We start from the raw sequence: 139,675 nt of genomic DNA, 5'->3' as shown, positions 1-139,675 counted from the left end.
TCTTTAGTACTAAGGAGCTGGTTAACAAGCCACTGTCCATGTCCGCAGACAAAAGTCAGAGATAACTCTGGGAATTCTGGTGCCATTGTTGACTTCTTAAAATACTGGAGTTACTCCTAGCTGAAGCAATAGCATCAAAGGTATGAATTATGGAGGTGGAATGCACACACAGCAACTCTGACCTCAAATAACCAATTTCATTCAGCAATGAGGAATTTGATTTGGCAGCAACAACATCCAGATCGACCCTTCCTTGATCAGGTGAAAGTATGATCTCATGTGAGAGTACATGAAACCACCTGACAGTATTTCACAAGATGGGTGAGTTTAATAACTGCATTCATCAGACTATTCAGTCACAAATAGACACCACTGTGGAATACAGTCTGAGATATTTGTTTAAATTTTTCATAAGACAAAATGTTCTGCTGAAATGCAATAACATAATGATGAGGATTCTGTGGATTATGTAATAAAAGTGAAATTTCTCAGGATTACAGACAGTAAAACAGAAGTCAAGTGTGATAAAATGTAATACAGATTACCATAACTGATAAAGTTGGAAGTGAAGAATCAATATTAATCAAATCACTCAAATGGCCCAATTCAGCTTCATGTGGTCAAACATTCAAAACCACTTGTGCAGCATGAAAAATTTGCATTAGCAAGTGCAAATCTTGATAAAAAAGTACAATTTCTTCCAAAGTTTCCTTGTTTCTCCAATTTCTTTGTCTTGAAAACTGTTTTCCTCAGCAATAGGCCAGCAAAAGAGTCCCACACACATTCTATTAATTGTGCACATTCCTTAATCAATGCAAAACTGGCCAGACAGACATTACAGAAAAGTGAGCACTTCGTTTTTTGACATTCAAAAAAAGACCATTCTGTTGTTGAAATTCTCACTGCGCACCCTGGGAAAAATAAAGCCCACATTATGGAGTAAACTGGAAACAGGGGCGAGAAAGGCCACTTTGTCTCTAATCCCATTGAGTGGGAGGGTTAAACAGCCGGCTCTCATATATATTGTAGTAAAAGGATCACGCTGCATGAGAGTAAACAGTGCTCAATTTGTTTATTCCATCTGTCCCTCCGAGAGCTGCTAGCGTGGTCTGTATGGAAAGTGGGAACTGAAAAAGGTAAAAAAAAAGGCTTTTATTTGACTACAGGTGGGTGTAAGGTAAAAGGAATGAATATTCTGCAAGCTCGTAAACAAACCGGTAGGCTGTTGTGGTGATCGCTTCAGTTATAAACTGCAAATTTAGAAGGGGGATGTGTGTATAAAGGACTTACGGTGCCTGAAAATGTTTTTAGTTGTAGGTACAGTACAATATAGTAAAAAAAACCTTGCAGAAATGCTTGTGATTTCATAGTATGTAATAACAACATAAGCATGTATTTCAGACTTTACCCTTTAGGAAAATACCATGGGCAAAATTAGCTGTAAGGTCCTATAGGAAATTCTGAGGTAAATATTTTGCAGGGGTTTCAAGGCATACATTGATTTCTCTGTAAAATACTTAACAACTGTCTGTTAAAAAAACAAAAAAAAAAAAAACCTGCTCCGGTTTTAAGTGATTCATGCCTATTTTAAAGCAACAGTCCCCTGTGATTTGAGCCTAAATGTGTTTGCCCTGTCATTGCTTCTTTGGTGTCTAGCTTTGAGTGAGATATGATTTTCAAATCACTTAATAAAATGTAAGTGAAAAGCATTGTAGATGTAGATGATGCTGCTTGTGAAAATGCCCGAGGAACATACTGAATCTGTGATGACTTGGGAGGCAGTCATTCAATGCTACAACAAACACGGCACTCTTCTCTTTGTGGAAAAAAGTTAAAAGAATAGATTTCTGTGAGGGTGACCTGTTAGGTTAGACCTGATAGTTTAACCTTGATGACCGGGTCACACACCCTGATGTCAGATATTTTAAGAGGTTCTTTCAGGTTGTATGTCAACAAACCTTCTTTTTTTTTCTTTCTTTTTTTTTTTAAAGTCATAAATCAATTGAAAACACACACACGGTCTGAGTCTACCTGCTCTGTGCCACCATTACCACCCCTCTACCGGTTTTCACACTGCTCTGTGACTCATTCTTACATTTCATCAGACTGAAATGTGAAAATGGGCCATGAGAGAGTGAGAGAGAGAGAGGGGGAGAGCTTCTGAGCTGGGTTTGATGAGGTGCGCGCCAGGCAGGATTAAGGGGGAATGAAAATTCCTTGATGGGGCCACACTGTACTGCCTCACAAAGGGCGAGTGTGTGTGAGCTGGCCGCGGCTGCCCCGAGCCCAAAGCGGCTTTGTGGCCGCATTTCCATGAGTCCCGCTCCCGTTAATCCATGGAACAGCCTTGGCGCACCTGTAGCAATGTGGGGACAGGGGGTGACAGTGGCATACTGTAGTGCTTGCTCCAGAAACTTGAACACGTCCAAACAGGGATTTCGCCAAGCGTGCAGGTTTGAAGGGCAGCCATGTTTAGACATCTAACCCCAGAGGTTGCAAGTTCAATTCCCAGGTTGGGCACTGTCATTGCAGCCTTCATCAAGGAGCTGCATCTGAACTGCTTCAGTAAATATCCAGCTGTATAAATGGATAATATGTATAAATGTAAGTGGTGTATGTCACCCTGGGTAAGAATTTCTACTAGAAAATATGAAAGGTAATAATCAAAACTGATCCTTTTGTCAGTTCCCAAATTGATGATTGTGGGCCACTGGTGGTTTTGGACTGTTTTGGACTTCCAATGCTCCCCAGACCTGATTGGATGATGTTCTGAAACAGCGTACTTGACCTCTTCTGCCTGTGTACAAGAAAGGGGAGATGGATATTATTGGTGGGTTATTGGTTATTGGGAGTTTGTTAGCAGGAGTCAGCATGTGAGGATCCCTCTAAAAGGAATCTTGGGTTAAAAAGTTAAGTCATTTAAGTTTTTTTTTAACCTACATGTATCATTTACTTGCATATCCTCTTAGAACTGCAAATCCAAGATTTGCAGGGGAAAATTATTAACCGTCATTGTCAATAATTAGATGTCATTAGCTACCACAACTGCTGGCTACAGTGTATTTTGTGTCTATTGTCTATGGATATATTTTCTTTTAAAGTGCCCCAGGTGCATTTAATCACATCACTGCCATTAAAAAGCTGGCAGATGACCCAACTCTGTGGAAAGGTAGGCAAGGGGTAAGACCTACACTTTGGCCCTGCTGAAGGTCAGCTCTCATCCACAAGGAGTGAATGAGCAAACATACTCAGGCAAAGACACGTGTTCAGTCTGACCGGCAAACAGGCAGATCCACCACGGGCTGAAGACCTGTAGCAGCAGGGAGATAACAGACCAGTTCACCCAAGTTCAACATCAAGCCACCCTGAGGCCTTTTTTTTCAAAAGTGACACACCAGTGTTAAATTTAGCGTATTCCATTAAAAAGGCTGTGTGCATTTCAGGGGTGTGATGGCCAGCTGAGGGGCCCCCCGATATGGACTGTACCCAGGTGTGCAGGGCAGACCACACAGAGAAACTGAATCACCCACACAGGAGCACACAGCCGAAACGTTAGAATAGCAGGTAAGAGACTTGAGCCTTCACCAGTGCACACAGACTGTACCACATGTGTGCTGGAACAGTGGGTAATTTCTGCTAGAAGGGTGTATTTCATCAGTTGTGGAAAGAGTGTCTGGTATTCTACTAGATCAGGTTAGTTTTACTGTCGATAGCAAATTAGTGTTAAAAACATTATTTTAAGCTAATACTTGAAATATCTCATGCTTCGCAACTATGTCTTGTGGCTTTTTACGTCATTTTGTAATCTGTATTAGTTTGTTGGTTGCATGTTTATTGTTTGCTGCCCAGTTAGTGTTATTGTTTTGATAATTACCAATTATCGTATTGTTTTCAATTATCAATGAATTATCAATGTATTGACATGATTGTATCATAGTAAACTTGGCTTCTGTTGCCTAGTCAGGTGGCACAAATTAACTTGTGGAAGGGTATGAATTGTATTATGCTCACACCGACTGGTCTGGGAGTCTCGTTGGCCTGGTTTGACACTGTTATTCATTTAACTCGAATGGATACTCTTATGTTCAATTGTGCAAGAAGTCATTCTGGTTAAGAACGTCTGTTAAATGCATGTAATGTAATGTAAATGATAATTAGCTGGGCGTGGAAGTTTATGTCACAGTGCTGTTTAGTTGGAGCCTGATTATGCAGATAATTAGAAGAGTGTATTTCATTAGTTGTGGAAGCACCTGAGCATCTGGTGTTCTATGAAATCAGGTTAGTTTCAATGTCGATAGCTAGTTAGTGTTAAGAGCATTAAGATAATACTTGCATTATCTTGTGCTGTCTATTGGAGACTCAAGGCTCTGTACTTCGCCCCCTCCTCTTCTTTTTTTACATGCAATTTCTTCGCTCTGTCATCTCCTGCCACGGCTTTTCATACCACTTCTATGCTGATGACACACAACTGTTCCTATCTTTTCATCTGACAGAGAGATTTCTATGTGCATCTCAGATTGCATGAAATACATTTCACAGTGGATGGTGGACCGCCGCCTAAAGCTTAACCTGGCTAAATCTGAGATACACTATCATTCTATTGTGCTGGAAGTCGCTCTGGGGAAGATCGTCTTCTAAATGAATGTACAGTAATATTTTATGAAATATTTTTAAAACATGATTTTTTTCATTTTCATTTTGCTTTGAAGTGATGGAAATTTTATATGATTGTCTGATTGAGGTATGTATTATAATCCATGTGAATTACTTTATGATGAAAAACCAGTGACTGTTGTTGGAGAAATGTTATAATTACAAAATTTTTTGGGTTGAGAACACTGATGGAAGTTAATTCATAACTGATCCTTGACCCCTGTTTATTGCATTACAATATTTGTGCAATAGGCATCTAACAATGTCACATGCTATGTAGATATACACTGAGGTGCATTTATGCAGTAAAAGTCTTTCCTCTCTGAAACAATTTTATAATAAAATTAAATTATTTATAAGATAATGGATTATTAAGGTAAGAAAATGTTAGAGCAGCTTTTCATAGAAGAAGATGGTACTTCATCGTCAGCTAACAACCTACCAGTTATTTATTTGTCATGCATTTCACCAATCCATATTGTGTTTACCATCCACAGTCAACCAACAACTGAACTATACAGATTTTTATTTGCAGGTAGGTGTGACCACAGTGCTCTGATCTATTGCAAGAAAATGCTTAGATGTGTGGATACTGTTTCATGTTTTCACAAAAAAAGAGACAGATTTTGTTAAGTTAGTCCTATAATGTAAGCTAATTGGTAACTGTTAATTATATTAGTAGAAGGTGGAACAGACAAGGGAAATGGCAGTTTATCCTTGAATGTCTTATAATGGAGATTCAAACATAAAAAGCCATCACCCAACTGTTCTGATAGAAATGGGCAGCTTTACTTTTTAAGTTATATTTTACGTATTATATTATATATGGGGAAGTAATGTTTTTATGAAGTCTATTCGCAACCACCCTCCCCCCCCCCCCCCCCCTCCACATTTTTTTTCCAAAATCAATTGGAAAAAACACTGGACACATTGGAATCAAAAAAACACTGAATTGTCTCACAAACTTCGTAACAAAGAGTTTGTAACAAAGAGTTTGATTGGCTAATATGCTAACTGCGGTTTGTCATTGGTCCCAGTATGTCCAGAGCCAGGGTGATGTCATTCCTGCGGGGCCTGACGCGCCGGAAGCCCCTGGAGCCTGAGGGGGAGGTGTCCAACTTCCGCCGCTGCCTCACAACGCTGGACCTGGTGGCACTGGGTGTTGGCAGCACCCTGGGGGCGGGCGTGTATGTGCTCTCCGGGGAAGTTGCCAGGGTGGTCTCCGGCCCCAGCATCATCCTATCTTTCTTCATCGCTGCGCTGGCCTCCATCTTTGCTGGGCTGTGCTATGCGGAGTTCGGCGCCAGAGTCCCCAAGACTGGCTCCGCCTACCTGTACAGCTACGTGACTGTAGGGGAGGTGTGGGCCTTCATAACCGGCTGGAATTTACTGCTGTCCTACGTCATAGGCAAGAAAACGCCCCAAATTCTAATTTACTGCTCTCTGATTTATTAGGCAAGAAACCAAATTTGGATTTACCGCTGCCCTACTTCATTGGCTAGAAAACACCCTAAATTCAAATTTACTGCTGTCCTACTGCTGGCAAAAAATGCCACAAAGCTGAATAGTGTGGCAAAACTGCCAGAAAAAAACACTGAATTTTAGACAAATTGAGACATGTTTTCCTGTCTACTATAGAGCAGAACTGATGGCACAAGGACTGGTTTGATAATGAACAAATCAATGGCCTCTATATAGGACATGCTCGCCATTTGCAGGGGACACTCAGCAAACACTGTACTTAGTAACAAAAGTGTGACATGTAAAATGTGGTAACGTGCAGTAGTAATGCCATACACTCACTGAGCACTTTATTAAGAACACTGTACTAACACTGGGTAGGGCCTCCCTTTGCTCTCAAAACAGCCTCAATTCTTCGTGGCATGGATTCCACAAGATGTTGGAAACATTCCGTTGAGATTCTGGTCCATGTTGACATGATTGCATCACGCAATTTCTGCAGATTTGTCAGCTGCCCATTCATGCTGCGAATCTCCTGTTCCACCACATTCCAAAGGTGTTCTGTTGGATTCAGATCCGGTGACTGGGAAGGCCACTGAAGGACATTGAACTCATTGTCATGTTCATGAAACCATTTTGAGATGACTTTTGCTTTGTGACATGGTGCATTATCATGCTGGAAGTAGCCATTAGAAAATGGGTAAATTGTGACCATGAAGGGATGCACATGGTCAGCAACAATACTCAAATAGGCTGTGGCATTCAAGCGATGATTGATTGGTATTAACGGGCCCAAAGTGTGCCAAGAAAACATTTCCCACACCATTACACCACCACCACCAGCCTGGACTGTTGACACAAGGCAGGTTGGGTCCATGGATTCATGCTGCTGGCGCCAAATTCTGACCCTACCATCTGTATTCCTCTGCAGAAATCGAGATTCATCAGACTAGGCTACGTTTTTCCAGTCTTCAACAGTCAACTGTCCAGTTTTGGTGATGCTGTGCCCACTGCAGCCTCAGCTTTCTGTTCTTGGCTGACAGAAGTGGAACTCGACGTGGTCTTCTGCTGTTGTAGCCCATCCACCTCAAGGTTCGACGTGTTGTGCATTCTGAGATGCTTTTCTGCTCACCACAATTGTACAGAGTGGTTATCTGAGTTACTGTAGCCTTTCTGTCAGCTCAAACCAGTTTGGCCATTCTCCATTGACCTCTCTCATCAACAAGGCATTTCTGTCCGCAGAACTGCCGCTTACTGGATGTTTTTGTTTTTGGCACCATTCTGAGTAAACTCTTAAGACTGTTGTGCGTGAAAATCCCAGGAGATCAGCAATTACAGAAATACTCAAACCAGCCTGTCTGGCACCAACAATCATGGTCGAAATCACTGAGATTACATTTTTTTCCCCATTCTGATTGTTGATGTGAACATTAACTGAAGCTCCTGACCCATATCTGCATGAATTTATGCATTGCACTGCTGCCACACGATTGGCTGATTAGATAATTGTATGAATAAGTAGGTGTACAGGTGTTCCTAGTAAAGTGCTCAGTGAGTGTAGAGCTCTGTGGCTTGCAAATAGAGAGTGATGCAAGGAATGGGTAGAGCTACCTGGCATAAACACCTAAAGTCATGAATGGGAAATTCATGAACAGTGAGTGCCTGCTGTATAAGAGGAGATGTACACTACAGCTCTCTGCAAGTGAGTAAATATGTCTGAGGCAAGTTTGTTGATACATATGTCTCTATACCTAGGTACCTCGAGCGTGGCCAGGGCCTGGAGTGGCACGTTTGACGACCTTATTGGAAACGTTATTGCTGATTCACTGGGCAAGCATGCGGCAATGGGTCTGCCTGGCCTGGCAGCCTACCCAGACTTCTTTGCAGCTGGTCTTATCATGCTGTTGGCTGGCAAGTTGCATTTATTCTATTCTGTTTCTTTCATGGCAGATTGTATGGGCACCAGGCGAATTACTTCCAGTGTGTACTCACATTTGCCAGCAATAATCCCCCGTCACTTCTGTCATCTCCAGGTATCCTTGCTTTTGGAGTCAAAGAGTCTGCGACTGTCAATAAGATCTTCACCGCCATTAACATAGCAGTGCTGCTGTTTGTCATCCTCTCTGGCTTTATCAAAGGAGACCTTAACAACTGGTATATTAGTATGGAGACCATCATGAACACTACCGCACAAATACAGTATGTTCCTCATTCAGAATCAATTCTGGTGTTGTTCAGTCCATTATTAAGACTGATAATTATAGAAAGTAATATTGAGCTTATTGGTAACACTTTACAACATAGTGCAGATATATATGCTCAAAGGAATGTTTATAACTGCATTGTAAATCGTTAATAAATACACTGTTCATATAATGTGCAACATTATATATGTTAGTAAATGTGTTATCAGGGAGAAGGTCCAAGGTTTCCAGATTGGTAAACCACATAAGATTGCAAGATTTATAAATTATTAAGAAATTAATTTTTACTATAGAAATTTCTAAATGTAACTTTATACAATGTAAGAAAAGTGTGTTTTATCCCTGTGTGGAATTTTACGCTGACAAACATCCTACTTAATAACACATTTACTAACACGCATTAATGTTGCACATAAGATGAACAGTGTGTTAAATTCTTTATTTTGCAATTATTGATACTTTATCAAGCATTTATAACTACTCCATGTTCTTGGGTGTTGCTGGATGTTGTTGCCCACTCTGGTGCTGTGAAATTGAATAATTTTCCCTATACATATGTATATAATGACTTTTTTTTACACCAGAAACCAGTCCTTGGCAGCCAACGTGACAAGTAGCTATGGGGTTGGTGGATTCTTCCCCTTTGGGTTTGAGGGGACAGTGGCAGGAGCAGCAACCTGTTTCTATGCTTTCGTTGGATTCGACTGCATTGCCACCACAGGTAACCTCAAAGCAGGAATCCATGTCTCGTCAAAGTTAATTTTATCAGCTACGCAGTCAGATTCCAATGAAACATGCAGTATTTGACTTTCTGAAAAGATGACCAATCACAGCAGAGCTGCAGTGTTTTTTTTTCATCTAAACAGAACACTTGCAAACCAGACTTTGTGTGGGGCTTTCATTCCCCTCACAGCATGGCTAGATAAAGTAAATAAGGGAGACCCACCAACAGCCACAGACTGACTGACAGATGTGCAAGTATGAGTTTCAGAGGGTCTAAGAAGGTATCAGAAGAGGGGGCTTCTGAAAGGGGGGGCCGCAGTGCAGCATAGTGGTAAGGAGCAGGACTCGTAACTGAAAGGTTGCCAGTTCAATTCCCCATTGCGGCACTGCTGCTGTACCCTTGGGTAAGGTACTTAACCCATAATTGCCTCAGTAAATATCTCGCTATATAAATGGATAACATGTAAAAATTGTAACCTATGTAAGTTGCTCTGGATAAGAGCATCTGCTAAATGCCAGTAAGAAATTAAGTATCAAGGAGTATGAGATGGTAGTGATTAAATTAAATTAAATTAAATGACAGCAACATTTAGCTTATCTAAAATTTCCCTTGGCAAGACTGAAGACATCAGACAAGATGAGCTATTACACACTGGGATGAATGAGACACCACAATGGGTTAAAGCCATGCTTTCCTGTAAGCCTCTTTGCGCTGATGCTCAGGCCAGTGGGCTACCTGTGATGGGCCCTTGTTCTCCCCAGGCGAAGAGGTGACGAACCCCCAGAAGTCCATCCCGCTGGGTATTGTGGCCTCGCTGCTGATCTGCTTCCTGGCCTACTTCGGGGTGTCTGCCGCCCTGACCCTGATGATGCCGTACTACATGCTGAGCGTCCAGAGCCCCCTCCCCGTGGCCTTCACCTACATCGGCTGGGCTGCTGCCAAGTACGTGGTCGCCGTGGGATCTCTGTGTGCCCTCTCCACCAGGTAAGCGAGTAACAAGGGGACATAACTGTCTAGTGGACATAGCGACACCAGTAGCCATCCCTCCAGCCACCTAGGAGCCTCTGGGGTAGTGCACATTCTATATTCACTAGCCTTCGTTTCTTTTTTCCGCTGTTTTTTCAGAACTCTCTTGACTGCTTTTTTCTGAGTGTCAAGGAATCAATCTCCAGTTCTCCCCCAATCGGCCCTGGGTTTTCAGTTTTTTGATTACCTCTTTGTGAGACTCCACAAACAAATCTACTTTAACAAATAAGTTATGTTAAATGTTTGATTGAATTCTAACGGTGACCATAAGAGACATTTATATTTAGTCATTTACCGTATGCTCTTCCTTGCATATGTAGTGCATATAATTCGGCAGCAATATAGACACAAAACTGTCCATAACATAACCTCTGTGGTGTCATTACATAACAGAATGCTACATACTGTTATGCACAAGCGCCATAACGAAAAGGATGACATAAACAAGCTGAACACAGATGTACTGTAACAGCAATCATGGGATGCAGTATGTAGATCCGCAGCTGTGGGGTGCGGCACGAGGTGATGCTCATACCTGTGTTTGCTCCTCCAAAGCCTCCTAGGGTCCATGTTCCCTATGCCCCGCGTACTGTTTGCCATGGCAAGGGATGGTCTCCTTTTCAAGTCCCTGAGCCAGGTCAGCGATCGCCAGAGTCCTGTCGTGGCCACACTCTCGTCAGGCGCCGTGGCAGGTACGCCGGCTGCCGAGCTCTGCCGATTGACACACGCATCAACCACACAAGCATGCTAAACAACCAAAAACCTAAATATGAAAAACAACTCAAGATACAGCTGTACTGGTATTTATCAAGTGAAACTTAATTGATACCTTGTTGCAATAAGTCGCACATTGATGCTGTTTTTGTTATTGAGGTGTAAAAAATGATGTTATCTGGTGATGTAAAATCTGGCACATGGCCAGCAGCTTCTTATAAACCCTGGTTATAAATATCCTGTCCTACTTATAAATATCACGAAAAATGAGGACATTTCCTTGTGTCACATTGGAGTGACCCGGTGACTGGAGTGACCTGAAAATATCATAATCGCATTTACAGTGTACAGATTCTAAAACAAACCTGTCATTGTCTTCCCAGCAATCATGGCCCTTTTGTTTGACCTGAAAGCACTGGTTGATATGATGTCGATTGGAACACTCTTCGCCTACACTCTTGTGGCAGTGTGTATTCTCATACTTAGGTAACCACAATGAACACTGCCTGGCAGCATTGCACTGATGTTATTTAATGCCCAAATACTGTCTCAGTGAACATTATAAAATAGCTGGGATGCTGTCATGTGGTCTGGATACCTACAGCAGCTTAGTACCATCTTTAAGATTTTTTTTTCTATGGTCATCCAGGTATCAAGACGATTCCGCTAAAGACTCCAATAATATCCACAAGCCTGAAACTAACACAAAGCTGGGATTTCTGAACCCTCCTTCACACCCAACAGCTGAGACTGCTAAAAATGTCTCAACTTGTACAGTTTTCCTAAGTAAGTCAATTTTATTTCTTCTACATCTTATTGATTCTATCCATGAGTAGTGTCGTGTTGCAGGAAAGTCTTGAAAAAACTTCAGAAGACTCCAGACTCAAATTGGTGTGCTCTGACATGTCATTCCTTGTGTTATGAAGTGGTCTGATTAACCTGGCACTGAAGCGACAAGGATGAATATTCTTTGGCGTGTGCATGTGTACATATATGCACATATCCCTGTTTCTTTCTTCAACATCCCTGTCATGGAAGTGGACCAAGATTTATGCATTCTGGCCCTCCAAACCAATACTATTTCAGAAAATAATATGACACATCACTCACATTGTAAATGTCATATAATAACATTACATAATTATTGAAATTATCAATTAACAATTAATCAGTCTTTATTTTTGTATAGTGCCATTCATGAACAAGCTGTCACATAACACGTCACAATGGACATTTTTCAGTGGGAATAAAACCCCCAATTGAGCCAATTTGGGGAAAAAATGGAAAATGACTCCCTAACCCCTTAAAAGGTGATCATGCTAAAATCCTAGAAAATATGACTCAGACAAAAACATAAGACACCTGAGACACCTCATACACGTACATGCATGTTGAAGTAGCCATATATTTTTTTTTTACCTGAGATGTCACAAGATTCCTAGGCTCGATTACAGTATTGGTTATTGTCATGTGTTCGATCTGTAACTCTTTTCCCTAGACAAACATTTGACATTACATCTAGAAATTAGAGAGAAAAAATTCAGAGAAATAAATAATGATCTAACCACATTCCTCCTGTGACTTCTTGCAGCCACCCTGGGGACAAAGTAGAAATTATATAGCTGTATCTGTAAGATGCATTTGACACTTGATAGATTGACAGGACACATTAGGCTCTTCATGCAATAGTATAGATGGTACATGCTAGACTCTGTGGTCTATTTCTGTTAATGGCATGCTGTTTTTCCTCTACTCTTCTCATCTTCTCTTTCCTCTACTCAGTTATTTTGCTTATCATCTTAAGCATCTTTCTGAGCAAGGGTATCCAATCCCTGCTAAACAAGGAAGTGTGGAGCCTACTCTGTGTCTCTGTCATTCTACTCATTCTGGTTCTTACCGTCATCATCATCTGGAGACAGCCTCAGAGTCCAACCAAAGCAGCGTTCATGGTAAGATTCACCCTACAAAAATTTGCCAGCACTTAATTATTCATATGTCGTGCCACTGCAGTTATGACAATTTGCCAGATTCATCCAGAAAGCAATTAGTTCATTCAGTTTGCTTCTCTTAATGGTCTGGTCTGTATGATCATTTTGAATTGTGGTCTGCAGGTGCCCTTTCTGCCAGTACTCCCAGTGGTCAGTGTTTTTGTCAACATTTACCTCATGGTTCAGCTGGGGACTGACACGTGGGTGCGCTACGCAGTCTGGATGGCAGTGGGTAAGGATATGACCTCTGGCCCACATTTCCAAAACAGTGCATCAACAGCTTTGGGCTGTTTGCCAACCCCTGCCTTCTTTCTATCACAGGGATGCTCATATACTTCGGTTATGGTGTTCGGCACAGTGTTCAGAAGCAGCGGCTCCTTAATGCAAACAACCAGGTTAGCATCCAAACCATCGGAACCAAAGCGGAGGAGGACGGGGCCAAAGGAGACGGCTCCTGAGTCTGAGGGAAATAAAGGAAATGTACATTTTACAATGAATATTACACAGGAGGATGAAACTTCATGCTACTCATCCTTCCTAGGACGATTTTTGCAGCTTTTTTTTTAAAGAGTTTCTTACAAAATAGATTTTGAAAAAAAAAAATGATAATTGTATTTTATAGATATTTTAGGTTTTTTTTTTAATGAATTTGTATCAATGCAATGGTCATTTATATCCACGAAGTGTAGATATTATAAAGTTGATTTGCAAATAAGATATACAAAACATTAACATGAGTAAAACAGAATGCATAGAAAAAGAATATACACATCTGCCACTACATTTTGAAAATATTTTAAATCAAACAAAGCAGAATGACAGATTTAAAATACACAAGTTCATTGAGAATAAAATTACCAGTCTTGAATAAAATATGAGTGGACTTCTTGACGATTTTATCAGGTACTCAATAACGTGTAATTTGTATGTCAAAAACATCATGAACAATTAATGACACTTTTAGTCCTTGTTTTCATGGTGCTGACGAATAACCATTGTGTTTTAGACAAAAATAGCTTTGTGCTGAATTTCATATTAAACCACACACCAACTCCTCTTACCCCAGCTCCTGTGTAAGCACTGGGAAATGCAAGGAGTACAAAAGCAAGCACAGTGCCACTGTGGTTTATTGGCCTCTATTTCTAAACTACCAATTTTATGCTAATACACTAAGAGTGCTAATTGCACAGTGTGTTAAGGGTGGATTGGGCCCAATGTGTTGACACATCCATTTGTACACATTCTGTGTGTATTTAAGGACTGTTTGGATGTGAGGACATGTTTGCCTTGGGTGAAATTTAATTATACATTTAAGTAATCTATCCTTTAATTTACCTTTCAGGTGTTTGTACTGGTAGATTGCCCATAGTCTAACAAATTTTTGTAACTCTGTTGAGCACTAATCGGTTGAATACATCCACGTCAACTAGCCACCCAATGTTTCAAGTGATGAAATGATCGTAGCCATTACTACTGTTGTATACTTTCTTACTCCCAAATAGTGTCATACATGGTGATTTTTGCACAATCATACATTTTTTTCTGAAGGTTTATGGTATCACACTGTGAACATGAATTTCTATTATACTGCAGATTAGCTATAGAACTATAGATAGCTGACATAGTAATATATTGTACAAAACATCCCTTAAATTAATTTCTAAAACATGCTCTTTGTTGCAATGTAGGATGAAAGCAAATGTAAGTAGTTAATTTACATAAATTATTTGATTGAAATGAGCTTACATTGACTTGAGTAATGTTGAGGAAACCTTATCTACATCTTTGAATTAAGCCAATAATGAATGGAATACTGTAATATATGCAGTACACTGAAGATTATTTGATATTGACAATACTTGTGACAGTCTTCCTGCTGCAAAACAACTAAAATAACTGTTTTCATACTTCTGCTTGACAGTGTTTGATCGACATGACTATATCTTATGATACTGAAGTAACAATACGTAGTAGTTTGACCAATTCACTTCTGAATAAAAAATGAACAACCAATACATACAATCCATTTAAAGTGTGTTCTTTTTAATGGTGACAAAAGAATATTACATGGCAACAGGACCAGAGGTATTGTGTGGTCAGTTCATCTACCTTGTCCTTTGATGCTGAGCCCATCTTGTGTACTACCACTATAGCTATAGATATGGAAAACAATGAACCCATAGACACTTACCGCTTTTGCAATGAACCCATATACTTACCACTTTTGCAAAGCTTAGAGCTTAATATGAAGGAATTTTGGCCTGGAAGTTTTATACATCTGTGTAAAACTACAGGTAGTTTCAACTCAGAGCTCCACAATGCAGACTACATATTAACACAGCGGGGTGTACGACCTTCAGTGAGCAGAAATCCATATTAAAACAGCAAAACAAGACTCATAGCTACTCAATTTCTGCTACAGGGCCTGGCTCACGCCATACATTTGACAATGGTCATACGTAGAGTTAAATGATCTTTATCAAGTCTGACAGGTCATTATTCTTAAGCTTATTTATACCTATAATTTTAACCAATAATTTTAATTTACAGTTTTGAAAAAGACTGGAAAAAGTAAATGTAAATATTAAGAAGCAATTATTTTCTCAGAACTATAATACTAGAGAGGCAGTAAGAGGCAGTGTAGAACAGTGGTAAGGAGCAGGGTTGGTAACCAAATGGTTGCCAGTTTGAATCCCCTCTGGGGCAAAAGCTACTTAACCCACAATTGCCTCATTAAATATCCAGCTGTATAAATAGGTTACATGTAAAAATTGTAACGTATGTAAGTTGCTCTGGATAAGAGTATCTGCTAAATGACAATAATGTAATGTAATCAAGTAATCTCCTGTGAGAGAAAAGGGAAGGAGGAATTCAATTTCAATAAGAACCACAGCATGAATCTGCAGACATGAACCATTGAAAAATGAGGAATATGCTTGTTTGAAGATGGATATGAATTAGTCCACTGCATATGAACCCTTCTTGCTATGCGAGTATCCCCTGCTATTTCAGTTGGCAGGGTGCAATTCCTCAGTCTGTGACTGGCTGGGTGACCTCTGAATGGGTCCATTGAAAGCACCAAAAGGAATCTGGGATTTTAACACCACACTCCTGTGAAAGGGAATTTGTGTTACATGGGTCACCAGCAGACCACTTGCTTTGCTCTCCTCCCCTTTGCTGTCAACCTCTGCTGACCTGCTCCGAATGTTATAATCTCTCGTTTATGCTGGGATAAGCACCGGACACACAAATCCGCTTTAGAAGGCAAAAAAAAAAGAAGAAAGGGCACAGCAAGTCGGTGTCAGTCTGTCATCTATGATTTGAAGTATTGTTGTAGCTAAATTTGCTGTTTGGAATCTGGTAAGTACCTATGACTCCTAGATATATTGCTATAATTACTCAAGGAATTCTTTCACTCCTCTGCTGCAGATGGGTCAGATCCTTCCACAGGAACAGAGGTGAGTGAGTCCAACTACGAGCCATTCTCATACAATGCACTTGGCTCCTGCAGAAGCATGTGAAATAATACACTCAAAGATTGCAGTTTCCACATTTTGTTTTTCTTCTATTTTGGCCTTTAGTGTCTCTAAAACAAAACAGCCCCTGTCAGATTATAGGGCAACAGTTCTTGTATCACAAATTGATTTTGTTTATTCCATTGTCAAGTTTTGTGGACAAACTGGACCAAATTTTGTTAGTCGTTTCAACTTGTGAAGGGGAATTTTTTTTTAAATCTTCATAAAATCTAACAAACTTTTAAGTTACAAAGAACTTTGTCTCATACAAATGAATCTGACCGCAGTCAGTCACATCATCCAGCAGAGCAGTAACTAAAAAAATTGAAGAGGTAGCAAACAAAGTAAAGTATGCTAGCAAACAAACCAGCTTACTAGCATTTCAATTCATTTTCAACATAGCTAGCTGAAGATTATTACCTGGCTTGCAGTGTCACCAACGTTTTTATTTAAATAGGCAACGAATGAGTGAGCCCACTGTGCCAATAGGGTTATCCAGGGTGGGACCTTAAACTGACCAATTAAAGAAAGCTGCACAGTCCCTTGGAGGTGGCATTAGGGCACACAGAATGCGCTGTACATACATACCACCACTGCAACCTTTTTGCATGTAGCAATTTGTCACTCGCACCTTGGTTATTTTCACAGTTTCTAATTTTGTGAAACACAGACAATAGTAGGTCTTTATGGTCTTTACTGGCAGTTTCAGCAAACCTGATTCACAGTTTAATGTTCTGCAAACAGAACGCACAACAGAACAGTGAAGATGACACACCAAAGTCACTCATCCACACATACACACTCATTAAAAAAACCTAAATCCTACTGAAAAAGAAAAATACTCATTAAAAGTGCACATGTGCATCTCAACACCTTACATTTCCAAATATCTATGGTGTTGCTAATTCACAGAAGTGCTTTGGTTTGTAGACTGTCATACAAAATATCATTGTTAAAAAAAAGTTCATTGTCCGCACTTCTTGCAAAAGAACGATTATCAAGTGCGTGAAGTCATTGTCACATTAGCACCTGCAAAGTCCTCTGCAAAAACATAATCTACAATACCAAGTATTACAGTATCAGAGGTTACTTCATGGTGGAGATTAATGGCGCTTTACTTGGAAATGGGACATATATTGTATCTTTTCTTATAGCCCCAGTACTTTACTAAAAGCAAAACCGTTTAACCATCACCCCCCATCCCCCATATCCCACAGTCCACAAAATGTGGAAATAAAATACTGCCATCTGACAGCTTGAGACCCATGTTGCTAAAGATTAATTTTAAAAAAAGCAGCCAATATCAGAATTCTAACAGTGGAGGACCTAGCGGGGAGGCTATGGAAGATCTGACAGAACCTTAACTGGGGTTCTGGGACTCGTTCTTCAGTGTCCCAGGCTAGTCAGTTTACTTCTTGTCAGGGGTGGAGCTGAGTCAGGTGCCGGGGTGGGCGGCAGGTGTTGTGGATCCGCCAAGTGGCCTAGCCTGGGGAAAGCTCAGGTGTGATGGGTGGCAGGTGAGAGGGAGAGGCCCCGGGGTGCAGGAGCTTGTAGAGGAGCTCGTCTTTCTCTTGGTTCAGTTTCTGACTCAGCAACACCTCCTTCTCCAGAGACTCGTGGAGGCTCTCCTTCTCCTTGGACAGCTGTCTGTAGAGTGGGAGAAACACGAAGGGTTAAATCAGGCCGAAGAGAGCACAGAAACGACAGGACCGGAGAGAAACGCGAGGGGGAGGATGTGAATCCTGGATTCTTAGCTGAGGGCATCTCAGTATCCCTCTTCCTTCTTCGAGTCCAAATCATTTCTTAATGTTGAAAAAAATCAAGCAGAGATGAGATGTCTAGAGAAAAACAATGATCAAAATAAATACTTAAGACCTTGCAAGAGTCCCCTTTGAAAGCCCCCTGAAAAAAGGATATGGAGCACCATCTAGTGGTCATATAGAGAATAAATGAATTTGTTCAGACAGTCAACAAGGCTAACTGGTATTTGAATCTTTGAGTACACGGTTTCTGGCCAGTCTGAGGAGAAAACAATCACACAACCATCTTTCAATAATGTAGCAATAGAGGAGGATATACAGGAATAAACACTTTCATACTGGATCAGGCTCTGGTAGTTCTCCAAGCGTACGTGGAGGTCTTCCTTCTGCTGGAGAAGGTGCTTTACTTGGTCCTCCAGAGGGAGGTTCTTCTCCACCTGAAAAATGTTCCAAAAACACATCTTATTTTAATTCATTTACCACGTTTTTACACAGGTAGCTCAGCTGATAGCTCAGGTCTGTTAATGGGTAACACTGGGAGACAAAATGGGCAGGGAATGCATGGCAAATCTGCTGAATCTGAGAAATAAAGCACAAAGGGCAAAACAGAAACACCATTAAAAAAAAAAAAAAATCAGCAAATGGTAGCTCCCACACAAAAAGGGCAGCAGCAACAATCAGAAACTGTGACTTCTGAACTCAAACACACTGTGAGGACAATTAAAATACACAGGGGGGGAGGGGGGCAGCAACTGTGCAATAAACTGCATTAATAGTTTATTTTCTGTCTTCGAGGGTAAGGAGTTCCCCTCCCTTCCACTTCGTGGTGCTGTAACGAGAGTAACCATTACATTCTCACTGCAGTTAAAGAGTAATGCCTGTGAACAGAGTCTCTCCACTGACTTGTTAAACAAAACATAAAAAGCTGGGAAACTACTGAGAGAATCTGCAGGGTCGCACATCTGTAGGGTTTGCAGTTTAATGTTAGTATTGATCTCCTGACCTCTCCTTTGACACATTTTACAGGTAAACTAAACATGTTTTCCAAATTCTTGTAGCACCTGAGCTCAGCAGTCAACAATCACACCCTCCTCACAGCCATCTCTGTTCAGTCCTGGTACACAGTCATTTCCATTTGTAGAGGCATTCAGGGTCTCAGTTTTTGGATATATGAAATCAGAAACACAGAGATGTAAGAACCTAATGATCAAAATTTCAGGTTCTGAAAAGCGAATTTCCTGAAATGGCACATTTTGTTTCAACACAAAGACCTACTGGACCATAGACAGGAGGAAGGTTAGACCAACCAGCAGACAAATCCATGGTACAGACATTACTCATCTCGCAGTCTGGAAAGGGTCGTCCTAATTTTTTTGGGCCTATGATATCAGTTAGGTATTCCTGGTTTAGCCATAGGTGATAGGATGACCTTTCTATTCCACAATCCATTCATACTGGATACCTTTCTACCTTCTACCTTTCTCCACTGCTTGCCCTGTGGACAGCAGTGGAGAAAGACACCCATTCATATAGGCCTAGAGTGTGAAACGCTAAACATCAATAGAACAATGCTTTCCTGAAGTTTATTGAAATGTGACATCAGCAGGTCATGATCAGGGCTGATAATAACTATGTCACTATGACAGCAACATTTCACCATATCCACTCTATATACTGACCAGATAACTAGCTCTGCGTGCTGATTGCTTGCTTGATATGAATACTCTTAAGAGGCGCAGTCTAAAACAGAACAGGAACAAGTTCAATAGGTAACATGTCAGCACAAAAGGCATCAGAACCTCCCTTTACCCACTGGAATCTCCCAGCCAAATATCAGGTAATGATATAGAAAATCTGTGGCCTCACCCTGCTTTAGGCAGGGGCAGCTGAGACTACACCTCAGTCATTTGGGACAGCGCCCTGGAACCTACCACGGCCTCCAGCTGCATCAGCTTCCTCCCCTGCTCCTGCAGACGCTCGCTCTTCATCTCAATGACAAATAGCAGGCTCTCCAGCTCCTGCTCCCAGAATGCACCAGGACTGCTGTGAGCCTAGGAGCATTCCCAAGGGGAAGGGGTTTCAGACAGCAAGCAACATGGTTACCTCCTACAATAAACAAACTCTGCCAGAACAGATTGCCACTGTAAACGTGACACTTCAATGTGCATATTTGCTTTTGCACTTTCCACAGTATGGCCGGCCCCTCCCTGGTCCCAGTAAACACACCTGAATGTTGTTCTGCAGATCTCTCTTGAAGGTGGACTCCTCAACTCTCTGCTTCAGCTTGTCATATGCCTGAAGTTCCGCTGTCAGAACGTCCACCTTGCCCTGCAGAATGTCCAAGCCAAATACAGAACTTAAATGGTATGGCTGATATAAAAAACCCAACATCCCCTCTTGTTGTGGTACAACAGAGAATAACTTTTTAAAATATCAGTAACTATGTGGCTATCAACTAGCCTTGTTTTGCCCATTCATGGTCTCTTGTTTATGCTGGATTTAGCTTCAGCTGTGTCTGATTACTACTGCACAGTGAACTGGATTTGATATCACCTGACAACTACCCGGTTTAAATGTTTAAAGAAAAAGATGTGTTGTAGGAGGTACATTCATGTTAACAGAAAGACACAACACAGTGTACACTCAATATGTTTGTGTTAACACCTGGCCCTTTATGCCTCAAGTAAGCATAACTGGTTGTTAAATTAATTGTTCTAAGTTATAAAACAGTTCAGTTCAAGCTGAACACTAAGAGGTAGTATTAATTTGTTTGAGAGCAGAAGTTGCCAAAAAGGGTTACTTCTCTATATCGCAAACAAACCAACCACAGATTGGAGTAATGTACTAATTACACATACCCACATAAGTGAGGTCCCCAGACCATTTCATCAAACGCGGGTCAGTGTTCAACCGACAGTTCATCCCAACCCAAAAGAATTAAACAATTAACATCTACAGTTACTCATACAAGTGACAAATTCATTCCAATGTCAGAGAAAAAGTGCTGGGAGATTCTGAAGCAACAAAACTGTGCTCTCATAAGTACAATAGGAGCATGTCAGCCAGGCGTTCCTTTCCATGTAAAAAAGCACTACCTGGGACAACAGGGTGTGCACATACCTGCAGAGAGGCTTTCACAGCCTGAAAACCATCTGTCAATGACTGCTTCTCTTGGTTGAACAAGCACTGCAATTCTGTGGAAAAGTAAACACAACAATGAAAAAGCTGTCATGGTAACATTTTATTACATTTTCTAAGTGTGTGTGTGTGTGTGTGTACACAAATGGCTTGGATGTGGCCTAGAACACAGGTTGTAATCTTTAAAAAGGTTCTGCTACATTACCTATTTGCATAGCAGACATCTTCAACAAGAGCAACTTTGATATCTTATACATCATCCATTCACATAGCTGGACATTCACTGAAGCTACTCAGGTGTAGTACTCTGCTCAGGCATACAACAGTAGTGGCCCACATAGAAACTGAACAGGCCGCCATTGGGCTACAAGCCTTGATCTTCACTGCTGTGCCATAGTGAGGCCGAAAACAGCGCTCACCTTCAGTTTTGCTTTGGTTCTCCTCACTAAGGCACTTTATCCGAGCCTCTAAAACGGTGTTCAGTTCAACGGTTGCTTCTGCCTTCACCTGAGGACACAAAGACATTAATATGCATGAAGACCAGACCCAAACAAATTTTAAACTTTCTGCAGTAAGACAATACTTCCCCTGGGGTTCAGCAATAGAGTGACATGGGTGGGGCTGGGTGGAGCCGGGTGGGGAAATAGGCAAGTAAGGATTACCTTGTCCGTAATGTCCCGGACTAGTTGCTGGAACTCAGTGTGGTGGGCTTGCAGAATGTCCTCACTCTCCTTTTGCCCAGAATCATTCAGTGTTTTAAGAAGGTACTGCAGCTGCCACTGCTGCTGCTCTGGCAGCTCCTCTGGGCCTGTGCTTGGCTTGTCCTTGGGCAACTTTCCTGAGGGCACAGAAAACATGACAGCCATGAGAAACATTTACATTTATTTATTTAGCAGACACTTTTATCCAAAGCGACGTACAAAAGTGAAACCAAATCAGGTTATGCTAAAGGATACCAAGCTATGCTAAGCTAGATCAGGCTACGCTTAGGGGGACCAGGCTATGCTGCACTAGACCACACCACATAACAGAATGCCTGTTTTTTAGCCATGAGATAGAGATACAGTCATTAAAGAGCCTGCTCAGCTGACACATGCAGAACAGAATACTTAGTTTTCTCCCTATTTGGGTGTGTCCCAATATGAAATAACAGTTAAGCCACAGGCATGATAGGATGACCTCTCTTAGTCACAGGGTACAATCACAACAGCAAAATTTATTCCTGATTTTTCCTTTCCCCACCCTCACCCAATGGTGCAAGTGACTGACAGGACCATAGCCAATCAGACACCTGCTGGTGAATAAAAACACAGAGCACAGTAGAATGCATGAATTAGACCCTTTTCAGGCAGGAATGCCCTGACAAACCAGGTCAGTGGGTCACTTCCACTGAACCAGCAGAATCTCAATGGAGAAAAATGCGGCCAAGTTTCCAAGTACTAACAAGACAAGAGAAAAACGTTTTTCTGAGATAAAAAAAAAAACTAAAATCAAAGAAAATTGAGTATTCCTATAGCAGTCCTATTCAAACACTGCCACCCAACAAAATATGATGTCATCCAGTGAAAGAAGAAAATCAAATGCCTCTGGGCATGTTTTCATTTGCCAATTGCAGAACGTCCCAGGAAAAAAAGATAAAAACGAAAGGGGATAGCCATGATTTATAAGCTTTTGTCTCATGTCCTGATCAACACATGAGCTCGACTCCAATCTTTTCAATGTTAAGTGAAGTTCAAGACATTTTCCTTATTCAAAAGGGTCACACTTCTTAAGCACTGCTGTGACATATACAGGAAGGAAGATTGTTGGGGAACAGATAAAGTAGCTTATTGGTTTATCTACACACCCACACTGCCTTAATACAAAAAAACCTGCTACAATCTATAGTAAGCATAATGCGCAACATTTTTGCACACTGTGTTAAGTGTGTAATTAGTTATTGTTGTCAAGTAGGCTAGCTGACTTCGCAGGAAGGAGCTGACACAGCATGAACCAAAGCCATCATCAACAAATTACAACAAAATGGTGTGTAAGTATAGACCTGAATGGGGAAAAAAATAACTAACTGGATTTGTATTCCTCATGACTGCATACAAAATGTGCTTATAAAGGCTGCAAAACATTACACAAAAGTTTAGTGTTTCTTACAGCATTGAACAGTACAGGTAGTGGTGTGTCAAATTTAAATTCATTGTTTGCATCAGCTATATATATATATATATATATATATATATATATATATATATATATATATATATATATATATATATATATATATATATATATATTTAAAAGCTGAATGGACAGTAGATCTATCTTAAAACAAAATTATTTTTAACTTTCATGCATACCAAGTTACCAACATCAGCTTCATAATTCTTTTAACTTTTTCCCTCAAAAAGGCAGGAGTGAATTTCGATCACTTTAAATGCACAGACATGAAGACTTCATATGCCCTTCATGAGAAATGTAACATCTATGAAAAGGCTTCCAGGCCTCAAAAAAGGGTAATGGGTTACTTGCTAGTTAGCTAACCATAAAGGTTGTTTTGAAAGAATTTTTAGACAATCTTAATTAGAGGGCTCCCGAGTGACTCAAACAGCGAGGTCTTGACTCGAGTGTCCTACGGCCATGTCATCTGTTGACAATGAGACAACACCAACAGAATGCACAGGCTCCATTCAGCCAGAGATAGGTGTGGGCAGACTTGGGTTTCCTCCTCTCACCACTCTCAGGCACCCTGCAATTCCTCAGGCACCTGGGAGTTGCTCAGATGACACCCGTGGAGCATCCTCCAAATTGTGCCCACTTCGCTGTGGTGCACTGTGTGAACCGTAGTGTGAAAATTAGCTGTTGGCTACAAGTGCGTTGTACATCCGAGGTCTGTATTCACCCAACATGATGACAAATTAAAAATCTTGTAAGAGGAAGCCCTGGAGGTGTGTACAGGCTTGATAAAGAAAAGCCTGTCAGACTGCTCAAAATTTACTGTTGATAATGACAAATGCTTATGAGGCAGTGTGTCTTGGAACATTAACAAAAAGCTAACAAGTTCTGCTGTGGGCAAGTCTACACCTGCGCAAAAGAGGAAATCATTCGTAAACAATAACATACCCATTGCAAAGAAAATAAGCATTGCTGCAAAGCTGGCTTCTGGTTGGCCAACACTCCATGTTGCAACAAGACACTAACAAAAAAAATGCTGTCAAACACAGTGACATCATGTAGCACTTTCAGGCACACCCTGATTGATTGTATTTCACAGGATGCAGTGAGATCATTCAAACTGACAAGCGGAATCAGAGGCACTGACATGCGTACGTTATTATTCCCACACATCTGCCTTGTTCATTCACAATAAAATCAAGGGGCTTTCATACATCCTAACATTCAATGCTCACAGTTCGTTTACAGTCTCTGCTGCCACTCATCAAGGCAATAAATGAATCTATAATACACAGAATACATAACAACTGTGTTATGCAAGTTTCAGTTGTCTGAGGGTCGCTGATTCTACAAAAGAAACTAGGCCAACTGCACAGGAAACCACCTACCACATCCTTCAAGGCTGTTGATCTCCTGAGACAACTTTGCTCCCAGCTTGCCTGTAGTTTTCTTCTGCAAGAAATCATACAGCAGTGCATTATTAATGTGTTCAATCATTTGTTCATTGGCTACTTGCAGATGCATTTGTTTCCACATTATATATGTAGAAACAGCATATCTGGAGAGGAAGAGTGATCCTTTAGCTTAAAAATGTGCTTTAACCCACAAATGGTATGCTTAAGGATTGTTCTCAAGACATGAATGGTTGTTCTCAGTAGGGAAAAAAGTATGTGCAAGCATATGTGAAGCTGGCAAAATCTGCTAACAGAAGTGTGCACATATGTACTGTTTTTCAGCAATTTCAACAGCATCACATGCTGTCCTGTGACTGTTTATTACTAAAACCGAAGAACATGTGGCATCCTGAAGCAGGTTTCTATGGGTACATGCATACAGACCCCCAAGAGGCAGAGACTTTTCACTCTCCCTTATTTTCATTCATTCAGTCTCTCTCCCCATAAACCTCCATTTTGTGTCATAAAATGATTAAATGGTACCATTTTTACACTGCAAACATATATCATTGTAAAAAGAGGACCAGCTGTAATTAGTTTCCAAGACAACACCACATAAAAGCACAAACAGTTAAGTACTACAGTTTACCCAGGTGTAAGTGTTGACCGTTGCTTTGTGTGTGGGAGACCAAGCAGATATAATGGCATGTGTATGGCATGTTAAAAATGCTACAACATACAGGAGTGTAAAACAACACATATTCCATACAGTGGGATTTGATTATTTCTACTCTGTTCTTGTATGTACTTTCAGTTCTGCCTTTAAGTGTATAAAACAGGTTCAAAGGTCAGGTTCAGAATAGGACTATACTTCTGTGGAGCCATTAATAAAGTCTTGCTTGCACACACTGTTGTAAACATTCAAATACCAAGTGTGTATGCAAACTGCAAAGACCACAGCAGTTTCTGAAGTTTAAAGGCATCTGAAAGCTGACCCTGTTACTCAAAGTTCATGTTTTGGAAGGTTTCCTAACTTGTATGTTAAATTTCTATGGAGGCATTTTCACAGGTCAATAACAGGTTTTGAAAGAACATGATCGTGCAGCATAAAACAGGTTTCCATTTGTGTAATGGAATGTGTGAAAATTAGTCCGGGGAGAAATTCTTTCTGGTAAAAGCCAGCATGAGAACTTTCCCAGTTCACACAACAGAGCATGTAGCTTCGGATTCTTCACTAAGAAAGCAAGCATACTCAAACCATTTAAAATAGGCTCCAAGACCAAAACTATCCAGTTAAAAAACACTCAGTATAACTCGCAAACTGAAATCAAGAGCCATCATCCTTTTAGGTGTATAAAACGGAGAAAGGCCTTTGCTTTGGTCTGTCTTCCCTTGCTTTAGATGTCCTTATCAGGAGAGTATGTGGCACTGCCAAAATTGGTAAGGCATCACTGACTCTTGCTAAATGCCAAACAGTCCATCAGACTCCACAGTGCATGGCACCTTCCCTGGAATTTTGGACTACATTAAAGCTATGGTGTTACACATGACTTAGGAAATGTTAACACATGGCTCCTGAGAACAGAATGAATAACCTAAGGATTCTGCCTTCCTCCAAAGCAAAAGCTAAATGGAGACTACAGTAGATTTTGGATTTGTTTATATCGGTTGATTTTGGACATATCCAACAATGAATATTGCACATCATCTTAAGACTGAAAATTGTTTCTCAGCATATATTAATTGGGGAAAAAAAACTCCGATCCATATCAAGAGATAAACCTCAGAATAAGCGAAGTCCAACAAAACAGCACTTTCAGTTCACAGCATCTACAGCTGTAATACATTTTCCCAAATCATTTCTCCTTCTGTTTAATCAAGGTCACATCTGTCTACAGAATGCTGGAGCTCTTATACATAATAACATGACATCCATCACAGCTGCACAAAACGGACACAAAATATTAATCTGTCTTGTGTTCCAGTGCATTTCTTCTCAGTCTGACATTAAATGTTAGTTCAGCTTCCGCCAACAGACACCTGTGAAGCAGGCATTGGCCTTAAGGTACAAGCAGATTTTAACAGCACAGTTGTCCTTAAATTTCTCTGCTCTCATCTGTACCATGTAGTTTCACAACAGTATAGGACTGTGTTGCACTCTCTTTTCTGCGTAATCCATGCTTTAAGAACAGCCAACACTATAACTGTTGTCTTCACAAGCTTTATCTTCTATTGTGTTAATGAGCTGGTTTAAAAGACTACTGCAGTTGTCTACACGTCTGTGCAGAAAGCAGACGGTTGGGTGAGCTTCAGAGGTTACAACAACTCTGCACTGATCACCCATGCACAATGTCTTTCCCTGCATTGCCCAAAACTTGTTAGGCAAAGAGAGTTGCCACAATGGGCCTACGTACACCTGTCAGCCCTTCAGAGAGTGAGGCTACAATAACGTCAATCCAACACTCTGCAGTCTGCAACTAAAAATAAACAAATAAATAAATAAATGAATAAACAGCAAAAACGTGTTTGGGTCACCCCTTTGGGCCCTCTTGTCTGGTTTCATCCACCTTGCCTCCAATTACAAAATAGCAAGGTCATCTCAAATCCCTACACGACACCAATCCACATGAACTAAACTCTGAACAATTTTTACAAAATTAATGACTTGATTTCCACATTTTATCAATACAAGGAATCACCTTGCATTTTGTGACGTATTATTTGGTCATTTATGGTGTTAGAGCCTTACAAATCAATTAGTCATAACCATAACAGCGGTCACATGCCAAGTCACATGTATAAACACAAACGCCCTGTGATCAAACTGATCATCAAGGCAGAAACACTGACCACATAACAGGGTAGTTGGTAAAGAACTAGAGATAGGAACGTCGAGGATTTAATTATTTGACGTCATTTACACCGTGTCTGCTTCTGTTGAGACAGCTGGAAATTATTCCACATGATCACATTCAGGGGTGTCCTACTAATTGCTGCATTAATTGCTGTAGTGTGGCCTAATCATAAAATAGCTAGCAAGATAACTTCTCCAAATCAAACTGACGCAGATTTGACAACACAGATTAAATTCTCAACACCACATGCGGAAGAGACTCACTGTATGTGGAACCGTTATACAAAAACTGTATATCCGAAAGATCGTGCTTGGCTCATTTTTCACTGTAGTCAATTTCACAACTTTCAAACACTACCACGACTTTTCTACATATATATCACGAACAATTTTAACCGAGGTTACTTTTCAAGCGCAGCTAGTGCAGACAACCAGTGCTCGCCATCGTTAAAATGAGGAAATGTAATCTTCCTTTGCATCTGTAACTTATTAAAGCGTGTTGGAAAGTTTCAAGCATAAGAGTTTGTATCAGCTAATAATAATGCATTTCAATTTGTTCGATTACACTTACTACAGAACAGTAGATCTACTGTGGCAAGTGCATTTAGTGCTAGCCATTATAGCAGCCAATAGTTAGCTACTTTGAGTTAGAAATCAAGTTCTGCTTTGAGTAATGTTAGTCTACAAGACTACAGTCTGCCATTTCAACATTTCCCGAAACACAACGTCGCCTCATTATTCAAAATAATTTCTAACAACAGTTAAGTGGCATACCTTTTTCTTGCAGATTTTGCAGCACATAGTCCGACTCTGATTACAACCCATGCCTGTGGTTCTGATACCTCCCAACTTCAGATAACTTGTAAGCGTTCTCCGGCTACTGCCGCGGCGTTTGTCGTTAAGGCGCCATAACTCCACAAATTTAAAATGTTTTTATACTGGCCGCTGACACACGAGTTTTAAACCTCCTGGTCGGATTTTTTTTTTTTTTTTTTTTTACCGTAATTCACAATAAATGTGCGCAACTGCGTTTACTAATGTTCAAAATGTCCCTTAGACTCCAGACATGGACCATACATGCAACATACAGAGACTTTTAAGAATAACTGTAACGGGATAATTTAGGAACGCTATGAAAATGTCAATTGTACGGTTGAGAAGTGCATGTAAATAGCTACCGTAATGTCGACCGTGCAATTCAGCTGTTACCACGTGCACAGTATGAGGGGCGAGCTTCAGCACAGTGTTGACAACCATAGCACGGAAGTTTTTTGAAGAGAAAATTGTTAAGATATGGCCTATTTATGATCATTATTTAATGATCATCAGTCTATCAACAGATACACTTACAGTAAGAGTCACAGGATCTGCACAATTTTGATCCTTAAAATATCAAATTAAAAACTAAATTAATTAAAAAATCCCCACGAAGGCTGTCAGATTTCTTTTTTGAGCGTTTTTATGTTTGTATTTCATGAATGGAAGTTTCTCCAGTCCTCTCAGAGCGAGAAACCGTTGGCATTACAAAATTGGTGACGCAGCCATTGATGTTCCTCTTCTCGTACGTGTAAAACGGTATGTGTTCTGCACAAAGGAGTTGTTAACCAGACCTTGTTACCCCAATTAAAACTTCCACAGTGCATCACAGACCACACAAGTAAACTAGATAAATATAACATGTCTCTCGCAGAGTGGTAGGTGATTCTGCCTTTTATGTGTGTTTCCAGTGGTTTGGGCTGTTTAATGACGATGCATTGATGTTGCTTGCAATGGCAGGAATATCAGATGTATGGTCTTTATTGCATGCAACCCCTCCTGATCCCTTGTCTGAACATTCTGAGGACCTCCAGCAATCCTGCCATTATAAAACCTGCTAATACATATTGGCTTGTTGATTGGATGATGATCCAGTATTTCTGTAATATCAGTTCACAATACGAGCTACTGCTTCCCCAAAGGTGAACCAGGGTTATCATTATGCTACCATTGTTGTATCCAAAATGCAGGAAACGGACACAAATAGTTCAGGAGAAAGTAGAAAGTAGAAAGTTCAGGAGTCGACTGTGCATATCATTGTATGACATCATCCAGCTGGGTTATTTTCACATCAAAAATCCCTCTAAACCTGCCAGCATGCATATGGTTGGCAGGTGTCTTATTCCAGTGCATAGTTATTTATATATGAAATTGTGATGCGTGTGTCGATGAAGTAGCTTGGCTTGGTTATGATTTGCTTAGCAGATGCTGGTAGCAGATCCAGGGTGACAAATGGAACTTGCATTTTTGCATATTGTATGACAGGACATTTAATTAAGCAATTCAGGGTAAGTACATTGGTAAAGCTTACAAGAGCAGCCTCGCACCCATGATCTGAACCTGCAGCTTGTCATTACAAAATGGCACATTGCCACCCCAGTACTATTGCTGATACTAATGTTAATTGTTCTAATTGTTCATTCTATTAATGAAACAATGACAGAACAGTAATGTAAACCATCCATTTTGTGTAAAGGCCTGACATTTATAACACTATTAGCTTGAAAGCAGCCTTTGAATGGCAGTTGTGGGTAGTATAAATCGAGTTCTTTTGCCGCAAGTTGTGTTGAACTTGATCCTCTGTGTTGAAGTGGGTTGGCTTTTTGTTGTGGTTTTTTGGATTTTGGAGTGAAGAAACTGTGGGTATATATAGGTCAGTTTTGGGTCCGCATGAAACGGATAATGCCAGTTGTCCTGATGACTCGGTGTGTGAATAGATCATCTTTCCATGAGGGAACAGCTGCAGTGCTCTCGAAATATACTGATTGGTTGGAATCAATGATTGACAGGACCTTTTACATTCTTTGTCTGTACTTGCAGCCAATACAGACAATACAGCCTTACCTGACCTCTGCAAAGAATACATAAATGTTTTCAGTTTTATACATATACTGTGAGTACTGTATTGTCCTCATAAGCAGTATTATGTCTTCTTGTACTTTTGAACTTTTATATTGAACTTTATTCCAAAACATATTTGACTGTGAATATGACTGTGATTATGAATAACATTAGCTTTAAAATTGTTATTATATCAACAATAATTGTATAGGCTTGCATTCATGTTTTTTCTATGAAATGACAAGAATTTGTACTGTGATTGTTAAAAATGGCAAATCAGACTATGACACCTAAAAAGCTAGAAGAATCACTGCCTCCATCAGACATTTTCTGTTTACCTTCAGACTACCGCCATTTTGTGTAGCAAAGGTATTGATAAACATCAGTACTAAAGTGCTTTGGTAGGAAACCAACAATGCCATGGATTAGACTACAAAAGCCAAGGACTAATGCGCACTGAAAGATCAAGGAGCTTTATTTTCAAACACAATTCTCCAATTAGCTCATAGTTTGGAACACAACATAAACTGGTACCAATCTCAGATAAGGTGAAAGATTTTAAAGAAAACTGGGTATGAGCCTTTGCAAAGTATAGGCGCGTGTAGGAGAATGAGTCCAAAGCTTTATAACTACAGCTTTAAGTTGTAGTTATAAATATGCTTAGTGGCACTTAAACAAAGCCTGCCCCCCCCCCCCCCCCACTCTGTAGAGAGATAACATTCTTTCCATGGCCTCACAGAGGAGGGGCAGGCCTTCTGGTTCATGTGCGAACCATCAACTTCACACCATGCATCATCTCTCTGACTTTAAGCATAACAATAGAACTTTCCTGGCTGGAACAACCAGATGTCTTTTAAACTGCATTCTGGAAGAGGTAGAACAAAACACTTTCCTGCATAATCTACAAAGCAGGAAACTTTTCTTTCTTTGAGGAATCATCTCAATGGCTGAGATTAGAAATATTTGTCAAAAAAGAAATATAATACTTTTAAATGTTCTTATATTTTTTATTTTGTCACAAATGCGTTACTAGGTACATGAAACCTGAAGGATAATGATAACTGTAAATGGTCACTTAATCCCTTAGGTTCACAAGATCAGATCATTTCATTTTTTATTGGTTTGAGCTGAAATACACAGAGAAAGTTTGGTTATCTATTTATATTTACAGATTGTACTTATTCTCTCACAAAATGTGAGTTCATGCTTGCAAAAATGCCATAAAAGATAACAGGAAATCAGATATCTCTGCAATGATTTCAGCATGAAGATTAAATATTGTGTTTCAGACGGGTGATTGCACAAACCACCTCTTATTTCACTTTCAAATTTACAGTGGTCTGCACACAGGTGATTAGCTGGGATCCACTGAAAGCCTTGACTTCAACTTGGTATTTTCCACTAACGAGGAAGCCTGGCACCTCAAGTTCTGGAATCTGCAATGTGGTTGGAGGAAGTGCGATCATGCCCTAGAGAGACAAGAGGAAAAGTTTGATAAAGTGAACGACATCTTCTCCTCCTTCTCCGGCCTAGAGTGTGTGACGTATTGATGTATGTCTTCAGGTCGAGTTTTAATACTCAGTTCCTATATCAGATGATGTATTACAGAGTGCAATGCAAAACATTCATTGTAATATTATTTATGCCAACAAGGGAGTGGGGATCTTGCTTGTAACAGATAACATTGGTAGCAGTGATGGTGGAATTAGCAACAGCAGTACGCTTACTGTAGCAGCATTAGCACTAGTAGCAGTGGTAACTTAGCAGGAGGGGTTATTGCAGTGGCATTAGCTGATCCAGTAGCACTGGCAGAAGCAGCAGTGTAGCTGTAGTAATGCTAGTTGCTGTACCGGTTTAAAAGGGCAGTGGCAGGAACCTCCAGCTGATGTGATGAAAGATGGACAGGTGTCTTCTGGAAAGATCTCATCCAGCTGCTGGCAGATGTTATCGTAAGTGCAGCTTCCAAACCCATCAATACAAGGGACTGTCACCCACTGCCAAAAGAGCCTCCTTTTCAGTGAAACCTCAATCTAGGGGGAGAGAAACAAGACAATTAGAACCTTTTTTCCATGTATTCCTGTGATATTGTGAAAAAGTGACACACCAGCATTGGTAATTTAATGTAATTTTGTTTTTTCTGATGGACAAGGGTAGCACTTTTTATGAAGCGTCCTACATGGGAACCATATAATGTCATAAAATCCACATTGCATTTTTATGAACACATAAACCTTCATAAACATTCACGGTAACTAAGATGTTCTAGGATGTCCAGTGTTTCCTGTTACATGTCACCAGTGACATTGAAATTATATTCTAATGGGGTATGCAATGTCACTTGGAATATGGATGGTGACATAGCCAACCCTATGACAGTCTGTTGTTGTTGATATAGTAAGTACTTGTGTATTGCTCAGGAAGGTGTTATGTACCTCTTATATTGGTATTATTTAACTTTTATGTACAATCCATCGTAGAAAGTGTTGAAGATCTGTATCTTCCTGATGCACTAGTGAGTGTTTCAGACCTAATCTCACCTTGAGAGGAGCTTTCACAGGAGCCTTCAGCTCACCTGCAAAGGACACAGAAACTGATCCAGGAACAGTGATCAGGCTCGGGATGGAAAGATTGGTGATATTCAGGATGCTGGAGGGGCCACAGCTCATCCGGGCAGAGAAGCCCATCTCTCGAACCTGCAACATAAAAAACATAAAAAACAGATGAAATGGCCTCTGCTTCTACAATAAGCATTTCATACCTTGCCCACAAACACTGAAAGTTTAACTCCAGGTTTTTGACCTGTAAAATGACTTACCAAGACCGTTTTGGGCTCTTCCTGGGCACCGCCATGGAGCACCAATGAGTAGAGAGCACAGAGAAGGACTGAGAATCTTGATGCCGCCATGTCTGTTCCCCGCAATGACGATGCCTAGACCCTGAAAGATCACAATATATGTATGGGCACCCTGTTTACACATGGCGGCCCCCACGGTTGAACGGTTGATAAGATTAGAGAAATATGCTGGGGCACGTTTATCAAATGTGAACATCACTTCATGGTTATTATTTCTGCTCACGTACATTAGGTTTGCTGTTGATAGCCATTAACAATGCTCCCTGCTGATCTGGTCATGAGGAATGTAAGCCTTGCCCCAATACAGGGTTTCCGCTTCACAACATTGATCATCTACGCCCCACTTTCAAGTTAAATAGAAAACATTGACATTATGTATTACAGAGGAGATACGGTGCTAGATAATGAACATTTATGTGCAAGCACTCACGGTCTGCACATAATGGTGTGAAGCAACTAACATCTTTCTGTTCAGGTAAGTGGAACTTGCCTGTGTTGGGATGGCTACAGTGAAAGCAGAGTGTGTACAAGCACCATACATCCAATGGTGTTCTGGCATCAAATGAAAGAAGAAACATGTATTACTGCCAAGAAATTGTTGGAATCACTTTAAATTTTTGCAGCTGTGATATACTGTAGATCGTGCAAGGGAAACAGGAAACGTCTACACATGGTTTTCATTTACACTGCATATATGAAATTTCATCTCAGGTATATTTTATTCCACTAACTTTTTTGCTTTGAACTTATCAACAAGTTGTCAGTAAGCACAAACAAATCTAGAGGGGCAGAATATGTCAACAAATATTTGCCTGCATGTTAGAATGTTTCATGCAGCACATTAACAAAAACTGTATAATGGCTGTAATTTTATTCTAGACCTGAACTATCCAGTAAAACAATTTCCAATAGTATCTGCGTGTATGAGAGGAGTCCTTGTTGTGTGTAACTGAAGACTTGTCAGTCATAATTTCAAAGGGTTCATGATTAGCTATCAGTATCACTGGGATAAACATGCTCCTGCTTTTGTGTACCAGCAGGAGCACAAAACCACCTGACTGCTGGAGTGAGGAAGCCTGCAGAGTCTCATGCATTGTGTCACATCCTCGCACTCAGACCTAACAATCTCACACTTTTGAATATGGATTATTTTCTCTATGAATCTATGAGTACTTGTGTGCAAAAGCTCAATTCATCTAATATGACGCTGGAAAATTTGTGTGGTCCACATTATAACAACATCAGCGCTCATAATGTAGGTTATGGTAAAAATTACTTTATGTATTACAATAAAGGCCCAATTTCACACAATAAATAGCTTGCAATATTTGTTTGAACATAATACAGCTCAAGACTACACGGAAAGTGTTTAAATTGGTATGGTATGCACAATATGTGTTTTGACAGGACAGCCTCGTAAGTCTCAGAATAAGAAAATCCTTCCAATAATTAAATAAAGTACAAAACATATACACATTATCTACTAATTATGATCTTTTTGGTATGATCATGAATTACATGGCTTGAGAAGAAATGCATAAATGCCCTCTCCTGTTAAACATTGAAATTTATGATTTGTGACAAGTTTATAATCAGTTAAACATGACAGAAAATGGTCTACTTTGTGGTCCACCAAATAAGCAGTAATTCTTATGGCTCCAGAGCAAATGATGTCTTTTCAGATCACTCCTTTAAATATTAATTGAATTTTTATTCAATCTACAATTTTAAAATTTTCACATTCCTGACTGCATTATCAATCTCAATCTGTGTAATTTTATATTTGAGCAGTTTTGGAAGTGAATCCCTACTTGAACAAAAGGTTATTAATGGGTCCAACTGCATTGAAAAAAAATATTGTGTTGTTATTAAAGTTTGTAATATTGTATGGCCCCTAAAAAGAGTGCTGTATTCATTTATTGTGTTATTGTTGTAATAGTATTTATTTCTTTTTATTTTGTCTCAAATGTGTTATTAGGTACATGAAACATGAAGGATAATGATAATGACTGTTATTGGTCACTTAATCCTTTAGGTTCACAAGATAATTTCTTTTCATTTCTTTATTGGTTTGAGCTGAAATACACTGTGAAAGTTTGGTTATCTATTTATATTTACAGATCATATTTATTATCATATTTATTTATTCTCATTTAGTTTTTCACAAAATGTGAGTTCATGCTTGCAAACCTGCCATAAAAGATAACAGGAAATCAGATATTTCTGCAATGATTTCAGCGCAAAGATTAAATATTGTGTTTCAGACGGGTGATTGCATAAAAAACTTCTTATTTCACTTTCAGATTTACAGTGGTCTGCACACAGGTGATTACATTTACATTTACATTTATTTATTTAGCAGACGCTTTTATCCAAAGCGACTTACAAAAGTGCATACAGTAGGTACAGCGACAGTACGGGGACAGGATGTGTACAGTTCCACAATGAGACAGTTCTCAGCTGAGAGCAAGGTCTGTTTGAGGACGCAGTACTATCAGATTTTTACAATTACAGCCTAAAGGGCAACTAGTACGATATACTTTCGAACGGCAAACTTCAACAACTTCAAAACGGCACAATGAGCGTCAGGGTTAAGGCGGCAACAAGAGACAATTTAAAAGCACAATTTAAAAAGCACAGCAATTTTTAAAAAGCACAGCAATTTACAGCACTGATGGGCGGGGGGGGGGGGGGGGGGGGGGCAGCAATTGTGTGCTGGGTCAGTCCAGGTAGAGTCTGAAGAGGTGCGTCTTCAGGCCCCGTCTGAAGGACTGGGGTGAAGGAGCTGTCCGTAGCGAGACCGGGAGTTCGTTCCACCACTGGGGAGCGATGTAGGCGAAACGCCGATGTCTGGCAGAACGAGCACCTCCTGCCTTGACCATGCAGGGAGCAAGGCGTCCAGTTGCTGCTGAGCGTAGGGGTCGGGCTGGTGTGTAGGGCTGGATGAGTTCTTGGAGGTAGGCAGGGGCTGTCCTGTTGACTGCAGAGAAGGCGAGGGTCAGGGTCTTGAATCTGATCCTGGCAGCGACAGGAAGCCAGTGGAGGGATTTCAGCAGGGGAGTAACATGGGAGAATTTGGGGAGGTTGAAGATCAGTCGGGCAGCTGCATTCTGGATGAGCTGGAGAGGGTGGGTGGTGCATGCTGGGAGGCCTGCAAGGAGAGCGTTGCAGTAGTCCAGTCGAGGGAGAACTGTGGCCTGGATAAGGAGCTGCGTCGCGTATGTGGTTAGGAACGGGCGAATCCTCCTGATGTTGTGGAGGAGGAATCGGCAGGTCCGTGACGTGCGAGCAATGTACTCCTTGAAGTCCAGGTTGCTGTCGAGGGTGATGCCCAAGCTCTTTGCTGTCCGAGAGGATGGTATTGTGGTGCCATCGAAGGTGATGGAAAGGTCATGCAGGGGGGAAGGGCCGGCTGGGATGAAGAGGAGATCCGTTTTTTGATTAGCTGGGATCCACTGAAAGCCTTGACTTCAACTTGATATTTTCCATTAGCGAGGAAGCCTGGCACCTCAAGTTCTGGAATCTGCAATGTGGTTGGAGGAAGTGCGATCATGCCCTAGAGAGACAAGAGGAAAAGTTTGATAAAGTGAACGACGTCTTCTCCTCCTTCTCCGGCCTAGAGTGTGTGACGTACTGATGTATGTCTTCAGGTTGAGTTTTAATACTCAGTTCCTCCATCAGATGATGTATGACAAAGTGCAATGCAAAGCATTCATTTTAATATGATTTATGCCAACAAGAGAGTGGGGATCTTGCTTGTAACAGATAACATTGGTAGCAGTGATGGTGGAATTAGCAACAGCAGTACGCTTACTGTAGCAGCATTAGCATTAGTAGCAGTGGTAACTTAGCAGGAGGGGTTAATCCAGTGGCATTAGCTGATCCAGTAGCACTGGCAGAAGCAGCAGTGTAGCTGTAGTAATGCTAGTTGCTGTACCGGTTTAAAAGGGCAGTGGCAGGAACCTCCAGCTGATGTGATGAACGATGGACAGGTGTCTTCTGGAAAGATCTCATCCAGCTGCTGGCAGACGTCACTGTAAGTGCAGCTTCCAAACCCATTCAGACAAGGAACTTTCATCCACTGCCAAAAGATCTTCTTTTTCAGTAACAACTGGATCTAGGGAGAAAGGAACAAAGTAATTAAACCTATTCTCCATGCAGTCCCATGAAATTGTGAAATTGCCATTCCAACATTGGTAAAGATCAAAAAGGGCAGCACTTTTCATGAAGGGTCCTGCATGAGCACTCCATGATATCTCCATAAATACTATATAACATCTTTATAAACACCATATAAACATTCAAAAACAATCATTCCAATTGTCATAGAATAAGTTGTTCAATTTCACAATCCATGTTATATGTGGCATTAACATGAAATTCTGATGGGGTATGTAATGGCAATATGACATGGATGGGGACATAGTCTACCCTGTGACAGTCTATGTTGGTGTTCATACAGTAAGTGCTCAGGTAATGCTCATGAGTCATGAGCATTATACAGTTCTTATGAACTGTATGATCCTTTGCAGAATGTGTTAAAATTGAAAATATGTAAGCAATTCTATCTGCATCTTCCTGATTCAATAGTAAGTGCCTCAGACCTAATCTTACCGTGAGTGGAGCTTTCACAGGGGACTTCAGGTCACCCACAAAGGACACAGAAACTGATCCAGGAACGGTGATCTGGCTTGGAATAGAGAGTTTGGCAATGTTCAGAATGTTGCTGGGGCCACAGCTCATCCAGGCAGAGTTGTCCGTTGATCGAACCTGGAACAGAGAACCAGTGGGGGAAAGCCCCTTGAGCAAAAAACAATTCTTGCAGAAGCACAGCACCCTCCAGACTCCACTGCCACATTATAAAACATTAAAAAGACACTGTATCCACACCAACCATCTCATATGGTCCCAACAAACACTGCAAGTTCAGCACCAGGAGTTTGAGCTGTAGCACAACATACCGAGACCTTTTTGGACTCTCCTTGGGCACTGCCATGGAGCACCAGTAAGCATAGAGCACAGAGGAGGACTGAGAATTGTGACGGCATGTTTGCGCCATACAATTTTCAGCAATGCTCAGACACTGAGAGATCACAATATATATATATTTCGCTGGAATCCAGTTTGCACACAGTTGTCCCCATATTTGGTGATATTACAAGAATGTGTTGGGGGATGTTTATCAAATGTGAAATTCATTGTGGGTTAACTGCTCTGTGTGGTTCTGCTTTCAGGTAACGTATGTGCGGTTTGCTGCTTTTTGCTGAGTTGGTCATGAGGAATGTAAGCCTTGCTCCAACACAAAATTTTCCCTTCAAAACACTGCTCAGGTACAACCCATGTTAAGTTAAATAGAAAATATGGACATTGTATACTACAGAGGAGATACGGTGCTAGATAATGAACATTTATGTGCAAGCACTCACGGTGTGTACATAATGGTGTGAAGCAACTAACATATTTCTGTTCAGGTAAGTGGAACTTGCCTGTGTTGGGATGGCTACAGTGAAAGCAGAGTGTGTACGCGCACCATACATCCAATGGTGTTCTGGCATCAAATGAAAGAAGAAACATCTACCTGCGTATATCCCATGAGACCAGGCTGAGAAACATGTAGGACTGACAAGAAATTGTTAGAATCACTTTAAATTTTTGCTGCTGTAATATACTGTGGATCGTGCAAGGGAAACAGGGAATGTCTACACATGGTTTTCATTTACACTGCATATATGAAATTTCATCTCAGGTATATTTTATTCCACTAACTTTTTTTGCTTTGAATGTATCAATGAGTTATCAGTAAGCACAAACAAATCTAGAGGGGCAAAATTTGTGAACAAATATTTGCATGCATGTAAGAATGTTTCATGCAGCACATTAACAAAAACTGTATAATAATCTTATTAAAGACCTGAACTATCCAGTAAAACAACTCCCAACAGTACCTATTCATATGAGTGGAGTCCTTATCAGTGTAGCTGAAGACTTGTCAGTTATAATTTCAAAGGGTTCAGGATTAGCTATCAGTATCACTGGGATAAACATGCTCCTGCTTTTGTGTAGTATCTGACTGCTGGAATGAGGAAATCTGCAGAGCCTCATGCATTGTGACCATGTGACATTGTGATCATGTTCTCACACTCAGACCTAGCAATCTCACACTTTCAAACATGGATTATTTTCACTATGAATCTATGATTATTTGTGTGCAAAAGTTCAGTTCATTCAAAATGAAAAGTTGTGTCTACGTTATAACAACACCAGAGCTCATAATGTAGGTTATGGTGAAAATTACTTTTTGCATTACACAGTAAATGGCTTGCAATATATGTCTGAAGAAAAACAGTTCACAACTACACGGAAAATGTTTAAATTGTTACGATATGCACAACGTGTCTCAGAATCCTACTGGAAGATAAGCCTTCCAATAAATAAGTAAGTTATAAATGAATATACACATTATCTACTAATTATGATTATTTTAGTATGATCATGAATTGCATGGCTTGCTATTAAATGCATAAATGCCCTTTCCTGGTAAACTTTGAAATTTGTGAAGTTTATAAACAGTCATATATAACAGAAACTTGTCTTCTTTGTGGCTGACAGTAATGGCTCCAGTGTAAAATATCTAATTTGTGAACACACTATTTAATGAATGTTTATTCAATTTTCAAAATCTTTAAAAGATTCATCTTTCTGGATGCTTTATCAATTGCCTGTTTGAGTGCAATTTCATATTTGAACAATTCAACATTATTGAAGTGAATCGCTACTGTAAGGTGAAACTCTTCAACAAAAGGTTATTAATGAACCCAATTGCATTGAAAAAATAATATCTGTCATTACTGTAATTAGGATTCATAATTCTGTACAAGGCCTCAAAAGAACCCTGTACTGGGAATTGTATGGGCTGAAAATGAGTCTTCCATTGTGTGAATATTACATAACAACCATAATTATTTGCAAAACGTTGATTGTGAAATTGAAGGCAGTTGTTACATATCATGTAGTAGATAAAGCCATCCATATAAAATTGATATCAATTGATACTAGCTGGACAAAACTGAGCGGTCAGTAGTTCCTTTATTTTGTTATTTACTTTTTACTTGGCTATGCCCTGACTAGTTTTTGTGCATTTAAAAAGACTTCCACGTATTACTCCATCATCTGGATTTCTCAGGCTTTTTTTTACCACTGTAAGAAGAAGGGGTTCTCAAACCATGACATATGTGACCTCTGTCACGGCTTCCCTTTATGAATGCAAGATTTAGAACTCACTATCTAACCCACATAGACTTTTTTCTACCTTCCCTTGCCTCCGCAACCTTGCCTCCCCCCCACGCCCCTCTGATCCCCCTGCAGATGACTTCACAGATCACTTCAACCAGATTGTAGATATTTGACAAATAGTCATTTGTGTTTGTCTGTATTTGAGACTATGCAGGGTATGCACAGCAGCAGGAAAACAGCACCCCCATGTGGTAAAATATGTGCCAATTAACCCTGACTGATTTTGGACTGTAATCCAGCCAGCATTACTGAGTTTTATCTTGAAATTCATTCAAGGTTTAGTCCCGTAGGAGCTGGGGTAGTACTGTAAGATTCTGAATGTAGAAGAGAAACCTACAAACAATAAATAAGAGAATAATAAGCTTAAATTTAAGAATAGGCCAGTCAGCCCAGCTAGGGTGGAGAATTTTCACACAGTCCCGATGCAACTAACTAAATATACACAAACCGGTCCCATCCATGACTCTAAAAATTCCACTTTCCACTACCTTTCCACATGAGCTGTTCACAGCATGCCTGCTCTACCCCATCTCCCCTTCTTTCCCCTGTTTATGATGTCCAAATGGGGGATCAACAACCCCAACCTATGGGCAGGTGTGAATCTTTCATCAGACTCCAAGCCAAATAAAAGTGCCACTTGTACCCACAATAATCACAACCTTCACACTACACACATCTACTGAATAACTATTGTTCTGTTCCAGACCAGGCTTGATAGCTGTTCAGGGAATGGGTCTTTTCCCCTAGCGTGTTTGTAAATTAAGTTTAGCATTGATTTTATTATCTTTGACCCCCTACCTGCTCTTTTTGCAAACTGTTGGGGGCCTAGTGAATCTTGTGTTTAGGGTGGGTGGGAGTTTTCTAGTGTCCAACTCCAGGTTCCAGTTTCCAATTAAAAGTCTCAAATGAAACATTGAAAAAAATAGACCCTGGCACTGTGGTAAAACATTGTCCTTCCTGTGGTGTGACAGCTGTCGATGGGTTCTGAGTTTTCCATAGTCTACATTCATCAGTACCAGGCATATCGCGCATGTCTCCAACGCGTCCCTTGAAAAAAGATGCACCATGGCTTTGCATAATTTTGCATGAGTCACAAGCAAGGGAATTTTGTTAATTTGCCCTACCTGCAATTTCTGGGCTGGCAAATAGAACACTGCAGCTGACTCTGTGCATTAATTGACACCTTCAAGTCCGTGTTCACCGCAGGGGAAAATTAGACAGAGGGAGAAAAATACATGTTGTTCGGGAGACACTGCTGAGTTTGTTTACTGTGAGTTTTGTGGAGCAAACAAGAGAAGAAGAAGGAATGCAGTAACAGATATGACAAAACAATTCTCAGAATCAGATATAACAGAACTTGTAAGTGCCATTGCATGCATATACCAGTACATACATCACCCTGGCTTTAATGCAGTGGAACTGGACAGAGCCTAAGCAGTCATGAAAATGGAACGTGCAAAGCCTCGACTTTGGTGGGATGCTGTTATTTGTGGCCCACCTTGAACAGACTGTGTCTGGATGCAGCGTTATGCCAGGAAATTGTGAGCTACAGTATACGCAGACTTAGTTCAGCCTCCAGCACTCCAGTGGCCCACAGCTTTGCTGCTAGCAGAATTACAACAATGAATTATTGTTGTAATTACTATTTTTGTAATTGTTGTCCATTACTCATTATTAAAATAATGAGTAATGGACTGCATTTTATAAAGTGCCTTTCAAATATATCAATGTACTTTAAAATAAATGGGGAGGAGGGGCCAACCACTAATCTGTAGCACCCGCCTGTACAAGCTGATCCACAGCTGCCATTTTGCACTATAACCCCCAACACATGTCAGCTGTGGTGGAGAGGGAGTGATTTATTAGGCAAATTCAACTTGGAGGTTATTAAATGTCCAGTTTGAAAGAGGTTGGTTGGGAATTTAGCCAGGACTTTGGGAATGCTCCTAGGATCTTTTATGACCACAATGAGCCTAGACCTTAGCTGAATGTTTCATCCCACAGCAGGAGATGAACTGGGGTGTTGGTTTTCTGCTTAGTGCAGAGGGAAGACTGCCCCTATTGGTCTGCCAACACCACTTCTAGCAACAACCTGGTTTCCCCTGGCCTGGAAGCCTGTCCTCCAAGTGCTGGCCAAGCCCAGCTCTGCTTAGCCATCAGTCAGGGCCAGAGAAAGGGTGGAGAGAGGCTTACATAACCACGCTTCTCATCAAGGTTTTGTGATTCATGCAGATAGATTTAAATTTTCACTGTATGATCCTGATTCCCAAACTTCACTGAACACTCTCCTTTGGGGCAGGACTGCTTTTGTTAATGCTGTTGTTGTGAATGTTTCTCTGTACTTAAAGCATTGATCAAAATCATTCTCTGCAGGCATCACCGAGCTAGAGGTGCAGCTGAACACAGTGTCATCAGGAATATAAGTGCTGAAGGTATCTGCCTCCAGGCTTTGTTCTGCTTGGAAATGGATCAAATGGGCTGCAAATTTATGACAAAATTAACAGAAGCAATTAGTGCACTGGATGAGTGCTGGAGGTGGTTAAAAGAATTTGCAGAACCACTATGCCTGGGAATTACATAAAAAACCCCATTGAAACAAGCACTATCCTGCTTGGGAAGCAAACAGCATAAAAAAGCTGAGTTAATGTGAGGAGAGCAGCAGTGGGTAAAGTATGACTTACAAAAAGCACGCTCATTTTCAGTGGGAAAGTGGGATGTACTCCAAAGCCAGTTCGGATTCTACAGAAAGCCCTGGGAAGGCAGAACTCAGAGCACATTAAGATGATGTCCGTCAGTACCAAGGCCCGTCTTGATGATCTGTATGCTTGGTTTAAATTATTCATGACTTGTATCTTCAGAACCTTTAAAAAACAGCTCATGCACCAGGCTAATCCTGTGAAATCTCTGGTGGTAGTGCTCAAATGTTGGTCTGTAACACTCAGACTGCACCAAGGGGAAAATATCAAACAGGAAAAGAGGGCATCCTGCTTTAAGATGAGGATGTTTCAACAGCTGTGCGAGTGTTAGAGCATTTATGTATCTCAGACAGAAGCAAGTGGAACTTAATTTTGAGGTTTACGGTTAAATAAAGGGTAGACACTCTCTGAGCTCGGGAGTAGAATGGTTTTTTTTACGCTAAATGAACAAAGGTGAATGTGTACATCTAGTGAAATGTTGGAGTACCTCCAGCGCATGTCCATCTACATTCATTCAATGTAGTAACTGATTCAGTTATATGATTAAGCGCTCTCATGGACTAACACCAAGACAAATCTCCAGTCCTCCAAGATCAGGGTTGCTGACCCCTCTTTACTTACTCACAGACATTTAAAATTAATTGAAGTTGTTTAATTACCAAACCTTCAGGTCCTTTCGAGAGACCAAAGGTTACAGCCTCTTTGTAACGTAGAGAAGTTTCCTGCAGCAATATGCATGGACCCAGTATTTAATGGATACCTGTATTTTATGGAAGATTTTAAAATTCTATCTCAGCACTGTCACTATTAAATGTATGTGTCCCTTTAAATATTGTGAATAGCCTTCAGATTGAAGGATGAGCACCTTTAATTGGCAGAATAATCACATTTCTTGTCAAAGATGGAAATGTTTACATACTCACAGACACAGATAGCATGCAAAAATAATGCTTGCTGTGAATCAGCTGAACCCAAATCTCACTGTAACTTTTTTGTTATCATTGTAATCAGTCTAGAGTTGGTCTGGAGGTTAGCGCAGTAGACAGTCATGGAGAAATGTGATGAATCTCAGGTATTCCTTGGATCCAATTACATGTGGTTGTCAAGGTTTAGTCTTCGCTCTTAAAGTGACTTGATACCCACATTCTCCATTTCATGTCTGGGGCATAATCACATGGACATTAACATTACAGACTTTTCAAAAACACAAAGGCATTTCTTTTTTTGAGCCCTAGTTTATGCCATCTTAACTCACACTAGCAGGAAAAACATGTGGAATTGCACACTTAACCACATGCATAGGGTGATATTCACGTGAGATGTAGGATTTCAGTGTGCCTTTGTTTCTATTCTGTGACATGCTATCATATTCTGACACAGAGCAGCTGGATAGCTGGTAACACGTGAGAGGATCATTAGATATGAGCACAGACAGCACACTACAGACAGCAAGCCTGGCCTCAAGGCCACTGCGCAGCAGCTACAGATTACAGGTCTTACTTCTGTGGAAGAGTCTCCATCCTCTTCTCTTTTCCCTGTTGTGCTGCCACTGTCCCATATTTGTGTGTCTCTGTCCCCCCCATGCCCATAAACCAGCTATGAGGTCACTGAGGTTCGGACCTCGGTAATTTTTTTAGAGCTAAAAATAAAAATTTAAGCTAAATACAACTGGAGAAAAAAATCAGTGGCTGCGAACTTCTCCGAGACGAGTGCATGCTTAATTCAGTTTAGAATTGTTATTTAGTGTCCGCTGCGTGTGAGAGTTTTGAGAGAGGGCGTGAGTACAGCCCCTGGCATCATCACTTGGAAGTGCATCATCAGCACTTCCACTGACAGCAGCAATTGGAATTTATGCACGTTGGCAGCAGCAGGTGGCTTGTGTGTGAACTGGCAAGCATACCATTCGGTAAGACAAAGCAATGATCATTATGCCAATATCTGTAAGAAACATTCAAAACAGTAACCTGGTACAGCATCTGGAGTAAAGGCAATTGTATGAAACATGTTAAATATACATACTCTGGCCATGATGAAGGCTAGGCTATTTCTTTCGTATTAGTAGGCTAGCTAATGTTTCATACAACGCCATTGATTAAAAAACTGCTTATGTAGGCGACGGTAGCAGTAATAGGCCTACGAAGCATTTCAAAGCCAAATTTGGAAATGAATATAAGTGTATAATGACGTTAGCTTGTAATGGTGTTACAAGCATTTTTCTTTTATTTTCATAACTAGCTAAGGTTACAAATAACCTTAGCTTAATTATCATGCTTCATACTGTAGACCTATGTATTTTGGTTCTCTAGATAATGTTCTTACGATTCATTATTCATTCAGCAATGCTCCACACATATCAAAGCTCCACACCTACCTTACAGTAAACTATGAACACATTGATAATGGGTCTAATTTAACACTGCCTGTCCCCACAGAAAACAAGCAGCACAGAGCAGGGCAGAAATGCCAAAAAGGTTAAAACAGAATACCTTAGATATCTTCCTGCCAAAGAAGTCAAATTTAAAACAGCACCATGAGGAAGAGATGGGTGAAGAGGAAGGCAGCCAGCAGGAGAGAATGGAGGAAGACAGAGAGCAGAGGGACAGAGAGGTGGAATACCCCTCCCCAGACAACAACACTGACAAAATCTAAACGCCAACACCCACCTGCCCCCCTGGACCTCACTAATTTTCAAACCCTGGTTACAGCCATGGTCCCACCCTGCTGTTCTACCTTTCACCCCTCCATTTCCTTCTGGTAGGCATTATTCTGCTTTCTTCCTCAGCTCGGCTGATAGAGAAACTTAAGAGGAGAAACAAAGGACAAAATCATTATCTTTGCATATTTCTTCATTTTGAGTTAGGCGAAGACACCATGAAAAACACGTATTGACATTGGTCATGTCTGTAATTCGACATGGGTTTTCTGGTTGCAGCCAGATTGGTTTCCTTTCATTAAATTACATCTGACTCTGGTTTATGTAATTCAACTGTCAAAGAGACAAGGGAAGTCATAATTGGATCCTTGGCTATGGCTGCAATACATACATAATGCAACAGAGTACATGAGTGAATGTCTCTGTGACCTATGCTATGGCAAATTTAAAACTCATATTCCCTGCACTAAGCAGATTGAATGTGACCTAATGAAAATATAAAGATTCTGCATGCAATGCCTTTTTACATTGCCCCCTGTCCCAGGGCTATCAAACAGCAGTAAACGATACTAGCTGTCTCCCAAGTGCTGGACAATAACCCAATGGGCATTGCAGCAATATTATGAAAATGTTGCAGTGTGAAAAACAACATGCAAGAACTGTACTGGGGTCAGCTTTTAGTGTGTCATGGATGAAATCTCACTCTGTTTCATTGGGCTTTTAATACACAAGGCAATCTCCCATTTTATATCCTAACACTGACATAAAAAAGGATATCACATGCTTTCCTTTATTTCTACATCTATCCACCCTTCTCCACCCAATTTGGTATTACCAGTTGTATGCTTTACACACCCTCCCTGGGCTCATAGGAGCAATGAGGCAAGGCGAGCACAATCCTCCAACACACCTGGAGGCAGTCAATAGCTGTTTTTCACACTGCAATTCCCACACTTCACCACAGCAGGTCAGGAGCTGATTGGAGGATGGGTGCACCCCCATTGACATCACTGAGTGACTTCGCAGACAGCTCAGGGGCTGGTGGAAGGTGCAGGGAGATAAGGGAATCCTGCTGACAGACAAACCTCTACCCCTGGTGGAAGGAAGCCAGTTTGTTCCACTGTTATGGGCTTCTGATCACTGCTGACTGATGACACATCTGGGCTCAAACCAGGGCCATAGGGTTCAGGTTGCATTCAGAGGAAGCTCCATAGCTGTTGAAGCCAGTTATGCTTTCCTGTTGGGACAATCATATTTTAGTTAATATAGTTTTGAGAAAACAATGAAGAAGATACCTGCCTTGAATGCTGGCTGTGCGCTGTGGCTGGGAGTTCAACCCCAGCTGTGTCATCAGCCTTCAATGGAACAAACTGCCTTTTCTCTGATGTCACTGCTCTGGGGCGTCATGTGATTCATCTTCCAATGAGCAGCCACTCCACTGTAGTGTACTGGGTGACTTGCAGCACGAAAAATAACCATTTGGCTAGCTGCAAGTGTATCGGACGATTGTGTTCATCTCATTTCAGACCTCTTGTACGTCTGCATAGTTTGTTGTGGTGAGACGAGCTTAGTATACAATTGTTGATTCAAAAATAGGGATGCATATAACAGTTAAAAAAAAGCATGAGGATAAAACTTCAATGAGCTTCAGAGTTCTTGCTGCTTTTTAGCACAGAAGAGGACTTTAAAACAAATACTTTGCCTGCTTGGATTGGACTTGTGACCTTCTAGCCTATTTAGGTTCGGTGTTACACTGAAAAAGGCCCAGCAGCTGAAATATTTGTCTAGATTAGGAAGAGAACTATTGCTTTCCCTCCAAGTAAAGTGGCTATCATCTTGCATGCAACGTAGAATGGGATGGGATGAGCTACTCTTCTATCATTTTCCTTCAGTGCTGCCAATGGAACTGACAACAGCACACTGGTGCAGTCCACATAGGTATGCATCCATGGAAACTGAAATATTTTACAAAATCAATACGATCTACAAGTGAACATAATTTCATTTACTGAATCATCTAGAGACGGAGGTAAATAGTGTATGTAGCTGAGTCATAGGGTAATATGGCACTCCATTATACTGGATTCAGAACCCAGAAAATGCTCTCACATTCAGTAGGTACATGGTGGCATGGTGCCAGGTGTGACCGAGTTGCCAGGTGTTGAGCGAACAAGAACACAGTCAACCCTGAAGGATTTTAAATCGGCCTTTGACTGTTTTATTTTCTCTGGGTCAAAGGAAAGAAGAGGGGGACAACAAAACAAGCAAGGCGGAGGCCAATTCAGAGATCAGGGAGAAGGGGACTGTGGCAAGCCCTGCTGGACTGGGCCGAGCCAAGCTGAGCTTTAGCCTGTGCCCATGCCATACCATGCAGTGGCTGTGTCCATGGACGCTTCTCATAAGGAACATCAGGCTGTGACTTTACAGCAGGACTGATGGGGGCACCAGGCATTGATTAGCAATAACCCTCAGCTATCCACGTGTCTGTCTGTGAGGCTGCTGCTGTCCCAGGTTCTGAAAGTCTCTCAGGCTGTGGGAGATGGTGGAAATGACCGACCCAAAGCATTGGGGAGAACCTTCTCAGAACCATAAGGTGACAGTTGTTTATTATGACATGATAGCATGTTGCACAAATGCAGTACATCACAAGTTAACTTTGACTGGCAAGAGCTTGTTATCTTTTAGCCATAGAGGAAATCCATTCAAGCAGCTGTAACAAGTTGCTCCTATTTCCCTTCTCTTTTTTCACTGGAGGTGGTGCAAATACGTGATTCAGCTGTCTGACAAAGCGTCAGATGTATTCACTTTGAGGATGTCGTTCACCAACACTACCCACTATGTCAACTTTTAAGACAAATGAATAGATCTACAGAGAACCCTTCCTGATCATTTGTCTCTCAGGCACCGGGAGGCATGCGATGTGCGTGTGCATGATGCGCATCCGGCAGCTGCAGGTGAACGCAGAAACGTGGTGGTGAAAGCGTTAAATTGACATGCAGAACACAGAACTGCCCCGTGTTTCAGTGTCGCTAAGATGAACAGAGCGCACGTGAACAGTCTCTGCGCGCGGAGTCACCCAATTTGGTGCGTGGACTGTGGTGGGCAAGCTCACAGTCACGGGCGTGGGAGCGGGGGAGAAAGTGGGACCAGCGGAATCGCACATTTACTGGCGGACCCTCAAAAGTAACTGAACAAAAATCGGGTGCTGTGAGACAGTTTCACAATTGCTGGAAATTTAAGAGAATATGTGACATATTCTGATTTGGTCAACATTCAGATAATATTGACTATTCATACTGTCATATGGCTTTCTAAGGAAGTTGCTGGGAGAACAACTCGCTATTGGAGCGCACGTAGTCGAAGTTGTCCGCAGTGACTTTGATTTTGTCCGCAGCTAGGAGAGGACAGGTATCTTTTTTGCCGTACCATGCCGGGCAGTTTTTAATGCTCTGTACAGGACATACAGATTTTATTTTTATTCAATATTTTATCAATATTAATCACAAGTGGAAAAAAAAACAAAAACAATGCCAGATACTATATATTTCATTGCAAGGTGAGTTTATGACAGTACCTGTTGAATAATACTTTTTGAGTGCCGTCGTCAAGAAAGGGAAACAAATGAACAAATGCGCCTGATGTTATGTTTGCCGCGTTTATTACAGCTACTGTATTCTTCGCTTTCTGTCTGTTGAGTAATTTGCTCTCACAAGGGAGACTGCAGAAGTCAAATCAGTGTTTCATGCGTATGAAGACAGCACGTGCACTCTTTGAACATTGAATGCCGACTAGCGTGAGGACGCTGTCACGTCTACCCGCCGAAAGATGAACTGAAGATGGTAGAGGGAAAAAGTCCCCGGCTGAGGAATGTGTCTTCGGGGGATGCTGGCGCAGAATTTCCCCCTTTCCCTTGGACAGTTGCTTTATTGGCCAGCATCCTCATTACCACGATCGTAGTAGATATTTTGGGCAATCTACTAGTTATCTTCTCCGTCTTCAGAAACAAGAAGCTCAGGAAAGCAGGTAAAACTTGGACTTATGTACTTATGTTTCACTGAAGACTCTCTTTCGCAACATATATATGTATTTATTTTGTTTTGTTTTATTTTATTTTATTTTTCAAGGATCATACTGGGCTTTGTTTCATATTTGGAGACAGTAGCTCATGGTCCTGTAAATATTTACTATTTTATCGCGAGAGCAGCCTGAATTTATTGAGGGAACGAGGAAACGGAGATGGCTGTAGCCCCATTTGTCAATTTAACTGATTTATTGATTGACATTTGTTTTCTGTTTGAACATAATTATTCTTACGTTAATTCAATTTTTAACACAGTTTTACTCAATTGTTCTAAAACTCAATTAAAAGCCGCTCCTTCCTCCTTTTCTTACGCGTAAAACTGATTTTCTAAAAATTGTTGTTATTTTAGAGAAATCGGCCATAAAGAAAGAAACACTTCATGGAGTGATATAGCCTTGCGGCAATACATACGTGTGACTCATTCATGTCAGGTTGCGGAAGTTTTCCTAGGTTGTAATAACTAGTAGCTGTTTGCAGGAGATGTATTAGCCTACCCATTAATCGAACACCATCAGCATGTGTCCCAGTGAAAACTGTCAGAGAACATTTGTTTTCTTGAAAATATTTTGGTCACACTTAACAGTTCTTTAACCATACCCCCACACTTGTGTAAGCAGACTGGAGTGGCATAAAGAATTGAACAATTATTCAGATACACATGGTTATATAGTTGAAATCATTACAAAATGGGTAAGAGTTTGGATTATGGCAAAAGCTGATGTTACGTTTGGAATTAACATTATGGGTTAGGGTTAAACATTTTTGATTCAGTTGTCTATGACAGCAGTGACTCAAACCACCACCTTGTCTTCCACATTGGCAACTATGGAAGACAATGAACTTCCAAAAAAAAACCAGACAGTTTCCAATACTGCCTTCATAAATATGAAGGTATGCTTTTCTGCACTAAATCACAATACAAACCTACGTTTTCTATACTAAAGCATTTACTGATCAGGCACTGCCATGACTGAGGAATGCTGTGGGCTGTGTGGCTGTGTGATGTAGCAGAAAGGAGCAGGACCCCTTCCTCAGAGGTTGCTGGACTGATTCCCAGGTGGGACACTGCTGTTGTACCCTTACGCAGAGTCCCAAACCCAAATTGCTTCACTGAATATGCAACTGTATCATTGGATGGTATGCTCATTGCTCTGGATAAGAACATCCTTTGAGGATGTAAGGTGACAGTTCACCTACCTGTAATCTGTGCTCCATGCAGACAGTGAGGAGACAACCCCTTGTAAATCTGCAAAAAGGTCAAACCTCCATACCTCTACGAAGTCTGTTTTACCACTCTTTTTTGTCATTGTTCTTCCAGTTTTTCGCTCTGTCTGTGAACATGACATTGTGTGCTGTGGTTTGCACACAAATGTAGCCTACAACATGCATCTTTTTCACAAGTACACATACCTTACTAGCCCATACTCATTGTGCAAAAAAGAGGGTTTAGGCATGGAAGCTATTTTTTTATGTCATTTTGAAAAGGGGGAAAAAAGAAACTTGAATAGAATATGCAAATCCTCCTTATTATAACTGCCAGCAAACTCTGAACAGTAATTGTATGTATTGACTGATTTGGCTCCATAAACAGATTACAGTGTTTTGCAAAAACTGCTTTCAGCATACAAACACGCAAAGTTACTCGCTGGTTACCGATCATGCACTCTTCATATGTCGGTATACAATATACACATACTGTATGTAAAAATAACTCTATCACTCAAAGTGCTGGTGTCAGTGTGAGCCCAATTTCAAAGAAATTTACCCACTTTACACTTTGCTACCAATCGCCCCATTTTTTCAAGTAACTTGGCCCTACAGTAACTTTGCCCAAACCTGGCAGAAACGCTATACTTACTGGCTGACAAGGTCAAATATACTGGCTACAATAATATATTTATATGGCAATAGACTACAGCGAAGTCTGAGGTGAGCATTACGGTAAGAAACATGGTCTGCAGATGACCACACTGCCATCACTCATGCCATGACTGTCAATATCCACAAGGAAATAGGTTGTGCTTCTGCTCCTCAGTGATGCTATGTGGCTACAAGGAAATGCTTCTAACCTTGTTTTTGAGTAGCCATATACTGATGGCAAACAGTACTTTGAAAATTGTTAAATTATGATATAATTTTCTCTGAGTAATATGTGTAAACATATGCCGTTAAGGCAAAGAGGGGCAAAGGTTGAAGTAGGTGATACAGGTGATCACATTGCACACATCTCATCAAAATACACTACAGCTTGCCTCTGCAAAATCACTGTAAACATAACTCTCTCACAAACACAAAAATGGGTGTTAACACAGTTTAGAAGGGAAAAACTGTGATTCATGGTTGATAAAGGTGGCCCTCCCAAGGTATCTGTACTTTCAGTAATTAGGTCTCCAGTGTGCTTCCAACTGTGTGTCAATCAATGGATCGATGAGTAGAGGCTTAGTGGGGGAAGATTGGGGGTGCTCAAAATCATCATACCCACAAAAGAGGGAGAACATGAAGCAGCAGTGGACTAAGCAGCAAAATACAATTCCAGGGCCCAGCAGTGGTTTTTCTGAGAAGCTTATAAAGCACACACAGCTAAGAGTGAAAACGGGAAAGCACAAATAAAAAGAGAACCCAGTTCTATTTATAGCTGTTTTCCAGTAGCCATTGCTAACACTTTGAAGCTTTGACTTTCACTCATCATTGTGTTTTTTATGATTGCTAAGCTATGCTTAGAAAGGCATCCTTTATATTTTGCTCTTGTTATTCATCCATCAGTACAACTGTGTTTTATATGACACCCTTTCCAGAATAATAGCTTGATATCATACACATTGGTTCATTTAGAAGCAATCTGATTGATTCAAAGTCCTTGAGTTAATATTGGGTCTTGAAACAAGCACACGGTGGAATTGATAGTCGTCTTTGTCAGTGGCAGTGTTGGTGGGGCTTAAATTACTTCCAGGAAGTAGGGCAACTGTGAGGATTAGCATCAACTGATGGGCTAATTGTGACTGTGTGAAGAGAGAAAACACAGCATGGAGGGGTCACCATGGAATGTGAGGTGTCATTAAGGCTCTATTCCTATCTTGAAGTTTTCAGTTGACACTTTCTCCATTTGACTTTGGATTTTGAACAAGTGCTTGAATTGTTCATTTTGGTGAAATAGCCATGGTAAACTACACTGTAAGCTCAAACAGCAGAGCTCCTGTCTTTTGAAAAAATTGACTGCTAGCAAGATTTCCATTCCATGAAATCATTATCAGATGATAAAATGTTTTTTTACACAAGCTATGAATTTCTATTACCCAAACTCTTATCAATACCTATCTCTTTCTCCTAATTTAGTAAAATCAATCTGAAAGAAAGGACATACATTTAATAAATTGTCTTCACCCATGGACTGCTGGTTGACACCTGGATATAGAGCAAAATACTATAACACTACTTGTTCACAGATAACTCTTTCAAAGGTAGTGGAAAATTAAAATTCAAAAATAAAATTCAAGTACATAAATTAAAATCCCGATGATTGCACTGTGTAACAGCAGACAGGCCTGAACAGGTACTATGTGGAATTCCACTCTAATGGTTGGTTCATCATAGTGTTAACTGATATCAGTGTATGCAGGCAAAATGGCAAAATGAACACAGATATTAAAGTTATGGCGAAATGTAACACAAACCTAAAGATGGAGGATTAAATCTTATACTTAGTGCTTCCATGGGAAGCCATTTACCAGGAGTTTACCAGGAGTTTTAAGCAAAACGGTTCCAGACTTCCTCTGTAATTGAAAGCCCTTCCAAGCGATAAACACAAGCCTGCCCCCTGCCCTCATCTCATGCCTCGTCAGTGATAATTAGCTGATGGTGAATGACTTTCTGTCAGAAATATCTTTGCGTTCCTTAATATCTCCACTGCCTGCATTCACAGCAAGACAAGAAGGACCTTAACTTTAAATTCCCAGCCTTCAGTTTCAGACTGCAGCTTAAGGTGTGCCCAGGGGCTACTTTTTAATGAAATGTCACAGCTTGCTTGTAAAATAGCCAATGCAGTACCCCCCCCCCCCCAACCAAAAAAAAAACTGCATTATCCAAAAGAACTGATCTGATTATTAGTTATTATTTTATTATGTTCACATACCTACATCTACATACCCTCATCCAGAGTATTTTACTGAACTATTATACTGTATAGATTCCTCTCCATAAAAGTGTCTCCATTAGAGGGAAATCAGCACAGTCCTCAGAAAGACATCATCATGTGTTTATAGATGTGAGAATGAAGTTTAATAAATGCCCTTCTGCCCAAGGGAGTCAAGTGGAAAAGTTGTGGGTTTGCTCGAAGAAAGACCAAGCATGAGGGTGGGTGTGAGGGTCAGTGTAGCATATATGATATGGTATGGTGTGATGTGATATGATGCTTGGGGTTGACACTGACACTGTGTGAAGCCACTGTTAAATCCTGTTGAAATGTATTTATCACAATTAAGTTAAGTAGTTCATTACTTTATACATCTGAAATGTGATTATGAAGAACCAGCTTTCCTTTGAGTTCCACCAATGACAACGATCACAGATGCGGTCTTTGGTTCACAAAGTAATACTTTCTGTCACTAATGGTGCATCACTATTAACAGTAGCCTTCATGTGGCTTTGGAAGATCATGTTGGTAAGAGCAATGCAGGGTTAAATCCAGCAACACCCACACAGGCAAACACTGTGGGATTGTATTTCCTAACCAAGTATTTAAAAATGACACATAATGCTTAAATATGTTCTCCTGTTATTACCCTTGTGATTCCAGTAGTCAATTTGTGAAATTTGTTAATGTGGCCAAAATTGTATTTTTTGTACAAGGTGCAGGGTTTTAATGGGATGGCTGTCCAACACAGAGCTCAAATCAAGTTTCCTGCAAAATGCATTGACTGTACCTATGTAATCATGTTGTTTCCAGGGTGTGTCATAGATATACTATGAAAACTGTTACTGTGGTCAGAAATTACAGATTTCAGATTTCAGAATTACAGATTTCAAACAAAGCAGAATAATAATTACAATAATAAAATGAAGTGTGTATAATCATAGGCTTTATGAATGTGATGATTTATCACATTTTTTACAACTTATTGAAATGAATCCAAAAAGGTTAATTGACCTATTTAAGCATTGTTGAGATAAATTCAGGTTTTCAGGAAGGCAGAGGCATTCTTCTGTGAATATCAAACTAATATAGCACGTCATACTTCAGTAGTTACTTTGATTGTGTGATCCAGAATGCCTTCAAAAGTTGTTTTCATTTGTCTTTAACATACACATACCAAATATTACCTAGCTCTGGTATCTGGACCTTCAGATAATTAAATAAGTTACCTTAATTAAATAAATTAACATTTTTTCCATGTATGATATGTATTTTTGTCATAAAATCACAACTGCAAAAATGCACATGTGGGTCGATACATAGGCCTACTTCACAGTCGATAATGGAGCAATAGACAGCATGCGTCAGCTACACCTGAATGCGCTAACGAGGTCATACACCTGCAATAGCCTTTGAACACTAGCATTATTTATTCCCTCTGTTGTCCTTCATAGCTCAGCAATACAGGATCAGAACCGAAAAAAGAATGAGGATCGAGTGTAGGCCATTTGTGTCTCTAAATACAACAGGAGGTAGAGAAAAAATGCTTTGTGGAGCAGTTGATTTGAAATAATTGCGTGTTTTTTTTTTTTTTTCCTTTTTTGCAGTTTTTTGAAACTCTTGTGCTTTGCTCAGCCTCTCAGTTTCATTAATGATATACTGCTCTGTGTACAGGATTGCCCTGAGTTTGCATGCTCCCTGTCCATCTATTTTTCTCTTCTGAACTGAGAATTGGAAAACAGAGAAACAGATCACTGGATCACTTCTGGATTGTTGTCAATTTATCTTTTGCAAAAAAAATCTTAGAAATGGACAAATGACCTCAACTTAGATATTTGTATGTATGTCATTATGTAACCGCAGGTATTATTTATTTGCCAAGTAATAAAACTGGATTGCTACTTCATGCTAAATGTCTAGTTGTGTGCAAGATATTTATTGTTTTTTAGCTATATCTCAGCAATAGCTAGTTACCCATATGAGTAATTTAGCAACTAGCTTTGTTTCCTAGCCATAGATGTTAATCATGTTTTGGGCTAGCAAGTTATTGTGAGTCATTAATAACTATTTTAGGTTAGTACATTTAATGTTTGCAAACATACAAAATTACTGAGTTTATACCTTCTCAAACAACTGGCACCGTTGCTACATCAAATAGTAGTTGTTGCAGAGTGACAGTTTTTATTCTTTCCCGCTTTCCCACCGTCCCCCTACTATTCTATATCTTTAATCTTTGATTTACAAAAATCAGTATGAAAATGTTATATAGGTATCCTTTTTATCAGTGATGTTTTAAAATGGAAAAGAGGAAAAGTGTGGGGTTTTTTTGCATTTTACTGTCTTTACTTACTTACTGTTTACTGTCAGAAGAATTGAATGTACACAGACAGTTATTGAACCAGATATCATATCAATCATTCATGTACCTTCACTCATGTTTGTGTGGTTGTGAATGAATTAGATAGCTAGATAGTTGAAATGAAAGGGCATTCTGAATATGTTATGATTTGAAATAAAGAAAAGCAGCTCACTAGCTACCAAATAGTCTAGTAATTAATTTTATATTTTGCATTTTATTTTTTGCATCAGTTAACCAATTGGTATTTCATGATTAGATGCAACAAGGTAAGAAAAATGTCCTGTATTTTGCATCAGTCATTTGTACAGATCATAGTTACAGATGTGAAGATCATGGAAATGGGGTTTATTATATACATGTAATTTAATGTAATTGATGAGCAATGGAGATGCACTGTGGAAACCTTGAGTACATGCTCATTTTGAAATGTATCAAAGTATGAATATCACAGAATGAGGTTTCTCTGGCAGGTTGAATAGTTAAGGAGTCGAAACTGGTTAGTTTTGTATGCAATTATAGGCATCAAAAACAGCTAAAGGTAATCAAGGATGGGTTGTGTCATGTAATTAATTAATGACATCAAGAATTTTTTTTTGATTGAAGATGGATTTTAAAAGCACTTCAGGTGAAAAAACCCAGCTAGTTGGCTTTGGTCTTTATTTTTTGAACATATAAAAAATGCCTGATAACGTGATGGATGTGAGTGGTTTCGCTCAAGGCCATTGTGACTCATAGTCAGTGGTGCGCTGCACTTCAAAGGCAGCAAGAAAGAAAAATCTGAGAATCTCCAGGAGTCCAGTCAGACGTGAAAAGTGAAATGTCGTCCGCCCCCCCCCATTGCCCCACCTCACTCTACATCCTCAAGGTTATTTTTTTATTAAAGCCCAAGGCTCAAATGTTCAATGGCAACTTGCATCAAATTCCAAGATCAAAAGTCCTTGCCAAATCACAGGTTAAATGTTGGAAGCGTATTTTGTTTCATGACTGAGAAAGCAGAATCATATGTTTTTTGACACATACCTTGCAAGTAGATTGAGTTGTGTATAAAACATAGGGTTTTTACCCACGATGGCCTTAAGCACACGCATCTCTTTCAGAGTAGAGGATTACATTCAATTTTTTTTTTTTTGGTGATGCTCTGAAAACTGGTAAAGCTTAATTTTTTCAGGTTACAAAACCAGGCAGGCCACATCAACCAACCACAGACCGTGTCTGGGTTGTCATCTGACTGGTAACAGATTCTTGATGCTTTTTATCCTGTTGTGGCACATGACAAAATCATTGGAGACAGGATGAAACTGACAGATTAAGATGGATAGGAAGATGGAGATGCTGCATTTTTCCATCGCATCCATCAAATTGTCCTGCAAATGGAAGTAAGCATGAGCTGGAGGCAGGGAATTCTCATTACTGAAGATATTGCTTTCATCTCAATATGATTAAATATGAAGTGATTGCAGGGTCACTGTAATGAAGACAATGAAAAAATAACATGTCTGTCCTTCGTTTTTGACTTCTTTCCATTTTCCATTTTTTCTTCCTATACATTTGAAAAATTCTCAATGACTCTGCAAGAATAAGAATGACAGAAGATAATCAGAAAGAGACAAAGTATTAATTTTATTTTTAGCTACAGTAGTCAAAAATGTTTTGTGGATTTTTTGAGTAGTACTACTACAAATTATATTGAACCTGAATTGCTATTTTATAAATTTTATTCATTTGCTTGTGTTGTGCATTTTAGTCCTCAGAGACCTTTTAAATAAATTTTTTAATGCTATGCACTATGCTCAGGTTGAGCTGAACACACAACAGAATCAGGTCACAAAAGATAACCCCTCACATGACAGTTTAAAAAGTTTTACACATTGATTGAATAGGGGACTCTATTGTCTTTTGTAGGCTTTTCAAGGGGAGTAAATTGTGTAAATGCTTTTAGTGGTACAGGAGATGCTCATGAACAATGATGAATGGTACCTAACATGTGACATTTGATTTAGTGCATCTGCCAGAGAGGCAGAGAAATTGCCATACCTCCTACAGCTTGACCTACACACTCCAGTAGACATGCACGCGTGTCCTTGTGGACAATTGGAAAATGCTTCCATAGTAACAAATAATCAATTCATACATGCACGCATTCATGGATGTCACCATTGATGCTGTGGTTTTGGGTGAAATGCATTGTGTGTTCCGTGACTGAGGTACAAACTGTCGATACTCCTGGCTGTTTTAAGCATGCTTCAGTAAATTGTTTTGCTTGGAAAGAAGGCAATGTTGGCAAGGTTATGTCACTATCTGAACAGTTTTATTCTTTCTAATACACTGAATAGAGATTATGGAAAACTAGAATCTGCTGGTTGTGTAGTGTGTAAGTAAAAACTATAGACACTTTAACATTAAAATTCTTCTTAATCTTCTTATAAGTGATTTAAGAAAAGGACTATTGTTTCACAAAAATGACTCTTACAAGATGCATCATTGATATCCTCACATCTGTGTGGTCACGTTTGTAACCATGAAACAAATTGCTGGTTTAAATAGGCAAATATAAAAACCCATCTACTTATGTGCTTGTCTCTCTGTACAGGAAATGCTTTTGTTGTCAGTCTGGCAGTAGCAGACTTGTTGGTGGCTGTCTACCCCTACCCGCTGGTTCTGACGGCCATCTTCCATGATGGCTGGATCCTGGGCTACATCCACTGCCAGATCAGTGGCTTTCTTATGGGCTTGAGTGTGATCGGCTCCATCTTCAACATCACCGGCATTGCCATCAACCGCTACTGCTACATCTGCCACAGCCTCAAGTACGACAGACTCTTCTCCAACAGGAACACTGTGTGCTACGTGGCCCTGGCGTGGGTGCTCACCGCGCTCGCCATTGCCCCCAACTGGTTCATGGAGTCACTGCAGTACGACCCGAGGGTGTACTCCTGTACCTTCGCCCAGTCGGTCAGCTCTCTCTACACCATTGCAGTGGTGGTGATCCACTTCATCTTGCCCATTGGCATTGTCACATACTGCTACCTGCGCATCTGGGTTCTGGTCATCCAGGTGCGTAGACGGGTCAAGCCTGACCACCGGCCCAAGATCAAACCTCACGACTTCCGCAACTTCCTCACCATGTTCGTGGTGTTCGTGCTGTTTGCTGTCTGCTGGGCGCCCCTGAACTTCATCGGCCTGGCGGTGGCTGTCAACCCACGGCTGGGCCTAGCAATCCCGGAGTGGCTGTTCACCGGCAGCTACTTCATGGCCTACTTCAACAGCTGCCTCAACGCGGTCGTCTATGGGGTCCTCAACCACAACTTCCGCAAGGAGTACACGCGCATCGTGCTGGCCATTTTCAAGCCCCCCTGCTGAATAGGGTCCCAAGATGGCGGCACCCAACCCGTTGGCACTGTGATAATGCAAATGCCCTGCTTTGTTTAAAACTGCAGACAGCAGCAAGCATACTGAATCATATCTCTGAAATACTGAATGTAAACAACTATAAAGTATTAAAATAACTCATATCACAATCTTAATGTCTGTTTTGTCTTGTCTTTGACTGTTTCTTTTATCAAGTTTTCAGTACTTTTTTGGAAGACAAATTGGAATTGTTCTGGAACTGTTCACTGACATGTAGCAATGTGAAGCCCAGACATTGTTCAATGCTGTCATACTTTTGATGAATATGCTCTTCTTCTATGCTTCTATGCTTCTTTAATGGTTTTCAAGGGTATAGTCAATAGTACCTTCTTGTGATGATATAAACATTTTGTGTCAAACCAACTGGAGAGGTTTTGGATATGAATGTTTCTTGCATTATTGCTATATAATGCTTGTACACCAACAACATTGAAAGAATATATCTTTGCAAATCAGTGACATGTATTTGATGGAATTTAATATGCATTCCAAAATCATTTGAATGTACCATTGTTTTTTTATGCCAGCTTTCTATGTTTTTTTTTCTTAACTTCCTATGTAATTCCTATGTATACAGAAATAAGGACAAGCAACCCTGTTTGTAACCAGCTTTCTGCCTCTTTCAGCAAAAGCCCTCATTTGTGGGAATGCTGAAACTGATTAACTTAATAATGTATGATTACAAATGAATATGTGAGTGTTGGACTCCAATCTTCCGTTCTTTCTCATGCTCAGCAGGTTCTGGAAGTCATGGGTTATTAGGCACTTTTCAGTCTAGAACTGAGAGCCAACTACAACTCCTATGCCTATGCACAGCACAATAACACTTGCCTAGCCACAGTTCTAATCGCACCCCCAACCGCCCCCCCAAACGCCAACCCCACCCCCAACCAAACCCCAAATAAGCTACCTAAAATACCCCCCCCCCCCCCCCCCATATGTTATTCACAATGAACTGATTAATTAGTTTTGACTGAGCTGTGATTGACATCACTGACCAAGCTTGGGCTGTTGGTACTTTGAAACAGATACGGGTTGTTACAGATTTGGAAATGTGCTCTATTTTAACAATACCAGTGAAGCTGTTTGTGTATGTTATCTGGATTGATTTTAACCACTGCTATAAATTATTTATCCAGGCAAGTAATCAGCTTTTCTTAGAGTAATTATTTGACCACTGTCTCATTTAAATGTAATTGGTGGCTCAAATTTTTTCATGAGACAGGACAAATATGATAAAGAACTTACGTTTTCATCAGCACAAACACATCTCCATCAGAAGCTATACATTCACAAAAATGCATAGCATTCTCAATGTGAGAGATACAACATAAAGATCAGTATTAGTTTAACGGCTCAATCAAACCTTATGAACAGAGAGCTCAACTGGAATGAAATCAGAATACAGGGTGGCCCCAGGACCACGGCTGAGAAGCACAGACCAAAATGCCAGGCACATCATCACTGCAAGATTACGTGAACACAGATGGAATGTAATGAACAGAATGGTTTAATGAAGGATAACTTCTGCCTGCCCCCACACTGTTATAACCAGCTATTTAGACTAAGGAAATTCATTTTGGTGTTGGTTAATACAATGCAGTGAAAGAAGACGCTCATTTCAGTACACAGTAACAAACACAAACTCTCATTATGCAGGACCACAAAAAGCACTCTTTCAGTCACAGGAAACTGGTGCTATAAAGCAGGATACAACAATTTCCATCCTTATCCAGGAATCAGGATATCAGAATGATATGTACCTGTTACACAAGTGACTCCACTGGGATGGGTGAAGGACCATTAGAACCTCCGAACATTTCTGGGGTCAGGGGCCAGCTGTAGATTCTAGGAAACACCGTGGTGAATTATTCTGAGCCAGTAGGGTAAGACCCAGGCACAGCCTGGTAAGACTAATGGAAATGTGTCAGTACTTTATGAGAAAATCTCTAGCCCCGTAAATTTCATACATTGGGCTGTTTAAAATGTGCAGTGACGATGTTTTCATCATGCTCCAGCAATCAGTATGTGACATGCCACATACACATGCAAGCAACAGCACAAATAACTACAAAGATGGTACATATTTCTCATCTGTGACTCATCAAATCCCATTTGCATGATTGAAGCCAGGAATACCTGAAGCCGTGCTTTAGGTATGTCCATTAAGTGTGCTTGTTATTTACTGAGCTGGGATGCAGACAACAAGTCCCAGTGCTAACTGCAAAAATGTCAATTTACTGCGCACACAGGATGGAGTGAAAATTTCCTGACTCCTACTGTGCTGTCAGTAAAGAGCTATTGTTTGTTAGCCCACACAAAATGATGATTCTGGTCAACGCAGAGAAGGCCATGCCCATGTAGTCAAACATATGACTTAATTGCTTTCTACAACATGTTCATTTCATCATACAGTTTGTCAATATCAGCAACCCTCATGCAATGTGACCAGTATGCCACATCATTAATGCCTGTTATCATGTGTAATCCAATGAATCAGTCCAAATGATTTAAATCATTTGTATTTGCATTTAAATCATAGTATTTGAAGGACTGAATATGTGATAGCATACATATAAACACTCTATTTCCTGAGATAATGGGGACTACCTCTCCAAGCTAATTTACCATTGACTCATAAGGTGATGAACTGCAGGATTTGATGAAGGAGTACTCTCCTTCAATAAGGTATTTTGATTAGTTGTAGAAAACACCTTTTCCACACTCCACATACATGAAACATAATTACATTCTCTCTTACAGAGTAGGTTCTTGTTTGAATAATGTTTGTCTCTCCTGATCCTTTTGTGGTTGAAAGATGAGCATTACTCTGAACAGCATCAAGATGAGATAATCAAGTAAAAAGAAACCTTTCAGCCTTTCAGCATGTCCAAAATGAGAAACATAATAGAGAAAGTAATTTTGCTACAAATCCAAACATATGGCTGGTCTTCAGCTTCTGTAATCCACAATTTCTTTTTTATTATGCAACATTGTAGTTTCCATTTAACAGAGAAGAAAAGGCTACATGGAACAGCTAAATGGCTACCAGTTTGCTGTTGAAAATACCATGGAATATGACTTGTAAAAAAGAGCAGACAGGGAATGCAGCTTGCTACTCACCAGATGTAAGAAATGATAGATGACAGATAGTGGATTGTATTTTATGTTTCGACTTCTGCTTATGGTAAATTTATTATGAAGACATTGTGGATATCCTAAAATCATTAAAGAAAGAAAGCATATTTTCATCTGGGAATATCCCTGCCAGCTCTAGAGTTTAACCTGTGTGAGTCAGACAATTGGCATCCGTTTCCCATTCCTGTTCTCCTTCATAGGTGCCTGAAGAGGGATTTCAAGGGATGTTGGTGGTCAAGAGGCTTCACAAATTGATTTATCAATCATAAAATTCTGCCAGCTAGTGAAGCTAGGATGAATCAAATGAGTAGAATTTCACTTAATCTCACAGAGCCTCAGTAGGTAGTACCAAGTGGAGAGATACTGTAGGTGTAGATGCTATTTAATCAATGGAATTTTAAGCCATGTGCAGCACGAATTGAGTGGGTTTTTTTGCTACAGAACATCTGCTTGGTGCTTTGTGAGTCTATAAACAGAGATTTTTTTTTATATACATGGATGAAACAGTTAGTTTGGTGTGTCATGCTGAATTTTTTTCCTTTGTAGTTGTTGAAGCTACAAATATTCTGATTTGCTAGCTCGATCTTCTCAATCTCTGTTCATTGCTTCATTTCTTACTCATATTCATCTCTAAAATTATTCTTACTGTCAGGGCTCCGCCCCCCTAGCTGTGGTGTTTTTGTTTTTCCCTGTCCATGTGCTTTTTGTTTTTCCTTGTGTTCCAGCCCCGCCCCGCTCCCCGCCTGGTCCCCGCCCACCTGATTGCCCCATTACCTTCACCTGCCTGCCTGCCCACCTGCATCCCATCTCCTCATCAGCCCAGCCCTATTTCTACCCTGCTTGTTGCTGTCTTGTTTGCCAGTTCGTCTCTTTGCCTGATCGTTTGCCTGCCCGGTTCCTGATCCTGCCTGCTTCTTTTATCGACCCTGTTTTTTTGTCCACGGACTGCCTTCCGGTTTTCGACCCTGCCTGCTTTTGTTTCGCAACTTTCCTGCAGTCATTAATAAACCCGCCTGCAACCTGAAGCTCTCTTGGTCATCGACTGAGTCCCTGCCTGAGCCCTTACACTTACATTGTTATATCCTTTATTCTTCATTCTTGAAGGGGCATGGTCCATGCAAAAAAAAAAAAAATCATGACAAGTAGTTGTTCTTCACACAGCAGGAATTTTCTCTCCTAGAACTTTTTTTTGCTGTCCACCTTGAACACAATTATCTGTTTTATTCAGGGAAAGTTATTCATCTTTCTGTGTTTTTTTTGTCCATTGGCTGTGTTATCAGAACTTAATAACAATGAATTCAGTGTATTTTCAGCTTTGCACAACCTGTGTTGTACCACATCTTACACAGATAGACAAGAATGTAAATCATCGTCAGGACTCATACATGTCTGCAAGCGCACACACACACACCCACACCCACATACAAACACTGTGTGTTTTAGTGCCATAATCTAAAAATTATCATGGGCTAACATATCTGCCCACTTGGAATGCAAGGCACCCGGTCTTTATTCATGTTCAAGTGAGTTAAAGCAATCGATGTGAACTATACACTACACATGCTGCAATCAATCCTCTGTGGACTGAACCTTCTAATAAAAATAAATACTAATTTATTATTAAAGGATCAATAACAAGTAAAATATTCTAATTTGTTTTACAGGCGTTTAGCTGCCTGAGGTTCCTGTGCTGATATTATTTTACAGCCCAAAGTGCTTTCCTCCTGACTTATGCTTTTGTGCTTGCCTCTCATTCAGAGTCAGTAGAACACAGGTACAGTACAGGCCAAATCTGGGATGAATTATACAGTCTTTATGGTATCCATCAGCCAATGTATAAAAGATGACTTCAAATAACCAATATCTCTTCTTAGACAGCTTGATGGTACTTTGTTCTCACTGTTTTGAGAAAAGCAGGGCTGTGGTAATATTCAATGAACTGGCCCCTATTTTTTTGTTTGCAGGGACAGAATCTGAGAGTAAAATCTGCCACATTACAAAGATCTCATCTGACAACACACATTCATCGTCCATTCACTACTGTATCACGTGCATGAAAAATGTTTGTTGTTCACCAGCCTATAACTGCATGTTTCCAGCATTGATTGGCTGTTAAGGTGAAGGTGGAGATAGAGGCACTCAATTACATTTAGTTAAATCAGCAATAAAGGTTTTGTAGATGGTCTATGTGTCACTGACCCATCTCTGTAATGTTGTTTTGTTACTAAATTGACTAATTGATGACATGACTGAGAGAATGACTGTCAATGTCCACAGGAGAGCTCTAGATTACTTGAATGCCATCTCAGTGTGATTTGCATCAATCTTGCAAATGGCCTATATGAATTGAATCAATGAGTAGTCCCCAGCTGATTGTAAATCGTGTGTATTGATTCACCAAATCCAATAATAATTCAACATAAAGCTGATTACTCCTGATATAGGTCAGGCTAATAACCAATGATCAGCATAATTACTTATTAGTATTATTGATAGGCGTACCAAAAAAAAGAACATACAAAAGTGACACACTAGACTCGCTGCAGTCTGACACAAGCTGCTTTGATGTGTTGGAAATTGGCTGACCATGAGGGGACGAAGGGGGGGCAGGGGGCTTGGGGTCTGAGGCTTTGCGAAACCAAGGAGGTTTACAGGAGTTATACCCCACATTGTTTAGTTTCTACCCTGAGCACTTCATTGTTTCCAGTGTGCTACAGGATATCTCATTGATTTCAGTCTTTACATTTAACATTTAACTGCCATGTGGCTCAGTGTTGCTCACATTCATTTTAAGCACCTTCTGAGAGTCACAGACACCTTCTCAGACTCCTGTACGCTCTTGAACATCTGCATTACTGTCAGTCTCCTTCCAGGCCAGGCTGCTGGCAGTCCTTCTGTATTTTTTTACTATCCAATTACACTGTGGATAGAGAGCAAACCACATGCTGTTACAGTCCCACACAAAGACCGAGGCTGACCCTCATATGCTGGAAACCATGTAAGAAATACACTATACGGACAAAAGTATTTGGCCACACCTGTTTTTCAGGGTTTGGGCTAGGCCCCTTATCTCCAGTGAAGGGCAATCTTAATGCTTCAGCATACCAAGACATTTTGGACAATGCTATGCTTCCAACTTTGTGGCAACAGTTTGGGGAAGACCCTTTTCTATTCCAACATGACTGTGCCCCAGTGCACAAAGCAAGGACTATAAAGACATGGTTTGATGAGCTCGGTGTGGAAGAACTTGACTGGCCTGCACAGAGCCCTGACCTCAACCCCATCGAGCACCTTTGGGATGAACTGGAACAGAGATTGCGAGCCAGGCCTTCTTATCCAACATCAGTGCCTGACCTCATAAATGCTCTACAGAATGAATGGGCACAAATTCCCACAGAAACACTCCAAAATCTTGTGGAAAGCCTTCCAAGAAGAGTGGAAGCTGTTATAGCTGCAAAAGGGGGACCAACTCCATATTAAAGTATATGTATTTGAATACAATGTCATTACAGTCCCTGTTGATGTAATGGTCAGATGTCCAAATACTTTTGTCCATATAGTGTAAGTTCTTTGTGTGTTGTCATTAAAAGAAGCACTTTATGTTCCTCCAAACAAATGCATAATGTATAACACAGCACAAATATAATGTAAATTCTTTGTAACTCACCGTCACTACATTTTTTTTTAGTTATTATTACTATGTTCTTAGAAATAGAACTGTGGCACGCCTGGCCCAGGATTTTGTCCTTTGGACAGCCAGATGGCCACCTGAACCCACAGCCAGTCACAACACACTTCATTACTGAGTGTCTGAACTGGAACCATGACCTGGCCACATTCTGTATTCGTGTGTTCTACCTTGTTCTGTTAATTCGGTCAAGTACAGTCATACTAGCAAATATAATAATATTGTCAGTATGATGTGATTACAAAACCCGCTACAGCCCATTTTCACAGACTATTTGCCCCCACCAATGACTGTTTCCTCAGAAAGAAAGTTAATTAAGCTCATTGGATTGGCTTTGGCAACAGCTCCCTGCAGCTAGGTGAGACACAGTGATTCGGAGTGCTTGTATCCAGGGTTTACAGTGTACCGTAAAGTACAATCTACTGTTGATTCTGTCCATAGAGACATGAAAAGAGGTTAGCCAAAGCAAGCTTGTAATTTTATTTAGATAATATTCCAGTTAATGGTGATATTTAAAATTAGAAATGGGACTTTTGCTGTGTGGCATTGGGTAAAAAAAATAAATATAAAATAATAGAAATCCTGTTGCCATTTCATACTGCTCTCTGAGACAGCAGTGTTTGTGCACACCTCAGAGTAAACTGGAGAATTAGAGTAAACATGTTATGCTCCTATTTGCTTTGATCATGTAGTATGAGCAGTCAAGGTGAGGGCATGTATGCGACTGAAATTCTGAAGGCAGGTTGAATTTTCCATCTTCTTCCATTATAAGATCCATTTAGTTAAGGCTCCATGAATAGAACAGTTTGTTCCTTTTTTACTATGAAAGGACAAAAATGAAATAAAGACTTTTTGTTCAAGATGCTTTTATCAAATGATTATATCAAACAGATTTTTTCTGCAAAAATCTCCATGAACTTTTCACATGACACTTCTGTAGTGCAAGATTTTTTTCTGCAACAGGCACACTAAAAACATGCTAGGCTGCCTGTTGTTCATATTGTATGAAAGTGAAGCTCCTAAAATTTTTACACAGATTTTATATTTTTCAAATTATTATGGAAAAAATGAAATGGTCCACCAGAGGTTCATCTGTAACTTTTTAAGTAAGTTTAATAGCATGGAATGGTGTATGAAATGAAATAAAAGGAGAGAATAAGACATACTATCAGAAAACATTAGTTTATCTCCTAAAACACACATTAAAAGGAAAGATAAAAAAAAAAATCTTACAACATTTCAAGGATATTTTAGCATACGCATTGAAATAATATTGGCATCTTCCCCTGTTCATAATATGTAAAAAAAACAGAATGCAGAGTACAGAAAATTCATGAGGTTCAAGTGTTCATTTGACAATAACCATGAGCTTGCTGAAATCATAACTAAAGACAAACAATGCACTGAAAATACATAACAGCATCGCAGCTGAGCAGTATGCATGATAGCCAGAAGAATGTTCAGACACACAAGCTTTAGACAGTGATGGTGAGTGTTTGCAAACTTTTTTCCAGTTAGCTGCCTTTTCACCACCACTGCTAGCTAACAGGGGTGAACGACCTGAAAAGGTAGTTTACAGCAGACAAAAATGCCAGGATGTAACAAACTTATCCAGGTACTTCCAGGTGGAAGTGGGAAATGGCCCAGATGTTTTGCACTCTTCGGGGGAAAGAGCAACTTTCCAATAGTTCACAGTGAATGTAAATGATTTTATGAATCATTTTATGTTTTTACTTTTTTTGTTTTTACTAGATTGTTAGATTACATTGTTTCATGTGTTACATATTACCTTCCTAAATGAATGTAATAACATAATAATACTAAAGTTTTAAAGCCCGTTGTAACCATCATTAACTAACATAATCTAGGTAGTTAACAGTTAGCTTCATAGCCAGAGTGCTGCTGCAATTTTATTACATCATATATATCATTCAATTTGCATTGCATAAAGCAGTTTGCTGTGAACATTCACATATAAAACAGACCTCTAATATGTACTGACTTAACTGAGCAGAATAATATCTTCAGTAAAAGACAACTGTCCTTGTACCAATATTCATTCTATTATTTAAACAAAAAGGATAAAAGTGGATTATATGCAAGAAATGTATAAGCAGCCTGTTGAATTCTATGTGCTCTTTATCTACTTTGTATGTACTATTTTAATGATTCCATTTAAAAATATATAGGAATAGATTCATTCCACTACTGTTCTTAACTTTAAATAACAATTAAATGCGTTTAAATGTATAACACTTGCATTTCTTGGACAGAAAAATTAAAGGACAAGTGTTAAAACTATGCCTTGCTGAGTTCAGAAAACTACACTATGTCAGATTAATTTCAGGCTCCAACTAGAAAGAGAAGTGCTGGATTTTTCAGGGAAACTCTAGGTGCTCTTGAAGCCTATTGTCTATACTGCAGCTGCTAAAAGGGTTTGTGTTGCGATTATCTGAAGAGTTCACCACTGGAATTTCAAATGCCTCCTTTAAACACTTTTATAATTTTATTTCTGTTAACCTATATTTAACACAGGGAGGCTGAACTTTAGCTGAACATTAACTTGTGCTGAAGACATTTTACATGAGATTACTACTAGATCCGGCAATACAGAACACTTAAAGAACTCAACAGTGTCGCAAGTGTATCTAAGTCAACAAATTTAAACAGTATCACTGTTATTACAAAGCAATGGCACTTACAGGCAGGTATTAGTGATGACAATAAATGTTGAGTTCTGACAACCTAATGATTATATAAAACATCGAGCACGATTAATCTCAAAAATATACCAAAAAATAAGGTACGATGAAACTGTGATCACGGCAACCAACATTATTATGGACAACTTCCATGTTACTGTACATAGACCCTCTTTCAGCTTCAAGCAAACATTAATTATTGAGTACATACTAACTCAAAGTTTTTTTCTTTACGTCTACAGGTACCTTTACCATTGTACTATTAAACTACATGTTTAATTGTGAAGTAACACTTTTTAAAGATGAAGTTACAGCGCATTTTAAAAAGCAGATCCTTGTAAGCATGGAATAATTATGTGTAATATGTCACATAACCCTGATAAAAAAAATACCATTTATATTTGAAACCAAAAAAAGATGCGCCAATGACAATGCTATGAGATTTCCCCTCCTTTCAGAAATATTTATCACACCTTATCTACACATTATCTAAACATTTTACAGCTTTTAAATTAACATTTTATTACATGTACCGTAACCTTTTTGGCAGCACATTTATCTGTTTTAATCCCTGCTACCTATTTATGGGAACAGGTGGCAAAGAGAAAAACGACAAAAATATACAACAAAGTGCTTCACAGAAAGAAAACATTTAACACGAAATTCCTCTGTAGTTCTGTCTATGTGCGGAGAAGTATACAGCAGCTTAACGTGAAAATGAGAGGAAAAGGTATACTTGGAACAGTTGAGGGTTAGCCTGCACCACTCAGTTCTAAAAGCTTTTCATTTCAACCTGTTTTTGATGCCTGTGTATATTCTCGAAGGCACAGTGACTGCAATATAAACAGTGACATAATGAAAAGAAAACTAGGAGCAAGAGGAGAGAAAGATAGCAAGAACAGCTTCATCAGCCTGATCAGCTTCAATTCCTTACACTCATTAAGAGTGTGCTAGATGTGTCTAGTCAATATAGTATTGTGATAGTCAATATGTATGTCTAGGCTTTTGTCATACGCTTCTTCCTAGTTAGCGTTTTCCCATGCTAATGTTTTCAGGCTTTTAGCGTTGCCCCAAGCAACAGATCCTGGATCTGAACGTTTAATTATTTTAAACGCTTGACGTCAGGATTTTTGGTGGGTCAGCTGATCTTAGATCTGTGCTGACCTCGCATGAGAGTTGGGAAGGGCTTCTTTAAAGAGACACCAACTGTCAAAGTGATAGCCGATGTTCACGAGAGGGAGGAGGTTCTAGAACGCAGAAGTTCTAGAACACAGAGGTTCTAGAACGCAGAGGTTCTAGAACGCGGTGCCATTACCATCCCTGCCACTGCTGCGGTTGATGATCTCCATGACGGTCACGTGTGTCCCGGCCACCGAGCCGATGATGCCAACCACGCTGATGATGGCGTTCTTCAGCAGCGTGGCAGCAGAGAGACCCTCGCCGTGGAAGGTGAGGACCTGCAGGACAGGCGGGAGGATGAGGGCCAGGAAGCTGCTGCTCAAAGAGCCCACAAGCGAGATCATCAGGTCCAGCTCAGGGATCAGCAAGGCCAGGGCGCCTGCAGGGGGGGGCACACACACAGCGACCTGCATAAAACACAACCACAACCTTTCTGGGCCTCTACAAACCTGGAGCTGACTGTGAATATTGTTTCCACACTGTGCCGATCCAAGCAGTCGAGGCTCCAATGCACTTAGCTGTCTTCTTAAAGGAATCATCCAAAACACTCTGAAGCTAAGATCAACTGCTGTACGTAGTGCAAAAACATGTCCAAGGTGGGACCCCTAAGCTTACTATTAAGAGAAATGACCTCAGCAGACAGAGACAAGCTTACAACTTGCGATGAATCTGCCTCCTCCGGTCCTACCTAGCTTAGTAGGTTTCTTTTCACAGATAAACTGAAAGGGGCCTCTGCATCTGTGTACCTGCAATGCTGCCATCTCAAACAGCACATATCAGAGCATGGAGTGCCATAATTTTAGGGGGTCTGTTCTGGAACATGACTTTTCTTGTGCAAAAAAGGGCAGACTGAACTGAAGCCGATAAGAGAGAATGAAATGGATGTGATGATGTACTGCATGAAATGAATGTGAAAATGGATAGAATGAAATGAACGTGAAAAGGGATGGAAGTAACAAATAAAATGTGAAAGACTGGCACATGCTTAATCTCCAACAGCACCAACAGAGAAAAATGAACAATCAAGTTAGGAGAGGGGATGGGGAGAGGGAGGGCAGGGGGTGATGAGGGCAGACAACCTGTGGTGCATCTGCCATCAAAGCCTCAGTAACAAGGCAGGAATTGAAAGAGAGAATTCAATGATTGGGAAGTGGAGCAGAAGGGCCCTTTGAAAGAGGAGATAATTAAAGCTGCGTGATGAGGCTCTGATGCACTTGAGACGCCAGGAGGGAAAAGTTGCTCTTCCCCTTTGTCTTTTGTGGACTGTGGGAATAACTGAAGGCTTCGCTTCTTTCCTGTGTCGTCTTACACCACAAAGAAGCACTTGCTCACAACTGTCAACTGACCAAGACTCAAACATCACTCAATGAACAGAAAAAAAAAAGTTAACAGTGTTGCAGGGACCCGACTGCATCAGAGATACAGGAGGCATGAGAGAGAGGCAGAAAGACTGTGCCTGATACCTGTTAGCATTACTGTTTCACAAACTGTCGGTTTTCAGCAGGTACATGAAAGCATGGAACAGGTCTGGGCTTATGGTGGGGTTTCTGCGCAATTTTTATAAATATACACACATAAAACATGATACACCTACCATACATGGTAGAGTTTAGAAAGCCCTTGCACATAAGCTTTTCCTCACACTGAAAATTTTTGCAACTGATACTTACGACACCACCTTTTTGGATTTTTCAATAACATTTAAACCCCTTCTCCTCAATAGCCAGTTATCGTCATAAATAGTCATAAAACTTCTGGATATGTGGACACTCCTCATGAAAATATATTCTTAAAAGTTTAGCTTCAGAGCTTGGTATCCTATTACCTAGTATTATTATTATCATCCTTGCTGCTGCTGAGAATAATTCCAGCATACACTATACATATAATGAACTATATGGACAATATGGAATTTTAAAGGGGAATTTAATGGGAAAACATGCACAATGCTATAGCCACGTTAATGACAGGACACGGGGTCCCAGTGTAGTTACTTTTTTGCCAAAACATCGTTTGTGTTTCCTGGCAGCAGGGATAGTGTCTGGCAAACGCAGCTGTTCTGTCATGTCAGGACTTATGGGTTTACTTGTGCTTCATCCAATAGTCTGTGAGGGAGTGTCTGTGCTACAAGAAGGTCATGTGGTCTGTCTGTCACAGTGATGCTGGTGAATACCTCTGCTGCACAAATGTTCTGCTAAACCTGCCAGCTGCTGTCTTAATGAGATGAACCAATGACACGCATAACTGTGAGGTGGAGATCTTTGTTTTTTTTTTTAATTTATCGCAACATACTTTGGCAGGTGCTGATCGGTAACTCTCAAACTGCTCTCTATAAATCCAACAATGCTGACGATACCATCTCGCTACAGCATCCGTGTATTGGCATCCACTCAAATATTGAATCATTTATCCTCACTCTGAGGTTCACATAATAAACCCATCCCAAAGGAAACATGGCTGCTTACTGTGTCTAGCTCTCTTTATGTTGGTTTCCTCATCTGCCCTCACATACTTGAATCCCAGGGCAGCTCCAAAAGCCCATGTAAAGCCCCCTACCAAAATAACTTTTCCTCATAAAGCAGCTTTTCTAAGTAAGTGCCATTACATAGTCTATAATTGACAGTTGCTTATAATTATCTAAACTGAAGAAGAGAAAACCATGTGAAATAAAGCACCAGCACACAATGCTGCAAGCACATTCCTTGCAGCATCAAGGAATTTTTGTTTGGTGATTCAAGGGTTTCCGGTGCTCATGAGCTCGGGAAGAAAAGACCAGTGGCAGAAACGTGTTTACTGAACACTGTTTACTGTGATTTGGAATCATGTTAGTGGTTTCACTGCAGACTTATCGATTTCTGCCTCTGTGTCAATACCCACCTCTGGAGCTTGTGCAGGTCTATTTTACATCTATCAAGATATGGCAAGAAGAAAAAAGAAATTTTCCTGGCAGACAAAATTTTTATGCAAAAAAATTTATACAGGAAAGGGACTGAGGCAAAGATAAAAAATAAGGCCAGGGACCACTAACCTTATGGATGAATACAATGACCCTTTTTACCATTCCTTTGCTGTGCTAGCACGGGATCATCTGCAGATTAATCTGTGTTGGGATGGGCTAATCCATGTTGCAATGAACATTTGACTTGGCAGCGGTCACATGAAAAGCGAATGGACAACACATGTTAACTCACAGTATTATCTCCTAAACTCGCATTGCAAATGGTCTTTCATTTTCTTGCTGCCCTCTAGAGGAGGCTAAAATACTACAGGTTAATCTTCTGAACACAAGATCGTCAGTTCATGAATTTCACATGGTTTAAGAGAAAGTCCTGTGCAGAGACAGTGAGTTCACTACAAATCCCAGCATCCAACAGAACCAGCTACACAACAGTAGAACTGTTTGAGACGCACAGCCTGCATGTTTGAAAGTGTCACCATTATGTGGAAAAGAGTTTTGAGCATGTTAACAAGGTGGGCCATGGAAAGCAACGGGCATTTTACAGGGGTGCGTTCCCATCTGAACACATGAAATGAACATGACATGTTGTGAAGCCATTTCATGTAAATACTACATAGGTCTCGAACACCTTCTAAAGTGTGCACCATACCTGCCTTGTTTTCATCAATTCTATCCAAAAGTGTCCCCTTCAGCAGGTTCAATTTATTCCACCAGATAAAGGGATATGGTAAAAACAGATGAGGAAGAGGGGTAAACTCATAAGTTATGGCTGAAGAATAACACAGCAAACACAGAGCAAAAAAATCATTATTTAAACATAACCAATAAAAAATGAACTGATTCTGGCACAAAATAATGCTAATGGATATCATCAGGAACTTTTCAAAAGTAGAATTTTCTTAATGCGTACCTCCTGGTGGAAAACTGTGGGCCACAATTTAAAACAACATGGATGGATGAATGGATACTTGATTGTCAACAATTACAACAGTATTTTAAAAAATGCTAATTGTCAAACATATTCTTTCAGACAAAGCACAGTGTGAGGGCCCATAATTATCAGAAGCATTGCGTTTTAAAACAGCAGCAGCTCTCCTTCTAATAGACCCCTCACCAACAGAATTTAAAGCCCTGCCATTTTCCCAACACAAACAACCCACTGTTGGAGACATTCCACCCGGTGTGGGTTTGGGTTTACGTCCACCCTGTCCCACCGTGTTGTTCCTTATCTCCCAGCGCCAGGAAACTCAGAACAGCACCCCATGCCCTTCTCCTGTTGTTCGGTGTCCTGTCGGAGCTCAGCTGCTAACGTACATATTACAGCAGGGTACATATTCACTGACTCCCAGCCCCCCCCCCCCTACCGCCTCCCTCCAGGAAGTGATGACAACAGAACTGTGGGGAACACATCAAAGGGACAGCTCTCAGCTGCAAGAACAACGCCGTGTCTGTGATGACAGAGTCACACGACTGGACAAGGGGACGGCTGTTCTCTGGGCCATCAGTGAAATGCTGCCTCTGTACTGACCTGGATAACTGGAGCACTGAGGTCATGTGTTACGGGGGGGGGGGGACGGCACTGAGCCACAATGGGTTTGGTTACTTGGCAACTGGGGCACCTCTGGAGCTCAGTGGCTGCTCTGGGCCAGGTACCAATTTTAAGGTAAAAGTAAACATGAATGTCTGATGTGATCACTTGTAGATTATGATCTATGTCTTCAACAGTTAGCCGATACTACAGTATTAAACAACAAAACATTTTAAAGTATCTTTAAACAATCTTATAGGCATAAACAGGTGGCATAAAGATTATAAACAGCAGATTTAAAAGTATCCAGTATGAAAACCATAACTGACCCTTCTGCAAGCACAGATGGATTAAGCAAGAGTGTGTTCCAGAAACAAATTTCAAGAAAAGAAACTCTAAAGCTTCTTCACCTGACAGCATGACACTGAAAGTCACACAACTCACGCATCGGGGAGCTTAAACGTATGCTTGCATGGTACTGTACGCACAACTTCTTGAATCTAAGGTTCATAGTCTACATTCTTTTTTATCCCATATTCTAGAATCCCCCTGATACACACACAAAATAAACTGCCGCTGGGGGAAATGACGGCCCCTTTCTGTTTGATTGCAATACCTCCAAGCTCCCCTCCCCAGTGGTTCATATCTTTCAAAGGTATCTCTCAACCCCAACAGAATGAATTATTGAGTGTAGGCAAAGAATGAATTATTGCTGAGTAGTTGATTTGATAGGTCTTGGTAGCACTCAGATATAATAAAGACACCACTTACTGTCTTCATACACAATGATGGCAACTTTCATTCATTATAGAAAGTAAACCTCTATTACTGTATTTCTCCCCTGATTAGGAGGTTGAGCCAAGAAGAGGGAAGAGGCAGTAGGAGATCATCCGTTAATGTGAGTCACAAACTGCCAAATCTCGACGGTAAGAATTTTGCTATGGTCTGTACAACCTATAAAAATATGCAATATGTGGTAACCCCACACAGTTTAGATAGTAGCTACTTGGCTAGTTAGTTTGGTTTAGTTGGTCACTTCAGCACTAGTCCACTTTGAATCATTTATATTTCATTTTTAAATCATAATAAATTAATCCTGCAAATAATGCCTTCCTGTTAATTTGTCAGCAACTGAGGTACGAACAGGGTCAACCTCACACACTGCAGTTCTGTGAAAATGTTGAACACCATTTATTATGACCAGCTAAAATAATAAATAGCTAGCATTGTCTGTGTGCTCTGTAAATATAAGAAAAGTTCAAATTTCAGTTCAAAATTCACCATGGGTTGGCATCTCGTCCTCCAGTCAGTGTTTCACCTTTTTATGCTTAGCTGGAAGGGAGGCTTCCTCTAGCTGCACGATGACATACCCGGCAGGTGTCCAGTCAAAGAAACAAAACAAAAATGATGTGCATGTGGAATGTGCTATGGCCCAACTGTAAATTTTTCAAAACGACACAAAACAGACTGATTATCTGTATGGAAAATCATTGGTTACAGTCTGTATTGCTGAGATGGGAATATATGCATCTCAACAACAGTATATATATCGTAGAATTGTGTGGTATTTTCTAAATCTGGGAACACCTGTCCGAATGAACTTGCAGGCACCTGATCAATCGCAGGGTGCCCAAATGCAGTGAGTCAAGGAAGCCCCAGCCAAACTACCCACCCCTATTCCCAGCAGAACAAAACCAATTTGTTCTGCCTCTGTGGGCTACCGGTCATTGTTGGCAACTGGCACTGCCAGTGTCAAACGCAGGATGAAAGGCTTGTCCCATGATAAAAGTCAATGCCTTGCTGGCTGAGCCTCTTGGAACCGTTATGTCACTTTTAAAGAAAACTTCAAACAGCCCCTTAAGAGCAAGCCAAAAGCAACAGCTTCAGCTATAAGCTCTCTTTTCTTTGTTTTGGAAAGGATGAAAACTCAAGTGAAACCAGGCTCTAGGGCAGCCCCATTCTCAGCTGGAGAGCTGTGCAGGACATACTAGATCAGAACGTGGGCTACTATTTGTCCAGGAAACACAGACAGAAGAGCTTTGGAATGAACCAGAACAGTGGCGATAACAAGGTGGCTCTCCGAAGTGTTCGTGTGTAAGCCACTGTGGATCACATTCACACTGCTCAATGACGATGCGCTGTAACAGCCATCTGCATATGAATGAAAAGGGGTCTGTGCTTCACATCCATTTTGCATACAAATTGTTCGATAGACAGGCAGGGAAATGAATACTAAAATAACACTCACCTTCACTTTAATGCAGAGACACACAAACAGCGATCACTGTGCACGCTTCCATTTGCTCACCCTTGAGAGAGAAGCATCCAGTAGCTTTCATCAGCAGCTTCTATACACAAACTATAAATACTGGGCAGAAAAAAACTATAATATATAAAACTATATACTATAAAACTATAAATAAAGCAGAAAGGATCTGTCTCTTGTCTAAGCTGGGGTAATTACTGCTGTTGTTGTCACAACAGCCTTTTCCAATCACAAGAGCTCACCGTGCACCGATTGTTTCTGCTCCCATCCTGCCGTTACTGAGACTATCAGCAATGAACGCAATTGGCACCCTCAATTACTCCTGATACCGAGACTACAGCATGGCTCCTGTTTTCCCAGAGGCCAATTCACCATTGATTGCTAGGCATTTTAGCTGCCAGTCAAAAAAGGCGAACCATGCTGGACTGTGACATTTTCTTCCAGTCAAAAGGATGTTTTTCTATGTCCACACACCCCCCAACTCTGCCTTCTGAGAACACCATCCAAATTCCTGTAATTTCTGCTGACAGAAAACAAGGAGTCGTCCAGTTTTATTGACATGGTTCCTCTAATGCCTCTTTCCAAACCTGGAAGCAGACATAAATTACAACCTCTTCAATCAACCTGCTTTTAGTTTTTGCTGTCTTGAGAGGCAACAGGAGTATCATCTTGTTTTAATTCGCTCAAATTGCAAAAGTTCCCAGAAAACAAGCATTTTCTGAGGGAGCATAACTGTAAATGACTACATTTATACATTTATACTTATTTATAATATTATCATTTAATTCCTTCCACATCACGTGGATCAGCCACAAAAGAACCTGTAAGCTAGCTGGCCATATATGACAACAAACAATGCATTTAGACTTGGTTTTAATGGCCTTCCTTTCTGTTGCTCTAATGTTATGAGCCTCATGTAAACAGCAAACAGGTTTCCAACTTAATGCATAACTGTGTATCTAAAAATTCGATTTTAGATCACTGTACAACCACACATTGTTTTACCCTGTTGCTTCCTTCAGTTGAGCGACTTGGCTTTAGCTGAGAAACGTGTGGATGTCCACTCTCTCCAATTTAAGGAAGGACTGCAATGGAGTCCCAGCCATGTGATGAAAACTCATTCCACCATGACCTTGTGCCACAGAAACACACACTGTTACTTGGCAATCTAAAAGGAGGTGAGTTTCATTTCTTCGGAGGTGCATTTGCAGACCCTTCTCCCCATCGATCATTGTTTCCTTCAGGTATGCTGTCACCTCACCAACAACTCACAGCTCAATAAAAATAATAAATTGTCTTTTTAGTACAGATTTTCTTGGCAGCCAGTAAACAAGTTTATAACAGTTAACTGCTTCCCACGACCAACAGACATATTTCAAGTCACATGAAAAACAAAGGCTGCTAAAACTACTCTCCTAGTCTGGTTTCTGAAAGGCCATTTGAATTTTGCTTCAAAAGATTCTTAATGCCTTACCTTTACACCGCTGAACTATGAGGAACAGCACTCGGATTAACATTGTTACTCACTACCACACTTAGAACAAAGATTCTGCTGCAGAATGACTGAGCCATGTGAAGTGTAGTCAAAGCCAGGGGATATGTGCTATTTCAAGGCAAACAAGAGCAGCTCCTAGCTCAGAACACCCTTTATTGTTTTGAAAGCACTGCCAGGCAATTTTCAGTGCAGGTCCACTGTCAGATGAACTTACACACAAAAACAATTTTGAGATTTTTTTCAATTACAAACTTTGTCACATGTTTAAAAATAAAGGCCTCAACATCTACAAGTGACAGTGGATTCAACAGGAAGCCAGGAGGATAGTCTACCGAGTGACAGTAGGAGACTTGAGACTGTTTATGTTTGAGTTCTCACCACAATTTGAGGAAGGCTCGGGGCTATATTTGCCTTAAAGCATTTAATGCAAAACAAGCTTTGAAAGAAATAGCTTTGCATTTCTGAAAAAACCTAAAAAGGTTCATGCACAAACAGGACATAAGGTCAGCTCTAGTAAACTGTTTTCCTGTACTAAACTTTGTATACTGTAGGTTGTTCTGTTATTGTCACTTACATTGTAATTATTTTCAATAGTTCCCCTGGGCAATGTGATGGGGGGTAGGCACAGGCTTTCTTTGCTTTTGGTGGTGCACAATTTACAACACACTCTGTGGTGAAATTACTTTGACGCTGAATTTGTAAGCCTCTTTTTTTTTTTTACAATGGTCAGACAACAATGAAGCAGACAGAGGAACTATGAACTATGAATGATGTCTTCTTGAAAAATGACCAGGGAATCGCACTCAATTTTCTGCCTCTAGCATGCAGGACAAAAACAGAAAAAATCTCAATTTTGAAATGTTTTTGGCCATCGGTACATGATCACACCTGTCCCTTTTAAGGCTTTGGGAAAACACTCTCGCCAATTCACTGTGTCTGTGGAGAAAATCATTTTCCCCTCAATGTCTTACATCAATTCATCAACTTCCATTCATTTCATGTGCTGACTGTTTTAAAACTACTCTTCGAGTCACAGGGAGAAAAATATTTGATATGGACTCACTACAGTGTAGGCAAATGCTAAGAGAAGGTCACACCTTCAAAAATCACACAAATGTTTCTCTTTGATGCCCTGCAATGCCACTGCACCCAGAATATTTTTTGCCTGCTTGCAGATTGATGTGGTAACAATGTCAAACATCAGGAGATGCAGTTACCACTGAAAGCAGCGCTCCAGCAAGCAAAATAAGAAAATGATGATGCTACAATGTGCCTTTTTCCCTACTCGTTCCCGCTTTCTACATGATACATTTCTGGCAAAATTTTCTCGTATTTCAACTTGTCTTTCATGTCCGACAGTTGTGTCATAGGTAAAAAGGAGTGAAAGCCAAAGAAAAATAACAACAAAAAGAAATAATTGTGAGGCAAGTTATTAATAATGCCTCCTCTTCAAGGCTAGCAAAGTGCAATGAGAATCTGAAAGGGGAATGGGCGGGTGGCTCCTATATTCCACCGGAGAGGGGGTTGTGCAGAAGGTGGTGAATAGACTACACTCTTGTTTCCAGTTGCAGCTTTATATCACATGATACCATGGCACAGTGATAAATTAGGGAAGGAAAAAAAAATTACATTAGGAAGCGTGAAATGAGGCATGCACATGAAGCTCAGTCACAATGCGAGAAACGAATCAAACACACACAGCAAATACAGAAAACGCAGGGTTCTCTGCTTTGCCTTATGTAGGAAGTCAGAAAGTTTTGCTGCAGGAGCATACAGCACATGACAGACCACCCCACTGCTTTTGCAACTCCCAACGTGATGTCACTATCATTCTGGGACGACATTCGCAAGACAATTTTTCTTCTTCCGGATGACGGGCAACAAAAACTCAAGTGGACGCGGCCTGGAGCCTGAGCACAATGAGAGGGTGTGCAGAGTGATAGATCATTTAATGCAGTTTGTAGTGACACAAAGCAAACAGTGGCCACAGCTCCTCTAAAACTAATGGTAGCCACCTGCTAAGGTTGTGTCTTTTCACAGCGGTGGACAGTAATAATGTGTAAAAGCTGTACAGTGCTTGTTATCAAGTTTGCTGTGTTAAGCATGCATGACAAGCTGTACTCCTCCATAAATTTAGACTGGGGTTAGGTAAACACACATAATCTACACTACAGTACATAGTTCCTCTATGCCTTTTCAAGCTGTTAAAAGATTATAAAATATGCCTACATTTGAATAATTAATATTATTTGATTTTAAGTATAACCCATATGTATGCTCTACTCTACTTCCATTAGTTTTCATAACAACCATCAACAAATCTTCATAAATGTTAAACCTACAGTGACCTACATAGCACTTCGTAATAATACACTTAAAAGGAATTTGAATTTGTCTCCTACAACCATGATTGGTCCAACAGCAATCTTCATGCGTTTTACACTTTTAAAATATTGATCCATAAAAGAATTCTGGATTATTATATGTATAACTCAATGGTCTACACATACATGAAAAACCAGACAACAGGATATGTTACAGAGAAGCAATGAAAGCCTACAACCAATATAACGTGAAGGGGATTTAAAAAGGAAAACACTGGTACAAAGACCACAGTGAACAAATCAACCCCCGTGATAACACACAAAAATATATGCTAGAGATAGGCTAGTGCTATGGACAGGTATCCAAAGATTCAGAGAACTTATTCGTAATGTATGCTTATGCATAGCATGAACTAGCATATAATGTTCCACACAGAATCAGACATAATTCTGCTTGTGCTGTGGTCATAAAAGCTGACTTTGAGGATACATCTTGCGGGTGCTCCCAAGGGCCTCTCTCCTTCCTCCCCAACATCATGTTAATAACAATTAATGGCATGAAAAGCCAGCAGCCAAAGGGTTTCCACAGAGAACTGCCCCACATGCACTGGAGAGCCCCACAGTGGAGGTCCCTGCCCTGTTCCAGCAGTCCCATTAATAAACCATACCGATTTTTCCATATCAAAGTGCCTCCACGTTAGAGAGGAGCTGGCAATCTCTAACGAGCTGCACTGCTGGCCTCAGCGGATTTCAAAGTGTTGACTGCTGGGTGGTGTGGTTCACTTATCTCCTGTGTTTTGGGAAAAAAAGCTTTGTGTTTCCTTCTGTAGTTCAGAGACATTTTCAGGCCCTTAACCTGAAGTTTAATTAATCCACCCAAAAAACAAGGTTGTACCTAAGGCTGTACACTCCTGCTTTCGGGGTGAAGTTGGCATGGAGTCTCTCTCTCTCTCTCTCACACACACACACACACACACACACAGACAACCACACACATACACACATAAAACTACCTGAAACTGCAACAAACTACCTGATGGACATGGAGGCAGTGAGAGAACAGTATTAAGGAAACTGAGAAAAATTTGCAGACTCTGCCCAGCCATCCACTGATTACAGACATATGAGTTTGGGGCATGAAAAGAGAAAAGGGCTATGTGCAGCAAAACGCATGGGATGGAATCTGTACTACAGATCTCTGGGCAGGATTAACATTCTTGTCAGCCTTGGCAATGGGAAATGCCCCCCTTTCTCAAGTGGAGTGTGTGAAAGGACTACACGAGAGTGATTTTACTGATGTATGAAGCTCATACTCTAGATGACTGCTATTAAGTGTGGTAAACTAACCGCCTCATTGGGCAGAGCAAGGGACCTGAGTAATCGTGTGATTTGGGTTACATATGAAACCCACACTCTGAATGACTGCTGTTCAGTCTGCCAGCCTGGTTCTCCTGCCACTGAACAATCCTGCCAGTTCTTGGCAGGGTCAAACTATCAGTTCTGATGTTACCAGGCTTAATAAACCATCCATATTTTTGCACTTGCACGTGCATGTACGTGATTGCATAAACTGACGACAAATGACTACTGTAATAACTACTGTACTTCTATACTGGAAGTTTTCTACTCTACTGATGTGATAAAACATTTCATGCATTTTAATTGAAGCACGTCTGGTGCGCAGAACTGAGAAGTTGCTTGATTTGAGTTTATAAATTTGCTTGTGGGTACATGCTGAGATTATACGTGTACGTGTGTGCTTGTGAGTGTGCATATGCATATGCATATGTGTGTGTGTGTCTCATACATTGATACTAGTGCCTAAAGCGTTCATTCTTGGGACATGAAGACATGAAACATGCAAATTGAATCAGGGGTGCTGCGTGGGTCAGGAAACTGTGGGCTGTGAGTGGCACATCCGTCTCCTGTGACAGGCCCTGCGGTGGAATATTACCGTTCCAGTGGAGGAAGCACGAGTCGCAGCTGTGGGGGGCGTGCCCGCTCTAGTCTGACGGGAGAGGCAGCTGTCGTTCCCACTCCAGGGTTTGGCTCTAGGGTTCCATGGCAAGTTTCTGTGTCATAGTTTCCAATGGCTTGCACTCACTCTGGCCTGTTACAGAACCACAGCTGATCTCTCAGTGTTCTGTTAGTTCTCTCAATCTCATTTGCAGTGAAAGGGATGGGGATATCTCCACTAGTACTGGACTGCTTCTCATCAACCCTCATTAGCCCTGGAGCCAAAAATTTTGTGCTGCCTTCCCTTAAGCCCCCAAATCCTCAGGGGGGGCTCTCACTCACCACGCGGCACTGTCAGAACGGAGCTAAAAATCATCATGGATCAGGCGCTGCTACGCTCAGCGTTGCCAGTGAAAGGCACCACTAAAGGATGTGTCTCATGGGAACTGTAATTTCAGCGATGGTAATATGGACACACACAGCTTCACGGAAATGTATGGTGATGTCTCGTATGACAATACCCTGCAGAGCTGACCAAAAAGCATCCCAAAAATTAAAATAACAGTGAACAGCCCATCCACGTTTAAGACTAACCGAAGATCATTTTCTTATAAATTGTCAAACAAATGTACAATTATGCATAAGGAATATAAATGTTTTCATTATGGTTACCTCAAGGGGTAGTTTCTGTTCTTTTCCTTTATCAAACAATGATTGTGTTATTACAGATCAAAAAATTCTAACATACAGCAAACCACATGCCATAAGCTGAGGCAGAGTCCTGAGTCCTGAAAGCAGAGTAATATTTAACAGGGATATTCTCAGGTGTTTAATGCTTGTCCGTGCACACCATCTGGTACGCCGGGCTTCAAAATTGGACTCAGTATTGTGGAAAGTGCATTTCCAAATCAACAGTACTTTCTAATTTAAACTGCTGAACAGTCCCCAGAGGGGAAACATAAGAGCATCAGGCCTTACAAAGACCAACAGCAGTTGGGGGTGTTTAATTTAGTCATTAAACAGGACACAATTAGCATATCCATAACGTATAGTTCAAACCACTCCCTGCACCATGTGAGAGAACTACTATAGAAACACCGCTGGAACTGACCTTCAGCAATATGACTTAGAGGGCAAGCCACTTAACGCAGGCAATATATAGGATATGGAACACCGAATCGACATAAGTAGACAAAAGTAATCTGGAAAATTAGACAAAATGCCAACGTGCCCCTTCTCTTTCAACCAACAACATGCAGAGTCTGTCAGCTCAAAATATTTCAAACAGGATACAAACAAAGACACTGATCCAATCGGATCATGTGGAAAGAATTCAGTGAACAAGCAATGCGGAGAAGGGGTTGATCAGTTCTCAGGCATTTTACAGGCATTGTCATGTTCGATCTCGCTAGCAAAGACCAGGAACGTGTGTGAAACTCTGCAGATGAGCCTCACAGAGCTCCAAAGTAGAGCTTGAGGAAATTAAAAGAGTCGAGGCAACCTCCGATGCAGCAATGCACAATCTAATACAAGGAGGAGGGGGATGAGTCTGGGACTTCAGTCCCTTTGGGGAAAAAAAAAATCAATGCTATAAATATCCATGCCAGTGGCTAAAAATACCTTTGCTCTGAAGTGGATCGTTTGTTTTCTAAAGCTTTTTAATGAAAGAAAGAGGGGGAGGGGCATGAGCCCTGCATGTGCCGGATTAATCGCTGGCATTGACAAACTGCTTTTCATGTGCTCTGCAGGGGAAGAGGCAATATCATCTCGCCCCAGTGTCAAAGGAGCTGAGGCGGTAATTACAAATGCACAGAGGGGCTACCAGCCCCATCACACAGCCACCACCCCACATACCACGAAAAACAGGCACCCTTCACATCCTGGGTACAACAAATGAGTTCAGAGCTGAATTAGAGACAATATTAATACTGTTAACTGCACTGAACAACAGCGTGTGACGTCAAACCTCCCAAGCAGTCTAGTTTACTCGGTTACCCATTCAATCAGGAGTCTGAGGGGCTCGTAACCGCAGAAACACAGCCCACTGAAATGCTGAGAGGGGCCGGTGAACCCCTGCCCAGTGGGGCTGTGGTTCAGATCTCAATTGTGAATTGTGGGGCAATACAGTTATACCCCTGAGCGGGGTCACTGGCCTCCACTGCTCCAATAACACACCAGCTGTGCACAAGCAGGTAATATTTCAAACGCTGACTAAGCATGTTTGTGTGTGTGTGTGCGTATGTGTGTGTGCGCGCGCGTGTCTGTATATGTATGTGTATGTATAATATATGAGTATTATGCATACCCATCTATAAATAGAAAAAAAAACATGCTATAAAACAGAAAAATTACAAATTGGATAATTTTTTCTACTTAATTCTTTTGCAGATTATAAATAAAAATTTACAAGTTAAATTGTAGCATATAATTTTTGTAGTAAACATTAAACACTATACTTTACATTGTTTGAAGTTTTAATCCTGAAAACCTGACAGTCATATTTATTCATGTCATGAATCTGTGCGCAATCTTTCGAACTAAATCCAACAAAACTAATCTATACCAAAATCAAGCTTAATGGAAGTTCAATAGAAGCCAAAGAAACCGACAAGGGCAAAGAAACCACTGAATAAACACACTTCAGTCAAATTTTTCATCTGACTCTACATGTTATCATAAATGGAAGCAGAAAAAAGTAAAACTGAAAAGAGTTTGTGGCACAGAGCTCATTTGCTGGTGAAACAGTGGCTTTGACCTCTCCAATGTCAATAAACTAGTCATGACATATATAATTGTCTTGCTTACTGTCATTTTGCCCCTCTCAAGCGAACTCCCATCCACTATTGATTTTCTTCCCTTGTAACACCCCTACTAACCAATCACATGCAAAGTGAAAGACCAAAGACATTAATCACAAAACAGCAAAACATTCAGTTAACCTATTCTTTTTTATGGACAAGTGTACTTGGTAATATTTCTTTGAAGGGTCTTTCATAAGAGCTACATGATCCAATCATAAGCACCATACAACACTTTCATAAGTCAAAAGTCATAGACTGTCATAAGGCATAATTTGTCATCACCGATTCCAGTATGTCATGGTAGTGTCATTAATGCTATTGATCGTGACAAAGCACACCATAGAGTCTATGTCAGTTATTATAAGTGTCTTTGAATGTTATGTGTAGTACTTTATATATATACAGTTATGTGTAGTCTCCTGAATGTCTCCAAAACCAAGGAGATGGTGGTTGACTTCAGGAAGGAAAAGCAGCGCCCCCAGTAAGCGCCACTCAAGATCTAGGGGACTCCAGTGAAAAGAGTAAGCAGCTACAAGTACCTAGGAGTACTAATCTCGGAGGACTTGTCCTGGTCGGAACATATTTCCACAGTGGTGAAGAAGGCTAGGCTGCGCCTGTACCACCTCAGACGGCTGCGAAAATTCAAAATCTCCACAGCTCTACAAGCAGCCTTTTACTCAGCCACCATACAATCTGTGGTTACTGGGAGCATCACAGTCTGGTACGGGAACAGCAGCTCCCAGGACAGGAAGAACTTAATCAGGGTGATCCGTTGTGCCGAACACATTACCAGGACTGCATTGCCTGACCTCCAGGACATCTACATCAGGCAGGTCCAGGGCACAGCGGATTATCAAAGACATTCACCATCCCAACTATAAACTGTTTCAGTGGCTAGCTTCAGAGAAGCGGTTCCGCTCACTGATGGCCAGGACTGAGTGCTTCAGAATAAGCTTCTTTCCTCAGGCAATACGGACAATAAACACCACCACTTAGCCACTTATTCTATATTCCATATAGAACCCAGCAAGACACTTTATATTTCCATGTCGCACAGGTCGTATGGACAGTGAATATTCCTTTTACACCTGTACTGTCTTGTATGCACTTTGTTTTACTGCTTCTGCTGCTCATCATGTTATCTCACTGTATAACATGAATGTCACATTATATCCTCAGGACACTTCATCTGCTCTGTACATAGTATCTGTTGTGTAAATAGTGTATATTCCTTATTCTTTCATACTTTCTCCTATTTTACATTTTTATTTTTCTTCTATTATTATTTATCTCTCTGCTGGTGTGTTGTGTGTCACTTATTTGCACAGTTGGAGTGTTGCAATTACATGTCACTGCTGAGGTACTCTGTGCAACATGCATGTGACAAATAAAGCTACTTCTACTTCTACTTCTACTTATGAATGTGTTATGCAGTGCTTCTGAATGTGTCATGTAGTGTGTCTGTAGGACACATAAAAAGTTTTATTAAACATTCCTATAGTGATTTTGGTGATCTCAAACACATATCAAATGTAAGGAGAGAGCTAAGATATTCAAAGGTATGACAATTTTTACCTAAGATCCTTTTATTCATTGCAGTTGAAAACATTATAATTACCCCTTCAGGATTGTTCTGTGGATATGTGCCGTCATTGTGTCACTACAATATACAATATCACCAACCAGGCAATTCTTCAGATAGGTGAGAATAATAAATAATTCTTCCCACTATGAGTTAGATTTCAGCTGAATGAACACTCAGTTTTCTATTTGCCAAATAAGCAGTCGGACAGCTTGTTGTCTGTGGTTAAAGCTGACTATGCCATAATGTATTTCTAGGCAAACATGCCACCTCTCATTTGAAATGTAACACAAGGCATGCTCGCTTTAAAATAAAGTTATGACCTCCAATCCTCTTAAGGGACACTCTCCTGGAACAAGTGCCGGGGTGAGATGGAGAGAGGAATATGCAGATCTGATGTGTGCTTTAGTCTTTCGCTCATCCAGGATCACGTTCGACTCTCCATTTTCAGGCAGTCATTCTCCATGGCCTTGAACAGACCATATGGGGTATAAGAATAACTTGTTTAGCGGACAGCTAACTGACAATGGAACAAAATGCTTTTAAAATAACCAGCCTCTGGGCTCTCTCTCTCTTTTAATTTTCTAGGTCTGAGGTATGGGTAACAGCTGACCTTGGGCCCACACTTACAGCATAGGTCCCCTCACTGTATAGCTCACCAACCCCCTTACCTCACCATCCCAACCCGTTTCATGGGGACCAGTTCTATTCAGGTTCTTACAAAAAAGAAAAAGCCTCACCAATACACATGTCACAACCCATCTATCAGTTCCACAAGTTATACATGTGATATCATATAACTATGCCTTGTTTTCATTTGCCACACTCAACCACAGCGCCATGGCCCCAGTGAATGTAGGACAGAGTGAAAACATGCTCCATCTCCATCCAGACATGCTGGTCTCAGTCTTTATTGCTCGCTTATGCGCAGACTCCGGTTTTTGTAAGGAGCATGTAAGACCATTTTAGGTGCTGTACTGTGAGAATCCGTTGCAGAGACAGACTTACAGGTTAAAATGACGATCACGGTGCGCATGGCAAGGTCCACAGGAAGCTCCCATCGGTTTGGGACGCAGACCATGACGGGGGGGATCAGAATTTCCGCAGCAACGTAGAACTGCAGGGCGTACGAGATGTAGATCCCGAAAGAGTACAGAAGTTTTACAATCTGGTACATCCTGCACACACACAGACCGGAGAGAGATAGAGTCACTGCAATCCCTTGACACTAGACTGACAATGCATTCCAGGAAACACTATCACATCTCCTCACTGTAAATGTTTCCTATTCAGTACATGTTATACTTGATCCTGGAGTGTCCAGTTTTTCTGTCTCATGTATCTTATGATTACAGTCAAACAGTGAACACAGGTGTAAATGGACCCATTTAATCTGGCAAAACCAGAATGCTGTTATCTACCTACCTGTCAGCTGCCAATTAAATCATGTTTAGATTTTTAATGTATATTAATCTCTTGTTTATATATTGATGACACTATTCATGTATGATGGAATGGAGTGGGATACATGCATATGCCAATATGGGCATGCATGAATGTGTAATTTTTATGCGTGTGCATGATTGAATTTTTAATTCAATGTATTAAATAGTGTATGTAGAATAATGTTGCACTTTGATTCTATTCCACCCTACCCTATCTTTTGCAGCTCTGACCCTTTACCAAGAGTATTATGAGGTTATTGCATTACCTGGGATTATCACAGAGGGGTTTGAAGCTTGAAACTAATCAGTTTGCTTGAATGCATGATAATTAATTGGCCTTATTACAGAGTATGACTAAATGCAAGTATACTGTATTCACAATAAATAAAATACAATTTATATGACAATAGTATAATGAAATATAATCACTGCCAGATATATTCACTTGTATACTTCTCTGATATAGCCAAGTAAAAGTAAAAAAAGTAAAGTCAACTCAACTCAACAGCCCCTTGGTCAGATATTCTCAAGGAATACTGACGGGCCAACACATCAATCCTCAAAACAATCATTTCATTTGTTCTTAAGTGTGTCCTCAGTCTTTGGCTTCTGACCTAAAAGTCAGCCAGTGAAACGGAGGCTATTCCATCTGTAAGACAGTGAAAGCAGCCGGTACGGAGAAGCCCTGCCCTCTTTAACAGTCCAGACATGCACATGTGAAACGATCACTCACCAGCAGCTGGGTAAGTTGAGTGTGATGCTCGCTCCGATCTGATCTCCAAAGCAGAGATAACCAATGGTCCCTAGACTGATGTAGAGCACGGTGATCAGCCCCATGCCCAGGTAGAGGACTGTGCTTAAGGTGTGCGGCTTCTGCATTTTGTTCTCCAGGGGGAGGACCTGGCAGATGCCATAAAACAGAATTTTAAAACTGCCACATTGTGCGAACAACCATACAAAACCTATTGGGGCTCTGTCCATGACCAACTCCTTAAGGTTCGGGTATATAAAGGGAAAGATTTCTGCACTCAGGGAGCCCGTCAGACCGGCCTCCTGCGCATTAAGCGTATAGCCATGTGACTCCGTATAGGGAGCACCGTTAACACGGACTCCTGCGCACCAAGCGTATAGCCACGTGACTCCGTATAGGGAGCACCATTACCACGGACCCCTGCGCACCAAGCGTATAGCCATGTGACTCCGCATTGGTAAGCTGTGTATATTTGCCATCATTTGCACTCTGCCATACTGTTTACTGTAATTCTGGAACTTCTACCTGATGGGAATACTTTTAATTGGGACAATTTGGATTAATAAAAATATTAGCCTTAACCTTTGTTTGTGATTTCTCATTTGGCCATTTCTAATGACGCACGTAGCAGGATTCGAGGTTCATACTGCTTGCCGTACCGCTCGAAACCCACTGAAACTTACGCTCATGGTCAGTCTTAAGTATTGCACTATTCTGACAAGTCTGCAGTCCCTAGGTGGGCCGCCTAACGTATATTCTATGATTTAGAGTATAACACGGCAGCGAGTTATATTAAATGTGCTGGTACGGTATCCTACGTCGTGGACTATGTAGCCTGATCACCTACAAGCCAAAGCGAACTAAGAATTCCTGGGATGCTAAGTAGAATTGGGAATTGGGGAACTAAAACGTAGGTTGGCATAAAATGGAGTCAGATTTGTGATATTTGATAGGCAGATTTTAACATCACTACTTCCAAAGACGCAAACGCACGCATCTGCCTTCAACAGCCACCACTTCCCTCATTGGTTGTGACTGGCTGTCTTACACAATCCTCTCAAAACTCCAACCCTGCATTTATTATCTGTGGAGAGCTGTGAACTAGATTGGGATATCACCCGATTGTGTCACAACACTGTTTCTTTTTAGTTTGTTCCTCTCTCTAATACAGGGGTAGTTAACCCTGGTCCTGCAGCACCAGAGATATTTCTGGCTTTTAATTCTATTGCTATATTTATTAATATGCTCATAATTAAAACAGTTACTATGTTCAATCAATGCACGTGGCTCAGTCTAAACAGTGACATGCTGAATATCTCAAGCACATTGTCATCTGCATTAATTTAATGAAATAATTAATCCAATTACGTAACTAAGAGCTTGGATGGAACAAAAAGCCAGAAACATCTCTGGATGTTGCCTCCAACCCCCCGCTCTAACTGGAACTGCTCACAAGTCAATAAATCAATGATTTTCTTGTTTGCTGTCATAACTTACCACTCCAATCCCTTCAAAGGCAAATATCGCAGTGCCAAAAAAGAGAGGGTAATCCTTGGCATTCCCAATGTACGGCAGAGAAATGGGGTATTGAATGTTCTGAAATTAAAAAAGAAGAAAGATCTCAATGCATTTGATCATCTCATGAGTTTTCATATCACACGTTCATCCTTTCAGAAAAACAGGTTGGTGCATCCATAAATTTTAGCTCTGAACTAAATAATTTATCTGTTGATACATTTTGAATGCAGAATTTGAATAACTTTGAATAAGTTTTTAACATTAATAACTGCAGCAAACGTTTATCGTATTGTAGGGATTAGTAGGGATTATACATTTTGTAGGAATTTAATTTTAGACCTTGCTTCACTATAGCCACTGTAGCAGCTCTACAGAGTAATTTGACAATATATTAAAATATATAGGGCCTTTCATTTTTTCAATCTCACATTTACAGTTGTGTGTTTGTGTGTGGGGGTGGGGGGGGGGGGGGGGGGGGGGGTGGGGACTTGTACCAGAAAATTCACTACACATCAACTGAGGTGTAGAAAGAGGGATTTACTCAACTAATTAAAATGAGGGACAATTACCATAGATTGGCAGATTGGGAATTTTAACAGTAGACTAGAGAAACCCCTAATCTTTTTCAACAATGTGACAGGTATTTTTTAATGACTGCAGTAAGTTAGAGCACAGTGATTCACAGTATGCAACACCCCAGTAGTGGGGTATTAGTTTTCTGCTTGGTCCAAGAGGCATACTGCCCCTTAGTGGTGGACTAACAACACTACCAGTAGCAATTTATTTTGCCAAGGTCTCCTGTCCAAGCCCTAAGCAAGCCCAACCCTATTTAAATTCAGCCAGTAAGCAGGAGAGGACAACAGGGTCATATGGTGTGGCTGTTGGCCAATGTGAGGAGGTCATTTAATCATCTGTCCTATCTGAAACTGCATTCCCATCCTACCAAAATTTACATTTGCATATCACTTGGCAGATGCTCACACAAAGCGAAAGTGACTTACAAAGCAAGAGGACAAGAACACACCTAATGAAGTCACAAGATCAACAGTATACAAAGAACACAAAGACCTCATCTAAACATGTGTCACTCCAACACAAACAGTGCCACAGTGAACACTCAAGTGCTTTAAAAAAAGTTCAATAATAAGTGCAATAATACTCTACAACAGTACACAAGGAGTCATCCCCATATGTTATCTCAGGTGCAGAATTCCTTCAAATGAGGGAAGGCGACACTTACAATGTTTCTAGGTTTACATGTTTTCGCCACATACAGCTGGATATTCACTAAAGCAATTCACATTAAGCACCTTGCTCAAAGGTGTGTCAGCACTGCCGGATATAGAAATGGAGAAAACTAGCTCTTTAACTGCTGCCCCACTCTACATTACATACATTGCATTATAAACGCTATTCAAACATTTTAACCCGGAGCAACTTACACGGCTTACATTTTCACATGTTATTCATTCACACAGCTGGATACTTACCGAAGCACCTTGCTCAAAGAAACCTGGGAATGAAGTTGGTATCAAACTCTGCTCCATACCCAGTATGCCACACTCTGCATTTGCACTCACTGTTAGGGAGTACCAGTAGATGAGGACCACACTGCAGCACATGGCCAAGTTGGCCACCAGGGACAGCGGTGCCAAGTACTTGAGGTTCCGCGTGAACACCAGCAGGATGACGAAAGGCAGGAAACAGAGCATGTAGAGCCGGGAGTCGAAGCTGGGCGTGATCACAGCCGTCTGGTTGCTCTGACAGCCCATCGTGGTCGCGTTGGCTGCCTCTACGACCTGAGGGGAGAGAATTACTGTCACTCTCCCCATCCAACGCTGCTTGTGCCACATCATTACCTGCCATCTGAAAGACAGCAGTCCTGGGCGATCCTCTCAGGTAGCTCCTTAGTAAAAATGAGAAGATTCAATCCATCAACTGAAATGCCATGCCTGAAGTAACTGGTAAGCACATCCTCACTGACTGTAATACTGAAATGATGTCATTAATGGATATGTGAATCTGATTTCTTGGGAGATGAACACAAAAAACAGAATTTATGAGGTAATATCTCGATACACATTGAGTATACAATAGATCTAGAAAGTTTACGCATCCTTTCAAAATGTCTTGTTTTTAGTGTCTTAAAGGCTAAAATAAAAACAAGCTTATATAGCTTTAATTACACATTGTAACAAACAATATCTAAGTGAAAATCAAATGCCTCAGTTTTTCCAAAACAAATTTTAAAAATGAAAAACTTTGAATGTCTTGGTTGATTAGTCTGCACACCCTTCAATTAATAATTGGTGGAAGCACCTTTTTCTTTGATAGCTGCAGTGTTTCTGTTTGGGTAGGTCTCTACTACCTTCTCATATCCATCATTTTGCAATATTCTCTCATTCTTCTTTACAGTAGACTACAGTAGAGTTCACTTAAATTGTGAGGGGAATGCTTGTGAACAGCTTTCATCAGGTCAGTCCAAAGATTTCCAGTAGGGTTGAGGTCAGGGCCCTGACAGGGCCATTTCAGGACATTCACCTTCCTTTTTCTTAGCCATTCCACTTCGGATTTGGTTGTGCATTTTGGGTCATTTTCATGCTTAAAGATGAAATGCTTTTTTGCAGAGGGTAGGTGGTTTTTCTCTAAAATCTTTTGGAATTCTGCACTATTCATTTTCCCCTCTATCCCCACCAGAGCTCCTGTCCCTACTGAAAAGAAACAGCCCAACAGCATGATGCTGCCACCACCATGCTTGACAGTAAGGACTGTATTCTTAGGCTGATGGGCTGTGTTTACTTTGCACAAAACATATTGTTTGGAATTAAGCCCAAAAAATTGTACCTTAGTCTCGTCAAACCACAAGACCTTTTACCACATGACAACAGGAGATTCAGAGATCCATAATTCAGATGAGGCTGGATGTTCTTCTTTGTGAGAAGTGGCTTCCATCTTACCACCCTACCCAACAGCTCTAAATTGTGGAGAATACATGAAATTATTACTATGTGCATATGGTAGCCAGTCCTTGCCATGAAGTCCTGCACCTCTTTTAATGTTGCTGTTGGCCTCTTGGTGGCCTCCCTGTTGACTTTCCTCCTTCCGCGGTCATCCATCTTGGAGAGACAGCCTGAAATAGGCAAGATCCTGGTGGTGCCATATTTAATACATTTCTTGATTATGTTGTGTACTGTGTTCTCTGATACATTTAATTCATTCAGTATCTTTTTATAACCTTCTCCTGACCTGTATCTTTCAACATGTTGATCCTGGAGTTGTTCTCGTAACTCCTTGTTGCCAATAGTTGTTCCCATAAACTGGCAACTAAGAAACATGGAAACCTGCTGAGAAAACCTACAGGAGCTGCTGGTTGTATCCTGAACTAATCACAGTCACTTCGGTTGGTAACAGGTGAAGTCAATTATCTTTGGGCCTGATTTGAATAGTGAATGGTTAGACCTGAGCACAATTACATCTTCCATAATAAAGGGTGTGCAAAATAAACTGATGCAACCAAAGTGTTTCTATTTTAAATTGATATTCAGAAATGTGTTGCCTTTTCTTTTTACTTTGAAATTTTGAAAGGGTGTATAAACTTTCTAGATCCAGTCTATGTAAAGTTAAACATGGCTATGGGGGTACAGGGTAACTTTCTTCTGTAGTTATGTTTTTGACAGCCGTAATCTAAAATAACTTGCTTTAAAAATACATTAACCTGGGAAAACACACTGCTTTTCAAAATAAAGAACCATGTGTTTTTACTACTCAACATCAGTAAAGAAAGATATATCCATATAACATGATCAACATACACATTTCTTTATTAAAATGCAACCCCTCTGTAACAAGATAATTACCATTTATTAAATCTAGGATTAGTGTTCCAGAGAATAAGTAATCCAACCATTCACTCTGTTCAAATGCTCCCACGGCATACTTTACATGTAACAAAAACAGAAAATAGAGAGCATGTTTTCTGTCTTGCCATGTGCCTAATGTTCAAATTACTCAAAGAGTACACATAAGGGAAATCCAGTTATCTTTTGCTCCAATAATTTTGTGATGGATTTCCTATGTGCACAAGGCAGTGAAACTCCATTCTTTACACAACAAAGCATAACCATCCCATCCCAGTCGTGACATGTGTGCACAAGCACAGTTTTTATTCAACAAAGACTAACTTTGGTGTTGATCCATTCTGAGAGGTACAGTGATGATTGGCAGCTTAAATTCACTTCAGCAGTGACAGCGTCCAACTACATGTGCAGATGACTGTGTCAAAGTAAAACACTGCCCTCTTGTGGCAACTAATCAGGCTGAGGGAAAAAACAGGGAAGGGCTCTGAATGCTGCCTGTGTTTTTTTTTTTTTTTTGGTGCTCTTACACGTGACCATCATGACACACTCACAAAAACTCATTGATCATTGATCAAAACCAAGATTATGCAAATCAGCATGAAGATGATGAAATATTCAGCCAGTTCTCAATCAGTAGCAAGTAGCAAGAGACAAAAACATTCAGGCAAGAAGATGTTCAAGTAATATTAAAATGCAATGCTTGGAGAGAATGTATATTTCATATTATTTACATCAGACAAAAATAATAATTATCACACGTTCAGGTAAAGTACCTTGCTCACTCGCACAACAGTGGATTCAAACAACAATCCTTTATTTAAGAGTCTAAGTTCCCTTACTACCGTTCCAAAATACAGAAAGGCACATAATGCTTATGGTGACTGTGGGAAACAGAGGCAAGTTTCCTTTTCCTTCTGCTCCTTCATTCTCTGAGTGTATGTTCCACACAGCCAATCAGTGTCTAGGCCAATCAAAAGTCAAACAAGGGTAAACAACCCATCTTAAGCCCTGTTTTGACTCTCATGACAGCCCCGTTATAATACTGACCACAACCTTAGCAATCTGTGACATCCTTCTCACAAAACTACCAGTATTTGGTTCATATCACTGACAAAACAGATAATTAGTCATGAATTTCAAGACTATGGAAATATTTCAGGTACTTTAAGACTGGTCAAGCATTTCAATCAATGGGTTAAAAACTAAGCATCACCTTTAAAAGCACTATCCCTAGGATCAGATATTCACAATATAAAGGCAACATTTAAGGAACATTGGTTGTGCAGAGGCATTCCTGGTTGGAATGTTTACCTGGGAGAAAGGTGTCTAACCTGTTTGATGTTTTCGCTGAGGAACACAAAGTAGGCGCAGCAGAAGCCAAGCTGGGTGATGACCAGGAACACATTCACCAGGCGTCTGGGGGATGGGAGGGGAGAGGATGGTGAGGACACACCAGAGATACTGTAACACTGGAGGACACAAGGGAGGAAAAAAGGTTGGGAAGGCCCAAGAGACACTGTAATACAAGGATACAAGACAGGAAAGTGTGATAAGAACACTGTACCACTAAAGGATAAGTTCACTTAGCAGATTGAAAAGGCCATATTTGATGAAGTTTTGGGCACAAGACAACACACAATTCAGTTGTGGTAAGCAGCAGGGTAAGGATGAATTTAAGGACTAGTTATTGAAAGGTTGGTGATGGACCATCGAGGGACATGGGTTCATCTTGGGGAGAGACTAAAAAACCCGCCAAGGGCAGTCCAGCACGGCAAAGACTTATGTTGCGGCCTTAAGGTCCACAGAGAGCGAAGAGGAGGAAGTAAGTATTGAAGAGCAGATAATTAAACAGTCTCTTGAGAGCAGTGAGAATGTCACACATTGAAGCCACAAGTGTCAGGAATCCAAGGACACAAGCAACAATGTCACTGAATGATAAATATATTGCTTATGAGACTAGACTGCAAAAGGTTGACTGTAGCACGCTGAGAATTTGGTGCGGGTGTGAAAAAATGCAAAAAACACCCTTACGTCCACCTTGCAATGGGCGCACATGTGACAAGTCTACAATGTACAGACATGCTTAAGCAACACCTGACCGACCTATCATGAGCCTGACACATTTCGCACACACTATTTGAGGCCATGTTAAGCCAACACAACACATTTTAGACATTCCTCATATCTGACCAAATTACCTTCCCCAAATCGAGTGCCTACTCATCCAGGAGATGTTTTCCATGCTGTATTCCAACACCTCCCCATAAGTCAAAAACGGTTTCCCTTTCCTAGGTAGAGAAACAAGGCATGGATGGTTTAGACCACTTTACACACAAAAAACAGACCACAAAACACACATCACCAAAAGCACTCTTCGATCATTAGTCCAGCTTGCAAAGTAACGCTTAGTACACTGTTATTATTATTACTGAACCAATCCTAAAGAAAAAAAGAATAGTACATGTTTTCACTGTCTCCATCAACATTTTCACTTCTCTCTTCTCAGAAAATGTCCTAACTGTCATCAGAACATCAATGACAGTAATAATACCAACAATAATAATACACACATACCATTTTGACTTTTCAAAATGAAAAATGTTCAGAAGCACTTCATGTTTTTGATGAATGGAATGTATCTCTCCTCTTGTAGAGCACTTCAGGGTTGCTCTGATTCATGCACTGAGAGGAGCTGTTGTTAAAGTAATTACTGTGGTGCACTGCCAGTTGTTCAAACGTGGTCTGATGTTTTCTGTGCATACTGTTGTTTATATGGCTTTTTCATATGCCTTTATGCTCCTTTGTATTGTACACTGTTCTTGGTTAGAGCCTCTGCTAAATGACTAAAAGCAGATACAAATGCCTCCTTGTATGGCAACAGTTTTTAAAAGCAAGTGTATATCTAAAGGGACAGCAAACTAAACCTTTAATTTACTGACCTCCCTGGTTGGCATATTTCAGTGTAGCTGGCACTGTTTCAGATGAGCCGACTAGGACCTAGGTATTCATGCCCATCCCCAGTTAAGGCCATGGAACTGGGGACTCTACATTCAAAATTCCAACAATTTCCCCTGGATCCAGCCAACAGCCAATTTTTCATGAGGTTCAACTGACTAGTTAAATGCAAGAGTTACTTTTATATTCTATACAAACATAATTTCATTTTACCCCAGTTTTGGTGATCACTAAACTTACAGCATTGTGTTTGTGAAGAAGAAGAAAAAAGAAGTGCTTGCATTTGAGGACAATTAGCGACAAATGTTGATCAGCTTTCCAGGCTTTAAGTGCTGTGCCTAAGCCCCATCCAGTTGTTTGATTTCCAGCACTTAGTGGTTGCAGTGCAGAGGAGCTCGCAACAGGTGATAGCATGGAAAATCCTCTTGGTGCAAGATCATTGTAAGAGCACAGCGCAGACATGACACAAGGGAAAAAGAGTAAATACAAGAGAATTTACTTGGCACTTAGGCAATGAGAGCATCTCACAAGGACGTTCATGCAATGGACAGCAATGATCCCCATCACCAGGAGACTCAAGGGTCCCAGCTGCAGAGAAACAAACAAAACAAGAAGACTAAGATTAAGAGCCATTTCAGCTCTCTACAGCATAATAAAGCAAGTCAACTTAACAGGTGTCTGAAAAATAAATCATTAAAAATATTACCATCTTCACACTTCCATTTCTGCATTAACTGTTTGAAAGATCACAGAAACTGTCCAAGTGATGCTTTCATTCCAGTCCCCTGAAAAACACCTTTGTCTGATGCTCAGACCCATCATCTACAGTGAGACATTCTGTACATTCATGTTTAAAGCAGACCGCATCAGATATGAGTACATATCTGTGGGATTTTCATGCTAATGTCCTGAAAAATAACTGTATTTTCATAGGAAACAGCACTCAAACAAGATGCCTGAAGCAGTTTTAAAGAACATATATACACAAAAACCATAAAATACTATATAACTAGATTAACACATCAGGTGAAGTAGGCATACCTCCTTATTGTCCCCTGGTTTTCTCAATGAGTCTGATTGGCTACCTACCACAAGTCCCGCATTTTTGACAGCCAATGGCAAGCCAAGTAGCCCCGTGCCAATGTTACCCTTGATTAGGTGGATCAGTGTTTGAGAAAACCTGTGGAGACAGAGAAAACCCAGAAACTTAAAGACAGACTCAAGACACTTAATCACTTTAACCTCTTTGAGGAGACACAGGAATTATAATATTTTAAAAGGGACTAATAAAGTGGACAATGGATGCTATTTTAAGATAAGTTCTGTTAGCAGAACAGGGAAAAAAACAGACAGAAATTAAAGGGTAAAGGTAAATTCCACACTGACACTAGCATGTATTTTTTCCACTCAGAATTATTAATACATAGAGAGGGGAAGCCGAGAGTCATAGAGCCAGAAACAAGACCTGATACAGTGCTAGACACACTCCACAGACTATGGACAGAATGATGAGGACATCTGAACTGAATGGCCTGTTCTTGCCATTAAACTTCAATGATGCAATAAATGCAGCAAACGTACATCGATTGTGGCATGTGTACTGGGACGCAAACATCGCAGTCATGGACCTTGAAAGACTCTTAATATAATTCCACAGAAAACATTAATTCAACAATCACCCCCAATCGACAGGCTATCAGCTTTTAAAAGGTGCTATGGCAGTGCCATAACTAAAGACTTACCTAGGGTCTAACACAGGCCTTGCCAACCTCGGGCATAACAGTTCAGTGCAAATACTGATGCATGGCTATGATATGATATGAGCCACTATATGACATTCAATGTTATTCAGTGCGATTCAATTTGATGCACTATCATGTAATACAATAAGATTTGAAGCAATGCACTTCAATGCAATATGATTTGATGCACTATAATTTAATGCAATATGATTTGATGCTCTGCAATTCAATAAAATACTATTTAAGGCAGTGTAATTCAATGCAACATGATTTTATGCATCACAATTCAATACAATTTGATGCACTGTAATTGAATGCAACACAGTTTGACGCACTATAATATAATGTGATAGGATTTAATTCACTAATTTAATGCACAACTGATCAAACAAGCAGTCAATGTGAGAAACTAAATCACAAGTTTAAAATTCTACTTGAGCAGTACAGTCATCTTCTATATAGTTGAAGAAATGTTCGCTGAAAAAAAGAAAAATTACAAATTAACTTTCTATCCAGTAAATGAACACAAAAATGTATCTGAACAGATATTACATTGACCTTTGTTCACTTTGAATAGGTATCAGTGGTTGTGTATTGGGTCAGAGAGAGGTTTCAAGCACTGAATCAACAGTAACAATGAACTGCTCACCTCCAACGTTCGGCAATGAAGTTATATTATACTGCCGCTTATATTAATTACACAGCAATTAAACTAACATGGAGCCAGGTTCACCTACAAATATGCTCATTCTTCATTGAATTTGGAGACCTCTAGCCTTTCTTGGCATTACAGAAACGGAAACTAAGATGTAGTACTACAGCAAACAGACTACCTTTTTGACACTGGAATGACTTCAGTTTGGCTGTGCAATGTAATCTCAGCTAATGAGCTGCTTGGCTGTCAGATGCTGATGAATGAGGAGTCACTGAGGACACCGGAACGAGGTCTGGTTTCTGTTTCTGAAGGCAGGCTGCTACTAAATTTGAAGAGTCTGAATCCTCAACACAGGCATCCTACTGTCAACTCCTTGTGGTCCTTTCTGTTTATACGCATATGGGATGCAGCAACTGAAAAATACATCATTTCCACTTTGCTGTAAAATATGCCTCTAATCAGGAAGTAAAAATTGTGGCAACACGGATGTCCGCGTATTCAGATTCAGTGTTCATAGTTTGTACATATTAGCAGTAATTCTATGTCTATGTGCTTGTGGTTCTTGTTGCTCTTATGATCTGCATTTAAGGTACCTCACTGTGGTGGTTTTAAAAACTGATGTGAGTATCCACCTAAGAAATAATTCTAAAAAATAATAATAGGCTGTCACCGCAAAATTCCGCAGGCAGCTGAAATGGCGAGGTAGTTGACTTTGGCAGCCACCGCAATAACATGCTTCCAAAGGCAGCATTACCATGCACGCAGATAGCATTTTTCATTAACTTTCCCTGTGAGGCCTGAGGTAAAGGTCAAGGCCAGAGTTTCCAAATGCAGTACGGTGTGAACATCCTTACGAAGAGCCGCCTTTGCCTCCAATCCTCTCATACTGGCTCTGGAGGTGGGAGGGGCCTTGAGGGACTGTGGGAGAGAGAGCTGTCTCTTCTGTAGGGCTTCCCGGTATGCTGGTCAGCACAGCGCCTGGGGAAACACACACAGAGACACAGATACGTATATGCACATGCACGCACACACACACACACACACACACACACACACACACACAGGCATGCACACAGAGACACACACAAATATACACATAGCCACATATACACACAGATACACAAACACACAGACAGACAAAAACAAGCAAACACACATATACACACACACATAGACACACATACCAAGACACACATGTACATACAAACACACAGAAGCACACACACACACACACTGGTTATCTCTCACAAAGTTACAATCACATGATGAAGCTTTTCCCATGAGCTGAAGGGGCTGTCCTACTTAGACAATCTGAGAAAAACAGATCACAAATAAAGATCATTTTACTAAAAAAAGTTTTGTTTTAAGACATCTCAAAATTTAGTAATAATTTGAGCATGACAAAACCCACTGAGTTTGGGCAAAAAAACCAAATGACCAAAAACTCAAACTTAAACAGGAGTACAACATGTACTGTAGCCTAAAACTGCAGACAAGGCACGCTAGTGAGCTAATGTAAGCATGTCAGACACATGCCAGTTACAGAAAGCACCAACCAAAAGGCAAATTCTAATGTCTGCTTTACTACACATTCCCACAGAGGACAGGGTTCAAGGAAATTCAGTACAACAAATCAGATTAACCAGCTGAGGGAATGTCTCCCAACTGTGCATCTTGCATTCCTAAAAAAGCCCAAAGAAAATACACCCTGGCTGATGAACTGACTATGAAATTACGCGAGCTGTCAATACAAATCATATTGTTGTTAATCTGAGCAACTGAAGATGATAGGAAATAGAAACAGGAAATAGCTATGAGAAAAGACTGAGATAAATTCACTTTCCCTTTCCAAATACTGTTTGAGTCACCAGATCAATTTGTGAAATATACCAAATGAGACATTTGACTGGGCTGGCAAGATTTCTACAGTTCTTTCATGAAGAGTAATGGTCAAATGTGTACTTATGATGAATGCAAATTGAAATGTCACAAATGTGGTTTCTACTTGGATTTAGCTGAGATTAAATGTTTGACAACAAATCTAAGAAATTCAGTTAGAGTGTGCATGTATTACAGTATTAAATAATGAAAATAAAATGAAATATATTTCAAATTTGAAATATTAAATTTGGACAACAAATGGTTTTATATAAACCACTAAAATCCATGAACATTGGCCTGAATGGCCAGCAAGTAAAAAGAAATCCTGAACAGTGAGATCCAAATTTGGCTTGCAATGCATGAGGCATGGTCAGAGAGGACAGAATTTTGCCTTAAATCTTAGCATAAATCATTATCACATACATAGCTCTGGTTACAACTCTGCTCTGAGTATCAAGGCTGAAAACCAGTGCTGTTTATACAAAGGCACAGCTGCAGGGATGCAGACCTACCTTTTATCTAGAGATAATGACAACAGGAGACATTCTTGCTAGACCCGATTCCTACAGTGGAAAGCTGGAATTAGGTAAATTACCATCAAAAGCGTTGCTTTTGTCCTTGGTCATGGTAGTCTCGACGGTACAGCGTGTAGCCCAGAGCTTCTAAGATACCTGTGATAGAGTGTGCCCTCCCTGCATCCAGCCACTGCAATGACACCACAAAAATGACCGTGATTACTGTAGCCGGGCCATCTGGAGAGGATATTAAAGGAAAATGGTGCCTGGGGGATGTGAAGAGTACTCTACACCATGAAGCTCAGTTGAAAAACACAATGCGGTTTCATTTCGATAAATCATATAATTTTGGAATGTGATTCTTTGAAGAAACCTCTGTGCATTTCTGTGGCTGATGATACCAAAAGGTCAGCTCTACAACAATCATTCCTTTTTTGAAGACACAACATCAGCCAAACATCAGATGAACAGGTCAGAACTAGGTTTGTGGTCATCCAGAATTTCATCCAGAAGACAGAGATCTTCACACTTGATTTCTAGAGTGTTTTCAGCACCACAAATGAAATCGAGGTTTATATTCATTCACCGATTCCACTCTTGCAATATGTTCATTTACACAGTAAAGGAGGTAAATAATTCATTTTCTTAATTGCTTCATTCTACTGTATCTCAGGGTACAGTAGAATGAAGCAATTTTTAGGGTACACCTAAAAATACCAGAAACATTTGGTTGGTAATTATATAATTTTGTCTGAAATAGCTAGGTTAACAAACAAGATACTCTCTCGTGTCTTCAGGGACCAAAGTTTAATACTGCTGTGATGACAACCTCTACATCTCAGGCAAGAACAGAAATTTGATTGAGTAACCAACATCAATTTATTCCTTTTTGAAAGGTATTGCACAAAACTACTTACCCTTTCCTCTCCCGGAACCTCTCCTGGAACAGTTAGGTAAACTTCACATTTCCAGGTCAAACTCAATTACAGCACAATTCTCTCAACTTGAAGTGGGCAAACGATGTGAGCCGATGTGAAATGAAAAGCTATTGCAAACGGTGAGATAAAATTCAAAGACCAGAGAGGACACTAGAGGATGAAATTCTCCCAAGTGTCGTTGTGCAGGAACATCCCGGGCTGAGCTGTAAGCTACTGGCTTGAAGTGACAGCTCTCCAACTCACATCCCACAAATTGCATTAATTGCTTTCCGTTCCACCCCCTCCTTAAATCAGACTGAACAATGTCTTCATAAACGGTTTCATACACGCTATGTGTTTGTGTTGCACTAATAATACTTTTGCTGCAGTTAAAACTAATCTCAAATTCGAACTACAGCAAAATTAGAAAAAAAAAAACAGAATGCACACTTTTCCTTGTCACTGTAGCTATGTGTTTAAATAAAACATAGCCTACTTCAAAGACTCGTTGCCTCTGCCCAGTTCTGACGTTATATAGCAAGCGAGATATTTGGAGGAGTTGGGAAGGGTCGGTTTGTAACCTACGCTTTATATAAAGAAGGCAAGCAGTATGGATGCAAACGCTGTTCATTAGTTTAGCTGAAGGCAGGAACACCCAAAAGCAATACTGAGTGACAACATTTAACTTTCTGACGAATCAAACGGTAACAACGCACAAGAAATCAAACAGACACGGCACCACAGTCACGACGGACGAAACCGCAATATCCGGAAGCATATCCTGGGTACCAGTAACCACCTGGTAGGCTACTGTAGCTAGCGACCTTGTCACACATTAGCCTATAATCAATAGAGCCGCAAGATTACAGATCCTGTCTTAGTCTAAAAAAGTGAGAGATAATTCGTTTTCCCACTATAAATGACTTTTATGCCCCCTGTTGCTGAAACTACATATCAATAGATCTGGTCCGAAAATACGGATACAACGTTACCGTCACTTTCAGATGTAGTATTCCTTAGCTTACAGCAGCCGCTGATCAGCGACCGCAGCTCACCGCGGAGATGTGTGGAGCGTTCAAGTCCCTGATTTTGGTATGATCACATGTGTTCAGAATATCGGTCAGCTGACCGTGTAGTTATGGAAACGTTTATTTGCGCCACAAAACTTCAAAATAAATGAGCGATTATCAGATCGGAATAAGTACCTGAGATTCATCGCGCACATGCGAATTAATGTTGCTAAAAATACTGCTATCCGCAGTAACAAGGGAAAAAAGACAAGACCGAAAGAAGTTGCAGTGCAAAGTTGAAATTCAGGTAATTTGCAGCACTGATTTAACACATTACCTATGTAGGCTATGTCAGTGTTTTTAAAGAGTAAAATGCTGTGGGTAACTGTTCCAAAAAAATGAAGAAGGGGCAACCGCGTTATGCCTTGAACTGACCTGAAGTCAGTATTGGTAAGGCTAGCGTATATTAGCTTGCACAACTGGAAAATGTGACCATAATAATTGGCTACAAATAGGCTACCCTATTTGATGAATGCCTCAAAGTTCTTGAAAAGAGTTTGGTTTATCGCAGTCAAAATTATACTTTTGATCACTCAGATTTATTTGTGTGGATTTGTCTTTAACCTAAACCACTTAAACTATATTGAACGTAGGCCTACTTTAAAATTACTTTTCATTCACCCAGTATGCAATTGGCCGTGCTTGTAGCTACGATACTAGTTATACAAAGCAGTTTCGGACAACCAGAAGATGGTGCTGTTCATTCATGAGAAAAATATCTTTCTTTATCTTCTTGTAGGCTATATCAGCGATGCAGTCTATGTAACTGTAATATGCAATGTAATTCTAACATGAATACAGTTAGAATGCGAAGGATAATACAACCAAGTAGGCCTATTCAGCCTCTAGCCACGACCTCCGAATTTTTCCAAGACATGTCCCCATTTCAGCACTTAATATATATTATGACCCCAAGATTATGCAGACAAGATAATACCCCATTATAGTGAATATACCCTACTGAAAAGAAGCACAAATGGGCAAAAACACGCAATTAGAATCATGAGTACTGAACTCGATGCGTAGAGTTCAGAGTAGACGACAAAGCATTGTCCGTTTAAACGGACAATTTAATTTTGAGTTATTTTGAACAGAAGGAGTGGTGAAAGTACTCCTATGTGTCGGTCATGTTTTAGACACAGCTTCACCCCTTAACAACGTAGTAATCAATCTTATGAAAACACGCCATGGCTTTTTCCAGAACGGTATAATAATATCTTCCTTCGGTATAGATTTGAACATTTCATCGCAATACGAGGTGGAAGCAGAAAATGTCGGAAAGGTTTCCATATTTGCTGAAATGTAAAATGATGTTATGTTCGTGGAAGAAAGCCTCCAAATTTATCTTAGCAATCGGTCTGAAGTAATAATATCCATGTGCCAGAGTATGTACCTTTCAATGTTAAGATCTGTGAAGGATCAAGACTGTTAAAAACCAGTGCTGTGAATTTATTCAATGTACTGAAACACAAAAAGACACAAAACCACTTGTACTGGATTGGTTTCAGGAAGATTCTACAAGCAACGTAGATTTGAAGAAATCTTAAACAATACATTCATAACTAATAAAGTGAGAACGCAATGAACAGATCAAGGGTTAAGGCTGTTATCATTAAACAATGTGGATTTGTGGAATGAGCTCAATTCCACAACATAAAAACGTAGATAGCAAAAGCCCACCTGGTTTTGATCAGTATTTTCAAGCATTTGATTAGCTTCCTTGACTGTATTCAGTTGGCAACACAAGAACACATTTGCTGGAAAGACATGTTCACTCTGCACACAACAAGAGGGTTTGACGCTGTGAGCAGGGTTTGAACCTGCGCGGGACAATCCCATTGGATTTCAAATCCAACGCCTTAACCACTCAGCCATCACAGCTTCAGGAAACACGCACTCGTTCGTTCAATCAAACTGCTGAACAAGCAAGTCCGGCAGTGTAGCATCGTGTTTAAGGAGCAGGACTGGTACCCAAAAGGTTGCCGGTTCAATTCCCCGCTGTGGCACTGCTGCTGTACCCTTGAGCAAGGTACTTAACCCACCATTGCCTCTGCAGATATCCAGCTGTATAAATGGATAACATTGTAGAAAAAAAGCAAAATACAACTATAACTGATTTAATAGGCTCTGGATAAGAGCGTCTGTTAATTGCCAATGATCTAATGTGATGTAACATTTCCACAGAGTGTGGAAAGTAAACTGGATCATCACTAACCGGCGACTTCCTGCACAGAAGGCTTAACTCTCAGTATGGAAAGAGCCATCCTATTATATCTCAGAGCGGGCGTGTTTACTGGGATGCTGACTATTCACTCATGGCCTACCGCAGGCTCGCTCTTAGTGGTTATGACCAGACCGCAAAAAGGACATGAACTGTTACGCATGAATCCTTTGACTTACCAAGGGGCTCACAGCAAGGTTCCATAGTGTAGCGGTTATCACGTCTGCTTTACACGCAGAAGGTCCTGGGTTCGAGCCCCAGTGGAGCCAGTTCTTTGACAAAAGACACAGCAACTTGCAGCTTGTGTGTTTGACCGCTCGTCCTTCCTGTACTAGATGAATTTTAACACTGGTGACCGCAACACCCAGTAATGAAGACTGTGAAACCTGAACACCCTCCCTATTGCTAAATATTTTCATACAATGAATGTCTAGAACACGTTATGGATCAACTTTACTGATCTCTCGTAGCCTATGAAAATCACAGCTGACTTTGTTTACATGACCTTCAGAATGTAAGTGGGTGACGTTTTCTAAAACACAATCCGATGCCAACTGCAAATTTTTGCTCATTTCTGTCCATCCCCGACTTTGCACGGCATGACTGAAAAGACAATATCCAATCAGACACCTTTCCTAGACTGTCAGCGCAGTGGGTGCAGAGCCAGACCAAAGACCATGATGCTTTTCACAGACGGCTGTCCTGATACAGGACATCAGCGGGTGAGGCTGGCGACATTTATCCATTGAAGGCGGAAAAGTCACAGCGCTGCGAGCAGGGTTCGAACCTGCGCAGGGAAACCCCATTGGATTTCAAGTCCAACGCCTTAACCACTCGGCCATCGCAGCCATGTCAGATGGTATCTTGATGGTTTAAATGAAGGAAGGAACAAAGAGAATATAATGACAGAAATTGATAGCTACTTTTCCTGCTACATTAAGGCTTTGTAGCTTTGATGGCCGAGTCCTTAATGCCTTGAACTGGACAGAAACTAATCAAAAGAAAAATGAACACACCGTAACCACGGAAAATAGCCCCGGGGCCTTATAGCTGTAAAGGCCAAGTGGTGAAAGTTTGGAACTGGACATCAAGTAGAGTTTGCCCAATGGTTTGAAGACATCTTCATCGCTAGTTTCACAGCTAATAAAATGAGAAAACAACCAACAGGCTAAGGGTTAAGGCTGTTAGCATGAAACAGTGTGGATTTCTTGAATGCGCTCATCTCCACAACATAAACACGCAGATAGCAAAAGCCCTCCCCCCAGATTTGATCACTTTCGTCAAGCTTCCTTGACCGTATTCAGTTGGCAACACAAGGACACATTTGCTGGAAAGACATGTTCGCTCTGCACACAACAAGAAGGTTTGACGCTGTGAGCAGGGTTCGAACCTGCGCGGGACAATCCCATTGGATTTCAAATCCAACGCCTTAACCACTCGGCCATCACAGCTTCAGGAAACATGTGCTCGTTCGTTCACTCAAACTGCTGAACAAGCAAGTCTGGCAGTGTAGCATCGTGTTTAAGGAGCAGGACTGGTACCCAAAAGGTTGCCGGTTCGATTCCCCGCTGCGGCACTGCTGCTGTACCCTTGAGCAAGGTACTTAACCCACCATTGCCTCTGCAGATATCCAGCTGTATAAATGGATAACATTGTAGAAAAAAAGCAAAATACAACTATAACTGATTTAATAGGCTCTGGATAAGAACGTCTGTTAATTGCCAATGATCTAATGTGATGTAACATTTCCACAGAGTGTGGAAAGTAAACTGGATCATCACAAACCGGCGACTTCCTGCACAGAAGGCTTAACTCTCAGTGTGGAAAGAGCCATCCTATTATATCTCAGAGCGGGCGTGTTTACTGGGATGCTGACTATTCACTCATGGCCTACCGCAGGCTCGCTCTTAGTGGTTATGACCAGACCGCAAAAAGGACATGAACTGTTGCGCATGAATCCTTTGACTTACCAAGGGGCTCACAGCAAGGTTCCATAGTGTAGCGGTTATCACGTCTGCTTTACACGCAGAAGGTCCTGGGTTCGAGCCCCAGTGGAGCCAGTTCTTTGACAAAAGACACAGCAACTTGCAGCTTGTGTGTTTGACCGCTCGTCCTTCCTGTACTAGATGAATTTTAACACTGGTGACCGCAACACCCAGTAATGAAGACTGTGAAACCTGAACACCCTCCCTATTGCTAAATATTTTCATACAATGAATGTCTAGAACACGTTATGGATCAACTTTACTGATCTCTCGTAGCCTATGAAAATCACAGCTGACTTTGTTTACATGACCTTCAGAATGTAAGTGGGTGACGTTTTCTAAAACACAATCCGATGCCAACTGCAAATTTTTGCTCATTTCTGTCCATCCCCGACTTTGCACGGCATGACTGAAAAGACAATATCCAAGCAGACACCTTTCCTAGACTGTCAGCGCAGTGGGTGCAGAGCCAGACCAAAGACCATGATGCTTTTCACAGACGGCTGTCCTGATACAGGACATCAGCGGGTGAGGCTGGCGACATTTATCCATTGAAGGCGGAAAAGTCACAGCGCTGCGAGCAGGGTTCGAACCTGCGCGGGGAAACCCCATTGGATTTCAAGTCCAACGCCTTAACCACTCGGCCATCGCAGCCATGTCAGATGGTATCTTGATGGTTTAAATGAAGGAAGGAACAAAGAGAATATAATGACAGAAATTGATAGCTACTTTTCCTGCTACATTAAGGCTTTGTAGCTTTGATGGCCGAGTCCTTAATGCCTTGAACTGGACAGAAACTAATCAAAAGAAAAATGAACACACCGTAACCACGGAAAATAGCCCCGGGGCCTTATAGCTGTAAAGGCCAAGTGGTGAAAGTTTGGAACTGGACATCAAGTAGAGTTTGCCCAATGGTTTGAAGACATCTTCATCGCTAGTTTCACAGCTAATAAAATGAGAAAGCAACCAACAGGCTAAGGCTGTTAACATGAAACAGTGTGGATTTCTTGAATGCGCTCATCTCCACAACATAAACACGCAGATAGCAAAACCCCCCCAGATTTGATCACTTTCGTCAAGCTTTTGGTTAGCTTCCTTGACCGTATTCAGTTGGCAACACAAGGACACATTTGCTGGAAAGACATGTTCGCTCTGCACACAACAAGAAGGTTTGACGCTGTGAGCAGGGTTCGAACCTGCGCGGGACAATCCCATTGGATTTCGAATCCAACGCCTTAACCACTCGGCCATCACAGCTTCAGGAAACATGTGCTCGTTCATTCACTCAAACTGCTGAACAAGCAAGTCTGGCAGTGTAGCATCGTGTTTAAGGAGCAGGAATGGTCCCCAAAGGTTGCCGGTTCGATTCCCCGCTGCGGCACTGCTGCTGTACCCTTGGGCAAGGTACTTAACCCACCATTGCCTCTATAGATATCCAGCTGTATAAGTGGGTAACAGTGTAGAAAAAAAGCAAAATACAACTATAACTGATTTAATAGGCTCTGGATAAGAGCGTCTGTTAATTGCCAATGATCTAATGTGATGTAACGTTTCCACAGAGTGCGGAAAGTAAACTGGATCATCACAAACCGGCGACTTCCTGCACAGCAGGAACTCTCAGTGTGGAAAGAGCCATCCTATTATATCTCAGAGCGGGCGTGTTTACTGGGATGCTGACTATTCACTCATGGCCTACCGCAGGCTCGCTCTTAGTGGTTATGACCAGACTGCAAAAAGGACATGAACTGTCGCGCATGAATCCTTCGACTTACCACGGAGGTCGGCGCATGGTTCCATAGTGTAGCGGTTATCACGTCTGCTTTACACGCAGAAGGTCCTGGGTTCAAGCCCCAGTGGAGCCAGTTCTTTGATAAAAGACACAATGCCTTGCAGCTTGTGTGTTTGACCGCTCTTCCTTTCTGTACGAGATGAATTTTAACACTGGTGACCGCAACACCCAGTAATGAAGACTGTGAAACCTGAACACCCTCCCTATTGCTAAATATTTTCATACAATGAATGTCTAGAACACGTTATGGATCAACTTTACTGATCTCTCGTAGCCTATGAAAATCACAGCTGACTTTGTTTACATGACCTTCAGAATGTAAGTGGGTGACGTTTTCTAAAACACAATCCGATGCCAACTGCAAATTTTTGCTCATTTCTGTCCATCCCCGACTTTGCACGGCATGACTGAAAAGACAATATCCAAGCAGACACCTTTCCTAGACTGTCAGCGCAGTGGGTGCAGAGCCAGACCAAAGACCATGATGCTTTTCACAGACGGCTGTCCTGATATAGGACATGAGTGGGTGAGGCTGGCGACATTCATCCATTGAAGGCAGAAAAGTCACAGCGCTGCGAGCAGGGTTCGAACCTGCGCGGGGAAACCCCATTGGATTTCAAGTCCAACGCCTTAACCACTCGGCCATCGCAGCCATGTCAGATGGTATCTTGATGGTTTAAATGAAGGAAGGAACAAAGAGAATATAATGACAGAAATTGATAGCTACTTTTCCTGCTACATTAAGGCTTTGTAGCTTTGATGGCCGAGTCCTTAATGCCTTGAACTGGACAGAAACTAATCAAAAGAAAAATAAACACACCCTAACCACGGAAAATAGCTCCCGGGCCTTATAGCTGTAAAGGCCAAGTGGTGAAAGTTTGGAACTGGACATCAAGTAGAGTTTGCCCAATGGTTTGAAGACATCTTCATCACTGGTTTCACAGCTAATAAAATGAGAAAACAACCAACAGGCTAAGGGTTAAGGCTGTTAGCATGAAACAGTGTGGATTTCTTGAATGCGCTCATCTCCACAACATAAACACGCAGATAGCAAAAGCCCTCCCCCCAGATTTGATCACTTTCGTCAAGCTTTTGATTAGCTTCCTTGACCGTATTCAGTTGGCAACACAAGGACACATTTGCTGGAAAGACATGTTCGCTCTGCACACAACAAGAGGGTTTGACGCTGTGAGCAGGGTTCGAACCTGCGCGGGACAATCCCATTGGATTTCGAATCCAACGCCTTAACCACTCAGCCATCACAGCTTCAGGAAACATGTGCTCGTTCATTCACTCAAACTGCTGAACAAGCAAGTCTGGCAGTGTAGCATCGTGTTTAAGGAGCAGGACTGGTACCCAAAAGGTTGCCAGTTCGATTCCCCGCTGCGGCACTGCTGCTGTACCCTTGAGCAAGGTACTTAACCCACCATTGCCTCTGCAGATATCCAGCTGTATAAATGGATAACATTGTAGAAAAAAAGCAAAATACAACTATAACTGATTTAATAGGCTCTGGATAAGAGCGTCTGTTAATTGCCAATGATCTAATGTGATGTAACATTTCCACAGAGTGTGGAAAGTAAACTGGATCATCACAAACCGGCAACTTCCTGCACAGAAGGCTTAACTCTCAGTATGGAAAGAGCCATCCTATTATATCTCAGAGCGGGCGTGTTTACTGGGATGCTGACTATTCATTCATGGCCTACCGCAGGCTCGCTCTTAGTGGTTATGACCAGACTGCAAAAAGGACATGAACTGTCGCGCATGAATCCTTCGACTTACCAAGGAGGTCGCCGCACGGTTCCATAGTGTAGCGGTTATCACGTCTGCTTTACACGCAGAAGGTCCTGGGTTCGAGCCCCAGTGGAGCCAGTTCTTTGACAAAAGACACAATGCCTTGAAGCTTGTGTGTTTGACCGCTCGTCCTTCCTGTACTAGATGAATTTTAACGCTGGTGACCGCAACACCCAGTAATGAAGACTGTGAAACTTGAACACCCTCCCTATTGCTAAATATTTTCATACAATGAATGTCTAAAACACGTTATGGATCAACTTTACTGATCTCTCGTAGCCTATGAAAATCACAGCTGACTTTGTTTACATGACCTTCAGAATGTAAGTGGGTGACGTTTTCTAAAACACAATCCGATGCCAACTGCAAATTTTTGCTCATTTCTGTCCATCCCCGACTTTGCACGGCATGACTGAAAAGACAATATCCAAGCAGACACCTTTCCTAGACTGTCAGCGCAGTGGGTGCAGAGCCAGACCAAAGACCATGATGCTTTTCACAGACGGCTGTCCTGATATAGGACATGAGTGGGTGAGGCTGGCGACATTTATCCATTGAAGGCGGAAAAGTCACAGCGCTGCGAGCAGGGTTCGAACCTGCGCGGGGAAACCCCATTGGATTTCAAGTCCAACGCCTTAACCACTCGGCCATCGCAGCCATGTCAGCTGGTATCTTGATGGTTTAAATGAAGGAAGGAACAAAGAGAATATAATGACAGAAATTGATAGCTACTTTTCCTGCTACATTAAGGCTTTGTAGCTTTGATGGCCGAGTCCTTAATGCCTTCAACTGGACAGAAACTAATCAAAAGAAAAATGAACACACCGTAACCACGGAAAATAGCCCCGGGGCCTTATAGCTGTAAAGGCCAAGTGGTGAAAGTTTGGAACTGGACATCAAGTAGAGTTTGCCCAATGGTTTGAAGACATCTTCATCGCTAGTTTCACAGCTAATAAAATGAGAAAACAACCAACAGGCTAAGTGTTAAGGCTGTTAGCATGAAACAGTGTGGATTTCTTGAATGCGCTCATCTCCACAACATAAACACGCAGATAGCAAAAGCCCTCCCCCCAGATTTGATCACTTTCGTCAAGCTTTTGATTAGCTTCCTTGACCGTATTCAGTTGGCAACACAAGGACACATTTGCTGGAAAGACATGTTCGCTCTGCACACAACAAGAAGGTTTGACGCTGTGAGCAGGGTTCGAACCTGCGCGGGACAATCCCATTGGATTTCGAATCCAACGCCTTAACCACTCGGCCATCACAGCTTCAGGAAACATGTGCTCGTTCGTTCACTCAAACTGCTGAACAAGCAAGTCTGGCAGTGTAGCATCGTGTTTAAGGAGCAGGAATGGTCCCCAAAGGTTGCCGGTTCGATTCCCCGCTGCGGCACTGCTGCTGTACCCTTGGGCAAGGTACTTAACCCACCATTGCCTCTATAGATATCCAGCTGTATAAGTGGGTAACAGTGTAGAAAAAAAGCAAAATACAACTATAACTGATTTAATAGGCTCTGGATAAGAGCGTCTGTTAATTGCCAATGATCTAATGTGATGTAACGTTTCCACAGAGTGCGGAAAGTAAACTGGATCATCACAAACCGGCGACTTCCTGCACAGCAGGAACTCTCAGTGTGGAAAGAGCCATCCTATTATATCTCAGAGCGGGCGTGTTTACTGGGATGCTGACTATTCACTCATGGCCTACCGCAGGCTCGCTCTTAGTGGTTATGACCAGACTGCAAAAAGGACATGAACTGTCGCGCATGAATCCTTCGACTTACCACGGAGGTCGGCGCATGGTTCCATAGTGTAGCGGTTATCACGTCTGCTTTACACGCAGAAGGTCCTGGGTTCAAGCCCCAGTGGAGCCAGTTCTTTGATAAAAGACACAATGCCTTGCAGCTTGTGTGTTTGACCGCTCTTCCTTTCTGTACTAGATGAATTTTAACACTGGTGACCGCAACACCCCGTAATGAAGACTGTGAAACTTGAACACCCTCCCTATTGCTAAATGTTTTCATACAGTGAATGTCTAGACCAAGTTATGGATCAACTTTACTGATCTCTCTTAGCCTATGAAAATCACAGCTGACTTTGTTTACATGACCTTCAGAATGTGGGTGACGTTTTCTAAAACACAATCCGATGCCAACTGCAAATTTTTGCTCATTTCTGTCCATCCAGACTTTGCACGGCATGACTGAAAAGACAATATCCAATCAGACACCTTTCCTAGACTGTCAGCGCAGTGGGTGCAGAGCCAGACCAAAGACCATGATGCTTTTCACAGACGGCTGTCCTGATATAGGACATGAGTGGGTGAGGCTGGCGACATTTATCCATTGAAGGCAGAAAAGTCACAGCGCTGCGAGCAGGGTTCGAACCTGCGCGGGGAAACCCCATTGGATTTCAAGTCCAACGCCTTAACCACTCGGCCATCGCAGCCATGTCAGATGGTATCTTGATGGTTTAAATGAAGGAAGGAACAAAGAGAATATAATGACAGAAATTGATAGCTACTTTTCCTGCTACATTAAGGCTTTGTAGCTTTGATGGCCGAGTCCTTAATGCCTTCAACTGGACAGAAACTAATCAAAAGAAAAATAAACACACCCTAACCACGGAAAATAGCTCCCGGGCCTTATAGCTGTAAAGGCCAAGTGGTGAAAGTTTGGAACTGGACATCAAGTAGAGTTTGCCCAATGGTTTGAAGACATCTTCATCACTGGTTTCACAGCTAATAAAATGAGAAAACAACCAACAGGCTAAGGGTTAAGGCTGTTAACATGAAACAGTGTGGATTTCCTGAATGCGCTCATCTCCACAACATAAACACGCAGATAGCAAAAGCCCTCCCCCCAGATTTGATCACTTTCGTCAAGCTTTTGATTAGCTTCCTTGAAGCAACACAAGGACACATTTGCTAGAAATACATGTTCGCTCTGTACACAACGAGAGGGTTTGATGCTGTGAGCAGGGTTCGAACCTGCACGGGATAATCCCATTGGATTTTGAATCCAACACCTTAACCACTCGGCCATCTCAACTTCATCAGCTGACATTATCCTTTGAAGGCTGAAAAGAAATTCGGCTGCAAGCAGCATTTGGACACAGAACAGGCACAGAATTTCCAGTCAATTGCATTAACCACTTCGCCATCACAGTTCTATAAGCATGCAACATGACGTAACTCAGCCATCTCCTTTAGATAACGGAATTTATTAATGGAATTGAATGATACAATGCACTCAGCCCTAGTCACTGAGATTAAAAAGCTCTGTTTCTCAAGATTGTTAGATTTTAAATATCAATCCCCAGATTTCTGCTTTTTAAAACAATTTCTAGGTTGGCGTCAAGGTTGACACAGTGCGCTCCATGCAGGGTCATGAATTAGAGAGCTTCCTTCGTCCAGATGAGGGAACCCGAAGGCCTTGTTAAGGAGCCTGGTTCAGCTGGAGGAGAAAAATGGCTAGTTTAATACTAATGCTATGTTAAGATAGCTTTATATCAGTATATCCAGTTTGGTTGTTGGTACGTAGAGGATAGACTGTTATGGTAATGCCTGTCATGTGCTATTCATAGGGTAAACCAAGTCAACCATTCCAAGACACAATCACAAAGGTGTGAGTGACGGTATAATTCCCTGGAATCAGCAGTAGCTAGCTAATTCATTTGCGGTATGTGGTGCACTTGTGGCATGCCAGCTCTTTGTTCCTTTCCCTAAGCCAGAAGTTCACAAAAAGGGTGCTGTGCTGAATGAGAAAATGTTCTTAAATAAAAAATGTATTGTCATCACTATTTTTACTGTGATCATTCACAAGTCTGACAGGGATTTGTTCTGATTAGATGGTTTTATTAGAATACTTTTTCTGAAAGTGAAACATGAGGTTATCAGATAAATATCCTTATTTGTTCTCAACCTTTTTTCATCCTTGTCTGTTAAGTTATGAATTAGTACAGTATACACAAACACGTAACTTGGTTAATGAGAGCTCCAATCCCAATTGGCATTCTATTAAATGATAGCTTTTAACAATGATGCAAGACAAATAGTCCCAGTCATAGTGACAGTCATAGTTTACACAAAATACTATTTTATTAGCTTCCTACCCAGACTGAGCAGGGAAGCTAAGATAATAAAGATAAGCTAAGATAAGATAAGCTAAGATAATAAACAGCAACTCATATTCTTAGGGAAATGCATTCTTAACTGTAAAGGGAATTGTCATTAATCAAGATGTGGTCGGCTGACTATCATCAGATATGGTAGATATGGTATACTTAAATTAATTCTGCATGACTTGCTCAAGAAGTATACACATATTTTTCTCAGTGAGTACATTTGTCTTCTCTAATGGTTTTGCCATGGCATGTGCAACACAAGCAAGAAGTGTCCGGTGCTGCAATATACATGGATGCATAAATGTCTTCAAACCATTGTGCATTGTCCTTAAAAATGTTTATGGCTGTTTTCATGGCTTTAGTGTTCTGTTTGAGCACAAGACCAAAAATAACTCAAAGGAAATTGAATCAGCAGCAGCCCTTTAACAAACTTAATTTACTGAACTCAGCTTTGAAAAAAACAGTGAATAAAAGGACCAGAAACTGTACGAAAGAGCTCTGTGACACACCACAGCTCTTATTTCAGTGCTATTAGGCAGAATGAACATTTTATTTTCTCATATTAGCATCAGCAAGGAAAGTGAAGCTTGAGAAGGATAAAGATTTGACCATAGGTGAGGAAACACTACTGGATTCTGAATTGAATTAAAATACTGATGTACTGTACTTTTGCATCAAAGATGACAAATTGAAATGTGCTAGGTCATAGATGTGATTTCGTCAAGCATATCTTGTTCAGCAGCTATGCATTTGTGTAAAAGGTCTGTAGTGTTGTAGAAGGGCAGAGTAAAGAATGCTTTCGGCTATGAGTCTGCAACTTTGAAAGACCACTACTCTATTCACATGCTGAAAACCAAAGGGCCAAGTTACTGAAAAGAAGAGAGGAACCATTTCGTAGCATTTGTTAATAATTCTGTTGATTCAGGATGTGCGTGGTAAAGTTGGCAAAATTGCCAGTTCTAAGTTGGCCTCATGCTGATAGCAGTACTTTGAGCAGCAGAGCTACTTTTGCAGTTATGTATGAACTCCTAGATGCAATTTAAAATCCTCCATTTGTGTGTCGTGGCCTTTCTATAACATCCACAATAGCATTGTCCGGTAATGCTTTGCAAGACATAGGTGGCAGAAAACTTGTTCCTGACCCCAACTGACAGATGTAGCTATGGACTGAATGTGATTAAACTTGTCCAGACAGGAGAGACCAATGCTGGCAAATATAATGGTTTCTGGAGCATTAGGTAGAATGCAGCAGGGAAATTTAAGATGGAGGAGGAGCAACAGAAGAGGAAAGTGCAACATGGTTTCGGTTTTGCCATTTACTGTGTGACTCTGTGAAGCTGTAACTCTGTGTGTTTAAATTAGATTAGATTATGTACATTATGCAGTCTCTAGATAGGAAATGAATTTTTCAAGTCAAACATTCAATTGTGGGGTGTGTTAAATTGTTTTTATATTTATAATAATTTTTCCCAAATCATTTAATACTAATGTTTTACAAATGCATTTTATGCTCCTGTATACATTAATATGCTGTCATGTCATTGACAGTTTAATAAATATACATACAATATTGCAATATACATATTTGTCATGAAAACCGGTATCTCAGTCAACAATGCTTGATTCAGAGTTTTCCAGATGAAACCTCTGAATTAGATTAGATTAGATTAGATTATAAGAAATTAGATTAGATTATATAGCAATTACACATTAAAACACAGAGATGTGCTTCTCCAGGCTAGGGTTATGGTGCTTTTGAATAGTGGTATGTGTAGCTGAACCCTCTTTCCCTGAAAGAAAACGGTGACCTTGTGCTCCAAACATAATCCTGTAGTATTTTAGTGGCCTCTAGAGGGCAGCCTGCAATTTAAAAACGTGTTTGGTACTAAATTGGAAGAGAGTACATTTTCCAGGGGGTTTTTATATGGTCAAAACAAGTTATTAATGGCCTCAATAACATAAACAGAAAAAAAGTTGTGGATGATCTTGGAAATTGGAAAATTGTTGTTGCAATTGCCCTTATAGGCAAATATCTCATATTAATAGTCATAATGATAATCATCATCTTTGCCTTCATAACCATAATTCATGACTTTACTGAATAGACTCTTAAAGTAGCAAGAAGCAACACTATTTTAATGTGAATACCGAAAAATGTGTTACAAGAATCATCCACTTTGTTATTTTACAGGATGGAAGATATTCACATACTGTTATGAAGTTCTGTTCTGCTCCATTCTTTTCATTTCTAAACTATTAAATTCATATAAATTCCTAGTCTGAATGAATGGTCACTAATTTACACAAATTACTGCATCTGACATAATTTCTAGCTTTCTCAGCCTTGAATGTGTCAATATGGTAATTATGTGGTGACTTCCTGTCTACCTGTGGTGTTAATAATACCAGTGGTAATAATCCTTTTTAATCTTCAATTTACTGCAGACCTGATGGTGCACTTGTGTCAGACAAACACAAAATTTAACATAAAATTATGAATAAAGAAAAACAATAATAAAATCTAACTGTGATAAAAGTATAAAAATAAATCCATTAAATCCATTAAACTGGAACATTAATCATTACTCAAGATCCTCCACACCTGCAATTAATACAAGAAACATAATCCACAAAAAGGAGAAGAAATTGTTTGACAGTCAGTTTAGAAGGGAGAAATAAAAAGGTATTATACTTCCGGGAGAGAAGGCTGAGACACAGACAGCGCCACGTCTGCAGCCCTAAGCAGCATTTATAGTTACACCTCCTCTTCTGTCCCGCATGTTTGGGTCTCCTTTAAGTATCCCCAGAGGGGAGAATGGGACGAGCCCCGTTGCCACGTTGCAAGCAGCCTCCTTTCCTTAAACACATGTTTTTCTCCTTAACAGCCTGAGCTGTGCAGCCAGACGTTAGCAATCGATCACTGATAAATCATTTCAAAATATGCAATGTCACTGAAGTCCACCCCTGTATTTTAAGGCCTTGGAGGATGGCTCAAGGGTTCAATATTTCACAGTGCCCTCGTGGGAAAACTCTATGCGTCAGAAGCATTCTTATGTGATGAAACAGTCTTTTGGTTAGAAGCAGACAAATTCATGTTTCACCGTTTTTCTGTTTTCAGAGCAAAAGCTTTTCTTTTTATTCCTAGGATATATGTAGCATTCGAGCTAATCTGAATTTATCTAATCAAAAAAATACACAAACCGATATGAAATTATGTGGGGTTAATTTTTCAGATGTGGTAGAAACTTGGAAAATATGAAAAAATAGGCAGTGTGGGCAATGGTTGCTTAAATAAAGTAATTCCGATGTTTCTGTGATACATTCACACTGGATGAATTAATAAATCACATTTTGAAGAGTGGCTTAGGGATATGGAGAATACCAGGGCCTTGGAAACAGCTTCATAGAGCACTTGGAAACAGTCTTGTAGGTTAGTGCCAGGAACATGTTTGGAGGTGAGAGTGCTTTAATGATTAAATAATATATCTATATTTAAAATGTCATTATTGGCCTTTTAAAATGCTATTTTCTAGGCCAAGCTGCAAGCTGATAGTCTATCTATGAATTGGCAAGACAAAAATATACATTACCATGGATTATTTATGATTCTGTAGGCTTAAACCCAAACAGGCATGGTTCTGGAGTTGTAATTAACACTGATTAGCCACAACTGAAACTTGAAGACATGCACAGCATCTGCATGAAAGAAGAGTCTGTGCAAATATAGATTCTTCTTAGAGATTAAATTTGGAGATCTAACGTCGCTTTCAAGAAATCTCTGCAAAGACATAAATCAAAGTTATGGTTTTGAAACACGACACTTCCTTACCAAATTCATTGCTGCACTTTAAGGAGGTATCACATATCCAAGACAAAACATTAACACTTAAAGCATATGTGTTCAAATCATTATTATTTAACAAGTGACTCTATTGACTCTGTCCTCTTGGTATGACTATTTTTAAAAGAAAAGCAGTTCCAAAGAAACAGTTTAGAAGCAGAAACAGTTCCAAATATACAGATTTAGTGGAAAGCCACCTCCCCCCCCCTAACAATCTTTCCACATCTGCTGTCTTTGTAAGCTTAACCTGGGTCATTTGCTTAGCCATAAAAGAGTCAGCTCTCAAAAAATGTCTGGTTGTGATGGTTACCAAGAACAGGGAGTTAAGTTTAGGACAGCCCACTTGTTGCTCAGAGGGGGGGCTATAACTAATGACCCATCCCACAGCAAACTCCCTCTGTGTGGACTAGCAGAGTCCCTGTTAGATTCTCCCTGGCCCCGATACTGCGGACCTCTTTCCAGTTTGTCTCTCTCAACGTTCTTTAAGGTAAGGGGAATTTAAACTCTTATCTGATTTCCCCTTTATTCTTTCTGTCCTACTTTCTTTGTTTTTTATTAAGTAATTTCAGCCCGGCTGTTTAAGTGCAAAGCAGAGATTTGTTGTGGCTCCTCGGTGTTTGTTGAGCCAGCGATTTCAAATAATAGCTCTAAAAATATGCATTAAGCAGACCTTTTAGTTTCTTACCTGACGTTAAATCATCAAAATAAACACATTTTCTTTACTTTTTAAATATGGATGTGCACACAGTGAGGTGTGAATTTGATTGTTTTATAAATATTCTATCCAATGGATTATTAACCACACCTGCGAGGGGTGTTACTTTCTGATGTAATATAACTAAATGGAAGTTTAGGTCAAGAATTTAATGCAAAATCAGTTTTTAGTAGAATGTGCATATAATGCTGAAATTGTCAGATTTTTGGGGTGGCGTTATTTGCTATTTTGATTATTCTTGCAGTTTAATATAATTGCATAATCATGAATGTTTTGGAGTGTCTAAGGTTCTTTGATTTTACTTTTCCTTGAAATAATTGTGCATTTCTTATTTGCCAAGTTAAGTTATCATGTTTTGATGAGGATTTAGTGCATTTTACAGTTCTTCTTGTATTTAACTTAGTGAAACTGAAAGATGCCTAGCTGACTTAACAAAACATCAGCTGAAGTAAATGAAAACAGAAATATTTTGGGGAGACTCTCCTGGCACACGACATGCAGTCTGGCCCGGACAGAAGGGGAGGTTTTGCCTGCACAATGTACGGCTCAGCTATTGTGTGCCACATAGGCAGGAAGGGGGAGGGGGGTTGCTGTGGGGTGGGGGGAACTGGGGGTGGTCGTGGAAAAAGCTACTCCAATCCTGAGAGGAAAGAGGAAAGGCTACACCATTTGAATAAGCCCCTCCCCCTATTACTCACATCTAAAGGAATGTGTGTCGCCATGGCAGCCTCCCCCAGCTGTCAAAGGGCAGCGCAAGGATGTGCAGATGTCTATCCCCTCCATCCATAACACAGGCACTGCTGGCCCTACATGGCAAACCAGGGATCTTTTTTAGTGTTTTGTTTATATAGTTACTCTGAGCAGATAGCAACAAGAAAAATCTGAACTTCTTTCATAATTGTATTACTTTTTGTCACCAGTTAAGTGTCACTGTTAAGGATGCAACTAACAACTACTTTCTCTGGTTTATTTTCATCCTTGAAGTATTTCTGTCACAGTGACAAACTGGGAAACCACCTGTAATGTTATACCCACCTTTCAGTGTCATGGCTATTCAGCCAAGTAATGTTGTTCGTCTGTCCTTGTTTGCCTGCCTGTGTGCTCCAGAGTGCACTAAATCCTCAATTTATAGGACGCATTCCATGACCTCTGTTGGCAGCCTCAAGGCTTCCCCTCTCTGCTGTTGAGCATTATGATGTGAGTGTAACAGGAGAAATTTGGGTTGCTCAACTCAAGAAAGGCCTCTTTTGTGGTGAGTTTAGCCAGGCTGAAAAATGAAAAGTCACGCAGAATGCCCACAATTATCCACAGAAGGGGACTGAAAAGGGACAGCATTTTGTAGACTTGTACTGGGAAACCGGATGCCAGAATAAGAGGTGGCCTCACTGAAGCAACAACTGGCATATGACTTTCCCTCTCCTCAGTTTCACATAAAGAGTCCCTCTCAACACCCACAGAAAACAGACAGTTGGAAAGGTTTGCATGAACCTCTTTCCAGCTCTCCTCAGAAGTAACACTAGGCTTGACAGGCCAGAGCTGTTGGAGTGGCAGAGACAAGAGACACAGAAAGAGAGAGAAAGAATTTGGCAGGAACTTTTTTTTCTTGGCTCAGATGAGATCAGGAGTTCACTGTGTGTCTGGGAATGGATTGGATTTAGATTTGTTTCACACAACAAGCCTGCTGATCCTCCTGAGCAGCCGAGATCGGTGACTCAAAAGGGCTGTCGGGTCTCTGTCGAATCAAAACCCTCCAACTTGAGAAGGTCAGCCCCATGAGCTCAGGTTACATGGGGGCCATCATTCATTCAACTTCCTATGTTTCCCTTTTGTGAAGCTTAGTTTCCTTCTCCAGGCATAAGTCCTGGATTTCAGCAGCATTATTTTCAAGCTTCTCTGATAGTGATGTTAGCAATGGGTTGAATTTAAATAGTGCCTTTCATGGATCTTAAAATGCTTTACAGTTAGGAGGGAAGTAACCTCAACCACCACCATTGTGAAACCCTCCACCTGAGTGAAGCATGGCAGCCATTTTGCACCAGAAGGCTTACCACACATCAGCTGAAGGGCAGGGGAAAGGATCTAGTGCTCATGTCACTCCACTGTTACTTTTTCGGCATGCTCTAGTCTTCTTCAGTGAGTCACTTCACAAACATTCTAGAGTATAATTCTAGAAAAAAAGTAAAGGTAAAAGCAAAGGTTAAAGGTCACAACAATGTGAGATCAGAGGGAGAAATTAGGGAGGAAATAATGTACAGCCTTCCAGTTTCAGCCTCTGTGAGCCTGCTGTCCTTACCCTTAACACAAACAGTAGACATTACACACAGCTGTGTAATGCTACAGTAAACAGGTGTGAACAGGGCTAATGAGCTTTTTCTTTGGTAACATGGAGGGTCAGAACCCTGGTATGAAAGGACTGAATGTTGCCAGGCTTTCCTAAAATCAAATATAAAGGTGTGGGACATCCGTTAGCCAATCAGAGTACAGAATATCCAAGTGGAAGGGTAAAAGGTTTTGAAAAAGGGAGCAATATACTTTAATTAACAATGAAGGCTAGTAATGGAGCATGGCATAATACAAATGTAATGTATATTAATGTAAAGACTGACACATAAAGGCCTAGAAAACAAATAATTAAGTTTGGGGTTTGTTATTTTCTTTGAAGGATATCCCTGGAGTGGCACAATACTGGAGATTGCAGACTCCCCAAATAATCAGATATTGTTAGGCCTTTGATTTAATTCTGTGTGCTATATATTTGCCAATGCTAAGAGAATGTCCAGGTGCTGAAAAAGACAGTAAAGATTATCAAAACTACAAAGAGGGAACAGCCTCTAATAAATGTCCGTTGCAGATGCAAATTTTGTCTCCCTTTCTCTTTTATATTTTAATGCACAGGCTGTGGTATTCATAGTATGGTTTCCTGTCGTGCTAAATGCTTGTCGGAGAAGAAATAGTTGACCATAAAGTGTGTTTGCATGTCAGTTTCTATGGTTCATTTTCAATATTTGCAACACTTCTGGTATGTTGGAAAAACTGATTGCAGCACTATGCAAATAAGCTGAGGTAGAAAAATCATACTATTACACAACAACAGCAAAAAGATTACAAAGACACACAGTGTTTTATTACCCAGGCAGGACAGAGCCAATGACTGCATCTCAGGCTTTTCAACAAATGAGTACAAGTCAGTAAGTGTTTAAACTTACAGCTGTAATTTAGAACTGGCTTTCTGAGCCAGTGTGACACATGCATATCTACTGTGTGATCCGGCTTCTCAGTGAACTTTTTATGACCTCCAAGCCACATATTGGCATCCGCTCAGAGATGATGTTGATATTGTCACTCCCTTTAAATTTGTATTGTCATCCCATTTACATTTTTACAGCTGGATATGTACTGAGGCAATTCTGGGTTGAGCACTTTGCCCAAGGGTACAACAGCAATTCCGTAACAACCTTTCAGCGACCTTTCAGTTATGAGCCCTGATCCCCACCACTACACCACACTGCTAATAACCAGCACAGCTTTGAACAGCACAGCAGTGAACAGAAAGAATTTAAAATACTTTCAGACTCCAACAGTGTTAAAACTACACCTCAAAAGGTAGTCCCCCTTTTACCTCACTCCTCTCCCTACTGTTTTTCTGAAACAGTCCAATGGTGTTTCTGTGGAGCCTCAGGAAAAGTATGTCGAAAGTATGTTTGTCCAAAGTGCCTCTGTGCAATGCTGTGAGGAGAACAGGCATGTAAGACTAATCAAAAATGATGTATTTTGCAGAGGAAGGCCACATGAAAAGAATGCATGTTCTCAACATGTTTCCAAATTGGATTGTAGCATACAACTGGTATCACACAAGACTTATGGAGATAATTACTGCATATAAATTGGTTAGAACTACCCAGCCGATCAAAGGAAGTAGTGCAGGAAATGGTAAACCCTGGCCTGCGGTATATTAAAAGTATAGGGAACTTGTATCAGCAACTTTTTTCTTAAGTATTTCTTATGTTTTGCTGTGTATTTCATGCAGAGGGACATCTGTTGAGTGCATAATCTAAAAAATTCAGTTTGATATAAAAGGGATTTTTTTTTACATATGGTGTTTGTTATTAAAGGTGTGTTTGTTTACCCACAAACTTCCAAGTTAAACACTTTAGGAAAAGGTGACCTATTCTACTGTAGAGTCTCTGTACCTGTACCATGTTTGAGCATGAGAGCAGCTATCCAAATAAAATGATTTATTTTATAATTAGGTAGGTCATTTCCTGAGGCTGATGGCTGTGGCTTTGTTGCAAATAATATATATATATATATATATATATATATATATATATATATATATATTTAAATGGCTGATTCTGGTAATGAAGTAAACCTCCAAGCCATATGCGGACGTTCTGGCTTGTAAACAATGCATGTTCTGAAATCACACACCACCCACTCATATAATCTGCTTATGCAGAGAAATACTAGCATTTTTTCCCTTTCTCTTGGAGTGGAGAAAGAGGATTCCTTGTGTGGAGAAACTTTTCCACATTCAGATCCATTAAGAATGACAGCCAGCCAACCTCTCTCTGTAACCAAAGTACAGAGGCAAAGTGATAACTATTTCTGCCTTGACAGTACAGCTACTTAGCCAGCACTGGCCAGTCCCTCTCCCTGTACTTCAGACCAGCTGGATACACAGCAAACATGTCTTTACTGGCCCCTTTGGGGGGGTACCCTCAGTGGGCTTGTGAGAATTCAGTCATGGGGACAACACGTGCCCCATAGTCAATGGTCCATGACAGTAGGCCACAATTTTGCTAGAAACACAGTGCACACAGTGTAAACCAGACCCACACTTAACCCTCACTTACACCGGGCAGTTCTCACTGAATCCTTTAGTGCCTGTCCATTTGCTGGAGCCACCCAGTGTGTGTGGGCAGTAGAAGGTCTGGCTAAAAAAACAGGTGATGAAACCAAACCTTTTATCAGTTGCTGTGGTGAATATTTCAAAGGGAAACTCTGCAGCTGAGCTAAAAAGACTGTTATTTGGTAGTTCCCATTAACAGGAAATGCACTTATTGATATTCATAGTACAAAGACTGGTAATTATTTTTTTATGGTCAGTGTACTCCAGGGACTTTAAACAAATGTAGATAATTAGCTCACTTGCTACAATTCTACCATTATATCCAATCTCTGATCCTAACTGTCTAGATAGATAGTTAGCCATAGCTGGAGATCAACAAATATGTTCGAATATTATGGCTAGCCTCTTACGTTGACTAACTAGGAAGAGTACTCTAAATTGGACAGCCCGACCAAAGTAACTCGCAGCACTGAAAAGAACACTAATCACCTGGACAGTGGGTCGTCAGGGAAAACATTATTATCTCTTGATCATCAGCGAATGCAGGAATATCACCCTGCTTTAAAAAAAAAGAGGAGAGAGGCATATAGTGATGTGTCATTTGCTGCTCCAGCCAGCAGTCTTGGAAGATATTAGATAAACAGGTCTCTAGCTGGGACGTGACCATTCAGTATAACAGCACTGAACATCCATCACAACTATCACAGCCATCAACTATCTGAACAGATAAACTCATGTCATTTTGCATTTCATACCTGTAACTGGTTGCTGAGCTAGTTAGCTAAAACATCATTTTAGCAGTGAGCTGAATGCTTTCCTCAAACATACTGGCAGCCACTTTCATTTGCTTCCTCTAAGGAAGCCTGGAATGTTTTTGGCTTGGCTGTTAGCCATGAAGCATAATCTTATGCGCCTCTGAGCAGAGTGCAAAGGTCTGTGTTCAGATGCTTTCCGGGGTCCGTGGAATGTTAAGTTTCCCACGTCCTGTACAGCACTGGCCTGACCACATTCCATCGGTAGGCTGAAACAGAAAACAGACTGAGATTACCCGCACAAACCACTTAAGCATCACCTTGCTTAGTGCAAATGGAGTTTTTTCACAGTGAAATTCATTGTCTTCTGTCCGTCACCTGCTGTGATAACGGTCACTTTCTGTCGAAGCATTATTCGCTACATTTCAAATAAATTTAGCTCATGGCTATTAGGAAGAGTATAGAGAAGTAAGTAATAAGACCTCTTTCAACTGTCGCAATTTGGTTAATTAATTGACCTCATTGTTGTTCTTAATCTCATTCTGCATTTTGTGTTTAATTTATTTGACTTGATACAATAGATACAAGGACTCTACAAGGACTTTGACTGAAAGCCTTGTTTGTTTATTTTGTTCCACTCAGACAGTAGTACAATGACTTTGATCTGTGCACTCTCCTCAGAATTCATTGTAATTACAGATTCAGACAGCATCAGGCTAACATTACTCAGAGTCCCCACTGCTGCCATCGTCATTATGGTTTTTGATCGTCTTGCAAACAACTGTGCTTCACTCAATGTTTAACTACAAAGAATGTAAAGAGAAAGAACAGCAGGCAATTGATTAGTGAGGCATTTTCGGAAACAAAGAGGCATTATGGACTGAAACAAGAGTGTTCTGTCAGAAACAGAGCAAACAGAATTCTCATCTTTCAGTGTGCAGAAAAATGGCAGAAAGCATGACCTGAACAACTGGCATCATGTATAGTGAAAGGCTGTTCAATAAGAGGGGTAATGTTACAATGCTTATAGAATTGAGGAAAACATTGTAACATTGCAAACATTATAGTGTATGATTTCTCGTGTCCAGTTAAATAGTGTACAGGATTGTTGGATTTCAAAACATTCAGGTAAACTTTCAGACACTTCATCGGTCAGCTGAACTCGAAATATGGTGGTTGACCTACGTCCTGCATTGGTTTATCTAGTGTATCTCTGCTCTGGCTGCTCAATAATAAAACAGACATTAAGTGACTTAACACAAAGAGTCTGCTCTGAAATCGGAAGCAGACTTTGCAAGGTTAAAGCGTCAGCAGAAACTGAGAGTTCCTATGTGTGCAGTCATACAGTGAGGGCGAAAGGAGCGGAGCTGAGGAGTTATGCAACAGGTTGGAAATGTATTGGGTTTTTGTTTCAGGGTTTCAGGTTTGCTGTTACTCTGTTAAGAGTACAAAGGGTAATTATTGGAGTGAATAAACTCTAAAACATTATGTTGGACATTCATTAGTGCAATGGATTGCTGTGTGCATGGTACATTTATAATACATAAGCATTTAATTTTACATTTATTCATTTGGCAGACGCTTTTATCCAAAGCGACTTACATAAGTTACAGTTCTTTACAATGTTACCCATTTAGACAGCTGGATATTTACTGAGGCAACTGTGGGTTAAGTACCTTGCCCAAGGGTACAGCAGCAGTGTCCCAGCGGGGATCGAACGGGCAACCTTTCGGTTACGAGTCCTGCTCCTTAACTACTATGCTACACTGCCGCTATTTTCCGATGCTACTTATTGAAAGCCTAAAATTGATTTCTGAACCTCTCATCCATTTATGTTACGTAGGCTATTACACGCATTGTTACATAAGTATACCTCTTAATAATTCCTTTGTCACATCATCACATTGTGTATATATTGGACATGTGGTTGCTCTATTGGGGGAAACCATTTACGCAAAAGTGTTAATTATTTATCTTTTAAAGTGGAAACACCAGGCAGTGTGGTTTTGCTATTTATGTGAAAAAGCCTACAGTGTAGCCAAAGATACAAACAGAATAAACTTTGAATGACAGCAATGTTTTGTACAATAGTATGTTCTGGATAATTGGGTAAAATGTGAGGCACATGCCAATGCTGTTGTCCTCTACTGTGCTTTTTAGTGCTGCTGTTATTGTAGGAAGTGTAAAAATACTGCATGCATAAGTAGGTGAGTGATGGTTACCATTGTTTTTTTCTGTAGGCTGAGTGTGAAGATGAGGGTGTGGATCATCTTTCTCCTGTGCCTGGCTGGCAAGGCCTTGGCCGCTCCGGTAAGAGACATCCTGCCATCAGTTATGAGGACAGCAGGGCTCAGAGGACAGTGAAACTAGATTAGGCATGAGCTGGGAAACCACTGGCGTCTATTCATGGACCACTAACAGCATTTTGCAGACGCAACTCACATAGAGAAAATCAAATGTTTGTCAGTATGCTTTGGTAAATATCAGACTCAGACTTTATTGGCAAAGCATGCTTCTGCATGTACAAGGAATTTGACTCCGGTTCCTGTGACTCTCATAGTGCTTGCATACAACGTCACAGTGACAACAACAAATACCAAACAACAGCAGTGTTACAACAAACAACAGCAGTAGTGCAGGACACATGCATGGAATAAGGATGGAATGAATGAGGCGTATACGAACAGCAACATCACTGTGGCGTGATGATTATACAATTCACATATTTATTTATTCAGTTATCTATTCAATAACGTCATATTAATTAAGACTGTTGAACTGAAATCTTATTTTAATATGTGATCCAGCACACCAAAACATGGCTAACAGTCACATTGTGTTTGTCTTCCAGACTGAAGAGGAGCCAGTTGTTGAGGTGAGAGGGGAAAATTACTGTTCATTTGCAATATTGTCTCTTGTCCTGAAATCTAAGAGTAATCCACCAGTCAAAATACAAAGTGTGGATCCTTTTCAACTGAAAACATAAAAGGAAATGTTAATATTATGTGCATTTTTCTACATATGAACACAGATAACAATACCTTTATATTTTAGTCATTTAGTCATATGAGGTATTCTCGTGACATTGGGAGGGAGTGTAAAAAAAAGAAAAAAAAATCTGTCCTGCCTGTACCCATGTGCTCCTCCAGGAGACGGAGGTGGGAGCTAACCCAGTCCAGGTCGAGACTGGAGAGTTTGATGAGGCCATTGAGGTGGAGGAGGAGGTTGTCACAGAAACCGAGAGTGAGTAGCAGTGTCTTTTTTTTCATCATCATCATTTTTTGTTCTTGCCCATGTCACATGCCATCTTTTCTGTTCTGCATGAGATGACACTAATAAAGTGATAGAGGTGTCTCACCTGCTTTGCTACATCTTACACCAAAAATCCACAGAGGCTTCAAATACCATAGGTGATATTATTGTCATGTGCCTCAACTTGATTAATCAAATGAGGAAAAGTATGTAATATATTTGAACTATATGTGCTTTAGCTACCTTAAACTCACAGCATGGTATGTTCTACTTCAAACAGCAGGAGATTTTCAGTCAGTTGATTAATTTATGTAAGAATAGTGACAAAAATGTGCATGGTAAAGCCATACAGCTATATTGCAGGTTGACTGAATCTAGGTCGAAGCGCAGCTCTAGAAGACCCTCTGCTTGAAACTGTTGATCGGCAACAGATATTTGAAATTGATGTAATTTAGGTTTAATTTTGTCTCTAGTACTCTAGTTGTCAGCCTCCTGGGACATCTACTGTGCTTTTAAACATTTGAGGAAACTGTGAGGGGAAACTATGTGTGGGCAGCACAGACAGACCAAAGATTTTGAGCACAAGGGTCTCAAAACACACAGCTTTAATTATCTGTTCAGTCTTGCTAAGCATTACTTGCTCCAGTTTGGCCACAAGCTTTTCTCGGGGGCCAAACACAAATACTTGTAATAGCAGTTCTTGCATTGGACTTTGACATGAGTAGAGAATGTATTAAGCTACAGCTGAAGTGAAAGAACACTCAGCAGTTACATGTGCGCATTCAAAGATTAGGTTCTGCACAGTTTTTGAAGGTTAAAATGGCATTGTGTGGAAAGGCATGGCTTATTTAAAATGACATTGTGTGGAAAGGCATGGCTTATTTCGCTTGTCCTCTTACAGACCCCTGCCTGAACCACCACTGCAAGAAGGGCAAGGTGTGTGAGGTTGATGACAGCAACACCCCCATGTGTGTGTGCCAGGATCCCTCTACCTGCCCCTCCTCTGTGGGAGAGTTTGAGCACGTAAGTATCCTGGCAACCACGGATGAAGCATGTGTCATAATGCAAGTGGTATAGAGAGTTCCACCCTTCCCTTGGGCAACCATTCACCATAGATTCAACTCTGCAGGAGGAACTGATCTTGAAATACATTCTCTTTGGTCTGTTGAGTGGCATAATTCACTGCTACTGTATAGCTGTCTCACCTTGTATCATGTATCTTTCCAGGACTCAGTAGAAGTTCTGTGTGCAATATTTAGCTAGACATATTGTTGGCATTCCAGGCAGCCTTTTAGATGTTGTTTGATGTTAAGTTTTGTTTGTGCCTCTGCTGCATTTGTCCAAACGCTTAGGAGTTGCCTATTCGTTTCACACCTTTAGTTATTCTAAATTCAGAATCCCTCCCTCTCTCTGTATGCCTTTTTTGTGCAGGTGTGTGGCACAGACAACAAGACCTACGACTCCTCTTGCCACTTCTTTGCCACAAAGTGCACCCTGGAGGGAACTAAGAAGGGTCGCAAGCTGCACCTGGACTACATTGGTCCCTGCAAATGTGAGTAGAGCCTACCTCAGTGGGGCAGTGGGGACATGACTGCATGGATCATGGAGGTTTTTTGAGGCAGAGAAAACAATGTTAACACCCTTGCCACAATATTCTGTCACCACCCAGACCCTGTCATTGTCTCTGGTGTGTGATAGCTCGTTTTTGTTTGGTTGGTTGTTGGTTGGACATTTTTTCCTGTGAAAATTTACATTGGCTCATTGTTGGTCCAATTTAGCTTAATGACCAGCTCAGAACCTCTTACACCTTCTCATACTGCCACATAACTGTCAGTCTTTGTTCTTGGCCAGTTCTTGCCACATAACTGTCAGTCTTTGTTCTTGGCCAGTTATTGGTTATTGGTTCTCCCATATCTGTGTGATCCAGTAACACTGAGCATGGAGTGAAAGCCCCACAGAAACATTGATCTAGGTGGAGCTACTTGAGGTATTCCTGCTCTGAGAAAACCCCCCTCTGTCTAAACCCATAAGCCACCACTGCGGGGGAGAAATGCACACATATTTGCTAAGTAGGGGTGAGAAAACATTGACCAAAAGGTTGAGGTTACCCCCTCTGTCCTAATTTAACCCTTCTTTGAAAGCCAACCCTCCCCTTCACACTGGTCCTCTCCACATAGAGTGGACACAGAAAATATCACCATCTCATGGCTTAACCAGGTACATCTACATTACATGTACCTTACCTTACATGTTGAAGCTATTCTTTTGAACAGGATTACATGCAAAGAGTGCTGTTTTTCTTTTCATTTCATTTCATTTCCTTTCATCTCTCATCCTCACCAATGAGATCTTGTTACTTTTAGGGTGTCTCTATTTTAGTAACCTTCACCACTGTAATTTACATTCAAGCACAGCTAAGAAGTTACAAGGGAGTCAGGAAACCAAATGTTATACTATGACAAAAAACCCAATAAGAAAATAAACCCTCCTGCAAATGTGGGTAATATGCGCCTCAAGCAGTGATGCAACCACTCCACAATCTATAACAAAGAAATGCAATCCCTTCTTTAAAATCTTCATCTCCTGGCAGTAACAGTGCTTTGTCAGCCATTCAGAGAAGTTGTAGTCTTGAGAGGTGCGTGGCTATGCGGCCTGGTTTCTCACTGCACCTGGATCAAAGACTTTTTTCTTCATTTTTAAAGCACCTGCCAAAAGAGCATGAAAAACAGGAAGATCATTACAGAGTCTGGAAAAAAACAACCCCCCCAAAATCTAAACAGTAATCACATATGCAGTGAATATGTCAGAATTTAAAAATGAGTGCATGTATTGTATATCATAATGATAAATTTAGTGATTGATCAATTTATTAGTCATGTAATTCAATCAACAATATACATGATGATAACAGAGTATATAGTCCTGCATTATATAAGTGATTTATGACATTGTGACTGGAAAATGTGTATCTGAGTTTAAATTAGTTTTTTGTTCAGGTAAGTGTTAGGGTTTCAGATCAGTTGCCGTGATCACAGCAGAACATTATTTGCTGTCCTAATAGCTACTACATGTCCGGTTCCTGCTTCTCATGCGCCCCTCTCTCTCCTTGTGCTGTGCCCTTGCCAGACATTGCCCCCTGTGTGGACAATGAGTTGAACGAATTTCCCCTGCGCATGAGGGACTGGCTGAAGAACGTGCTGGTGACCCTGTATGAGCGTGATGAGGACCACAACCTGCTGACTGAGAAGCAGAAGCTCAGGGTGAGTACTCAGAGCCCCCTTTCCTCTGGGGAAACCCTGCCTCAGACTGTTACCTGCTTTCACAGGTGTGAAGGTGTGTAGAGTATGTAGCTTCACTGTGAAGACTGAGGAATGAGGCTGTAGGTACAGGGAATGGAAAACGAAACCTGGAACTGAACAAACTTCTCAAAGGTAAGGGCAGAAAAACAGTGCTCCTCCCTAGGGATGTTCTGGAACAAAAACCTAGCAATGCAGGATCCCCTCAAACCCAAAGAAAGACCTTATGATCTCCCAGCAACACACTCCTACCTCCCATATGCAGCAGTCTGTAACCTGATCTCCGTGAGCCCGCACAGAATGACAGGAGAAACCTAACCATGTCCCCCCAGGGTGTCAGCTGGCTGACTGATGGGATCACGCTGCCATTATGAGGCACCGACAGTTAGAAATGGCTCTGTGTAGGGCTGCTCTTATCTATAGCTGTATTCACAGAGCAGGGAATGAAGGAGACATACTGCTTCTGAAAAGAAAAGAATAGTTAACCAGTGGATTACCGTTAGCATACCATATGTTTTTCAAACAAAAGTAACTTCCTCTTCAACTGGAGATTGGATATAAAATATGAAAAAGAAGTAAAACTCACTGCAGTTACAGGTATGCAGATAAGCACTCCTGCTTGGTCTATCAATATCCATCAGCCAAAACATCTGTGTTTTTGACAAGAATAACTTCAGTGCAAACAGGTAGCTGAATAAGTAGTGATATGAATTGTGTGAAGTTATACCCTTGCCAGAATAATTAGCATTTTCCCGCCACCCCTGTCTCTAAAAATGAGCTGCATCTATTGCTGAGGTGGCAGGTGCTGTTTAGGCAAACAGATCCCTTGTAATTGAATTGCAAATTGCAACAGATAAGATCCCTCCACCAACTGATTATGACACAAGCAGCGCCAATGGCCATTTTATCTGAAGTAACAGACAAAATAATCAAATTGTTCCTGTAAAGGGAGACCACCTGAGATTTGGGGAACCATAAAAGAACTTGTTACTATATTCAAACAATGTGGTGGTCTTCTGTCCCCTTCAGGCAGGATTTATTTAAATATTTTACCTCTCAGTTATATAGAAGACAGATTTGAAGCAGTAGGTTTTTAGCACTCACATACTTTGAATAATGTTCTAACAGTGACATTCTATGCCTTTGTTATAATCATAAAACTAGAGGAAATTATGATGTGTGCATGCTGCAAAAGGGGGTACTCCCTCGGGGTACTCACATTAGAATGAATTTGCAAATTCAAATGAAAGATGTGAAGCAGGTCACATTATTAATACTGTTAGTCACAATAATGTCTCTCTTTTTTTTTTACAATAGTTTAGTCCTTATGAAATCATAATTTGTAATCTCAAGCAGTGCTAGTCTTCCTAGATACAGTAAGTGGTCTTATGTAGAGTACATTGTATGCAGAGTGTAAAAACTGTGTCAGGGTATTGATTTGTTTTCCAAGGTAGATGCATATTTTCTAAGACCCTGGCACAGCAACAGGTTGCATGATGGCATCTTATCTGTGGTTAGCAGTGCGGTGTAGTGTGGCACAGTAGTAAAGAACCAGGTTCATAATCCAAAAAAATCTTTCTGGTACGAATCCCATATGGGGAACTGCTATCTTAACCTCAGGCTAGTTGCTTACCCCAAACTGTCTCAGTAAATATCAGGCTATATAAATAAATTATATGTAAAAAGACGTCTCTACATGAGAGAGTCTGCTGAGATAATATGCAATGTGATGCAATGCTCTAAAGCATGTGTCACATGTACCTGGCCCTCACAGGTGAAGAAGATCTACGAGAATGAGAAGAGGCTGCACGCTGGCGACCACTCCCTGGACCTGCTGGCCCACGACTTCGAGAAGAACTACAACATGTACATCTTCCCCGTGCATTGGCAGTTCGGCCAGCTCGACCAGCACCCCATCGATGGGTATGTGGCCTATGGCTCCGCCTCCTTTTCCTCACCACAGTGACTCACAATGGCAGAGGACATCCTCCGTACAAAATCTGTTGGTGATGTAATTGCTCTGGGTGTTTATATTCCTGACCGTTGTTAAGTTGCTATAGTATGGTAACCTGGGTGTCAGACCACCACAGGGTGGTACTGGGTGGTATGATGGTACCGTTCTATGACACTACAGCCAGACTGATTTAAGCACAGCTGTGTGACTTTGTGACTTATGGCTCCAAGGCTGTCAACAGTGAACATAAGGTGTGATTTCTGGAAAACAGTAAAGAGACCCATGTAAACCTCCCCAAGGGACACTTAAAAAACAGAGAAGAAACTGACCACAATGATGACCACCTGGTCTAACTCCATCTGTGTGTGTTTTTATGTGTGCACTTCCATGTGTGTGTCTGTGTGCATATGTGTGTGTATGTGTGCGTGTGCCTGTGTGTTGCAGGTATCTGTCCCACACTGAGCTGGCTCCCCTGCGCGCCCCCCTCATTCCCATGGAGCACTGCACCACCCGCTTCTTTGAGCAGTGCGATGCCGACAACGACAAGTACATCGCCCTGGAGGAGTGGGCCGACTGCTTCGGCATCAAAGAGCGTGAGTGGCCGCGAGAGTGAAGAGCAGCGTTGACTTGGGCATGCTGATCTTTGGATCAGTGACATCTCCATTTTCACTGCCAACAGTAGGCTCAGAAACAAACACAAACAGCATGAGAAGGAAACGGGTGCAGAAATAAAAGTGTTATCTTGCTGCAAATCCTTTCTCACAGTGTGATTTTCTTTTGTCTTGCAGAGGATGTGGACAAGGACCTTGTCATCTAGGCTCAGCAGCAGCTCTGCGTTTACTGAAGTGGAATAGGTGCAAACTCCTAGATTAAAAAAAGACAAAATAACGGTGCTAAACTCCTTATTGACTTAACTATACCACTAAAAAATTATAAAAGATGTGCACACTTTAAATTAACGTTCACAAAAACAGATCAAAGGAGCATCTAGTCCTTTTTATTTTGTTTGGGTTAATTAGATTCGTTTTTCAAGCTGAAATGTAATGTAGCACCAGTTTACTGTATAGAGAAAGACTGTTTAGTAACATAGCTGGTTGTGCTGTTGGACCATGTATGTTGGGAACAGATATGAGATGAATTATTGACAATACACAAATTATTGAACAATTACAACAATTTGTATTGGATACAAAAATGCAGTGATTTTTTCCATAGTCTGGGATTGAATTTGATTTCAAATTGATGTTCACATGAAAAAATGTAACACAAAAATAGTTTCCAAATAAATGTATTTTTTTGCTTCCTTTTATATTTTTTTTTATTATTTTTTCAGTACTTGGTGGTGGGTTAATTTCTTTCAGTTTTTTTGTTTTTATTTTCAGTTCGATCCCTGATTTCATGTGTCATAAGGTTTGTTGTGTTTACTGTCTTATTGTTCATAGAATGGCAAAACGTTGAGTGTTTTGAAATTTAAAACAATAAAGTATTCTTTCAATAATAAGAGGACAGAATCTCGCAGGTTGAGAGCTTTTCTACCTCACATGTTCAGTCATTTTTGCCACAGTGTGAGCATTCTAGGAGAGTCTTTACATTAATAAAAGCTATTAAATGACCAACCTCCTTTGCATGCATTTTAAATCTGATCCTTGTCCTTTCTTCCTGCACCATAGCAAAAAAAAAAAAAGATCTCAGATAATTTGTAATATGTGGAAACTGAAGTGTTACATTCTTCAAATAACAAAGTTAGATGGCTCTAAAATGCCTTCACATGTTAACAAGCACCTCAAGGAACTGCTCTGATTTCTGGCTGATTGAAGAGTCCCACAACTGTTTTTATTTTGACCATATGTGCATATTTTAGAGCAGACTCATAGTGCTTGCATCTTAGTTATGTGAGAAAACTTTCACCCTTTAGGACATGTAAAATGGTATGTACTTTGTGACTGTTGATAGCTTGTGTAAACAGAGGGACGGTATGGAGACGGCATGTGTTTTCAGTTTGCAGGAAGTCTGGCAGACTGTTGCCTCTGCATGTGTTGACTTTACAGAGACTGGAGTTTTTGATTAGATGTATAAACTGATCGATTTATGAACTGAAGTCTTGCATGAGCCTGCTGATGTCCACAACCAAATAACACAGTTATAATTCACCTGGAAAGCACACTGAACAATGTATGTTGTGCGGGAAATTACACAATGAATTATCAAAATTCTCTGAACGAACACACACATGTGCATCTTAATGTTATTCTGCATGTGAAATATCCCACGACCATTGAAGTCTGTCTCAAACTTTCTTTCCTACTTGAAATCACACACTAACTCCTCCAGATTTTAAAAGCCTCAAACATCCCAAAGTTATATTAAGCTTGTTTAGTAATGCTTCCAAATTGTGCTGTGTGTGATACACTGTATATACATTTTAATTGTTTTTTTCCCCCATAAGCTTTTAAAGGCTTTTTTTTCCCCATTTAGAGACAATGGTGTAACTTCCAAAGGCAAGTCAAACCACCATTGCTTGTCCATTTCCTAAGCAATCAAACAATCTTTGAAAGTTTGAAAAGCCTGCCAGGTGTTGTCCTCCTCTAATTATCTAGTTGTTTACATAACAACGTAAGGATTTGCTAAGAGAAGCAAGGAGAACAGGTCGTTCAGTTTGTCTATGGACCATGTACTGTCAGGCCAAATTATTCTGGGCAGCATGGTAACATTCACTGAACTGGCAATGGAGGTCTTCATTAACATTTATTTGCCAGCTCGGGGGGGGGATCTGGATCGAGCTCAGCTTGGGACTGAGGCAGTGACACTGCACTTTAGCTGCCCTTCTCCGATATCGAACTGGTGAAGATATTGATGCCATTGTGTGAACGTGTGCACCAGTCTCTCCTCTTTGCTCAGATCCTGCGGGTCCGCTGTCACCTGGGTTACAAGGGGAATGACACACGGCAGTTCCTTTACCAGCGCTTTGTAGCTTGCACATTGTACGACTCTGTATTTGCAGACGATTCAAAGTCTTCCTCTTAACAATGACCTTATACTACCTGAACTGTAAGACATTTACATTCGACATAGCCCTGGAGCTAACCCCATTCGTTTAGGCAAAATTCTTTTGCAGACCAACTTTGAGTAAATGACTCAATTTCTTTCGCTAGTAGGGAGGATAATGTAATTTGCTAAAATGGAAAACCTAACAGACGTCATGGAGCAGGAATGTTTTGAGTATTTGTGGATTCCTGGCTGTAACCGCACGCGAAAGACGCTACTTTAGTCTGCCGCGTTCGGATCGCCGAGTTACCAGCTGCGCCTGCTCATCCTAGAGCTCAGGCCAAACAGTCGAAGACAAGGGAGCTACAGCTGTTGAAACAGGCAGCGGCTCTGCCCCTGCAATAAAGAGGGGGGGCTGCCCTAACATTCCTCCTCTAAACAAAGACAGAGAAAACAGCCCACCGAAAATATATGCGCCTTTCAAACGTACCACACTGCTGCGACCGGAACATTTGTTTATTTTCAAGAGTTGAAAAGTTTATGAAATTGCAATGTAAATACAGATCAATACATCAAGATTTGTTTGCTTTATCGCAATTTTGCTGTTGCTTTGCCACAACTGACGCTGGACAGAGAATGGTCTTCGAAGAGAACCAGGAGCCCCGGAGCCAGTTGGAGAAAAACAGTTCTCTGTATCCTCTGAGTCAGGAAAAGGCGCTGGGGGAAAAATGTAATAAAACAAACAATGGAATAGAAATACGGAGATGTACTTTCATTAGGAAAAATCTAAATTCATCATCCGTGTATCATTCGCTTTGTTTATTCGGGGGCCTTTCGACAGGTTTCTATATCATGACCAATTTCCGTCTGTATATTACCAGCCTTCAAAAGGACACGCATTCTGTATGAACCCCTTATCTGTTTATATACTGACCTTTTCTGATTTCAGAAGTGTCATCGCACTCAAATAAAGCAATACATAATAAAAGCACTTATTCCTACCCATCAGAAAATCAGTCAAGTTTGTATCTTTAACAACATAAGGCTGCAAAAAATACGCAACATCATTACCACACCGTATATGCAATGTACACATCAAACCTATTGATTTATGTATGTATGTATATACCGTATGACTGAAGACGTTTTCTGGTATATGTGTAAAATACATAAATAAATATTGTGAATAATAACAAATCCAATCCAAATCATTTTAAATTTAAATGAATTTTTAAAAT

The 139,675-nt window shown here is 40.7% G+C and overlaps 5 protein-coding genes and 16 non-coding genes across 21 annotated transcripts; 8 read left to right on the top strand and 13 right to left on the bottom strand.

Annotated features, from left to right (window-relative positions):
• Nucleotides 1–5,691: 5,691 nt before the first annotated feature.
• On the top strand, nt 5,692–13,228 carry zgc:175280 (cationic amino acid transporter 2 family protein). The gene is made up of 11 exons (XM_036523746.1): nt 5,692–6,061; nt 7,870–8,025; nt 8,148–8,313; nt 8,903–9,039; nt 9,804–10,026; nt 10,624–10,760; nt 11,166–11,268; nt 11,432–11,568; nt 12,565–12,731; nt 12,894–13,002; nt 13,092–13,228. Exons 1-11 carry the CDS (start codon nt 5,692–5,694, stop codon nt 13,226–13,228), a joined length of 1,842 nt encoding a protein of 613 aa, XP_036379639.1.
• Nucleotides 13,229–17,222: 3,994 nt separating this feature from the next.
• LOC118775585 (coiled-coil domain-containing protein 69-like) lies at nt 17,223–28,524 on the bottom strand. The gene is made up of 9 exons (XM_036525566.1): nt 28,372–28,524; nt 24,738–24,801; nt 21,846–22,021; nt 21,603–21,690; nt 21,166–21,239; nt 20,272–20,373; nt 19,977–20,096; nt 18,385–18,482; nt 17,223–17,932 (listed from the first exon to the last, which is right to left on the bottom strand). The coding sequence occupies exons 1-9, from the start codon at nt 28,420–28,422 to the stop codon at nt 17,767–17,769; spliced, it is 939 nt and encodes a 312-aa protein (XP_036381459.1). The 5' UTR covers nt 28,423–28,524; the 3' UTR covers nt 17,223–17,766.
• Nucleotides 28,525–49,806: 21,282 nt separating this feature from the next.
• Nucleotides 49,807–59,899, top strand: LOC118774887 (melatonin receptor type 1A-like). Its single transcript, XM_036524460.1, has 2 exons — nt 49,807–49,993; nt 59,130–59,899. The coding sequence occupies exons 1-2, from the start codon at nt 49,807–49,809 to the stop codon at nt 59,897–59,899; spliced, it is 957 nt and encodes a 318-aa protein (XP_036380353.1).
• Nucleotides 59,900–70,660: 10,761 nt separating this feature from the next.
• Nucleotides 70,661–103,873, bottom strand: LOC118775468 (proton-coupled amino acid transporter 1-like). Its single transcript, XM_036525407.1, has 12 exons — nt 103,802–103,873; nt 102,965–103,074; nt 101,343–101,466; nt 99,181–99,271; nt 98,591–98,679; nt 97,335–97,424; nt 96,468–96,552; nt 92,860–93,078; nt 91,259–91,357; nt 89,744–89,910; nt 88,574–88,743; nt 70,661–71,033 (listed from the first exon to the last, which is right to left on the bottom strand). Exons 2-12 carry the CDS (start codon nt 102,993–102,995, stop codon nt 70,771–70,773), a joined length of 1,428 nt encoding a protein of 475 aa, XP_036381300.1. The 5' UTR covers nt 102,996–103,074; nt 103,802–103,873; the 3' UTR covers nt 70,661–70,770.
• Nucleotides 103,874–106,670: 2,797 nt separating this feature from the next.
• On the bottom strand, nt 106,671–106,752 carry trnas-uga. Its single transcript has one exon. It is a non-coding gene; the product is annotated as a tRNA-Ser (tRNA).
• Nucleotides 106,753–107,288: 536 nt separating this feature from the next.
• trnav-uac lies at nt 107,289–107,361 on the top strand. The gene has a single exon. It is a non-coding gene; the product is annotated as a tRNA-Val (tRNA).
• Nucleotides 107,362–107,858: 497 nt separating this feature from the next.
• On the bottom strand, nt 107,859–107,940 carry trnas-uga. The gene has a single exon. It is a non-coding gene; the product is annotated as a tRNA-Ser (tRNA).
• Nucleotides 107,941–108,461: 521 nt separating this feature from the next.
• trnas-uga lies at nt 108,462–108,543 on the bottom strand. Its single transcript has one exon. It is a non-coding gene; the product is annotated as a tRNA-Ser (tRNA).
• A 536-nt stretch (nt 108,544–109,079) lies between these two features.
• trnav-uac lies at nt 109,080–109,152 on the top strand. Its single transcript has one exon. It is a non-coding gene; the product is annotated as a tRNA-Val (tRNA).
• A 497-nt stretch (nt 109,153–109,649) lies between these two features.
• trnas-uga lies at nt 109,650–109,731 on the bottom strand. The gene has a single exon. It is a non-coding gene; the product is annotated as a tRNA-Ser (tRNA).
• A 521-nt stretch (nt 109,732–110,252) lies between these two features.
• trnas-cga lies at nt 110,253–110,334 on the bottom strand. The gene has a single exon. It is a non-coding gene; the product is annotated as a tRNA-Ser (tRNA).
• A 532-nt stretch (nt 110,335–110,866) lies between these two features.
• Nucleotides 110,867–110,939, top strand: trnav-uac. Its single transcript has one exon. It is a non-coding gene; the product is annotated as a tRNA-Val (tRNA).
• A 497-nt stretch (nt 110,940–111,436) lies between these two features.
• trnas-uga lies at nt 111,437–111,518 on the bottom strand. Its single transcript has one exon. It is a non-coding gene; the product is annotated as a tRNA-Ser (tRNA).
• Nucleotides 111,519–112,050: 532 nt separating this feature from the next.
• trnas-cga lies at nt 112,051–112,132 on the bottom strand. Its single transcript has one exon. It is a non-coding gene; the product is annotated as a tRNA-Ser (tRNA).
• A 536-nt stretch (nt 112,133–112,668) lies between these two features.
• trnav-uac lies at nt 112,669–112,741 on the top strand. Its single transcript has one exon. It is a non-coding gene; the product is annotated as a tRNA-Val (tRNA).
• Nucleotides 112,742–113,238: 497 nt separating this feature from the next.
• trnas-uga lies at nt 113,239–113,320 on the bottom strand. Its single transcript has one exon. It is a non-coding gene; the product is annotated as a tRNA-Ser (tRNA).
• Nucleotides 113,321–113,852: 532 nt separating this feature from the next.
• On the bottom strand, nt 113,853–113,934 carry trnas-cga. The gene has a single exon. It is a non-coding gene; the product is annotated as a tRNA-Ser (tRNA).
• A 532-nt stretch (nt 113,935–114,466) lies between these two features.
• On the top strand, nt 114,467–114,539 carry trnav-uac. Its single transcript has one exon. It is a non-coding gene; the product is annotated as a tRNA-Val (tRNA).
• Nucleotides 114,540–115,031: 492 nt separating this feature from the next.
• trnas-uga lies at nt 115,032–115,113 on the bottom strand. The gene has a single exon. It is a non-coding gene; the product is annotated as a tRNA-Ser (tRNA).
• A 520-nt stretch (nt 115,114–115,633) lies between these two features.
• Nucleotides 115,634–115,715, bottom strand: trnal-caa. The gene has a single exon. It is a non-coding gene; the product is annotated as a tRNA-Leu (tRNA).
• A 5,325-nt stretch (nt 115,716–121,040) lies between these two features.
• Nucleotides 121,041–136,668, top strand: LOC118774770 (SPARC-like). Its single transcript, XM_036524252.1, has 10 exons — nt 121,041–121,118; nt 129,191–129,260; nt 129,802–129,825; nt 130,100–130,193; nt 131,104–131,225; nt 131,634–131,754; nt 133,329–133,462; nt 135,273–135,421; nt 135,897–136,045; nt 136,241–136,668. Exons 2-10 carry the CDS (start codon nt 129,204–129,206, stop codon nt 136,267–136,269), a joined length of 879 nt encoding a protein of 292 aa, XP_036380145.1. The 5' UTR covers nt 121,041–121,118; nt 129,191–129,203; the 3' UTR covers nt 136,270–136,668.
• The last annotated feature ends 3,007 nt before the right edge of the window (nt 136,669–139,675 follow it).

This window comes from Megalops cyprinoides, chromosome 3 (assembly GCF_013368585.1).
Source record: "Megalops cyprinoides isolate fMegCyp1 chromosome 3, fMegCyp1.pri, whole genome shotgun sequence".
In the NCBI taxonomy this organism is placed as follows: domain Eukaryota; kingdom Metazoa; phylum Chordata; class Actinopteri; order Elopiformes; family Megalopidae; genus Megalops; species Megalops cyprinoides.
The sequence above is the reverse complement of the archived record's forward strand: the minus strand, read 5'-3'. Positions and strand labels throughout refer to the sequence as shown.

What these genes read in the sequence shown, in the direction of transcription:
- zgc:175280 (XM_036523746.1), top strand. Translation starts at nt 5,692, where the DNA reads ATGTCCAGAGCCAGGGTGATGTCATTCCTGCGGGGCCTGACGCGCCGG. An exon ending in CTGTGTGCCCTCTCCACCAG is followed by an intron (nt 10,027 to 10,623) that starts GTAAGCGAGTAA and finishes GCTCCTCCAAAG; the next exon opens with CCTCCTAGGGTCCATGTTCC. An exon ending in CGCAGTCTGGATGGCAGTGG is followed by an intron (nt 13,003 to 13,091) that starts GTAAGGATATGA and finishes TTTCTATCACAG; the next exon opens with GGATGCTCATATACTTCGGT.
- LOC118775585 (XM_036525566.1), bottom strand. Translation starts at nt 28,422, where the DNA reads ATGGGTTGTAATCAGAGTCGGACTATGTGCTGCAAAATCTGCAAGAAA. An exon ending in TCCGGGACATTACGGACAAG is followed by an intron (nt 21,691 to 21,845) that starts GTAATCCTTACT and finishes TTGTGTCCTCAG; the next exon opens with GTGAAGGCAGAAGCAACCGT. An exon ending in CTGTGAAAGCCTCTCTGCAG is followed by an intron (nt 20,374 to 21,165) that starts GTATGTGCACAC and finishes GACATTCTGCAG; the next exon opens with GGCAAGGTGGACGTTCTGAC.
- LOC118774887 (XM_036524460.1), top strand. Translation starts at nt 49,807, where the DNA reads ATGGTAGAGGGAAAAAGTCCCCGGCTGAGGAATGTGTCTTCGGGGGAT. An exon ending in CAAGAAGCTCAGGAAAGCAG is followed by an intron (nt 49,994 to 59,129) that starts GTAAAACTTGGA and finishes CTCTCTGTACAG; the next exon opens with GAAATGCTTTTGTTGTCAGT.
- LOC118775468 (XM_036525407.1), bottom strand. Translation starts at nt 102,995, where the DNA reads ATGACCAAGGACAAAAGCAACGCTTTTGATG. An exon ending in CAAAAGCAACGCTTTTGATG is followed by an intron (nt 101,467 to 102,964) that starts GTAATTTACCTA and finishes GTGTTTCCCCAG; the next exon opens with GCGCTGTGCTGACCAGCATA. An exon ending in TCTCATTGCCTAAGTGCCAA is followed by an intron (nt 97,425 to 98,590) that starts GTAAATTCTCTT and finishes TTCTCTACCTAG; the next exon opens with GAAAGGGAAACCGTTTTTGA.
- LOC118774770 (XM_036524252.1), top strand. Translation starts at nt 129,204, where the DNA reads ATGAGGGTGTGGATCATCTTTCTCCTGTGCCTGGCTGGCAAGGCCTTG. An exon ending in GCAAGGCCTTGGCCGCTCCG is followed by an intron (nt 129,261 to 129,801) that starts GTAAGAGACATC and finishes TTTGTCTTCCAG; the next exon opens with ACTGAAGAGGAGCCAGTTGT. An exon ending in AAGAGGAGCCAGTTGTTGAG is followed by an intron (nt 129,826 to 130,099) that starts GTGAGAGGGGAA and finishes GTGCTCCTCCAG; the next exon opens with GAGACGGAGGTGGGAGCTAA.